Below are 144179 nucleotides of genomic sequence, written 5' to 3'. Positions count from 1 at the left end.
ATTATTATCCACATTTTTGTTTATTTTTATTTATTTCTTAACGAGATCAGAAGAAGACAATCCATCAGTATTACATTATGAGCAATGCTATTTCTAGCGAAGCCCGTGTTCCCGAATCTATCCCGAAATTGCTTTCTACCGTCGGATCTCCTTGCACACAATACATGGCTGGTTGGATGAAATTTAGTTATTTTGCTACAATACACGTTTATACTGTCGCGATGTCATCGTGATAATAATTGTCGCTTTATGCAGCATTTCCCTTACATTATTTACATTCTTTCTAGAAGAAAACCCTAAGTAATTAAGTACTAGTAAGCGCAAAGGAAAAAGCTATGTATAGCGAAAAATTATCTCACGACGGCATCCCGACATGTATTGTGGCCAAGTTTGACTTTTATTCCCTCACCCAAGTATCAATCCAACCATCCAAGGCTGTTGATCATTCGCTTGCATTTCGTGAATTTGAGTTCGCTTTAAATAGCAAAGCTCAAGCGCAAATGGCCTACTAATATCCTCTTAAACTACTTAATGGGAATACGGGTTATTCATTGTCACTAGTTCTAATTCTTTTTCTATATTCAGTAATGGGAAAACGCTTTTTAACTTTAAAATATGTAAAATATAATAATAAATGTGACATAGATAATATTTGAGAAATTTTTATTGGTACAAATGTCTCATCATAATCAGTTTTGTATTTCTGCTTGTTTCCTAAGACAACCAATTGAGCGTTGTAACGGCGGAGGGATCCATCATAATTCAGTTTCACAAAAAACAAATACAAATCTCAAGGAAAATGGGACTGAAGTAAAACACCACAGCAAAAGCAACCTTAACCAATTTAATGAACAACACCAAATAAAATAGAAGATAGAAGTTACAGTTAAAGCAATATAAAGATAAAGATGCAACTATAGAGGAGCATCTTCTTGATTGATCACTATGTAGGAGGAGGGATGAACAACAATACTAGTATTAGTTGGACTTTGAGGACTGATAAGGAGGAGGTGGAGAAACCGTACTGTTGGAAGTGGAATTAACCTTGGGATTAACAATTTCATCCCAAATCATTTGCTTCACAGAGCGTTTCTTTGCAGGGAAGACACTCTTGTTCTTGGGCTTGTGCCATGCCTCTGTTTCCTCTGTTTTCACAACTTGCTGCATATCACTTTGTGAAGCAATAGTTCTATACAGCTTGGAGAGGAGAGGAGAGGGGTTGCGGGTTTTATACCTTTTTTTATTTTCACTTGCGTTACCAAAGTATAATATAGAGTTTTAAAAAATGGACCGGGTTTGATGAACCGACCCATTAGTCCATATAAAGTTAGCCAAAATACAATTGGTATTTTGGCCTAAGTCCATTTAGCTCATATAAACGTTGGATTGAGTCAGACATACGCCAATAATTAATAAAGTTAGTTCAATAAAAAATTTAAATGATATTCATTTTAAAATGGAGAGGTATAATCAATCAATTAAATTCAGTGAAAATTGGTATTTTGTAACTAAGTATGAGAAATAATATTCTGTGTGGACATATGATGTTCATTTCTGGTAATGCACGTGGGCATATTATCAGATCAGTTAGTTAGGGATGGTTGGTGAAGACAGCCAGATATAAAAGAAAAGATAAGACTACTGTAATCTTAACACAAAGCGTTTCTTTGTTTTTACCATCCAACAATTCATGCTTTCTTTGATCAGCTTCTAGACCAACGTAGCTGTCTACCTCCACCTTCAAGCCCTTCTCTGTGGTCCCTAATTTAGGACTTTTAGGGTGTTTGATTAGGACTTTGGAGTGTTATAATTTATACATGATCATCAGCATATGTAAAGGTAAATAAGTAACCTTGCTTTTGAAATTTTATAAATAATTTCATTGAAATTTCAAACTTAGTGAATAATTGCATGCAAGGGGTCGACCATAGGGTAATTTTATTTTGAGTTTTTTATCATACGTAAATTTGTGCATGTTAAAAAATTTAAGAAAAGTAAATTTAGATTGAAACTTGTTCATTTAATATTAAATATGTATCTTTTTAATAAAATTAACCAACACTCGGAGTATTTGCTTAATTAGTGAAGAATAGAGTAGACACCGAGTGTTAATTATTTAAAATTGGCATTCACCTTTTATAAATAACACCATAGTATTGTACCAAAAAAAAAAAAAAAAAATAACACCATAGTATTATTATCCACATCTTTGCTTCTAGAAGACAACCCAAGTAGTAAGCAAATGGCTTACTACTGCTTGACTGCCTGAATATCAGGGTTGATGTTATTGATAAGGTCATAAAATTAACATCCAAAAGTCTAATATCCTGATAACCTGTACCTAATGGGGAAGTGGGTTAATTCGTAGTGATTCCTTTTCTTTCTGATAAAGTGCACTTAACAATGTTTTTTTTTTTTGTTGAAGAATGCACTTAACGATAACGAAGTTGATATATGCATATGTAGTATTTATGTTAATAATGTCTATAAATGGATTAATTGAGATTTGATAAGTTCACGTAAGACCCCATTTGTTAGGTTTGGGTTTTAATTGACGTTTGCATTTTATCATCTCCTCTCGTTCACACATATGATCCAAATCCAATCAAATAAAGAAGGAAAATGAACCGAAAAATTTTATACCAATTAACCCACTTCCCCAAATCCAATCATTTCACACCACGTGCATTATATTAGAAACTTCCAACCAATTTTATAATTTTTTTATTAAAGAAGGAAAATGAACCGAAAAATTTACATGCACGATATTATTTTCTGAAAATTGAATACATTCTAGAAGTAAAAATTTAATTAAGATCCAGTGATTTATTATTTTTCAGAGAAAAAAAAATATACACACATGCCCCATTTCTATTCACCAGTAATGGGATTCATCGCCATTTTAAATAAGAAGTGCACTTTTTTTCTTCAAGTAGATAAGAAGTGTACTTGATATATAAACAAAGTTTTAATGCAATGTGATTTTCGTTCAAGCAGTTTAGTGACAAAAATTCACCTTTTAAGGTGAACAATTGGAATGTCCGTGGTTTAAACCCCGCTCTACATATAACAATACATTGTCCGTGAGCTTATGCCACAGGAACGATGTACATTTTTGACAAAATAATAGATATTCATTCATTCAAATTGAAAGAGTACATCGATATAATGCAAATTCGCTAAAAACAAAAAGGATGAATCTGTGAACAAGCTCACAACATCCATGTTAATAGCATAAAACGACAAAGTACAAATGCCTACACATATGACTATATTTAAATCTCCAGAATAACCATGTTTCCGGATCGCAACGTGGATGACGCCAAAGTCATTGATTGGATCCGCCTGGTGATACGACAATCTGAAGCGATCAAATATACGAGAGAAACAAGAAAAACAAACAACGTCGCACAAAGACGACAAACAACCAACGTCGCACGAAGACGACGAAATCACAAAATAAAACGAAATAAATGTGAAAATCACTTATTTCAATAAAAGGGAAATAGAAAAACGAGTTAGAGGGGTGATTTTGGGTCAAAAATTGACCCTAAATCACCCCTCTTTGGTGGATGAAGGAGAAGAAACTAGGGTTTTTGTGACGGTACTCACAAGAGAGAAAGGAAAAAGAGAGAGAGAAAATATATATATCCTTGTTTTATTAACTGGCGATCGTTGGAACGATGTACATGTTATTTTAATGAAATGTTGCAATATACATTTTTTTTAAATCTTTGATCATAAGGTTATCAAGTGGCTACAAGAAGTTAAATGAGAGTAAAATTTACCATAGTTGCTTAGTTATTTTTTATTCATTACAATAGAATTTGTGTGGTTTGTTATATTTACATGTAACGAAATTGTAGACATTAGAGGATCCAACAGGCTAGTATTGCAATTTGTAAGTCTCTTTCTCCAACCACTTTAATCACCTTTTTTTTTTCCTTTCTAATGTCGTTTCTCAATTTGTTATTCTTATTCCGTTTTGTTGTAATTTTCTTAGAAATTGTGGTATTGTCTAACACAACACCACAAAACTAACTTGTAAGGATTGCCTCCACTCATAAAATCATATTGTCGGACCATCTTTTATTTGGATAATTTAACACATCCGCTCATGACTAGACCGGGACATACGAAATATGGATATAAATGATGGAAGGTCTAACAGATTTTGAAAGAGATTCTAATGCCATCTTAAAAATCGTAGTTGGGTCTAATATATCAACTTCTTCAAAAGTTTATAGAATATGAAAATAAATTATGCGTATACAATGAGAGTTTTAATTTAAGTTATCTTGGGAGAGATGACATTGCATTTCATAGCCTTTCCTATTAAATAATCATATCAATTTTAAGTTTGAGCTCCTTCTACGAAAGATAACAATTTTTGTTGCCTTGTGGTATTTTATCAGATGATACGTAATGGATACTTTCCAAGTTCTAATATATATTTTGTAAGATTAGTGTTGTCGTTTTGCTAATATCGTTTTCCTATGGCAACACATATGCATTTATTATTGCCGTTAAATTGATGAAACTAGGAATTACTGCTAAAAGTAGTTTTTGTTGCGGTGTCATTACAATATTAAAATTGTAATGGATTTTCTGTGTATTCAAAACAGATTTTGCCTCTGTTATGTTTGTTTGGCTGTGATGTGAGTATGGAACATTGGGCTGTGGTATTCAGTGGTTTGCTGTTCTAGTGTGTTGCACGTGGGGGCAAAGAAAGACATTTTAGTGTGAATTGGAAAATAGCAAGAGGGTCAATGCCTTATTATATGTTAGCTTGGCTTTGGTGTGTAAGATTGTGTTTTACTTGTCGTTATTTCTGTCTTGACAATTCCTTGTACTTTGGTAGTTATTTATTAGTAAATATAATATGTTATTGTGGTTTGCCTTTTCAACAAGCAATGCATGTATGTGACAATGCATAATTCCATTCTTCTTCTAAGTGTGGTGATGCTTCTCTGATTTTTTAGCGAATAATATTCCCAAATTTGCAGTATATGGACAAATCCCATTAATTTAGTTTCTTTTATTATTATTATTATTATTATTATTATTATTATTATTATTATTATTATTATTATTATTATTATTAATTGTTACTATTATTATTTTAGTGTGGATACCTCATTGGACTTTTTGACCGTTTAGCAAAGCATATTATTTCTGTCCTATTTTGCAGAAAATGTTTCAGCATCCACGTTTGCTTGAAGTGCCAAGTTCTAAGAAAAAGGATTTAGTCAAACTCTTCACTTTATTCAACAATTACACAGGTAAAATTCCACCTTTTTTTCCTTGTAAAAAAAATTCTACCTTTTTAATTAATCCACATAACATAACCTTGATATGCGTCAGAAAAGGGCTACTAGTTAACGAGAAAATCTTGTGTGGACCAGGACCAAGAATTTTGGTTTGGTCACACACACAAGAATTTGCTTCTCTCTTCTCTTCTCTTCTCTCTTCTCCATTTTCTCTCTCTTCTCTCTCTTATCTATTTGTGTGTGACCAAACCAAAATTCTTGGTCGTCCACACAAGTGTTTCTCCTAGTTAACGGAGTGATCCACTTCCCCCCACGTATATGCCCCAAAAAGGCAAAGTTATTTTAGATAACTGTAAAGACGTGAGCTTTTCTTATGTTGTATTCGAAATAAATAATGTTAATTAGTAACAACATATATTCTTTAATACACATTCTTTTAGGAAGGAACACACATTTTTATTGGTTAAAACCATGCAGATCCTAACAATAGTAGTACGTAGTAGTAAACATGTGTTGCTAATTGTACCAAAAAAATTAATAATAAATGTGTTTTGCTAAGTGCTAACGCTTGCAAACTCTCCTCTTCGAAAACTGAAATTTCATAGGTTCCAATTAGGTGATCAGATGTGAGAGTAATGATAAAGTATAACCTCAAACGGGTACAAAAATGTATTGAGCATATATATAATGTGCTGTTGAAGGTGTCACAATACAAATTACAAAGGACCACTTTACTTCACACGCCCGACAGACATGATATATTTATGAGATATCTCTCTCTTTCTTGGAAGGTGCTTTAGGGTTAAATTTGAGTGTTCACGCACACAAGAGAGTTATATTTATACATACATTAACTTGATATTTTGTTACTATTTTTGCATATTTAATTAGTTAGTTTTATGTTTTCATAACTTTTGTATTGGATAAATTCATAGTAACAAAATATCAAATTTGAGATCATTGACTTACAAGTGTCGTGTGAGCTAGAGTCAAGCAACTATTGAACGAACCATCTCAGCAATGCTCATAGTTTTCCTAGTTACCTCCGTTGATGCCATTTCTATAATTTAAGAACCTTTTTGTTCTTAAATTTTTTTTGTTGATTTTATAAGTGTAGGGATTAAATTAATGAAAGTGTGATAGTTTAAAGACAAATTGATTGTATAAGCAATTACTCGGGTGGGGTTCCAAAACTTCAAGTTATGATTAGCCTCTTTTATCTTTAACCGTTGTTGTTAAATGCCCTAAACTCCTAAATGACCGGAATAATCACAATCATATATAGATATACCATCTAATTTCAGTGGGAAAATATTTATTATATATTGACACTAGTAGCACCACTCACTATTCTTGTGCATGGGTGCACAATTTTCTAAGGTCACCTGCCTTAAAAAGGGCGAAACCAAGGTTAAGGTTTCAGCAATCAAACATACTCCATGTTTTCAGCAATCAATCATAGGCAAGCTAAGTACCTGGATGTATATATTTCTTTCTGGAAAATAAAATAGCATTGATATAGATTTTGAATAATCACATAATTTTCATCCCATTGAAATTGAAAAACCTTGTGAAAAATTAAGATGAAATATTTATTCATTAGGTAAGCTGGTGGTATAAGCGGACGATACACTTACAAACACAAACCCCATGGAAAATGGGGAATTTTTTACTCAAGTAAAACATCACTGCAAAAGCAACCTCGACTACATAATGAACAACAAGAAAGAAAAAAGATAAATTAAAAGATACATAAAATGAAAACTTATAAGAAAATACACAACAAAAGCATGCATGCATCATGGACAATTATATCAGGTTCCATACCTGACAACTGATTAAGCTTTCTTGATTTGAATGCATGGCAGTTAAATTTTTATGAGCTGCTGTCATGACACTTTATTGTGGGATGCCATGATTTTGAAGTTTTAGCAATTATCTTACTTTGTGTAAAAGAAAGCAATCTGTTTATTTAATTTTGTTTTGATTGAAAATCCAAGTCTTGGATTTTGTATTGGTTTCTTGAGTTCAGTAGTGCCTTACATGGGTTTATGGGTATTGCTTTAAGTTGAACTGAATTTGCATAATAATGCTTGAACGTTTTGGAGTAAATTGCTGGTTTAGATTAACCATTTGTTTGTCAATTTTCTTTTTGTAAACCCAATTTACCCAAGAAATAAAGATGAGATAGTAGCATACTACTTTTTGATATAGTAGCATACTACTTTTCGATCTTGTAACTGATCATTTTCCTAATCTTGAAGGTGTTGATTCAACTAATGCTTGCTATGGAGGAACAAACAGAAATATGGAAATTACTGACATTGAAGGTGTTGATTCAACTAATGCTTGCTATGGAGGAACTGCCGCTTGCTATGGTTTTGTACAAATAGTATGATACTTAGTTTATTAATTTAGTTTTTAGACTACAAATATTATTGATATATTTATGGTTTTGTACGAAAATGATTTAGGCTATGTTTGGATTGATGGAGAGTGATGGAATGGAATGGAATGGAGTGGGATGGAACCATGTTCCATTGTTTGGTTTTGTAAATAAGGAATGGAATGGAATGGAGTGTGATGGAACCCATTCCATCCAATACCATCCATTTAACCAAATTTTCATTCCACCCAATTTGGGAGGTATCTGATGGAATGGAACATTTTAATAATAAAATTACAATTTTATCCTTATTTTTCATTCCCAATTTTAGCACGCACCATTCCCATTTTTTTCTTCACTTCTTATTCCAACATGCCTTCATCTTCTCTGTCTCTTCACTGTTTATCCCGCCTTCATCCGTATTTATGTTTGATACGTTCCTTCTAATTTATGAATGCTAGCTTTATGCCTTTACCAATAAATTTTTGCTTGTAGCAGATTTCAATTATAGCTTGTAGCAGACATGGAGCAGATTTCGGTGTGATAGATATCGCTCATGTTGAGTACTTTTTTAGTAGCATGGTATACAAGGGGTTCTCGTCAATGAAGACTGTTGAAAAAATTTCTAATGAAATCGCATGTGTTGGTGCTACTCACGGATGATTGACACAGGGAGTAGAGAATTCAATTTGATGTTTTTTAAAATAAGGGTAAAATTGGAATAAAAAATTTATAACTCGTTCCGTTCCGTCAATTTCCAAACAATGGAATGAAAAATTAGTTCCGTTCCATCATAAAGTATCCAAACAATAGAATGGGATGTTTATTCCGCTCCATTCCGTTCCGTTCCATTCCGCTCCGTTCCGTTCCGCTCCATTCCGTTAGTTTTAACTTATCCAAACAGAGCCTTATGGATTGTACGAATATTATGATGATATATGTAGTTTAATTAATTTGTCTTATTAAATTAAAATTGTATTTCATTAATTTATTTGCGTTTAATAAATTTTATTTCTTTAATTAAAATTAAAAAGTGGAAAGAAATAAAAAAAGGGGGAAGTACATTGCGGCGGAAATTTCCGTCGATAATGCAAATCTGTATAAACATTGCCGGCGGAATTTTCCCTCGGTAATGGAGAGGTGGTCAATCCGTCGGTAATTGCGGCGGAATAATCCTCGGTAATGCTTTGTCAAAACTAACTCCCCATTACCGAGGAAAATTCCGCCGGTAACATTTACGACGCTCATATTACCGAGGGACTCGAATCCGCCGTAATGCGTATTACCGAGGGGATTTTTGCATTCTTGGGGGATTATTTCCACCAGTAATAAGGAAAATTCTTGTAGTGTGAATATTCAGCATGTAGAGCTAGCTGGGATGTACAGTACTGTTGGACTTTGAGGATGGAGGAGGTGGCTGCGAAACCGTGTTGGAACTGGAACCCTTAGGATTAACAATCTGATCCCACATCATCTTCTTCACAGAACGTTTCTTTGCAGGGAATACACTTCCATTCTTTGGTTTGTGCCATGCCTCTGTTTCCTCTGTTTTCACCATATTTCTTCTGTGATCACCTTGGCTTTCACTTTGTAATAGCTGTATTGCTATGTGGATTTTCGAACTCGTCTACCTTGGAAGGGAAATGAGATGGGTATGGGTGGTTTAATAGCCGTCTCTGTGTCTAAAACTGAGACTTGTTGATTAAGATTTGCAATATCTCTCGTCAAAAATATAAAATAAAATAAAAATTGGTATTATTAATCTTAACGAGAGAAATAATATTATGTGTATATGTATAATGTACTAAAGTTCCAGCTAGTGGTTCATCTAAATAAAAATGATAATGTTAAAAAGTGTCTCTCGAACGTTGATTAATCAACCAAAACAACTAAATTTTTATAAAAAATGATGTAATTATTATATGATCAAAAATAATAATTTATATAAAAAGGTTTAGCAAATGGTGACACTTCATGGCAGTGAATTAAAATTTGATATTTGAACCGAAAAACACTGAATTAAAATTTGGGTATTTCGATGTTGATCAAACGACCAAATATGATTAAGTTGAATGCATAAAAAAATTTACGGCAACCAATCCCGGGTAGCACTTGTGTGACATAGAGTTGGGTGACATTGATCAATCACAATGTCACAATGCTTGTGTTTCTCTCTCTTTCACAAACATTGTGATATTGTGATTGACCGATGTCACCAATATCATCCAACCCTATGTCACACAAGTGTTATCCAGTCAATCCCGATGGGTTATGCACTTCATGTGATTAGTTGATTGTGAAGACCACGTGTGCACACGAATGAAAACTAAAATACTAATACTACTCTAATCTTAACCAAATTACTCTGTTTGTCTTTTACCCTCTAACTCTATCTCCAATCCATTCCATTCCATCCATGCATGCTCTGAATCAGCTTCTGATTTTTTTTTTTGACCTTATTGTCAAAAAAAATGAAATTTTTGACCCCCTATGAGAAATAATTACATAAATGACCCACTTTCATTTTTTTTTTACTTTAAAGTTTTTTTTTGTCTTTTAGTGGCCAATACCGCCATTTGAGATGGCGGTAATGGCGAGAGGATGAATTCATCTTTTGTTCCCAGCTCCCAAAGAGAGTTGAACCGGAGACACTCGGATAAACTTCACACTTCCCTGCCACTCTGCTAGCATACGCTTGTTGCATATTTTCCCATCCGATAATATATATATCATATCTAAAAAGAGTTTCACACACAATATCTCAATTATATTTTTATTCTCTCCTTTTTGTTATTTAATATAAGTCTTATAAAAATTATAGTCGGATAATATTTTCCCATCCGACGAATATGAACAAAATCTAGATTTTATTTTGAAAAATTATCCGACGAATATGAACAAAATCTAGATTTTATGTTGAAAAATCATCCGACGAACATGACAAAATTTATAACGTCGAAAATCTATTTTAATTCATTTTAGTTTCTTAAAAAAAATTATAACGAGTGTAATGTATTAAAAAAAAATAGATTTCGCTCAAAAATCTATTTCGCTCGTTATAAAAATAATTTTGTAAAATTATAACGAGTGTAATGTATTCTATTTTGAAAATCTAGATTTTATTTTGAAAAATTATCTCGACGAATATGAACAAAATCTAGATTTTATGTTGAAAAATCATCCGACGAACATGACAAAATCTACATTACACTCGTTAAAATAGTATGTAAGATGTAGTATGTAAGATGTAGTTAGATTTTTGAGCGAAATCTATTTTTTTTAATACATTACACTCGTTATAATTTTTTTTTAAGAAACTAAAATGGATTAAAATAGATTTTCGACGTTATAGATTTTGTCATGTTCGTCGGATGATTTTTCAACATAAAATCTAGATTTTGTTCATATTCGTCGGATAATTTTTCAAAATGAAATCTAGATTTTGTTCATATTCGTCGGATGGGAAAATATTATCCGACTATAATTTTTATAAGACTTATATTAAATAACAAAAAGGAGAGAATAAAAAACATAATTGAGATATTGTGTGTGAAACTGTTTTTAGATATGATATATATGCAACAAGCGTATGCTAGCAGAGGGCGAGGGAAGTGTGAAGTTCACCCGAGTGTCTCCGGTTCAACTCTCTTTGGGAGCAAAAGATGAATTTTTTTCTCAATTTTCAGAATTCACTACAGGACAAAAACACTACAGGACAAAAACGGCTGCCCCAGGTGTCATCCTCTGCCATTACAGCCATCTCAAATGGCGGTAATGGCCACTAAAAGATGAAAGTGGGTCATTTATGTAATTATTTCTCATAGGGGTCAAAAATTTCATTTTTTTTGACAATAAGGTCAACAAAAAAAAATCTCAGCTTCTAGACCACTTAGGATATCTTACCCCCAACCCATTTTTGGTGGGTCCCGGTTTATGACTTTTGTAGTTTTGTTTTAGGTGCTTTTGAGGCCTTGGTGGAGTGGCGAAGCATGTGCGTCATGGAATCTAGAATTTTATATTTTTAATAGACCACATCATCATAAATCAAATCATATGTGTATAAATAACAGAGTTTTTTTGAGGGAAGAGTTAAAAATAAGGAAATGTGTATACACGCATACATGCAAACACCCATGTAACCAAAAAATTAATAATAATAAGACTATCAAATTTGATTAAAATTTGGACCCTTAAATATTTCTATTTGAAGGAATTCGGACCTTCAAAATTGTGAGGCTATGGACCATAGTCGACGTTGCACATGGTGATTGCTGGTCCTGTTATTATTTGTTTAATGTTAAATTTTGCAGTTTTCCACATTAATTTGATAATTATACGACCATTGTCTATTGATTGTATCATTGTTAATTACATTATCAATTCATCTCTCCTATAAATTCCCCCAATATTGTCATCCACATCTTCGCTTCTAGACGAGAACCCCTATTGCACGAATCTAGTCTAGTGATGATTTGATGAGGTAGTAATTCATAAACTACGAGGGATTAATTCATTGTCACTCGAAGGAGTAATTCTTTTTCTTCATGAAATCCATATAATCATTCTACGTTCGATCAGTTCGCTTAACAAAGTGAAGGATGCATGGATTATTTATGTCAATGACGTCTATAAAACGATTACTGAAAAAGTGGTTGATTAATTGACCGGAATTATTTTGATTTTGATAATTTAGAAAGAAATAAAAAAGTTCTCACGTTAGGAATACTAGAACGCCGACCCGTGCAACGCACGGGTCTCATGGCCGGAATAATTTGATACATAATAAAACGAATAATTAATAAAGTTTTTAGTCCCTATAAATATATCAAATTTAGTTTTTAGTCCTCGTAAATTTTTTTGATAGATTTTGGTTTCTATAAAAAATTTCAGCACGTAGTTTAGTCCCTATTAAATTAAAATTTATTTAATTATGCTTAAAATTTTAAATTTTTTAATGATCTGTTACATACTTGTTTAAAACATTATAAAATGTTCCTTCGCTTAAACACATACTAAGCAAAGGCAAGCATACTAACTTGGTTTTATCAATCTGTACTTTTAATTTAACATGTGAATGCGTGAGATCTAGTTACTCAAGCCAAATCGGTATTGGGTTTTCTTCATCAAGCATACCAACTTGGTGAATGACTATCTAACATTCGAAAAATATTAACACCTTCGGAGGTAAATTTAAAAATAAATTTCGTACATTTAGAGGTCGAAGCGCTAATAAAAGACAATGATAATAAATTGTTGAATTAATACTTATTGCAATGAATAAATTTATTTAGGTGGACCGGAAAAATTTTCCTTAGCTAAGTAAATATAGCCGACACAAGAACTTGAAGAAAATTAAAAACCAAGCTGTAAAAAACAAAAGGAAAAAACACAGATTATTTAATGTCCGATTTATGCGGATTGAAGGAATTCGATAACAAAGCAAACGACTCTAGCATTCGAGCAAGCTAAACATCTTTGTCGTCCTTGTGCTCAATTTTGACACGAACAACTCGGTAGGTTTTGTGGCCGACGTACGGCCGGCTTCATCATCATCAACAACCACATAGTCAATGCTATTAGAGGACCTCTTAGCTTTGTTTTGGTGGTTGGTGTGTCAATCACACATGTATTGCCGCATGAGTCCTCGGCCTTTGGTACATCCCGAGACATTGGCGGCAAACAATTTGATCAATTGTGTTACGGATTAAACCACTACTAGAAAAATCCAAATTAGAGACGGGCGAAATCAGTCTCTAAAATGCAAAAAATCCGTCTCTAAACAAGTTGGAGACGGAATTGGAGACGGAATTGGATCCGTGGTTAATTTCCTCGTCTCTAAGCTAATTGGAGACGGATTTACAGATTCCGTCTCTAGCAGACACGGAAAAATTCCGTCTCTACCACGGAAAAATTCCGTCTCTACCAGACACGGAAAAATTCCGTCTCTGAATCATATATTCCGTGACTACAAATAAACCAAATTCTGTCTCTACATAAAATAAATTCCGTCTCTACAGAGACAGAATTTATATTCCGTCTCTAACTTCAATGTTTTTTTTAAAAAAAATTTAACCAAAAGTGCTCTTAAAAATACATATAGTTTGCAAATTTTGATCAGCATAATAATGTCTCATTCAAGAGAAGAGTACTCTTAAAAATACATAAATATAGTTTGCAAATAACTGAACAAATCAAAGTAAAACTATCCATTACCTAAAAATAATAATATGATAATGAATCTAAAATTTTCCAAATCTCTAAATTGTTGTTACTATCCCCTCCTTCATTTACATTATCATTCTCTCATGCTCTTGACATGTTCTTGAGCTAATTGACAAAGCTTCGGAATAATGTCTAAGCTAAATAGGTAACTTCCATCAGCCTGCAAAATTTAAAATATGTGGGTCTCAAGCATAGTTTTTGTTGTTTTCAATAATTATGTCAAGGAAACAAAGCAATGTCAATCAAGCTAGTCAACAAATTTTCTTTAATAGTCCTTTATGTATAGAACAATAAACAATTAGAGTTACAAAATGACTCAACTGAGAGAAAACTTACATTTGTAGCATGGATTTGGAGGCGGAAAATCACCTTACGTTCGTTTTCTCAATCTTCCCCCAAGTAACCCAGACATTGTTCTAGTAAGTTAATCACATTTAAGATGCATTATTGCCAAAACTTGAAGTCATATTCAAAAACAATATATGTAGTGACATGAATGCAAAGGAAGTAAAAAATTCACAATCACTCATATCCTTTTGTTTAGACATAAACTAATGTTATTCTACTAACATGATTTCATGCTCAAATAACCAAACCTTAAACAAGTAGTTGATATTATCCTTGCAAACCAACTAAAGTCAGTCAGCCTTCAAAACACAATATCCTACATAACAAAGACAGCCTTCAAATCATGTTCTAAATCAAACACTAAACAATAAACTTATTGAAAAAATAAATAACATGGATTAAAATTTAGAACTAATATCTCACCTTTTTAGAGACAATTGTACTAGATATGGAATGCTATTAAATCAATCAAAGATAGAAAACTTCAATTTGGTAAAGATGCTGCATAAAACAAAGAAAAGGTGTTAATTGTTATTATCTAAGGTTTCTAAAAAGTTTAAATTTAGTATATTGAATAACTGCCCATGAGGGGTTCAATCGTAAGTCTCAACTTCACAAAATACATAAATCTTCAAGTTGGGATTATAATCGAAAACACGCTAACAAACTACAAAGCTATCAAGAAAACATACAAAACAAAATTTCTTATGAATGAGCAGCAAAAGAACAAACTAATCACTTGCCTTGGTCTTGTCTAAACACTTGTAAGCGAAATTTTAAACACTTACCCTGCTGCTGCAACCAAACACAGACAGAGAGCGAGTTGGTTGGTAATTTAAAGTAACTAGGTCAGTTTCAAATCACTTGTAAGTTGTAATGCATATAAAATAACTAGTGAAGTTTCAACTAACTTCAAATAATCCCCATCTTGACTTACTCACATAATCCATGTATTTCCCATGTAAACTAAATGTTCCATCAGCAACTCTAAGGATCATTACTTGCTAAGATACCTGTTGTGTAGCAGAGACAACCTTTCTCTCATCCGCTATTTCTTGTATATTCATCATTCCGTCATTAACTACATATATTTTGTGTAGCAAAAACTCAGCACCTCAAAAACTCACAAAAACAAAGAGTCACAAGTGTATATATGTTCTTCTATAAACCAACATACTAATCAGCAAACAGACCTTGACACAGTCTCAATCAGCCAATGAAGTTACTAATCAGCACCCATAAAAAATAAAACCAATTCATTGAGTTATAAAAAACAGAGTTATATAAGGTCAGAGTGCCGTCGACAATAATTTTGTTATGGGTCTCACTCTTTCTTGAACTCCGCCTCAGCAGGAGCTTCATAGATTGTACATTCATATAAAAGATGTGTTCTTTACATGAGCATTAAAATGGCCATAACATAATAATATTTATTGATATTCATGTCATCAAGAGAGAGAAGAGCATTAAAATGGCCATAACCATAGATTTGGTCTTCTCGATTGTATTATCACTCCAACCTACATGGAATCAAATTTCCCATGTAACAAATCAACCACAATGACGAGAGAAGAGGGTTTGTGTAATTTAATAATAAACAATGACCTTAAACGCAAGTCCTGCAATAATAAGCACAGTGAGCCGAAAGCCACAAAAACTGCCCTCTCCGAATGATACACCAGAAAAACAAACAGAGCACTGCCAGGCACCAGAACATAATCGCCCCACCAGAAAAGGAAAAAAAAAACAGCAGCAAACCTAATATGTAGCCAAACAAACAGGCGACGCACACACACACACTGTCATAGCAGGTCCAATAGCTTTGAATAGAGACATAGTTGTCATAGCAATGCCATTAGAAAAGTGCAACTCCTAATAATTTCACAAGTAATTATACAAGTATCTATTCTATAGTGGCAATACAAATATCAACAACTCTAAATTCCGGGATACGTAAGTTACGATAAACACACACAACATGGCTCTAAATTCTGTTGGTAATATGAATTTTCGTAGTGGTGTAATTATAAAGAAAATTATAGTTTCAGAACTTAACTTTTTTGAAGAAAGAAATATATACCTAGTTGCATACACCAGTTGTTTGTCTCTAACAGGGAATCATTTACGTGCTTTCTTGTTTAACTTTCCGCTATGTGTTCGTTGTACTAAGCTTGTCATGTAACTACATGAATGATGGTGAATATCCTGCTCAATACCCCTGCTGAACATGAACATAATGTATGACATTTGGACTAAGCATACAAGTATCAAGATTGCAAAAATGCACCTCATTGAGAGTCATCCATCAAATTCAAAGCTTTAGTAGTTTACAACTTTATCGTGTCAACATTTTATTAAGTTATTGAGTAATTAGAGTTGATAAATCCCAATAGACTATAGTCTATAATCATGGTAGTCTAAAGCTTATCTAGAAGAAGAGAAATCCAATTAGAAACTTTCCAATAAAGGCTCATACAAAAACGCAAATAAAAATAAGGATAAACTTATCTGGAAACCAAAATATATACACAATAAATAGTCTAAAATTTGTTGAGTACATGTTAAAAATAATTATAAACTATTTTACTTAATGAAATGTACTATCACACATTGAATATCATGACAAAGCAACTAATTGAAACTAACCTCACTATAGTTGCTGGAATATCAACCACCAACCTAAAGTTCATTGAGAAAAGAGTGTTAGGATTAGTTAACAATTTAAAAAAAAAAAAGTAAATAAGAAACTTGGTGTGACATCATTAATATCACCAACCTGATCTTCCCTGGAAAACTTTCCACTACGACTTGAATTATATATTTTCCACAACCCAAATAAGAATTTTAGCAATATAATTAATCCAATTCTCTTTTGCCAAAATTGACAACTTCAATTTGAGATTTGGCTAGTAACACAATTTTCCCCCAAATCAAAAGAAAAGAAAAACCCTAAAATCCCCGTGAACCACAAGAATAAAATTCATCAATAGAATTTCCACAACAAACAAGAATAAAATAGAGGACAGTAAAACAACAAATACACACTCAAAAATTGATGGTCGTGAAAGTGGAACTCACATGAAGAAAAATCATTAGGTGCAGAGGAGACCCTTGAAGCTTCGTACCCTATGCAAAACAAGGATGAATGAAGGTGAAGGAGAACGAGGGTAGAACAGAAACATGCTTTTGACTAAGCATAAACCACAAATGGTCGCCAACATAGGGAGATCAGTCGAAGACAGAGAAAACGAGGGTGATGGAGGGCGTGAATGAGGATTTCCGGAGAACGAGGGTTTTTGTGAGTGAACAAGAAATACAATTGAGAGGATTTTCAGTGAGTGAGGAAAAAATGAAAGTGAATGGGAGCAAATTTTGATTGAGAGGGAAGCTGAAAATTGTTTAGGGTTCTGACAAAATATGAACGGATGGGGGGAAGTTTTGGGGTTGGATCTAGTGAATTTTTTTTTTTGGAGCCAATACAAAGATAAATGAGGTAAAATTTTGTTTTAGTAATTTTTTATTGATTCCGTCTCTGAACTCCGTGTCTACATATAGTTTGTTTTTAAATTTTTTTATTTTAGAATTGTTAGAGACGGATTTAGACACCGAAAACACTTGTGCCGGATATTTCTGTCTCTAATTCCGTCTCTAATGTTGGAATTTTAAATTCCGTCTCAGCTTATTATTTTCCGTCTCTGATTCCGTCTCAGCTAGAGACAAATTCAATTCCGTCTCTAAATTCCGTCGTTATATGAAACTTTTCTAGTAGTGAACCTTTACGGACTCATGAAAGATTAATGTAATAATTACCATACGAACATTTGAATTGTTTGGCGCAGGCACAATCCACACCAAGCTCAACAACGGATCCATCGTCGGAGTTATTAATTGTATTTGTTTCTCTACCGACTTTAGTCTCGTAGAGCTAACGTGCCCGCATGCACCTTCCATTCCACCGTAAAGACTCATCGCCACCGTATCGAACACTTTTCACCACTTGTTGCCTCCATCGATTCCTCACCGAACGAGATCGGTTACCATACATTGATTGATTAGTAACTAATTTAGTAAGGGAACCATAGTTTCAATTATAAAATTAAAAAAGTATACCAAAAATTATATTAGGAGAATTCCAAAGCACACAGATTTGTTAGCAAACAAATGAATAGTCACGCAACCGTTTAAAATTCCGAGTAAACTTAAAAATGTCGTGATTTTATAGGAACTAAACATATTTATTTATAAACATAAAATTTCATTAGATATAGATAAAGAAACTATAAATTGTAATAAGTTAAATATAAAGTATGTAAATAAATTAAAAATTAAAAATATAATTATGTCTATATATACTATATTTTATTACCGTGTTTTTTAAATTCGTTTAAATATTATTTTAATTAATGGTTAAGAAAAGGGAAAATTTCTTATACGATATTTAGTGTGACAATAACAATAGTTAAATATCATAGTAATATGAAATCATGAATATAAATATGATAAAGGGCGACAACGGATTATACCCATGTTGGAGAATCGACTTAAACTAAACAATTTTAGAAGCTACTATGCATGTGTTTGATTATGCGGTGACCAAAATTGAGTTTGATTGAATTGATTTTATATATTTTTTTTGAAAAATAAAAGAAGGATTATATTAATTGGAAATGGATCCCAAATTTCTTTTGGATTTTCTTGTACCCAAATCTTATTTAAAAGACTTAAACGCACTTTTGGCCCCTAACTTTATCATAGTTGCAATTTTGGTCCCCTATTAAAAAAACCACTTTTTAACCCCCTAAGTTTACCCTTTTTTTCAACTTTAAGGTCCCCTTAATCTTGACTCTATCAACGCCCACGTGGCTCATCACTTAAGTGAGTTGGACGCCACATGCATTATTTTTCAATTAAATTTAAAAGAAAAAGCCACATGTGTATATTATAATTAAGGAAACAAAAAAGAAAAAGGTAATGGGAAGGGGCGCACGTGACAATCTTAATCTAAAACACAAACAACGATGTCGCCAGTTCAACATCTTACAACATGAACAACAACAAACCACTTATTATCAAAAGAAAAAAAAAACTATGGTCCTCTTTAGAAAGAATTTATCAGGCCACACTCATGCTTTCTCACTTACCATTTCTTCTTCTTTTTCATGGATAAGAAAATTCAAGGATGAAGGTGACATTCACGGCCATGGTCATGTGTATTTATAGTTATACCGTATGAAAGAAAGAAGTAACAAACAACACCTTTGTGTTCTTAGTAAAGTGGATGAAAAAATGGGGGAAAAAAATTAGGTTTAGGGTTAGCTTTACGGATTAAGCATTTACCACGGTTTAGGGTTTATTTTTATCGAGAGAAACAGGTTTAGGGCTTCGTATATATAACCAAAATATTTGCTTCATAAAAAAAAAGGCGAGGATAAGAATAAAATTTGTGCGATGCATTTTTTTAGATGGAATTTGTTATGTTAAATTGCAATCGCAAAAGTGTAGAAAATATTTGTTTCAAAAAAAAAAAGGAGGATACGAATGAAATTTGTTAGGTTAATTTTTTTTTGAAAGGGAAATTTGTTAGGTTAATTAATAAATAAGAATTCGGATGGACAAAACTATAGGAAAACAAATTTCGGATTTAAGTGAATTGATAACAAATTTCGGATATGACCAAAATTATAATTAGAGATAAATATGAAATAGTTGTTTCGGAAAATAGAAGAGATAAATACGAAATAGTTGTTTTGGAAAATAGAAGAGATAAATATAATATGATCAATGGCTAAAATTGAATGGCGCCTAAATGCACAAGATCCAATGGCTTAGAAAAGTGGATGAAAAAATGGGGGGAAAAAATTAGGTTTAGGGTTAGCTTTACGGATTAAGCATTTACCACGGTTTAGGGTTTATTTTTATCGAGAGAAACGAGGTTTAGGGCTTCGTATATATAACCAAAATATTTGCTTCATAAAAAAAAGGCGAGGATAAGAATAAAATTTGTGCGATGCATTTTTTTAGATGGAATTTGTTATGTTAAATTGCAATCGTAAAAGTGTAGAAAATATTTGTTTCAAAAAAAAAAAAAAGGAGGATACGAATGAAATTTGTTAGGTTAATTTTTTTTTTTTTTTGAAAGGGAAATTTGTTAGGTTAATTAATAAATAAGGATTCGGATGGCCAAAACTATAGGAAAACAAATTTTGGATTTAAGTGAATTGATAACAAATTTCGGATATGACCAAAATTATAATTAGAGATAAATATGAAATAGTTGTTTCGGAAAATAGAAGAGATAAATACGAAATAGTTGTTTCGGAAAATAGAAGAGATAAATATAATATGATCAATGGCTAAAATTGAATGGCGCCTAAATGCGCAAGATCCAATGGTTTAGAAAAGTGGATGAAAAAATGGGGGAAAAAAATTAGGTTTAGGGTTAGCTTTACGGGTTAAGCTTTAGTAAATAAGATACGAATGAAATTTGTTAGGTTAATTTTTTTTTTTTGAAAGGGAAATTTGTTAGGTTAATTAATAAATAAGGATTCGGATGGCCAAAACTATAGGAAAACAAATTTCGGATTTAAGTGAATTGATAACAAATTTCGGATATGACCAAAATTATAATTAGAGATAAATATGAAATAGTTGTTTCGGAAAATAGAAGAGATAAATACGAAATAGTTGTTTCGGAAAATAGAAGAGATAAATATAATATGATCAATGGCTAAAATTGAATGGCGCCTAAATGCGCAAGATCCAATGGTTTAGAAAAGTGAATGAAAAAATGGGGGGAAAAAATTAGGTTTAGGGTTAGCTTTACGGGTTAAGCTTTAGTAAATAAGATTATGATTTCTATTTGGCCCTTTGATTTTGAAATTTGAACCCTATCTATTTGGATTTGGATGCTTTTAACTTAAAGTAGGTACAATTATAGCTGGCTTTTGTTTCCCATTTAGAATTTCCACCAACCAAATCTACTGAAGTGTGATCTCAAATTAATATGCCAAGCCAAGGATTGAAGAAGGATCTATACGTACCCTGTAGTATTTTGGCTTCATTTGTTTCCTTGACACACTCATTCAACTTTTCTAATTGGACTTTTTGACCGTTTTTGTGGCCATATATTTCTGTCAACTTTTAACTGATTATATTTCATCATGTTCAATGAACAACGCAATGTAACAAAAATAACGTTCACTACAAACACATGCCAAATTGTAAGAAAAAAGATTTTAGGAAACTGTTCATTTTATTAAGGGTTTTGCTGAGAAGTGTTGTAAGGGCATTTTCAAAAACCCACAAAAAGAAACTTTATCTTAAAAATATAGGCCAAACACCTTTAAAAGTCATAACTACACAATTTTTAATGTGAAAATTACTACATTTAAATATTTAAATAATGCTCTAAATACACTTGTTATCATTTCCATTTTATTAACTATTAAACAAGTACAATTCCATTCCATAATTCTAATTAATCCAACCACAACCTTAACCACACGTCACAAAAATGTCATATGTTAAGGGAGTGATCAATTTACCCCAAACTCGAACCCACCTTGAACCCAAAATTATCCCAATACCCAAACCTAGTGTCATAAATTAATTTCCACCATTTTTCTATTAATTTTATCCATTAGGGGGCAGGAAAACATCCAACACCTTGTGTATTTGTCAATTGCAAACCAAAGAGATGTTCACACCGGTTAAGAGTTCAAAATGTTCCGAAACTAGAGATAACATTTAGAGTCTTGCATGTTGTGTACACATAATTTTTTATATTCGAGGCAGTTTGGGGTGCGTAATTATATCTTCGTTACACACCCCATACCCGTATTTGAAATTGGAGAAGTTATATTCAAACTCATTCAAAATGAAAAAAAATCGTCGAATTGAGGCGTGGTTGAGCAGATATTGCATGTACCGATTTTGTTGCCATGTCTACGTCTATTCAACACCTATATCACCTTATATTCTTTTTACCTCTCTTTTCCTATCACATCATTAATACTCCCTCCGGTCACATATATAAGCAAAAAACAACTTTTTAAGTACATTCAATAATTAATGTATCTAACCCATAAATGTGACCGGATACATTAATTATTCAATGTACCTAAAAAGTCATTTTTTTGCTTATAAATGTGACCGGAGGGAGTATATTATATCTATCACATTACAATTTATATCACTTTTCCCTTTGAGTAATGATATTTTGACATCCATTTGATAACAACTTTGTTGACAACCTTGTTTTTCTCACTTCTTATTGGTCAAAAACAATGGAGAAAGAAAAAGGAAGAGAGAGGATAACAACATCATGTGAGTATGAGAGAGAAAATTGTTCAAAAGTTGTTAAAAAATGGTTGTCAAAATATCATTTCTCTTTCCCTTTTAAGGAGGTCAATTAGGTGTATGAGTGTCCGTGAAAATTGTTCTTTAAATGATTACATTACATGTCCGGCAAAGAGGCAATCTGTACCCGTTCTGCCTATATGGTTTCCATATTGCTAGAGCCTAGACACACTCATTCTCACGTCCATGCACATGGTTTTTTGTTTGAGAAATGATATTTGTACAACCACTTTGTGATAACTTTTTGACAGATTTATCTCATACTCACATTATCTTCTTATTCTCTCTCTTCTTTTTCTCTCTCCATTGTTTTTAATCAATGAAAAGAGGAAAAAAAAGTTGTCACCAAAAGTTGTATGAAATGGTTGTTCAAATATCATTACTCCTTTTGTTTTTGTTTTGAAAGGTATACTATATCATATCAATCATCTAGTTGCACCCCACCTCCAAGCTTTTAGAATTAACTAAATTAACCAAAAATTGATACTTCTTTTTTTGACAGGCAGCAAAAATTGACCTTTTTTTAAGGAGGAAAAAAATTGATGCTTTTTTATAGGGGAAAAAATTGATACTTGGTAACTAAGAATCGGTATCATTAATATTTATGCTGAAAAACAAACTTTGAGTGCCAAAATCTAACCATGAGGAAACGTCACAGTGACGGATGTTTATGCTGTCAGCATAGTGACGAATGCAAGCCGCAACTTATTATGCTATTATTATCATCTTTTTACAATCAAATTATTGTTTGTTTGGTAAATTTGTAAGTATGACGTATGGTTGGATTTCGGTAAGATTGATATTCATTGATAAATTTATTTAAAATTTGATTTAATTTTTAAACAAATTAATATAAAAATATCATTTGTTATCCATCAAAAAAATATCATTTGTTATTGAATAATTAGATGATAAAAATATACAATCCAACTTCAAAAGTACACATCTTCAAAAAAAACAAAAAAAAAAACTTCAAAAGTACAGTTTGGGTTTATCTTGACTTTACTAGATCGTTCTTCTTTTTACAAAATTTATTGGATCCTTTAAAACGCATATGGATTACGTAGTAAAGTTTACGGCCAATATGAATATGCTTGTGTGTACCGATTAATGATGTCAGTTAATTAATCAATTATGATATTTGATTGAGGTTTGCTTTTGAATGTACCTGTGATGAGTTGAATCATTTACTTAAGTCTAATGAAAGATTTTATTTTTTGACATGCTAATGAAAGATCTTTGTCTTTAGACAATTAAGTGTAGTGATGAAGGTAGTTAGGCCACTCATGTTCAGTCTCTCTGCTCTCTCACCAGTATCTCTTCAACCGTAAAGGTACCCCATGATGTTCACGATCCTATCTTTGATATTGTAGATATGATATAATTTGTATCCATGATTTATAGTCTACTGCGTATAATTCCAACATATAATTCATGTAGATGATATTGTACAAGTTTTTTTTTTTTTGGTAAGGAACACAAGTGTTTTTATCATGCATGCCTTACTTCTATTATGTGTTTGGTTTGTGATTCTCAATTATAACGACCGTTTTACATATGATATATTAACGAGTAAATCACTAAATTGATCTCTGTCTTTGTAAATCATTCTTAAATTAGTCTTAAGTCTATTATTAATGTTTCAAACTAGTTTTTATCTTTGTCAAAAGTTGCTTAATTAGATCTCTGTCTTTATGTTTTTGTCACATAACGAGGAACCTAATCAAGAAACTTTTGACAATGACATTAACTAGTTTGAAATATTAATAGAGTTAGGAACTAATTTAAGAGACTAATTTGATAGTTTACTCATATATCACCGGAAGTTCTTCAATATGTCACGAATTAAGGACGTAATGCCTTCGGTTCGAATTTGCATTAGACATTGACAATGCCATACTTGGGGTTCATGGATATTTTTTGTAGAATTGTATTTATCTTAATTTAAGGAGTTTAGGATTTTGGAATTAGACATGCATGCCTTTTGAAATTGTATTTTGTATTGAAAGAATTTATAAAGTAAGTTTTTGCTTATTTTCCGCTAATTCTCTAATTTTGGGCAAATAGTGTCACATAGGAGAAGAAGACATTCAATTTGCAGTATTTGGGTTTGTAGGATGATGGACAATTTTGGGTGGGGATAATTAAGGTACAAAAAGACTAGTTTAGCTGGCCTTTGTGTTCCTGTTGGAATTTCCACCAACCAAATCTGACTGAAGTCTCTCAAATATGCCAAGCAAAGGATCCATGAAGGATCTATGCATACCCACACTCTTTGGACTTTTTACCCTTCTTGTGGGATTATATTTCTGTCATCTTTTAACAGATTATGTTTCATCATCATGTTCAATGAACAACACCAAGTAACAAAAAGATATCGTTTCATTACAAATTGCAAGATAAAAGATTTTAGAAAACTCTTCATTTTATTCAACTTATTAAACAAGTACAATTCCATTTTATTTAATCCAAACACAACCTTAGAATGGCATGTGTTAACGGATAATCGATTTTCCTCCCACTATCAAAGGGGAATTCTTGCAGCAGTGTAATTAAGTGTAGCCCAAGTTTTCTTACTTTGCATTGGAAATTTATTTTTTTCAATATAAAACTTATCTTTTATTTCATTAACTAGTAGTAGTGGACAATGATCATAGATTCGTAAAAATGGTTCACATCTTAGAAGACAAACACAATACAAACCTCCCAAAGGAAAATGGGGAATTTTTCACTGAAGTAAAAAGATTACAGCAAAAGCAACTCGTGTACGTTCATAAGGTCGACTACATATAATGAACAACAAAAATAGAAGGTGGAAAAAAAAACTACTAAATGAGAAAGACACAACACAATCATGCATCCATGAATATTTGGTACTCCTTCTGATCATCATTATAAACAAATATTCTTTATTCGAGTTTATTGAATTATCGATGTATCCGATTTATGATGTAGATAGATCAGTAATACGAAAAACCTGAATCAATGAATATTTGATTATAATAATAGTATAGTAGAGCTAGATGGGGTGTACAGTACTGTTGGCCCTTGACGACTGAGGAGGTGGCGGCGAAACCGTGTTGGAACTGGAATTATTGCCCTTAGGATCAACAAACTGATCCCATATCATCTTCTTCACAGAACGTTTCTTTGCAGGGAAGACACTCCCATTCTTTGGTTTGTGCCATGCCTCTGTTTCCTCTGTTTTCACCACTCCCTCCATATCACTTTGTATGCTACTATAGTGGTATAGCCTCACTCTCTCTGTGTGTAGTTTCTATGGCTAGCTTGGAGAGAAGAGGAGAGGAGTGTGGGGTTTTATAATGTTAATATTTGAAATATTTAAAATAAATAAAGGAATGTGTGCCACCTTAAGATTTTAAAATTTATTAATTAAATTCAGTTAAATTGATACTTGGTGACTAAGATTGGTATCATTTAATCTTATATGATATGATATGATTCTAAGGCCTAGTGATGACTGATGACACATGGCAGTTATACATTTCATCTCATTAGTCATTGTGAGGACAGCCAGATGAAAGCTAGAGTAATTCTTAGTTGGTCACATGACCACATGGTCACAACCAACCAATAACCGACATTTCATCACATTTAAAGAGAGGAGAGAGAGGAAATGAAAAGTGTGAAAGAAGAAAAAAAAACATAAGAGAGAGTGATCAAATCCAATTTCTTGGACCTGTGACCACCCAAGAATATCTCTGAAAGCTAATACTTATACAACTATAACCTTAACAAAATTCCTTTGTTTGGCTTTTACCATCCAGCAATTCATGTTTTGGGTCAGTTTATGGACCACATTAGCTAGCTACCTCACTCTCTAATCCCTTGTATGTGGGTCCCGTTATAGGACTTTTGGGGTGCTTTGAGTAAGCTTTGGAATGGTCATATATAATAAAAGAATTCAAATAAATAAAAGCTTTCTTTTGAAATTTTATAAATAATTTCAATGAAAATGTAATTTTTTTATGATAATGAAAATTCAAACTTAGTGAATAAGATTTTTGCAATGCGGTCTTTATCTGCATCTCATTAGTTGTCTAATTTGCCATTCACTTCTCATAAATCCCACCCCCAGATACTATTATGATCCATATCTTTGCTTCTAGAAGGTAACCCTATTATCTAAATTTACATTGTTTCTAGAAGACAACCCTACTAGTACTAGTAAGCAATAGCCTATTAATCTCAGTGATGATGAGGACATAAAATCAGTGTCCAAAATCTAATATCCTCATAAACAACTTAACTTAATGGGGTTATTCATTGTCACTAGCTTGTAGTAAAATTCTTTTTCTTCATTGAATTTGAATCCATTTTTAACAAAGTGATGTAAGCAATGGATTATTTAATGCTAATGCCGTCTATTAATTAAAGACTCGCTAGGACAGTAAGGGTGCTTTTGTTTCACTTTAGAAAAAATAGATTTTGGGCGTTTGTTACGGATTAAAATAAAAGTGATTTTGATATAAAATAATTTAGAGAGTATATTTTAGAGATTATATGAAAAATCAGAATATATTTTGCGTTTGTTTTGTAATAAAAATCACTTTTTTTAAACAAATAATCTAGTTTGTTTGGATACAACTATATAAAAGGGATTTTTTTGTTACAAAATTAGTTCAATCTTTTAAATTATAATTTCTCTCTCCTCTAAAAAAATCTATTTTATTTTAATTGCTCCTAACAGCCTTCTCATTTGAAGGTTTGTTTTTAGATTATTTTTAGATTCGATTTTTTTAAAAATCCGTAACAAACGGATGCAAAACTCTTAAAAGTGATTATTTGTTTAAAAAAAGTGATTTTTTTCTTAAAAAACCTATAACAAACGGGCTCTTTATGTCAAAAGAATCTAGAGATTTTTCTTTAGAGATTTTCAAAAAATCTAAAGTTATTTGTGTTTGTCTACTATCCATAAAAATCCATTTTTAAAAAAATGAGTTCTAACATGTACATGTGTTATCTCCTTGTTGTTAAACAAAATAGATTTTGAGAAAAGCTAATCCTAATAGCTTTTCATTTTAGGGTCAAAATAGATTTTTTTGATAAAATGATTTTTCTAAAAATCCTAAACAAACACTTAAAAATGAAAAAAGTGATTTTTTTAAAGGAAAAAATAGTGGCTACAAAAAAAATTGAGAAAAATTAATTTTTTTTAAACAATATTGGAATTATATTGATAAACAAGGAAAAGAAACTGTGTCATGTCTTTTGTTTTTTAAGATTCCACTAAATTAATTGAGATTTTGATAAGTTCACGTAAGATTCCACTTATTAGATTTGGGTCATAATTAATTGACCGGAATTATATTGATAAACAAGGAAAAGAAACTGTGTCATGTCTTTTGTTTTTTATCATCCTCAGTCTCATTGACCTTTGAAATTTGACCAACTTAGCTTGTTCACACCTATGATACAATGCAATCAAAGAAAATCTTGACTACTTTTACTGATGACTGAATAATATTCATTTCACACCACATGCATTATATTAGAAAATTCCAACCAATTATTATTTTTATTAGAAAAGAGAAAGGAAACTCATGCAAAACAATTTACATGAACGGTATTCTTTTCTTAAGTTGAATACAATATTCTTGCTGTCAAAGGTTAAGATCCAGCTAATTATTATTTTTGCAAAAGAAAAGGAATATACATGCCCTTATCCCATCCATAAGTTTTGATGGAATGTCGCAATACTTTTTTTTTTTATCTTTAATCATAATATTGTTTAAAAGCAAACTAGAAAGATTACGAAAAATTAAGAGCATAAATGTTATCATAGTGGCTACAAAAAGTTATAAATAATGGTAAACTCGTCTCCTTGATCAAAATTTGGTGTGTTTGATGACAATTGACAAGCTTTTCTTATGAGCTTATAGCTTTTTGAAATGCTATTTTAAGTAGCTTTTGAACTTATAATTTATAGTTTTATATATGTTCTTCCAATAATAACCTTTATTATTTTACTTTCATTTATTTTTATCCTTTTGTAAACAAAACAACCGTCCCACTTCGTTTTCCCGATACGTTTTCCTCTTCTTTATATTGTTTCATTCTTGTCCTCGTGAGCTTAGCTCGGTTGGAATGGACAATGCATAAAAATATGCAAGGTCCGGGGTTCAAACCCCGCCACAACCAAAAAAAATATTGTTTCATTGCTAACGTTCCTCCACTATTATTTTACTCTTTGACAAAAAATTGAAGCTTCATGCTTAGAGACTCTTTACCAGACACCAGAACTTGAATTGGGTTAAAAAAATGGATTAATGAAGATGTTAAAATAAATCTTTTTTTTAGGGAATGTTAAAAATAAATCTTGGAGTAGTGCTCTCCGAGAAACAAAAAATAAAAGTGGAAGTAAAAGATGAAACCAGGGATACTCGATACAAGTTTAATTTCTATTTTTCATTTTTGTTTTTTTGGCAGAATTTTGATTTTATGTAAATTAAATTGTTATGTACTTTTAGGTCATTTTATATTTATAACAAATAAATTTATCAAACACTTCAATTTTGATTTATAAATTTTTAAACTATAAGCTATCACCGTCGGTTATAATATAAACTAGTTTTTTAGCTATTAGTTAACTTATCAACTATTAACTAACTTATAGTGGCTTAGGGACAAAAAGAAAGGTAGAGAAAATAGATAAACTCTCTATTATTCTCAAAGAAAAATATTATTATTTGAATGCTTGAATTCTTCAATGCTTGAGTATGCCTAAACACTTAGGGTCTCGTTTGGATGATCAAAGAAAGTGAAAGGAAAGAAAGAGTAAGGAAAGATTATATGAGGAAAGAAAAAGAATAGAAAGTGAAAGGATTGTTTTGGTTGTTTGGTATAAAAGAAAGTGGAATAGAAAGTGAAAGGAAAGAGTGATGTGTATATTGGTAAAAAGACAATTACATCCTTAAAAAGTTTTGGCTACATTTTAAATTAAATATTGTATCTACGCATTTAAATATATTTTAATTTAGACATAACAATTCTCTCAAAAAAACAATTTAAGTATTTTTTTTAAGGTAGGAGAATAAATTTGTAGAGTATGTGTCAAAATCATAATTTTCAAGCATGTACTATGCACGGCACACGTTAATGTCTAAAAAATGGCACAATGCAAATAATATGTTACATCAAGGCTATTTTGGACATTTTCCCATAAAATTGGTGCATTCCACTTGTTTCCGTCGTTGTGCTTGCGGAAAGTTTTTGAGTGTGGGTCCCACCTCAAAACTTTCTTTCCCTACCCTTTCTTTGTCCCGCCAAACGGTGGAAAAGTCTTGTATCCATCCACTTTCTTTCCCTTATCTTTCCATGGATCCAAACGTACCCTTAGGCTTTGTTTGGATGATCAAAGAAAGTAAAAGGAAAGAAAGTATGAGGAAAGATTGTTGAAGGAATGAAAGTGAATAGAAAGAGGGTAGAATGTGAGAGAATTGTTTGGTTGTTTGGTATAAGTGAAAGTGAGAAGAAAATGAAAGGAAAGAAAAGACACATATTTTATTAAATGACACAAGTACCCCTCATTTAAAATATAACCTTTTATTACAATTATATAAATATATATAATATAAATTGAAAAAAGAACTCTGTCCTTGAAAATAAAGAAAGTGGTGGCATAAACATGCATAAAACTGGAATGGTAGTGGCATATCTAAGCTCTATGTAATCAAGCAATTTCATGAAGAAAACTTGTGATACAATTCTCTAAAACAAGGGTTGTTTGGTCTTTTTGCTAAATTCAATGTTCTCTCAGCTTTCTTCTCAATTTGGTGCGGAAAGGTTTTCAGAGATGGGGTCCACAAAAAGTATACTTTCTTTCCTCTCTAACATGCAAATCAAACCATGGAAGCACAATTTTTCATAAACTTTCTGTCCTCCTTACTATCAATCCTTCCACAATCAGTTGAAACAAACAGCCCCTTAGTGGTGAGCCTTATTTATACTACTCTAGGAAGGCTCTACATTACAAACTAGAAATATTTAGAAACATTGATTACAAAGTAAAGTCTAGAGAAATGGATATTCTAGTTCATATGACTAGAAAGATCTAGAAAAGTTAAGAATTCCCTAATGCTTAATTTTATCTTATTTATTAGAGTGTCTAGTAGCTTCCTTATTATTCTTCAGTATTTTAGAGACTTCCATATTATTCTTTAGTATTCTAGAGACTTCGATATTATTCTTCATCATTCTCTATCATAGCTTCTATTGACCCAACAAAGTCTTAAGAAAATTGCTCTTCCCACTTCACACAAAGGTAAGAAACACTATGAAATGACAAATTTAACCCCATTGGTAGTTAACTTCCGTTGGATTTTAACCGACGGTGGTTAACTATCGATAAAATTTGGGGTTAAACTTGTCCTTTCATGATCTTTCTTAACTTTGTGTGAAGTGGGAAAAGCAATTTTCAAGTCTTAATGTGCATGTTCCAGAATTGTGCAGTGGGCTTAACCCAACCCACTTGTTCTTTTTCTTAAGTGGCATTCAAATGGGCCAAAGCCATAATTTTCCCTTTTCATTTTAGAAATTTGCTCAATAGACCACTTCAGTTGCTCACAGACCTCACAAAAATTCAGAAATACCCTCTTGGGTCGCAACGTATCAAAATTAGCCAGTGAATGGGTGTTCGACCAGGCCTCAAGAACATTATTGTATGTGGGTCTCGTAGTGGAGTCTGAGTAGCGAAAGGGAGTGTTGGTGCGTTCCATTATGCGTGAAAGGACATTTGGTGTTGTACTTGAGGAAGAGGAGCCAGAGGTTGCTACTATTGAAGTAGTGGCTCCGCCTCCGGGTGCTGGAGGGGATGACTTAACCTGTGGTGAGCCAGAGATAGGAAGATCATATGTGCCTAGAGTGCCAGTGTTGGATGATGCTTTGGAGAAAGGTCTTATAAGGTGCCTGTTGTGGTGTCATCCACCAAAGAGTTTGGGAAAAATTTTGTCGACATTGTTATGTCTGTCTTGAAGGAGTTGAGATTAGAAGAGATTCCGCCACCAATGGTGTTTTAAATAACGAAGTGTGAAATTTTAGAGCGGCTAAACGTGTAACCAATCTATCAAGCATGTTGATATGTTTCATACATCCATTCATATTATTATTTTGGAAACACATAAATTCATTTTCTTTTTAATAAATTATAATTTTCTTAGAGAACAATTAACATTACATGCATAGTTTTGTAAAAAAAAAAAACTACCTGTTTAGAGAGCAATTTTCTTTGCATAAATAGCAATAAACATTCAATGATACGGTTGTGGAGTCTATTTTTTTCCTGAAGGATTTATTTATTTATTTAAAATAACCTTTTAAAATTATAATATTCAATAATTTTCCTTGGTTGTGACTTTTTTTATTGTTGTATATATGCCTAAAGCTAGTTTAGTGATAAACTTCATAGGGAGATAATTATTTTTTTACCAAGAAATTATATTTTATTAAAAATAAAATGAATTATTGTGTTTCCAAATAGTAATATGAATGGGTGAATGAAACAAATTAACAGAGACACTTTAGATCGGTTGCACATTTAACTATTCTAAGAAATCACACTTCGTTATTTGAAACAAGACCCCACATGTGTGACAAAAAAACATGGATACACTGCTAAATTGGTTAAACCGGAGTAGTGATCAGGAATTACCTCTTAATCATAAACGAATGAGAATTAGGACTCGATGGAAGTATTTTTTATATTTTCAGATGTTTGTGAGCAATTGAAGGTGCCTAAAAAACAATTCACTTACAATTTTTAAATATTAGCATTTATTTGTTGGATCACGAGTGAGAGTTTCATGGAGTTAGAAAACATATTGAACGTTAGAAGCAATCACACAAATGAAATTGAAAACCATATCACACTTTTTACACATCAATGTTTGGATCGCGAGTAGGGATGGAAATGAGTCGAGTCGATCTCGTCCGAGCTCGACTCGACTCGATAAATATTGGTTAGCTCGAAACACGACTCGAGTTCGATACAAACTTTTTTTTAGCTCGGGTTCGGCTCGTTTAATGTTCACAAATAACTTGATTCGGCTCATTAGGTTCAACCCGTTGCTCGAATGACATAATTCAAAAGTTTTTCGTGCTTGTTGCACGACAACATATTTCTTTCTTTTATTTGATGACAGTATTGTGCTAGTGTTGTACCAACATATACATATCTCTTGTGAAGTTGTGAAAGTGTTGTGCTACGTACTCCATATCAAACCTATGAATATTAATATATATTTAGATAAACTATGTGCTAGTTTTGACTCAAATGCCAAAAAATTCACTTTTCCCTGAGAGGTGAGCGGTGTACCTCTATTTAAGTGTTGTTCTATTCATTTAAGATATAAAAAGCAAAAGCACATTTATGATGGAATTGGAAGCAAATTAAGGAAAAAAACATTGTCGTGCACCAGTCGTGTAATTAGAGTGTCGTGCGATATAGCACCACTCTTATATATATACTATTGATATGTTTAGTTTTTTTTTTTTGATAATACACATATGTTTAGTTAAAGGAAAATGTTAACTTTTGCACTAAGATCACAAATTAAGAAACTAAAGATAGAAACATTTTATTAGAAATTGTGCATTCTATGTTTTAAAATTTTAAAATTTTATCTTTTCAAGACAAAATTTATGTTTTACTTCTATTTTTAACTTCTTAACTTGTGCCATTAGGGCACAAGTTAGCATGACCCTCCGTTAAAATCCTCCACAAGTATGTTACTCCATTTGTTTCTTTTCTTTTTTCTCTTTTTTTGGTGATATTATTTTTCTCTTTTATTTTAATTATTGTTAATTGTTAATTAAATTATAAATAATTTCTCTAAAAAAACAAGTAGATAAATATTAGAGGAAGCTCGTGATAAATTACATGTTTTGTCTTTGAATATTTAAGCTTGTACTTTATTAATTTTTACTAAACTTATATATATATAAATTATCGAAAAATATTTATATTATGGACTTTCGAACCAAATTTCATGAACCAATCGAGTCGAACTATATGCGCTCAAGTTCAACTCATTTATTTAACGAACTTAATTTTCAGATCAAGTTCAGCTCATTTGGTTCATGAACCAAGTTCAACAAGTTAATTGTCGAATCGAGTTTCAAATTATTATCGAGTTGATTTGGTTCATTGCCAACCCTAATCGCGAGCATAATCATTATTGGAAAGATTGCTACATAGTAAAATTACAAAAAAATAAAAATATTATTCAACAGCAACTACTCTGTTAATGATGGACGCTGAGGGATTCAATATATGATTCATAGTCCTCTAAAAAAAACATGATTCATAGTGTCAAGATTAGAGGATGTAAATCGAACAAATTATAAAACAAACTTATGAGACATACATAAACAATCATGTATCCGTATGATGTCATTACATGGAAACGTGTGAGCACAAACATATGAATAGACGAAGTGTACAATTTGGACATGTGATTATATAAAATCTTTTACTCAAATCAAAATAATTACTTCAGTAATATCTTACACGTGTACTCTGGAAATATAATTAATTGTACAAATGTTAACATTATAGTTAACTTTTGTATGGTTTTCTTTTATCCTGTATTTTTAAAAAAAATAAGGGGGTTAGTAAAAATAAGAGTGTTATCAGTGTAAACAAGTGCTTGTCGTTTCAAACTGGATAGACCTTAACTAATTAAAATTAGCGTATTAGTTATTGGATTTGAATATAATCACCTCACTTTTTACTTAGATTGGTTCTTTTGTTTAAGTATTAGGTAACACTGATATACATTAGATAGAGTGTGCTACTTATACTGTTATACGTACGTAATTAACTCTCAAGAACATATTAAGCCAATGAAATATATGAAGTGCAGCTATGCTATAGAAATTGGTATTTTGTTTATGTATTAGGTAACACAGATATATACAATTGATAGAGTGTGCTATTTATACAGTTATACCCTCAAGAAAGCCGACACATACATATTAAGCCAATGAAATACATGAAGTGCAGCTATGTCATAAGCCTTATTCATACATAGGTCAAAATTACAAAAGTTTTAATTCAATCGCAACTACTCAATTAATCACGAACGTTGGGGGATTATTTTCTAAAAGGGTTGCAAACTTATGAATATTTTGATTTGATGGCGTCATTGGTTTGAAATAGGTATGACATTGAGTACGAGTTTTGTCTCTTTTGTCCCCACATCTAGGGTTTATATAGATCATAGTACTTGACGGCGCATATAACCCGATCTATTTAAAATACGGCTCAACTCGACTCGTTCGGTAAAAAAAAAAAAGGTTCAAACTTTTTAAAATACGTATTTATTTAAACATGTCAAACATATATTATCTAAATAGTATATTAGACATGTCAAACGGACATGTATGTAATTGAAATATACCTCTAAAAAGCATGTAATCGAACCCCTAAAAATGTAATTAAAGTATTATAATTAATAATTATAATTCAACAAAATAATAATATAAATAAATAAAGTATTAAAACAAAATTCAGACTATTTATTAGCCTATTAGTCTTTTAAGAAGAGAGCCAAATGTTATTTTAAAAACTATAACACAAAATAATCTTTTCAAAAATGCTAATTGTACGGACAATACTTTTAAAAAGATCATACCAAGCTTAAAATAAAAAACTTTAACATATATTCGATTATGTTCATTTTTATTTTTTAAATTAGGCTATCACCACCCCCTACCGTACCCACTTCCCCTATGAAAAATGCATGGAAATTGCAAGGTTGGAAAATGCATGGAAACTGCCCCGGCATAAATGAATATGTTTGAAGAGTTGAATATCATATAATTAATCGCACAAATGCTAACATTATAGTTGACTTCTGTATGGTGTTCTTGTAATTTACTATTTTTAGAGAAAAGGGGGTGTTGAGAAAAAAGATTGTTATCAATGTTATGTTAAGTAGTACAAGTAACATGACCGACTGATTTCCACTGCTGTGTAAACAAGTGTTTTGTCGTTTCAAACTGGATAGACCTCAATTTTTTTTTTAATCGTCTAAATATTATTAACCAACAAGCCCGTGCAAGAAGCACTAATAAGCTCGGATGGAAAAAAAAAACAACAAGGGGAAATCGATTGCCATACAAACATCGGCTCGAACAAAAACCCCTTAAAAAACCACCCTTAAACAAAATGAACCAAACCAAAAGAGTAATGACGCAGGCATATACATATGACAAACCACTCGCATACCCCTGCGTCAAATTAACGTATTAATTAAAAATTAACGTATTAATTATTTTTTGACAAATTAATGTATTAATTATTGAATTTTGATATAATCCCCTGCCTTTATAGTTACATTGGTTTGTTTTTTTTTATTTTTAAAAAAATACTTATTAGGTAAAAACAGATAGTTTAATGACTAAAAGTTTATTCTTGATAAATAAGTGAGAAATTTGGAATTCAATCTTCGACTTCTAATGCAACATTTGATCTATACTCACATGATGAATGAGTGTCTACTTTTACGTAGGTAAACCCTCCCAAAAGCCAACCGTCCAACACATACATATTGAGCCAATGACATATACATGAAGTGCAATTTCTTTCTGATATTTTTTTGTTGATCAATTTTATAAGTAATCATTTTATTGAAGCTATATACGATGAAGATATATATTATAGAACGTCAACGACCTCATGGAGCACGTGGTGGCCAACAACCCCTTAAGCCAAATTACGTCTCTATAAATAGATATTCATCGTAACATCTTCAATATTGCATTTCTCATACACACGTTGTGCACTCTATCAATATCTCTTTGTTTGTGATATTGATCTTTTCAAACCCCCACTCCCCAGTATGGCATACTTAGAGGGAATAAGAGAGTCCCAAAGAGCTCGTGGTCCAGCCACCATACTAGCCATTGGTACTGCAACTCCAGTCAATTGCATTTACCAATCTGATTTTACTGATTATTACTTTCGAGTTACCAAAAGCGAACACATGACTCAACTCAAGGCCAAACTGAAGCGTATATGTAAGCTCATGCATAGGGATTATTATTATTCTATCTATATACACTCTTTGCCAATATATATAAGACTAATAATACAAATCCACTAAAATCTTATTTAATTGTTGTATTACAATAGTGATCTTGCCATACCCCAAAAGTGCACATATACATGCATGCGGTCATGCACTTACCAATTCATGCTTTCATGCATTTGCATAAAAGTCAAAAGTTGTATGAAATATGATTTCCATTTATTTGTTATGTCCATTATTTTTTTATATTACACCATAACAGTATTTTTTTTTACTCGATGCCAATATTTTAAACTAAGACATGCCAATTTGATTTGGGCTGCAATAGGAGGCATTGTTTATTATGTGAAAATATTCTCTACTTTTATTTTATAAAGCAGGTATAAATTTTAACTTTAACTTGATGATAAGAAGATGTGAAACTACCGATGTGAACAATCGTGATGAAGTAAAAGACGGTGAAATCCTTCATGAATTCATCAATAAATTTGTTGTATTTGTTTCTTACATTAACTTTTGTCACTCATTTTATAGTTTCTAGAAAACCTAATTCCTATTGTAAAAAAAAAAAAGTAAAGCTTACTCTATAATTAGTTGACTATACATATTTTTCTTTATTGGTTGAATAGGTGAGAAGTCAATGATAAAGAAACGTTACATACACCTAACCGAAGAAATCCCGAAAGAACACCCCAACATATCAACTTACGAAGAACCATCCCTCAACGTACGCCAAGACATATTAGTTGAAGAAGTGCCAAAGCTAGGCGAAAAAGCAGCATTAAAAGCCCTAAAAGAATGGGGAAGACCAAAATCAGAGATAACTCATCTCATATTTTGTTCAACTTCCGGTGTTGACATGCCTGGTGCTGATTATCAACTCATTAAACTCTTGAATCTAAATCCATCCACTAAAAGGTTCATGTTATACCACCAAGGTTGTTATGCTGGTGGAACCGTTCTTCGTCTTGCCAAAGATCTAGCTGAGAATAATGTTGGTGCACGAGTCCTTGTTGTGTGTTCTGAAATAACTGTTGTTACTTTTCGTGGCCCCAATGAAAAACACTTGGATTCGTTAGTTGGACAAGCACTTTTTGGTGACGGTGCTTCATCTGTGATCGTTGGATCAAATCCAGACACAACACTTGAACGTCCTTTATTTCATCTTGTTTCGGCTTCAGAAACGATTCTACCAAACTCTGAAGGTACAATTTTATTTGTGTTTACCAGGATTAATTTTGTTATCCAAAAAGGCCTAAATGGCTTAGTTTGTCCGCTTTGCATTTTATTCACATGTTAGTATATGTATATATATATATATATATATATATATATATATATATATATATATATATATATATATATATATATGGGGGTTGCTAACTTACACCCACTTGATTATTTACACTCATTTTTATAAGTATTATTAAGGTGCAAGTTAGCAACCTTCACTAATTTACACACACTTTCATTATTCCAAATATTGTTTCATTAAAAGTTTGTCTTTATTACATGTATCTCGTACCTTAAAAGATGCTATCATTGCCTTTTTTGTTTCTTTTTTTAAAGATTTTTTTTAAGCTAGTTACAAAATTGTCCTTCTATTTAAAATTAATTAGAATATAAACAAAAGGGTGTTTTAGTAAATTATAAGTGGGTGCATACTGCTAACTTGCACCTTAGTGTTTTTAGGTGGGTGTAAGTTAGCAGCCCCTATATATATTATGTCTTTAAAACGGAAAATATTAATATTGTTAGTATTTGTTACTTTTTCTTTTATTTTCTTTTGAAGGTGCTATTGAAGGACACTTGCGTGAAGTGGGACTCACTTTTCATTTGAAAGATAATGTTCCAAGTTTGATTGGTGAGAATATTGAGAAGAGTTTAGAAGAAACTTTTCACCCATTGGGAATTACTGATTGGAATTCTTTGTTTTGGGTAACACACCCTGGTGGTCCTGCAATAATTAAGAGGATTGAAGAAACGGTTGGATTGAATTCAGATAAACTAAATGCAACTAAACATGTTTTGAGTGAGTATGGAAACATGTCAAGTGCTTGTGTGATATTTATATTGGATGAGATGAGAAGAAGGTCTATGGAAGAGGGGAAAACAACAACTGGTGAAGGACTAAAATGGGGTGTTTTGTTTGGATTTGGTCCTGGCCTGACCATGGAAACCATTGCTTTGCATAGCGCCAACATAGACCATGGTCACTAAAACTTTTACGTACTATGATGCATGGAGTGGAGTAACACTCATCATATATATATTTATACTATTGAGTAATTTAAAGAATAAAACAAAATCATGTATAACTGATTGTATGCCTAAGTTTTCATTACTGTCTAATCGTATAGCTTAATTTGGATGCATGTTTATGTATTGTTTACTTTTGTGTGTGGTATCTATAATAAAGAAAGTTTTCCATTTCTACCTACTTTTTTTGTTGTTTTTATACTTTTTTTGTCGTTTTTATACTAAGATAAAGATAGAGAATTTGTTTCATTTTATGGACAATAACAGAATTGCTACTTGAGACACCCCAATGTTCGAATTATGAGGGTCAAACTCTTGCGTGCATTTTTGAGGAATTGTTTTTTTTTTTTTTGACAAAATAAAAGATATTCATTCATTCAAACCGAAAGAAAGACATCAATATAATGCAAATTCGCTAAAAACAAAAATGATGGATTCGTGAACGTACTCACAACATCCATGTTAATAGCATAAAACGGCAAAGTACGGATGCCTACACATATGACTATGTTTAAATCTCCGAATAACCATGTTTCCAGATTCGCAACGTGGATGATGCCAAAGTCATTGATTGGATGTGCACCGAATCGAAGCCGATCTCGACAATCCGAACCGATCAAATACCCGAGAGAAAACAAGAAAAACAAATAACGTCGCACAAAGACGACGAACAACCAACGTCGCATGAAGACGACGAAATCACAAAACAAAAAACCAAATAGATGTGAAAATCACTTATTTCAATAAAAGGGAAAGAGAAAAACGGGTTAGAGGGTGATTTTAGGTCAAAAATTGACCCTAAATCACCCCTCTTTGCCGGATGAAGGAGAAAAAACTAGGGTTTTTGTGATGGCTCACATTTGTGGAATTGTTTAGTACATGTTTGGTTTTACTTTGAAAATGGCGGCTAAAATTTATTCTAGAGTTGTAGAATATATAGATTATGATATGTTTGGTTTTTTCCGTTTAAAATTGATTTTACCTTTTGAATTGATAAAAAAATTGAAGTTTTTTATTCTATAATTGATTTTAATACTTAGATTTAGATCTTGTTTTTAGAGGACTTAGATTAGATTTATTATTCATCTCGTTTTTACATGAATGTATCCAAACGTAAATCATTTCACTTTCAACTCACCTTTAGCAAGAAACAATTTTACTAAACCTATTCACTCAAAATTGATCTTTCACAACATAGAACCAAATACACACTTTCAAATGAGGAAATAACATGATGAAGAAGATAAACACACATCAATCTTAATATTATCTTATCTTATATTAATCTGAATCCTAATAATAAACAAATCTTAATCTTATTTTATCTTAATTTTAATCTTAAGATTAATCTTATCTTAACCTTGTCTCAACACAAACCCTCTCCATTCCCTCACTTTTATCGCTTCTTCACAAATCACAAATCGCATACAAATTTATAACTACAAATAGAAAAAAAGATTAAAATTTAGAGACATGATTCGGTCATGATTTAGAGATCACATTGCATAAAATTTCCATGTCATTCATCCATATCGATCTATGTCATCAAGTTATTTGATATGATGGTTTTCGGGGTTCGGTCATGTATACATCAATGACGACAACCTCGTTGCTCTTGAGAGGGTTGTCATCAAAGCTTCATCCAAATATTCCTAATAACTAATTATTAAAATTCTTGATAAATCAAGCATATTGTCGATTCGACCATATCCATGTTCAATGATTTATTTGTTTCCGTTGTTTTTTATTTTGTATTGCAAAATGAGTTATGTAATCTGTTTTTATTTAGACCTAACTTTTTTAACATAAAGGACACGGTAACGAGTAGAATCTGTTTTATGTGCACATCCATGGTTTTGCTATTTTTTATAAAAAAAAAAAAAAAAAACCTTCGACTTCGTTTAGTATTTATATATTCTCTATGTCATGCTATTTAAAAATAGAAAAGACAAAATAACTTGATTTTCCAATGGAATGAATAACCAAATTAAACACGGTTTGTCTAATATTTTTCCAATTAGAGATATCAGTATTTTCTTTTTTGTTTGTTTAGCATTTTTCAGGTCATAAGACCAAGAAGAGTCGATATGATTTATGTGGTTAGTATAAAGTTGAGAAACAATTACGAAGTATGAAAAATTGAACAGAATGAAAAGAACAAAAATATGGAGAAAAAGAGAAAAAAATTGCATGGAAACGTGTGAGCAAAAAATTGAATGGAAACGTGTGAGAAAAAATTGCATGGAAAAAATTGCATGGAAACTTTTATCCTGTACTATTTTGAAAGAAAAAAGATAAGGGGGTGAGAAAATAAGAGTAGTTATCGGTGTAAACAAATGTCTTGTTGTTTGTTTTAGGCGTGAAGCCAAGCCAAAATTTCGCTCATTATTTAGCTAAATATGCTCTTAAGAATTTAGATTGCGTATGGGTCGAAGAAACTCCGCCTTGTATTTTGTAATGATACTAGAAATTATAAAGGAAAAGAAGCTTTGAATAGATCACTTGTACTACACAATAACAGAAATTGCAGAGAAGATAAGAAAGAAACATAGAAGAAGAAATCCAGAGAGAAGAGAATTGATTCCAAATATTCCACACCACTCTTAGTCACACACATTCACTTATATACCCACTCTAATTTCTTAATGTGCACCTCTTTTACTCCCTTGTGTCTATGGGTCACATTGTTATACAAACTTGCTGACTTGGATTCTTCAATTGATATCATTACATTACCGCCCCCATTAAAATCAACCCTGTCCTCAAGGTTGTGATTCAGACAAGCCTTCATACACTCAACTGTATCTTCCAAAGCCATACCTAAAATTAAGTTTACCTTGCCACATAATAAGAAGAAAAAAAAATTCCCGGATCCCACACTTTGAATTGAAAATGCTTGAGAGGTGTGGAGTCATGCCTTTGTGCAGAGGACAAGCTCCAAACAAATTTGCAAACCCAAGCTATATACCAATCAACAGTGGCAAAGCTCTCTTGGTGGATATGCAGTAGGTGTGTGGCTCGATTTTCCTGATGGACAGAAGAACCAAAAACTGGAATGTGATGTTGAGCTAGTGATTCACTCACCAAAATGTCCTTTTTAACATAATCCAGAGGTTCATCAAAAAAAACTTTTAGAGAAGACTTTGTACCCTCATAATGAAAAATACTATCTTTGATTTTCCCACCTTTGCAAGCTGTTGCAATGATCATATGGGTAGTAGTGAGTGTGACAGTCATGTCACTGAATATAGTAGTGGCAGGGTCCATCTCACAAGCAGCCAGATGATGAAAAAGTGAAATATCATGCATCATACTTTTTGTGGAAAATGCAAGGCTTAATGGCATAACCAAGGAATGACCTTTAGTAACATCAACAACAACAACTGTAGTAGAAAAAGAGATTAATCCCACAATTTTCAAAGCATTTTCATTAGAAGGATCATTCATGTAGCCGTTTTTATGGACAAAGCAACCACTGAGCAATGTAACAACATCAAGTGGATAGTCCTCAACATTCTCAAAGTCAATGGTAAAGCCTTCAGGAAGATACTTTTTCAGTGCTATATTGAAATATGGTTCTTCTATGTAAGTAAAATTTGCATTGTAGCCAAAAATAGTCAACAACAGAGCAAACTTTTCCACATTTTCTGCACTTTCAATGATAGCAGGCCCTGCCAATTTATCAAGTTGCACAAGGATTTGACCGATTACACCAGAGAAAAAATATAATATCCTTGCAGAAAAAGAGATATGGTCATCCATTGTTCTGCCTATAGTATCTAATTGTAACATTTTCACAAGCCAGATTAAACTGTGGAGATGAGGACAACCCAAAGGCTCATAACATTCAAATCACTATCATTGAAGGATACTCGTGAAATAAACTTCTTGAACCTGCCTACATATGATAAATGAAACCACTGGAATGAGAATGTTGAAACATGAGTCACCCCGTCTGAACAAGGCATGACTTGTAGATGTGAACCCACTAACGCATATAAATGAGATTTCTTCTCCTTATGGCTGATTGTGAGTTCCCTGTGACATTGAATTGAACATAATTGATCCTTTAAAGCCTGAAGTTCATTTTCTTTGGCCATAACTTTTCTAGGTTGATGCAGCAATGTACTTTGTCTAGCCTCTTGACACTCTTTTACCATGCTATTGACATCTTGTTCAGAAACTTGAACTCTTTCTTGTGCCACTCCAAGTCTTAGCACCACTACTTGTGCACTTGCAAATTCAAGACAGAGAAAAAACTTTCCTTGTTCAAGCATATTTTCAACATCTACTGCAGCCTTTTTAAGCAAGTTCAACATCCTCTTTATGAGAAACTTATGATGAATATGCACTCTTGTCTTTTTGGTCCACTTAACAGGTAAGACTTCTACGATATAGCGAAAATTCTCCACATACTCCTTATTTCTTCCCAGTAATTGGTCTTTTAATGATTCAAATGTGTCCCTGCAATTTTTCCAAAGAGCATGCTCATCCCAAGATGCCACATCTCTTATTTTTGCCTGCATAGACAACTTAGCAGCTACTACCAATTGTTTTTCAAATTTAATCATAGCAGAAACTATGACACATCTATGCAAGTCTGACAAAGTAGAAGCTTCTTGTTCAATAACATCATTTAAAGAAGTTCCCTGCTTATCCTCAACATGATATTCCAGCCATGGATAAATAACAATCATTTTACCTTTGGAGAAACTACTAGAAACAAGTCTCATAGTTGCAATTTTGAAACTAATTTTCATCATGGTGACAAAAGGGATTATTCCCACATGTGCTTGCAGTGAGTTAGCAACACCAAGCAAAAAATATATCATAGTGGCACTTGTAGGAAGAATGTGCCTATGAGCTATTACTTCAACCACTATCTCAATCCAATCCAATATGAATGCATCACCACAATCTTTTATCAATGTACTGGAAGTTGAAACACTAAATTGCCAGGGATTTAGCTTTTGTATCTTGAGAGGATCCCGTATTGCACTGTCACTTCTTCTTGGCATTTTAACAAACATGTGGCGTGAGTCTGGTGACTCTGGAGGTGGTGGATATATGGTGAACTTCCGTGTTACTTTAAATTCCAGAGGGATCTTCTGAAACCTTCGATCCGGAGGTTTCGGCGGTGGCGGTGGAGTCGGAGTTAGAACACATGGATATGGAGGTTTTGTAAGTAGAAGATCGAAATTCGAAGACGATGTGATTAACATACTGGAAAAACGAACTGAAGATCCTTTGCAACTCCTAACATAATCCACCGGAAGCGCTAAATTCAGCGTGTTGTCAAAATGAGTGTCAGCCTCAGAGAACGCACCTGTGATGAAATACGCTTCTTGGTTTAGAAGAGGCTTACAAACAATTGGCGTCACCGGTTCTACCATTGATGTTCTCACACCAACAAAATCATCAACTAATTGTTCAAGTGATTCCATGGAAGAAAGAGTTTCTTCCGAAGTCGGAAGCTCATCCTTCGTCGATTCGGTAGCATCGATCTCCTCTTGCAACAGCTCGAGAATTCTTGCGCACGACTCTCGGATTTCTCGTGTGTATTCAGCAATACGCAAATTGTGTTCTCCTGTGTATTCATCCATACGCAAATTGTGTTGTTGGTTCAATTCAGCTTTACCATGATCAAGTTCTCGCAATGATTCAACCCTTGGAGATGTGAAGTGTGACTCAACTGATTGTGTTAAGGTCTCTACCGGTGAGTTCACAACACCATGGGAAGAGCTCCGTGAGAAGTATCGTCGTTGCAGATCTGCTTTAGCTTCCATTCGGTCCCAGAATGTGTATCCCGGTCCATCCAAATACGCCAATTTCGCATATTCATCATTGTACTCTGCTTCTATTTTTTTCCAATGAGCTCCTACTGATGTAGCCCATGCCATGGTTGTAACGCCCTCCTTTTTATTTAATTATTTAAATTAGTTTTAGAATATATTTATATATTTATATGATGTATATGAGGGATATATGATTTGTTGAGATTAGATGTCAATTTAGTTAATATATTTTGTTGAGTGATATTTTGTTATGTTATATGTTGGTATATACTAACATAATATATTTGTTAATTATTATAGATATATATTTGTTATTTGGTGTATTATTATATATTTAGTAGAGAAATATTATTTATTAGAATATGAGGACTATTAGTGTGAGTGGATTTAGGGGTTAGAATAGAAAGAAGAATAAGTTGTTGGGTCTAAATAGATTTGGGAAGAATATTTTAGTATTATAAATAGAGAAGCTTAGGTTGGAAAGAGTTTACCCTAAACCGCTTTTTGGAAAAGAGAAGAACAAGAAAGAAGAGAAGAGAAGAGAAAAGTCAAGAAAAGAGGAGAAGACCTTAGGAAAGAAGAACGCCGTCGCCGATTCAAGAATTAATCTAAGGTGAGGGTGAGACTATCTTGCATTAATATTAAGTTGTTAAATCATTAGATTACATCTAACAAGTTGGGGAGAGTTTGTGAGAATTTGAGAATTAGGGTTTTGAGAGAGATTTGATGATTAGAAGATGAAAACTTGTTGAATTGATGTAGAAATTATGTACGTACCTTAGATAATCCATAGGATGATTATTGGAAGTAGTTTTGAGGTTAGAACCGTGAGATTAGGTGAAACTTGGAGAAAATCTCGCATTCAGCCCGAATTTTGATATTAAAACTGGTATTGATCGGTGCGGAATTGGTCTTAGGTGTAAACACGAAAGTTGTAGGTATGGATGTTAGCTTTCTAATGTCGTTGGTCTCACGTCAATAGGATTTATAGAACTTGAGTGATGGTCAAATTACTGCACGTAGGTCACAAGTGAATTTTTATGGACTTTCAGCACAACTTTTCCGAATTTAAAATGAAAACTGGTATTGATCGGTACAGAATTGGTCTTAGGCGTAAACATGAAAGTTTTAGATAATTTTGTTAGCTTTCTAGTGGCTTTGGTTTGACGTGAAAATGATGTTTGGTCTTTGAGTTATGATGAAAATACTACAGGGAGGTCTTAGCAAAATTGTACGGTGACGAATTCTTCGTTTCATGTTTTTGCGTTTTGTTCATATGTTTCTGTTTTGAATTGATCTTTGATGTAAACATGAAAGTTGTTGATATTTGTGATATCTTTCCAGTAGCTTTGGTTTGACATGAAAATATGTTGTGGATAATTTATTATGTTTTTACAAAGATACATAGTGAATTATTGTCGATGTTAAATACGATGTTATATGAAGTTGTTTATGATTGATGAATATGATGTTTTAAGATGTTGTTTATTATCATTTGATATTGTTATATTATGATATGACATGAATTATTTATGTGATCCATATGTTGTCAAGATGCTAAGATGTTAAGATGTTAAGACGTTAAGATGATAAGAGTTGTTAAGTCGTCGAGTCGTTATGAAGTCATCAAGTTGTTAAGATGTTATGTTGTCAAGATGTTAGGATGTCATAGATGTTCATGATGTTGTTTAAGTTGTCAAGTTGTAGGAAGATTAAGTTCATTGCATACTCATTAAAGTTGGGGGCTTGAGGCCCGGCAGCCTTGTGCTCATTAAAGTTGGGGCTTTAGGCCGGCGGCCTTGTGCTCAAACTACGTTGGGGGCTTTAAGCCCGGCAGCTTTATGCTCACACGTTGAAGAGCCTAATTACGCTCATTTATGTTGTTGATTGGTACCACATGCATTTGCATATCAAGAGGTTTTTAAGATGATTTAAGATGTTAAGATGTCAAGTTTTCGAGTTGTCAAGTTGTTTAGATGTCAAGTTGATAAGTTATTAATGAAGTGCTATGATGAATGAAGACGAATGATTATGATGTTTATGTTGATGATTGATTATGATGTTATATGATTTATGATAAGATGTTACGTGAATTATGATATGATGATATGTGATGTTTTATGAATATATTTATGACGATACATGATAACGTTGTGTTTGTACTTAGGATGCTATAAGTTGATGTTTATAATTATGTGGATATATGGAATTGATTACGAATTTGATTATGAAGTTATTTTCGGTAATGCTATGTTTTGGTAATGATACCTATGTGAATTACATGTTGATACTTATGATTGATATTGATGCTATGTGATGATTGTTGGTGACTATTATTTGATGTTATATAATGATGTTTAAGATTAGTAATTGATGATATATGAAGATGTTTATGATTAGTGTTATGATAGTTTATGACTAATGTAGGAAGATTAATGATACTAGTGAAGGAAGTTTAAGTTGTTAGAAATGATTAATGAATTATAAGATGTTTAAGTTGTTGAATGTACTTTATATGATTTATGTTTAATATTTTTGTTTTGAGAAATCTCATCCCTCTCGCTTGGAAATGTTGCTCTTCGTATGGGTAACTTGCAGGTAACCGGGATTAGAGGCGTCGTGAGTGGACTCCTCACATGTGTGTCTAGGTGCTATGATACGTAACGTGATGGGACTTGACTTTACTTCTATTCCTTACGTATTGTTTATGAACATTTATGAATAAATATTGAACTAAGACTTATGAGATTTTACGATGAGTCCCGCGTGCCAAAGACTTTTTATGTTGAATGAACTAATTCCGCTGCGAAGTTTTGAATTACTTATGTTCAATGATTTTGAAGAATAAATTGTTATTTATTCAGTTTATGAATTTTTAAGAAGTGTAGCATTCCGTTTAAAGTTGAATTACTCGATTTTTAATTATGAAATTTTTACGTTGGGAAAACGGGGTGTTACAATTGGTATCGTAGCAGTCGGTCCGTCCGGCCAAGTAGATGAGTCGTTGTGTCGTGTCGTCATGTTTTCTAGTTAGTAGTTATGTTTTTTATGTGATCATGTTTAACTGATTAACTTGATGTGGTTTTTGTGTTTTGTTTGAAGAAGTAATGACTAAATTTATTTTCTATTGTGCTTGAATTTCGAGGACGAAATTCTTTTAAGTTGGGGAGAGTTGTAACGCCCTCCTTTTTATTTAATTATTTAAATTAGTTTTACAATATATTTATATATTTATATGATGTATATGAGGGATATATGATTTGTTGAGATTAGATGTCTTTTTATAATTTAGTTAATATATTTTGTTGAGTGATATTTTGTTATGTTATATGTTGGTATTTACTAACATAATATATTTGTTAATTATTATAGATATATATTTGTTATTTGGTGTATTATTATATATTTAGTAGAGAAATATTATTTATTAGAATATGAGGACTATTAGTGTGAGTGGATTTAGGGGTTAGAATAGAAAGAAGATTAAGTTGTTGGGCCTAAATAGATTTGGGAAGAATATTTTAGTATTATAAATAGAGAAGCTTAGGTTGGAAAGAGTTTACCCTAAACCGCTTTTTGGAAAAGAGAAGAACAAGAAAGAAGAGAAGAGAAGAGAAAAGTCAAGAAAAGAGGAGAAGACCTTAGGAAAGAAGAACGTTGCCGATGATTCAAGAATTAATCTAAGGTGAGGGTGAGACTATCTTGCATTAATATTAAGTTGTTAAATCATTAGATTACATCTAACAAGTTGGGGAGAGTTTGTGAGAATTTGAGAATTAGGGTTTTGAGAGAGATTTGATGATTAGAAGATGAAAACTTGTTGAATTGATGTAGAAATTATGTACAGACCTTAGATAATCCATAGGATGATTATTGGAAGTAGTTTTGAGGTTAGAACCATGAGATTAGGTGAAACTTGGAGAAAATCTGCATTCAGCCCGAATTTTGATATTAAAACTGGTATTGATCGGTGCGGAATTGATCTTAGGTGTAAACACGAAAGTTGTAGGTATGGATGTTAGCTTTCTAATGCCGTTGGTCTCACGTCAATAGGATTTATAGAAATTGAGTGATGGTCAAATTACTGCACGTAGGTCACAGTGAATTTTTATGGACTTTCAGCACAACTTTTCCGAATTTAAAATGAAAACTCGGTATTGATCGGTACAGAATTGGTCTTAGGCGTAAACATGAAAGTTTTAGATAATTTTGTTAGATTTCTAGTGGCTTTGGTTTGACGTGAAAATGATGTTTGGTCTTTGAGTTATGATGAAAATACTACAGGGAGTTCTTAGCAAAATTGTACGGTGACAGCATTCTCTCGTTTCATGTTTTTGCGTTTTGTTCATATGTTTCGTTTTGAATTGATCTTTGATGTAAACATGAAAGTTGTTGATATTTGTGATATCTTTCCAGTAGCTTTGATTTGACATGAAAATATGTTGTGGATAATTTATTATGTTTTTACAAAGATACATAGTGAATTATTGTCGATGTTAAATACGATGTTATATGAAGTTGTTTATGATTGATGAATATGATGTTTTAAGATGTTTATTATCATTTGATATTGTTATATTATGATATGACATCAATTATTTATGTGATTCATATGTTGTCAAGATGCTAAGATGTTAAGACGTTAAGATGATAAGAGTTGTTAAGTCGTCGAGTCGTTATGAAGTCATCAAGTTGTTAAGATGTTATGTTGTCAAGATGTTAGGATATCATAGATGTTCATGATGTTGTTTAAGTTGTCAAGTTGTAGGAAGATTGAGTTCATTGCATACTCATTAAAGTTGGGGGCTTGAGGCCCGACCTTGTGCTCATTAAAGTTGGGGCTTTAGGCCCGGCAGCCTTGTGCTCAAACTACGTTGGGGGCTTTAAGCCCGGCAGCTTTATGCTCACACGTTGAAGAGCCTAATTACGCTCATTTATGTTGTTGATTGGTACCACATGCATTTGCATATCAAGAGGTTTTTAAGATGATTTAAGATGTTAAGATGTCAAGTTTTCGAGTTGTCAAGTTGTTTAGATGTCAAGTTGATAAGTTATTAATGAAGTGCTATGATGAATGAAGACGAATGATTATGATGTTTATGTTGATGATTGATTATGATGTTATATGATTTATGATAAGATGTTACGTGAATTATGATATGATGATATGTGATGTTTTATGAATATATTTATGACGATACATGATAACGTTGTGTTTGTACTTAGGATGCTATAAGTTGATGTTTATAATTATGTGGATATATGGAATTGATTACGAATTTGATTATGAAGTTATTTTCGGTAATGCTATGTTTTGGTAATGATACCTATGTGAATTACATGTTGATACTTATGATTGATATTGATGCTATGTGATGATTGTTGGTGACTATTATTTGATGTTATATAATGATGTTTAAGATTAGTAATTGATGATATATGAAGATGTTTATGATTAGTGTTATGATAGTTTATGACTAATGTAGGAAGATTAATGATACTAGTGAAGGAAGTTTAAGTTGTTAGAAATGATTAATGAATTATAAGATGTTTAAGTTGTTGAATGTACTTTATATGATTTATGTTTAATATTTTTGTTTTGAGAAATCTCATCCCTCTCGCTTGGAAATGTTGCTCTTCGTATGGGTAACTTGCAGGTAACCAGGATTAGAGGCGTCGTGAGTGGACTCCTCACATGTGTGTCTAGGTGCTATGATACGTAACGTGATGGGACTTGACTTTACTTCTATTCCTTACGTATTGTTTATGAACATTTATGAATAAATATTGAACTAAGACTTATGAGATTTTCTCGATGAGTCCCGCGTGCCAAAGACTTTTTATGTTGAATGAACTAATTCCGCCGCGAAGTTTTGAATTGCTTATGTTCAATGATTTTGAAGAATAAATTGTTATTTATTCAGTTTATGAATTTTTAAGAAGTGTAGCATTCCGTTTAAAGTTGAATTACTCGATTTTTAATTATGAAATTTTTACGTTGGAAAACGGGGTGTTACAATTGGTATCGAGCAGGTCGGTACGTCCGGCCAAGTAGATGAGTCGTTGTGTCGTGTCGTCATGTTTTCTAGTTAGTAGTTATGTTTTTTATGTGATCATGTTTAACTGATTAACTTGATGTGGTTTTTGTGTTTTGTTTGAAGAAATAATGACTAAATTTATTTTCTATTGTGCTTGAATTTCGAGGACGAAATTCTTTTAAGTTGGGGAGAGTTGTAACGCCCTCCTTTTTATTTAATTATTTAAATTAGTTTTAGAATATATTTATATATTTATATGATGTATATGAGGGATATATGATTTGTTGAGATTAGATGTCTTTTTATAATTTAGTTAATATATTTTGTTGAGTGATATTTTGTTATGTTATATGTTGGTATTTACTAACATAATATATTTGTTAATTATTATAGATATATATTTGTTATTTGGTGTATTATTATATATTTAGTAGAGAAATATTATTTATTAGAATATGAGGACTATTAGTGTGAGTGGATTTAGGGGTTAGAATAGAAAGAAGAATAAGTTGTTGGGCCTAAATAGATTTGGGAAGAATATTTTAGTATTATAAATAGAGAAGCTTAGGTTGGAAAGAGTTTACCCTAAACCGCTTTTTGGAAAAGAGAAGAACAAGAAAGAAGAGAAGAGAAGAGAAAAGTCAAGAAAAGAGGAGAAGACCTTAGGAAAGAAGAACGCCGCCGATGATTCAAGAATTAATCTAAGGTGAGGGTGAGACTATCTTGCATTAATATTAAGTTGTTAAATCATTAGATTACATCTAACAAGTTGGGGAGAGTTTGTGAGAATTTGAGAATTAGGGTTTTGAGAGAGATTTGATGATTAGAAGATGAAAACTTGTTGAATTGATGTAGAAATTATGTACAGACCTTAGATAATCCATAGGATGATTATTGGAAGTAGTTTTGAGGTTAGAACCATGAGATTAGGTGAAACTTGGAGAAAATCTGCATTCAGCCCGAATTTTGATATTAAAACTCGGTATTGATCGGTGCGGAATTGGTCTTAGGTGTAAACACGAAAGTTGTAGGTATGGATGTTAGCTTTATAATGCCGTTGGTCTCACGTCAATAGGATTTATAGAAATTGAGTGATGGTCAAATTACTGCACGTAGGTCACAGTGAATTTTTATGGACTTTCAGCACAACTTTTCCGAATTTAAAATGAAAACTGGTATTGATCGGTACAGAATTGGTCTTAGGCGTAAACATGAAAGTTTTAGATAATTTTGTTAGATTTCTAGTGGCTTTGGTTTGACGTGAAAATGATGTTTGGTCTTTGAGTTATGATGAAAATACTACAGGGAGTTCTTAGCAAAATTGTACGGTGACAGCATTCTCTGTTTCATGTTTTTGCGTTTTGTTCATATGTTTCGTTTTTGAATTGATCTTTGATGTAAACATGAAAGTTGTTGATATTTGTGATATCTTTCCAGTAGCTTTGGTTTGACATGAAAATATGTTGTGGATAATTTATTATGTTTTTACAAAGATACATAGTGAATTATTGTCGATGTTAAATACGATGTTATATGAAGTTGTTTATGATTGATGAATATGATGTTTTAAGATGTTTATTATCATTTGATATTGTTATATTATGATATGACATCAATTATTTATGTGATTCATATGTTGTCAAGATGCTAAGATGTTAAGATGTTAAGACGTTAAGATGATAAGAGTTGTTAAGTCGTCGAGTCGTTATGAAGTCATCAAGTTGTTAAGATGTTATGTTGTCAAGATGTTAGGATGTCATAGATGTTCATGATGTTGTTTAAGTTGTCAAGTTGTAGGAAGATTTAGTTCATTGCATACTCATTAAAGTTGGGGGCTTGAGGCCCGACAGCCTTGTGCTCATTAAAGTTGGGGCTTTAGGCCCGGCAGCCTTGTGCTCAAACTACGTTGGGGGCTTTAGGCCCGGCAGCTTTATGCTCACACGTTGAAGAGCCTAATTACGCTCATTTATGTTGTTGATTGGTACCACATGCATTTGCATATCAAGAGGTTTTTAAGATGATTTAAGATGTTAAGATGTCAAGTTTTCGAGTTGTCAAGTTGTTTAGATGTCAAGTTGATAAGTTATTAATGAAGTGCTATGATGAATGAAGACGAATGATTATGATGTTTATGTTGATGATTGATTATGATGTTATATGATTTATGATAAGATGTTACGTGAATTATGATATGATGATATGTGATGTTTTATGAATATATTTATGACGATACATGATAACGTTGTGTTTGTACTTAGGATGCTATAAGTTGATGTTTATAATTATGTGGATATATGGAATTGATTACGAATTTGATTATGAAGTTATTTTCGGTAATGCTATGTTTTGGTAATGATACCTATGTGAATTACATGTTGATACTTATGATTGATATTGATGCTATGTGATGATTGTTGGTGACTATTATTTGATGTTATATAATGATGTTTAAGATTAGTAATTGATGATATATGAAGATGTTTATGATTAGTGTTATGATAATTTATGACTAATGTAGGAAGATTAATGATACTAGTGAAGGAAGTTTAAGTTGTTAGATATGATTAATGAATTATAAGATGTTTAAGTTGTTGAATGTACTTTATATGATTTATATGTTTAATATTTTTGTTTTGAGAAATCTCATCCCTCTCGCTTGGAAATGTTGCTCTTCGTATGGGTAACTTGCGGGTAACCGGGATTAGAGGCGTCGTGAGTGGACTCCTCACATGTGTGTCTAGGTGCTATGATACGTAACGTGATGGGACTTGACTTTACTTCTATTCCTTACGTATTGTTTATGAACTTTTATGAATAAATATTGAACTAAGACTTATGAGATTTTCGATGAGTCCCGCGTGCCAAAGACTTTTTATGTTGAATGAACTAATTCCGCTGCGAAGTTTTGAATTATTTATGTTCAATGATTTTGAAGAATAAATTGTTATTTATTCAGTTTATGAATTTTTAAGAAGTGTAGCATTCCGTTTAAAGTTGAATTACTCGATTTTTAATTATGAAATTTTTACATTGGGAAAACGGGGTGTTACAATTGGTATCGAGCAGGTCGGTCCGTCCAGCCAAGTAGATGAGTCGTTGTGTCGTGTCGTCATGTTTTCTAGTTAGTAGTTATGTTTTTTATGTGATCATGTTTAACTGATTAACTTGATGTGGTTTTTGTGTTTTGTTTGAAGAAGTAATGACTAAATTTATTTTCTATTGTGCTTGAATTTCGAGAACGAAATTCTTTTAAGTTGGGGAGAGTTGTAACGCCCTCCTTTTTATTTAATTATTTAAATTAGTTTTAGAATATATTTATATATTTATATGATGTATGTGAGGGATATATGATTTGTTGAGATTAGATGTCTTTTTATAATTTAGTTAATATATTTTGTTGAGTGATATTTTGTCATGTTATATGTTGGTATTTACTAACATAATATATTTGTTAATTATTATAGATATATATTTGTTATTTGGTGTATTATTATATATTTAGTAGAGAAATATTATTTATTAGAATATGAGGACTATTAGTGTGAGTGGATTTAGGGGTTAGAATAGAAAGAAGAATAAGTTGTTGGGCCTAAATAGATTTGGGAAGAATATTTTAGTATTATAAATAGAGAAGCTTAGGTTGGAAAGAGTTTACCCTAAACCGCTTTTTGGAAAAGAGAAGAACAAGAAAGAAGAGAAGAGAAGAGAAAAGTCAAGAAAAGAGGAGAAGACCTTAGGAAAGAAGAACGCCGCCGATGATTCAAGAATTAATCTAAGGTGAGGGTGAGACTATCTTGCATTAATATTAAGTTGTTAAATCATTAGATTACATCTAACAAGTTGGGGAGAGTTTGTGAGAATTTGAGAATTAGGGTTTTGAGAGAGATTTGATGATTAGAAGATGAAAACTTGTTGAATTGATGTAGAAATTATGTACGACCTTAGATAATCCATAGGATGATTATTGGAAGTAGTTTTGAGGTTAGAACCATGAGATTAGGTGAAACTTGGAGAAAATCTGCATTCAGCCCGAATTTTGATATTAAAACTGGTATTGATCGGTGCGGAATTGGTCTTAGGTGTAAACACGAAAGTTGTAGGTATGGATGTTAGCTTTCTAATGTCGTTGGTCTCACATCAATAAGATTTATAGAACTTGAGTGATGGTCAAATTACTGCACGTAGGTCACAATGAATTTTTATGGACTTTCAGCACAACTTTTCCGAATTTAAAATAAAAACTGGTATTGATCGGTACAGAATTGGTCTTAGGCGTAAACATGAAAGTTTTAGATAATTTTGTTAGATTTCTAGTGGCTTTGGTTTGACGTGAAAATGATGTTTGGTCTTTGAGTTATGATGAAAATACTACAGGGAGTTCTTAGCAAAATTGTACGGTGACAGCATTCTCTCGTTTCATGTTTTTGCGTTTTGTTCATATGTTTCTGTTTTGAATTGATCTTTGATGTAAACATGAAAGTTGTTGATATTTGTGATATCTTTCCAGTAGCTTTGGTTTGACATGAAAATATGTTGTGGATAATTTATTATGTTTTTACAAAGATACATAGTGAATTATTGTCGATGTTAAATACGATGTTATATGAAGTTGTTTATGATTGATGAATATGATGTTTTAAGATGTTGTTTATTATCATTTGATATTGTTATATTATGATATGACATGAATTATTTATGTGATTCATATGTTGTCAAGATGCTAAGATGTTAAGATGTTAAGACGTTAAGATGATAAGAGTTGTTAAGTCGTCGAGTCGTTATGAAGTCATCAAGTTGTTAAGATGTTATGTTGTCAAGATGTTAGGATGTCATAGATGTTCATGATGTTGTTTAAGTTGTCAAGTTGTAGGAAGATTGAGTCCATTGCATACTCATTAAAGTTGGGGGCTTGAGGCCCGACGGCCTTGTGTTCATTAAAGTTGGGGGCTTTAGGCCCGGCAGCCTTGTGCTCAAACTACGTTGGGGGCTTTAAGCCCGGCAGCTTTATGCTCACACGTTGAAGAGCCTAATTACGCTCATTTATGTTGTTGATTGGTACCACATGCATTTGCATATCAAGAGGTTTTTAAGATGATTTAAGATGTTAAGATGTCAAGTTTTCGAGTTGTCAAGTTGTTTAGATGTCAAGTTGATAAGTTATTAATGAAGTGCTATGATGAATGAAGACGAATGATTATGATGTTTATGTTGATGATTGATTATGATGTTATATGATTTATGATAAGATGTTACGTGAATTATGATATGATGATATGTGATGTTTTATGAATATATTTATGACGATACATGATAACGTTGTGTTTGTACTTAGGATGCTATAAGTTGATGTTTATAATTATGTGGATATATGGAATTGATTACGAATTTGATTATGAAGTTATTTTCGGTAATGCTATGTTTTTATAATGATACCTATGTGAATTACATGTTGATGCTTATGATTGATATTGATGCTATGTGATGATTGTTGGTGACTATTATTTGATGTTATATAATGATGTTTAAGATTAGTAATTGATGATATATGAAGATGTTTATGATTATTGTTATGATAGTTTATGACTAATGTAGGAAGATTAATGATACTAGTGAAGGAAGTTTAAGTTGTTAGATATGATTAATGAGTTATAAGATGTTTAAGTTGTTGAATGTACTTTATATGATTTATATGTTTAATATTTTTGTTTTGAGAAATCTCACCCCTCTCGCTTGGAAATGTTGCTCTTCGTATGGGTAACTTGCGGGTAACCGGGATTAGAGGCGTCGTGAGTGGACTCCTCACATGTGTGTCTAGGTGCTCGATACGTAACGTGATGGGACTTGACTTTACTTCTATTCCTTACGTATTGTTTATGAACTTTTAAGAATAAATATTGAACTAAGACTTATGAGATTTTACGATGAGTCATGCGTGCCAAAGGCTTTTTATGTTGAATGAACTAATTCCGCTGCGAAGTTTTGAATTACTTATGTTCAATGATTTTGAAGAATAAATTGTTATTTATTCAGTTTATGAATTTTTAAGAAGTGTAGCATTCCGTTTAAAGTTGAATTACTCGATTTTTAATTACGAAATTTTTACGTTGGGAAAACAGGGTGTTACAATGGTGACAATGAAAGCACCAATGTAATGATACTAGAAATTATAAAGGAAAAGAAGCTTTGAATAGATCACTTGTACTACACAATAACAAAAATTGCAGAGAAGATAAGAAAGAAACATAGAAGAAGAAATCCAGAGAGAAGAGAATTGATTCCAAATATTCCACACCACTCTTAGTCACACACATTCACTTATATACCCACTCTAATTTCTTAATGTGCACCTCTTTTACTCCCTTGTGTCTACGTGTCACATTGTTATACAAACTTGCTGACTTGGATTCTTCAATTGATATCATTACATATTTCGCGGTCTTGACATTTGATTTATTGTCGGACTTTCGTTAATGAAATTGTCTTTAACGTAAAAAAAAAGTGTCTTGTTGTTTCAAACTGGATAGACCTCAACTAATTAAAATTAGCGTATTAGTTATTGGATTTGAATATAATCACCTCACTTTTTTACTTAGATTGGTTTTTTATTTAAGTATTAGATGATAGAGTGAGTGCTACTTATATGTACGTAATTAACCCTCATGAAAGCCAAAAAAAAAATGTATTAAGCCAATGAAATTGAAATACATGGAGTGTAGCTATGCCATCTTTAGCTTAATTAAAGGCAGCTTCCACGGTTTTCAGTTTTCAGACAACCAGGGGCGGATCCGGGGCCGTTCCTAGCATTTTAGGGGCCTTAGGCATAGTTTGAGAAAAGGACCCCTTATATAATACATCATAAACTTTTTTAGTTTCTTGTTATGATTTTATTAGCGCTTCATTTCGTTTTTTTTTCCTTTGCTTTTGACTACAAGATAGAAGTTTTTTGGCTTAATTGCATGTTTGGTCCCTTATGTTTATTTTAGTTTTCAAGTTGGTCCCTTACGTTTTGAAAGTTTTAAGTTGGTCCCTTATGTTTATTTTAGTTTTCAAGTTGGTCCCTTACGTTTTGAAAGTTTCAAGTTGGTCCCTTATGTTTATTTTAGTTTTCAAGTTGGTCCCTTATGTTTATTTTAGTTTTCAAGTTGGTCCCTTATGTTTTAGATCGACTTGAAAACTAAAATAAACATAAGGGACCAACTTGAAAACTAAAATAAACATAAGGGACCAACTTGAAACTTTCAAAACGTAAGGGACCAACTTGAAAATTTTTAAAACGTAAGGGACCAACTTGAAACTTTCAAAACGTAAGGGACCAACTTGAAAACTAAAATAAACATAAGGGACCAAACATGCAATTAAGCCAAGTTTTTTAGGCAACATCTTCAAATAAATTAAATACTCCATAGAAACCAAAACTAAGCAAAATACCATAGAATTGGAGAACAATTGCGCTTGCGAAGTAGACCGCAATTTTTCTATTAGGCCTATTTTCGACTAAAATATAATTTGTTTAGTTGTGAAGATTCTCTCAATTTTCTGGATAATAAATATCACAAATATTTTTAATATTAGTAACACACATTATTAGGAACAAAGGGCCCCCGAAAAATATCACAAATTTCTTAGCACATTATTAGGAACGAAAGGTCCAATTTTTTATTTGGGAGGGTGTAAATAGAAAGCTTTGTTTTATATGGGGTATATATAATAAATTCCATCAAAAAAGCCCAAACAATAACATACTTCAGCCTAGTCTTTAATATCAATATTTCGGGCCTGTCTGTAGGTATATATTACTAAATACACCCTGCAAAATCCATTTCTTGCTATTTACACCCCCACAGATAAAAAAGTTTTTAGGGCCCCCTACGGGCATGGGCCCTAGGCCGTCGCACTCCCGGCCTATGCCTAGGGCCGGCCCTGGGCGGATCCGGACATTTGGTGCATGTGGGGTTAAAATCCGGTTAAGTTGCTAACACTTGCACTTGCTACCGACAAAAGCAAAACAAACATCAAAAACTTATAAATCATAGCAAATGTGTTGCACTTATTTGTTCTACAGGTTTTGCACATGGTTGTTGACTTGTTGATATTATTCTTAACATATTGTGTTTTATTTATAAAGGGTAATAATTATTTTGGTCCCCGAATGTGTAAGGAGTAACCATAATAGTCCCTCAATGTATCAAAATTTTAAAATAATTATTGATTGTGCATTTTGCTGGTCAAAATAGTCCCTAACATTAAAATAATTTGTTAATATTGTCATATTAGTCTTTTAATATACTTACTTATTGTCACTGGGCTATTTTGACTAACAAAGTGCAAAATCATAGACTATTTTAAAACTTTAATACATTGAGAGACTATTGTGACCACTCCTTACCCATTTAGGAACCAAAATAACTATTACCCTATTTGTATTATAAAAAAATAGGGAAGTTTGATGTGGGGCTTTAGGCCCACGTAGCCTTTTAATGCATCCGCCCCCGAGGACAACTCGACACTTATTAAGTGAAAACTAAAAAAAAAAAAAAAGTTTCTTACATTGACACCCTCCTTATTTCACGGGTATACTTTTTGCACAACAATGCCGTAAACCTTATTCATAAGGTTACAAGATAGGTTAAATTACAAAAGTTCTAATTCAATCGCAACTACTCAATTAATCATGGACGTTAGGGGATTTTAATCCTTAGATTAGATCTTGTTTTTAGAGGACTTAGATTAGATTTATTATTCATCTCGTTTTTACATGAATGTATCCAAACGTAAATCAATTCACTTTCAACTCACCTTTAGCAAGAAACAATTTTACGGAACCTATTCACTCAAAATTGATCTTTCACAACATAGAACCAAATACACACTTTCAAATGAGGAAATAACATGTTTCGTGAGCTTAGCTCTCGTTTGTAAGGTCCGGGGTTCAAACCCCGGCCACCACCAAAAAATGAGGAAATAACATGATGAAGAAGATAAACACACATCAATCTTAATATTATCTTATCTTATATTAATCTAAATCCTAATAATAAACAAAACTTAATCTTATTTTATCTTAATTTTAATCTTAAGATTAATCTTATCTTAACCTTGTCTCAACACAAACCCTCTCCATTCCCTCACTTTTATCGCTTCTTCACAAATCACAAATCACATACAAATTTATAACTACAAATAGAAAAAAAGATTAAAATTTAGAGACATGATTCAGTCATGATTTAGAGATCACATTGCATAAAATTTCCATGTCACTCATCCATATCGATCTATGTCATCAAGTTATTTGATATGATGGTTTTCGTGGTTCATCACATATGCATCAATGACGACAACCTCGTTGCTCTTGAGAGGGTTGTCATCAAAGCTTCATCCAAATATTCCTAATAACTAATTATTAAAATTCTTGATAAATCAAGCATATTGTCAATTCGACCATATCCATGTTCAATGATTTATTTGTTTCCGTTGTTTTTTATTTTGCATTGCAAAATGAGTTATGTAATCTGTTTTTATTTAGACCTAACTTTTTTAACATAAAGGACACGGTAACGAGTAGAATCTGTTTTATGTGCACATCCATGGTTTTGCTATTTTTAAAAAAAAAAAATCCTTCGACTTCGTTTAGTATTTATATACTCTCTATGTCATGCTATTTAAAAATAGAAAAGACAAAATGACTTGATTTTCCAATGGAATGAATAACCAAATTAAACACGGTTTGTCTAATATTTTTCCAATTAGAGATATCAGTATTTTCTTTTTTGTTTGTTTAGCATTTTTCAGGTCATAAGACCAAGAAGAGTCGATATGATTTATGTGGTTAGCATAAAGTTGAGAAACAATTAGGAAGTATGAAAAATTGAACAGAATGCAAAGAACAAAAATATGGAGAAAAAGAAAAAATTGCATGGAAACGTGTGAGAAAAAAATTGAATGGAAACGTGTGAGAAAAAATTGAATGGAAAAAATTGCATGGAAACTTTTATCCTGTACCATTTTGAAAGAAAAAAAGATAAGGGGGTGAGAAAATAAGAGTAGTTATCAGTGTAAACAAGTGTCTTGTTGTTTCAAACTGGATAGACCTCAACTAATTAAAATTAGCGTATTAGTTATTGGATTTGAATATAATCACCTCACTTTTTTACTTAGATTGGTTTTTTATTTAAGTATTAGATGATAGAGTGAGTGCTGCTTATATGTACGTAATTAACCCTCATGAAAGCCAAAAAAAAAAATGTATTAAGCCAAATGAAATTGAAATACATGGAGTGCAGCTATGCCATCTTTAGCTTAATTAAAGGCAGCTTCCACGGTTTTCGGTTTTCAGACAACCAAGAGCGGATCCGGACATTTGGTGCATGTGGGGCTAAAATTTGGTTAAGTTGCTAACACTTGCACTTGCTACCGATAAAAGCAAAACAAACATCAAAAACTTATAAATCATAGCAAATGTGTTGCACTCATTTGTTTCTACAAGTTTTGCACAAGGTTGTTGACTTGTTGATATTATTCTTAACATATTGTGTTTTATTTATAAGGAGTAATAATTATTTTGGTTCTCGAATGTGTAAGGAGTAACCATAATAGTCCCTCAATTATCAAAATTTTAAAATAATATTTGATTGTGCATTTTGCTGGTCAAAATAGTCCCTAACATTAAAATAATTTGTTAATATTGTCATATTAGTCTTTTAATATACTTATTGTCACTTCAGACTATTTTGACTAACAAAGTGCAAAATCATAAACTATTTTAAAATTTTAATACATTGAGAGACTATTGTGACCACTCCTTACACATTCAAGAGCCAAAATAACTATTACCCTATTTGTATTAAAAAAAATAGGGAAGTTTGATGCGGGACTTTAGGCCCACGTAGCCTCTTAATGCATCCGCCCCCGGGGACAACTCGGCACTTATTAAGTGAAAACTAAAAAAAAAAAGTTTCTTACATTGAAACCATCCTTATTTCACAGTCATACTTTTTGCACAACAATGCCGTAAACCTTATTCATAAGGTTACAAGATAGGTTAAATTACAAAAATTCTAATTCAATCGCAACTACTCAATTAATCATGGACGTTAGGGGATTTTAATACTTAGAATAGATCTTGTTTTTAGAGGACTTAGATTAGATTTATTATTCATCTCGTTTTTACATGAATGTATCCAAACGTAAATCATTTCACTTTCAACTCACCTTTAGCAAGAAACAATTTTACGGAACCTATTCACTCAAAATTGATCTTTCACAACATAGAACCAAATACACACTTTCAAATGAGGAAATAACATGATGAAGAAGATAAACACACATCAATCTTAATATTATCTTATCTTATATTAATCTAAATCCTAATAATAAACAAATCTTAATCTTATTTTATCTTAATTTTAATCTTAAGATTAATCCTATCTTAACCTTGTCTCAACACAAACCCTCTCCATTCCCTCACTTTTATCGCTTCTTCACAAATCACAAATCGCATACAAATTTATAACTACAAATAGAAAAAAAGATTAAAATTTAGAGACATGATTCAGTCATGATTTAAAGATCACATTGCATAAAATCTCCATGTCACTCATCCATATCGATCTATGCCATCAAGTTATTTGATATGATGGTTTTTAGGGTTCAGTCACGTATGCATCAATGACGACAACCTCGTTGCTCTTGAGAGGGTTGTCATCAAAGCTTGATCCAAATATTCCTAATAACTAATTATTAAAATTCTTGATAAATCAAGCATATTGTCAATTCGACCATATCCATGTTCAATGATTTATTTGTTTCCGTTGTTTTTTATTTTGTATTGCAAAATGAGTTATGTAATCTGTTTTTATTTAGACCTAACTTTTTTAACATAAAGGACACGGTAACGAGTAGAATCTGTTTTATGTGCACATCCATGGTTTTGCTATTTTTTATAAAAAAAATAAAAAAAAATCCTTCGACTTCGTTTAGTATTTATATATTCTCTATGTCATGCTATTTAAAAATAGAAAAGACAAAATGACTTAATTTTCCAATGGAATGAATAACCAAATTAAACACGGTTTGTCTAATATTTTTCCAATTAGAGATATTAGTATTTTCTTTTTTGTTTGTTTAGCATTTTTCAGGTCATAAGACCAAGAAGAGTCGATATGATTTATGTGGTTAGTATAAAGTTGAGAAACAATTAGGAAGTATGAAAAATTGAACAGAATGAAAAGAACAAAAATATGGAGAAAAAGAGAAAAAAATTGCATGGAAACGTGTGAGCAAAAAATTGAATGGAAACGTGTGAGAAAAAATTGCATGGAAACTTTTATCCTGTACTATTTTGAAATAAAAAAGATAAGGGGGTGAGAAAATAAGAGTAGTTATCAGTGTAAACAAGTGTCTTGTTGTTTCAAACTGGATAGACCTCAACTAATTAAAATTAGCGTATTAGTTATTGGATTTGAATATAATCACCTCACTTTTTACTTAGATTGGTTTTTTATTTAAGTATTAGATGATAGAGTGAGTGCTACTTATACGTACGTAATTAACCCTCATGAAAGGCAAAAAAAAATGTATTAAGCCAATGAAATTGAAATACATGGAGTGCAGCTATGCCATCTTTAGCTTAATTAAAGGCAGCTTCCACGGTTTTCGGTTTTCAGACAACCAGGGACATTTGGTGCATGTGGGGCTAAAATCGATTAAGTTGCTAACACTTGCACTTGCTACCGACAAAAGCAAAACAAACATCAAAAACTTATAAATCATAGCAAATGTGTTGCACTTATTTGTTTCTACAAGTTTTGCACAAGGTTGTTGACTTTTTGATATTATTCTTAACATTGTGTTTTATTTATAAGGGGTAATAATTATTTTGGTCCTCGAATGTGTAAGGAGTAACCATAATAGTCTCTCAATGTATCAAAATTTTAAAATAATTATTGATTGTGCATTTTGCCGGTCAAAATAGTCCCTAACATTAAAATAATTTGTTAATATTGTCATATTAGTCTTTTAATATACTTACTTATTGTCACTTCGGGACTATTTTGACTAACAAAGTGCAAAATCATAGACTATTTTAAAATTTTAATACATTGAGAGACTATTGTGACCACTCCTTACACATTCGGGAACCAAAATAACTATTACCCTATTTGTATTAAAAAAATAGGGAAGTTTGATGTGGGGCTTTAGGCCCACGTAGCCTCTTAATGCATCCGCCCCCGAGGACAACTCGGCACTTATTAAGTGAAAACTAAAAAAAAAAAAATAAGTTTCTTACATTGACACCCTCCTTATTTCACAGGGTATACTTTTTGCACAACAATGCCGTAAACCTTATTCATAAGGTTACAAGATAGGTTAAATTACAAAAGTTCTAATTCAATCGCAACTACTCAATTAATCATGGACGTTAGGGGATTATTTTTCAAAAGGGTTGCAATCTTATAAATTTTTTGATGGCGTCATGGGTTTGAAATAGGTATATGGCACTCGGTACGAGTTTTGTCTCTTTTGTCCCCATATCTAGGGTTTATGTAGATCATGGTGTGCGATAGGGGCCTATGACATGATCTATTTATAGTCCGGCTCAATTTGACTAGTTCGATAAAGAAGATAGATTCAAACTTTTTTGGATATTTTGTCAAAAAAAAAAAATCTTTTTTTGGATATATGACATGATCTATTTAAAGTATGGCTCAGCTTGACTAGTTTTTTTTGGTTACAACTCAACTTGACTAGTTCAATAAAAAAGATAGATTTAGACTTTTTAAAATGCATATTTACTTAAACATGTCAGACGGACATAGGTAAATTATCTTAACATTGTATTAGACATGTCAGAAGGGCATGAATATATGTAATTGAATTGGAATATACCTCTCCAAAAATAATGCAATTGAAGTATTATATTTAATAATAATCATTCCACTAAGTAATAATATAAAATAAATAAAGTATTAAAATAAAATGCATACTATTTATTAGCCCAATAGCCTTTTAAGAAGTGAGCCAAATGTTATTTTAAAAACTATAACACAAAATAATCTTTTCTAAAATGCTAATGGGATGGACAACATACTTTTAAAAAGATCATATCAAGCTTAAAATAAAGACTTTAACATATGTTCGATTATACTCATTTTAATTTTTTAAAGGCTTAATAGCAGTTTTAACCCTCTAACTTTTCCAAAGTTGCGATTTTGGCCCCCTAAGAAAAAAACTACAAAACTGCCCCTTAAATTTTGCACATGTGGCAGCTTTTGGCCCCAAAGGTCAATTTTGACTCGGTCTACGCCGACGCTAAGTGAAGTGCCACATGTTATTTTTTTATTTTATTTTTTTTTGTCTTGGGGGGCCAAACTGCTACGCTTACAAAACTTAAAGGGGCGGTTTTGTAGTTTTTTTCTTCTTAAAGAGTCAAAATCGCAACTTCGAAAGTTAGGGCGAAAAATCGCTATTAAGCCTACCCACATCCCCTCAGAAGGTTGTAAAATGCATGGAAATTGTAAGGATGGAAAATATAATGCATGGAAACCTCCCCATGGAGCACGTGGTGGCCAACAACCACTTAAGTCAAATTATGTCTCTATAAATAGATACTCATTGGAACATCTTCAATATTGCATTTCTCAATATTTCTTTGTTTGTATTATTGATCTTTTCAAACCCCCACTCCTCAGTAAAATGGCATACTTAGATGAAATAAGAGAGTCCCAAAGAGCTCGTGGTCCAGCCACAATACTAGCCATTGGTACTGCAACTCCAGTCAATTGCATTTACCAATCTGATTTTACTGATTATTACTTTCGAGTTACCAAAAGCGACCACATGACTCAACTCAAGGCCAAATTGAAGCGTATATGTAAGCTCATGCATAGGCATTATTATTATTCTATCTATATACACTCTTTGCCAATATATTTAAGACTAATAATACAAATCCACTAAAATCATATATTAACAGTGTATATCTTTATCTTTTAATTAATTGAACTTTTTTATTTAATTGTTGTATTACAATAGTGATATTGCCATACCCCAAAAGTGCACATATACATGCATGCGGTGATGCGGTCATGCACGTACCAATTCATGCATGCTTTCATGCAATATGATTTCCATTTAGTTGTCATGTCCATTACTTTTTTATATTACACCATAACAGTATTTTATTGTTTTTGACTCAATGTCAATGTTTTATATGAAGACATGCTTCTTATTTTTTTTTTAACAAAAGAATATGTGAACAAATTGTGATGAAGAAAAAGAATGTAAAATCCTACTTGAAATTCATCACTAAATTGTTGTATTTTTTTTATAGTTTATAGTAAAGCTAATTCTTTAATTAGTTGACTAATACATATTTTTCTTTATTGGTTGAATAGGTGAGAAGTCAATGATAAAGAAACGTTACATACACTTAACCGAAGAAATTCGAAAGAACACCCCAACATATCCACTTACGAAGAACCATCCCTCGATGCACGCCAAGACATATTAGTTGAAGAAGTGCCAAAGCTAGGTGAAAAAGCAGCATTAAAAGCCATAGAAGAATGGGGAAGACCAAAATCAGAGATAACTCATCTCATATTTTGTTCAACTTCTGGTGTTGACATGCCAGGTGCTGATTATCAACTCATTAAACTCTTGAATCTAAACCCATCCACAAAAAGGTTCATGTTATACCACCAAGGTTGTTATGCTGGTGGAACCGTTCTTCGTCTTGCCAAGGATCTTGCTGAGAATAATGTTGGTGCACGTGTCCTCGTTGTGTGTTCTGAAATAACTGTTGTTACTTTTCGTGGGCCCAATGAGGCACACTTGGATTCTTTAGTTGGACAAGCACTTTTTGGTGACGGTGCTTCATCTGTGATCGTTGGATCAAATCCAGACACAACACTTGAACGTCCGTTATTTCATCTTGTTTCTGCTTCAGAAACAATTCTACCAAACTCTGAAGGTACAAATTAGTATATTATATATAAACCTATGAAGCACGAATTCGGACACGGACATTGGACACGACACGGACACCGACACACCGACACAACTAATAATTTAAAAAAAATCATATAATTCGCTGTAATTACAAGTGTCGGTGTCGGGTACAATATGTATCCGACACCGGGACACGCTTAATCCGAAGAGTGTCCGTGCTTCATAGATATAAACCATTATTTACACTTGAATAGAAGGCAAGCGGTCAACAAGCTGCACCGCTAGGCCTTTTTGAATGGCACACACCTAGTTTTGTGTACAAATTTATTTTTAGGTTAATTAAGTTTTTGGTCCCTATAAATATCTCAGCTTTTGTTTTTAGTCCTTATAAAAATAAATCACAGCTTTTAGTCCCTACAAAATTTTCCGTTATTGTTTTTAGTCCCTATAAAATTTTCCGTCAGCATTTTTAGTCCCTATAAAAAATTTCCATCAACATTTTTGGTCCCTAAAATGCTTAAGGAAAATGTCACAGGGACTAAAAAGTGTGATTTTATTTTGTAGGGACTAAAAACAAAACTGTGAATATTTATAGGGACTAAAATTAACCCTTTATTTTTTAAAACATACTCTCTCCGTTTCAAAATGAGTGTCGCTTTAGCCAATTACACATATATTAAGGAATGGAATAAAGTAGTCAAATGTCATAGCAATTTTACCAAATTATCCTAATCAACTATTGGTTTGTTTTTCATTAAAGAAAAAATAATACTTTGGAAGTAGTGTAACATAGTATTAATTGAAGGGTACAATTGAAAAGAAAAAGTTATTATTGCATTTGAAACCGAAAGTAACATTCATTTTGAAACAATTTTTTATGGCTAAAACGACACTCATTTTAAAACGGAGGGAGTAAAATATTAATATCGTTAGTAATTGTTAGTTTTTTTTTTACTTTCTTTTGAAGGTGCTATTGAAGGACACTTGCGTGAAGTGGGACTCACTTTTCATTTGAAAGATAATGTTCCAAGTTTGATTGGTGAGAATATTGAGAAGAGTCTAGAAGAAACTTTTCACCCATTGGGAATTACTGATTGGAATTCTTTGTTTTGGGTAACACACCCTGGTGGTCCTGCAATAATTAAGAGGATTGAAGAAACGGTTGGGTTGAATTCAGATAAACTAAATGCAACTAAACATGTTTTGAGTGAGTATGGAAACATGTCAAGTGCTTGTGTGATATTTATATTGGATGAGATGAGAAGAAGGTCTATGGAAGAGGGGAAAACAACAACTGGTGAAGGACTAAAATGGGGTGTTTTGTTTGGATTTGGTCCTGGCTTGACCATGGAAACCATTGCTTTGCATAGCGCCAACATACACCATTGTCACTAAAACTTTTACGTACTATGATGCATGGAGTGGAGTAACACTCATCATATATATATATATTTATACTATTGAGTAATTTAAAGAATAAAACAAAATCATGTATAACTGATTGTATGCCTAAGTTTTCATTACTGTCTAATCGTATAGCTTAATTTGGATGCATGTTTATGTATTGTTTACTTTTGTGTGTGGTATCTATAATAAAGAAAGTTTTCCATTATTGTTCAAAAAAAAGAAAGTTTTCCATTTCTACCTACTTTTTTTTTGTTGTTTTTATACTTTTTTTTGTCGTTTTTATACTAAGATAAAGATAGAGAATTTGTTTCATTTTATGGACAATAACAGAATTGCTACTTGAGACACCCCAATGTTCAAATTATGAGGGTCAAACTCCAAGCAAAAAAATTTATTTTTCATTAAGATTTATTAGCGAAAACGCATTATATGAAGACAAAAAAAATGCCACATGTATCAAAACTTGTTTTAGGTCTCCCTTATTTTTTAAGATTATTTTGTCGGCTATGGTCCCACAAGATTAGTTGAAATGTGTATCAAAACTTGCCTATGTTTTTGTTGGTCAAATCTTGTAGTTTATGAATGTTTGTTAAATTTGCAAAGCTATACATGTTTTTTTTTTTTAGTTTGCTGGAGTTTGGGTGATTTTGGATCATGTAATTCGAAATGGGTTAATTATTGATATATCTCCTCTAATATACACGAAGTCGGAAAATAACTCATGTAAAAAATAAAAACACATATTGTTCCCCTATAATTTGAGATTCTTTTTATTTTGGTCATCTAGTAACCCACACAAGAGGCGTTGACGTGCTAGTGAATCTTGCCTTGTGGATTTCATCATGATGTGGCCAAAAAAAAATATTCCCTCAGCTTTTTATTTATTTTTCCTCACTATTTGTTTTTTTGCTAAAAAATTCTAGTTTAGTTGTTACGAACTAGAATTGATTCTACCGCCAACTATAAATTGGAGCTTTTGATTCTAGAATTAATTTGAACACTTGAATTTATCATTCAATTTGTTAATGAACAAGTTGTGGAGGGGCAAAGAAATTTGCTATTCTTCCCATTTGGGTGGCTAAAGCTTGGTAACTTTGGTTTGTGTTTTGAATAAAAGGATTAAAAACTGTACCAATTCATTGTGTTAACATGCATGTTAACCATCACATGATTACTCTCATCCATTTGTTGTCTCAAGGAAATCATGGATTCTATAGTTAAGGTCGGTGGAGCATTTCGATCAAAAATACCGGAACTTGAAGGGCTATGTGTATTATATGATGTGAAAGAGTTTGCATGGTCCGCGAACGTGGACGCAATATTATGCAAATTTGCCATCATAGAAGTTGGCATACCATAAGGTTGTTCTCTAGAAAGGTTTTGCACGGTTATAAACCTACCGTCGAGTCTAGCCCTAACTTTAGGATGAGGAGACTTAGGAATACTAGTAGACACAGGGATACCAAGAAGTGAGTGGAGGCACAAATATCCCTATTTTTGGTTGTGTCATTGGAGAAGCAGTTGTCGAAGCAGCTTAGAGGAGCGGTTACTCCAATTTCGTCGAAATTGGCATTGTCATGGTTGCCCCATGGAAGTTGACACATTGGCACCCACCGTAGGGGCAGATGCCCGTGTAGATTGTGCTTGTGAAGAAGACTATGATGATTGTAATGACTTAGAAGTGTCACTATTGGTGGGTCAAGCCATTTCTTTCAAAGCCTTACCACTTCTTAAATGCATGCACAGACAAATATCTTTCCGTAAAAAAAAGTTTACCAAAAGCGAGTTATAATTTTTTCTAGAAATATTTTCACAAGTTCACTTAAAAAATATTTGAAAAGTTATGGATGTTTCTTCCAAAATTTTTTTGAAAAATTGCACAAACAGGGTCCCATTGGACGTGCCAATTTATCTACGATGTTTTTGATAAACTACAAGTCTAGTTTTGATTATTACAAGCAGGATCAAACTAGAAAATCCTAGGACATGTTGTGCAATTTTTTTCCGTAAAATGCATGAGTGTTCATCATTTATAAGTTGCTTTATGAATACAACGGTTTTTTGTATGAAAGCAAATGTCTTTTGACGAAAAAGAATTAAAGAGAAATGCAAGTAAAAATGACTAAAAGTTTAAAACGCGTAAACCTATAGAAAGGTTAAATTGCATTGCATTTAAATGTAAAAGTGGTTCGACAAATCGCCTTTACATACATTCCGTATGACTCTTTTCTCTAGACGCCGGCACTTCGACCGCTAGAATTCTATAAATGATTTGCGACCAGTTTTTCATAATGAAAAACTATTATTTATACATAATGAAAATAAACCGCCCAAACTAAAACTACCATGATATGCACTTCCTCGACTAGAAACCGCATGTCCCCCACGTCTTAGTAAGAAACTACTACTTTCGAATTTGAATTCTCTTCCTTTCGACGCAACTTCTCGGCTTCGACCAATCTTCTCTCCGAATTACCTCTTGTTGAACTTCAAAGCTTTTGAACTCTTCCAAATGCTAGGTCCCAGACCATGTCGAAATCTTCATGCTAGAGATAACATTTTTAATCCTTGAAAGAACAAAAGTCAACTCGCATTGATCGCATTAATTGAGCTTGTCGAAATTACAGCTAACGCGGTGGTTGGACAAAGAACTCATTGAGAAATGGTGAATGAATTGATAATAAAAAAAAATAGAAAAGAAACTTGATTAATTTCCTTATTTCTTCTTTCTTTTGTTAAAAGAAAATAAAACAATACTCTCTAAGTTTTGTTGGGCATCTAATCTAATTTATTTCTAATACTAATAACAATGTTAAGAAAAATTGCCAACCCTAATTCTACTACTCTTTGGCGCCAAAGATGCTTTGTTGTTATTGGTCCACATGATTTATTTTTTTTGAAGGAAGGTCCACATGATTTTGTAACTCATCTATTTACTAAATATTTCCATTTACATATATTAATTCTTATATTTATTATGTAACTCACCATTTGAGCTTTGTAACTTTCCACTATCTATTCTTACATCTTTCAACTACATCTGGCTGTTTTTTTTGTACGATTTATTCATCTACAAGTAGTGCTAACTCATTCATTTAAAAAAATAAAAAAAATAAACGGTCGGTTACATTCCTATTCATATGTAAATAACAATTAATTATTGTTTGTACCAAAACAAAAATTAATTATTGTAACTCCTTTTATTTTTATACCATCACTATAGGATGTGTCCCTTTACATTCCTCCACGTAAAACCTAAAAAAATGTTATGCTTTAAATCATCTTAATTCCCTTATTTCCCTTTCACGTATATAACCAACACTAATCTCTCATATTCCTTTTTTACTCATTATATGTTGCATTTGATCATTTTCCTCCCGATCGTTTGGCTTTACCACCAGGTTTGTTGTTGATGTCAATGACACAAAGTAAGCTATTTTCTACGTTTTTTTTTAACCATGTTATTCAAGTGTTCTAATCTTATTGTATAATCTTTACTTTCACAGTGGGAGTAGTTAAAAACAAAGGTACGCATACCTTTGTGGATGATTTCTCTAATATGCTAATTGATGAGAAGGTATTGGTTGTTCCTCTTAAATTGACCATATGGTTAGGTTATGTAATTATCTATACTTATCCTCTTTCATTTGTATTGCTCAGTTTATTCTCTTATATGAATATGATGTTGTTTAAGAAATTAAGAAATTTCTTAGTTGTTTCAAGTGTTTATTTCTAATATTTTTCTCTATGATTCTAAGAACTCCAACTCAATACACATGAAGGCCACAAAGGAAATAAATAGGAAATCAAAGTAGAATGCATTTAGATTTGTACCAAAATAATCTCATGGTCAAGTAATGTAATTTCCTACTTCTTATGAATTGAATTGAGCGATGACAACTTATGTTAATCTTAACATAATTCGTTGCAAGTGGATTTATCATGTAACATAATTTTCTACTTATTCTGAAGTTAATTGAGTGATGACAACTTATATTAGTCTAACATAAATCGTTACATGCGGATTTCTTTATTTATATATATTGCGCCATCTACAAGAGGAATCACATTTTGTATTTTTTAAAAATTGGCAAAGATGTATTTAAAGAACTCCGATCCAAGCACAAGATGTTCCCAAATAATAGTGACGACAACTTATATTAATCTAACATAAATTTTTGCATGTGGATCTCTCTCTCTCTCTCTCTCTCTCTCTCTCTCTCTCTATATATATATATATATATTGCTACTCACAAGTTGTTTTTTAATCATCAAATATATTTTAAAAGAACTCAAATCCAAACACAAGATGTACCCGATTAAGAGATAAAGATATACAAGAATATACTCTAGCAGGAAAAATAAAAAAAACCCATATAATCAAAATAAGAAAGCTACTAAGTAACAAAAATAGGGAGATGGTATGACGACAAAAAAAAAACAGTGGAATAAAATGACCGAGAATATATTGACTTTTTTTACATTCCTAAATTTAATTATATGACATAGGTAATTGAACAATTGTAGTTTTTTTTTTTTTTGGAATTTTCAGGTGTGAATCACATATTCTATTATAAAAAAGAAAGATGTCAAACCATATTTGATTATAAGTTAAGTTTTTGAATAACAAAGTCGGTCATAAGCATAGTTCATATGATCCGAGAGAAAGACAAAGAAAAATTGACAAAGTTGCCTCACGGTGGAGTGGCTGTCCGAGAATACATTAGTCATGCTATTATTGGCCATTGAACAATGCATTCATTATATGCAACTTCTTGCAAGCTTCATTTTTTCTCTATTGATGTTATGGTGTAACAAATTTGTGAAACTAATGTTTTAATTTGTCACAAGTGAATCTAAACTTATTTCACAAGACCGGTCCTAATATTTTTTTCTTCAAGGGAGACTGGTCCTAATATATGTGACTATCTTTTATGTTTGGTCATGTATGTCTTGGTAAAATATTTCTCAAACAACTATTATCGCAAAACTCAAACTAATTTTTTTCTTGCAAGCTTCATTTTTTCTCTATTGATGTTAATAGTAACTCCATGAAGTCCATCACATTTATTTTCATATATTATTTTTCAATGTAAATGACCCGTGCGGTAGCACGGGTAAACGGTCTAGTGTATCTAACATCTAATGAGGATTTTATAGGGAGGGTTCAATTAAATAGTGTACGATTAAATCAAATTTAACCAAGATATTAAATTGTCCTACAAAACCTTAGTAGTTATTACCGCACCAGTTCTAACAATTGCACTTTCTTTGAGTAGTGTTATATTGACATCCAAATGCCAACAACTTTCCTCACACCGTTATGTCTCTTACATTGATCAATTAAGGCCGGCATGCAACCCAAGAAAATAAAAATGATTAAAAATATCAATTTGTACACTTTACCATATTAAAATACGGTGTGGGACAACCATTAGGTTGTTCATTTATCATTTTCCTTTTGAATTTGGTATCAAGTTACAATGGAAAATAGCATATGTCCTATGTTAAGCCGACAAAATACATTTACTGTGCATTTAAAATTATGTTGCATTTTTTTAAGGGCCATGCTAACTTATGCCCTTAGAGCACATGTTAAGGATTCCACAAATGATAAATATTTATTACAAAACATTAATTTTCAATCTCTAAAAGAATAAATTGACACAATTTCTTAGACAAAATTTCTACTTTAGGTTCTTTAACATGTGCCCTAAGGACACAAGTTAGCATTTCCCTTTTTTAATTGAATCTATTTGTTTGGCAACGAAGCTTGACTCTTCCAATTGATTTTTCCTCATGATTAGATTTAAGATGAAAACATAGAGCTTATTTGGCAAAAGATGCCAAAGTCGTGAGTAAAAAGAAAGGGGAAATGATAAATGAACAACCTAATGGTTGTCCCACACCGTGTTTTAATACGCTAAAGTGTACAAATTGATTTTTTTTAATCTTTTTTATTTTCTTGGGTTGTGTGCCAAATTTTGTTATTGGTTGAGGCAGGTTGATGATTTTGCCCTTATATATACAATGGAAATGATAAATGAACAACATAATGGTTGTCCCACACCGTATTTTAATACCGTAAAGTGTACAGATTGATTTTTTTTTAATCATTTTTATTTTTGGTTTGTGTGCCAGATTTTGTTATTGGTTGAGGTAGGTTGGTGATTTTGCCTATATATACGAGTTTTGCTAATCGGTGCCCTAAGGACAATGATTAAGGATGTCAAAAATAAAAAATTTCATTAAAATCAACAACTTTTTAACTTTCATAAAGTTAAACATCCACTTTTCACTAATTTCTAATGTATAATTTCTATATTAATCTTTTTAACTAGTGTCTTTAAGGCACTAGTTAGCATTTCTATATATATATATATGGGTTATGATAGAAGACACCTTTTATGAAGGTGTCTTTTATCAAGTTACTCTATGAGCATTTGCGAAAAGACACCAACTTACTTTTATGAAGGTGTCTTTTAGCAAAGTTATAACTAAAAAGTGAAAATCACACCTTAAGGTGTGACTTGTTAAAAGACACCACCAAAGGGTGGCTTGTAACAAAACCCTATATATATATATATATATATATATATATAATTGGATTTGGACTCAAAAGTAAAATTCTTCAACGAGAATATTAGTATCCAAATGGCACTACGAGGCAAAGGTGTGGCCACAGTTCTAGCCATTGGCACAGCAAATCCACCCAATGTCATCCTTCAGGCAGATTATCCTGACTTCTACTTCAAGGATGTCAACATTGATAGTGATGATGAGCATCTACAACGCTTGAAGCTAAAGTTCAAACGCATATGTATGTTTCTTTTCTTACATCTATATATACATTTTCCCCTATTTTATTCACTGATCACCATGATAAGCATGATAAACCACTGGTTCGTAAAAAAACTCATACTCATGGCTGTTTGAGATAGACCAAGGGAAATTTTTCCAATTAGCACCAACAATGCAACAATCATTTGGGTGTTTTGATAGAATGTTTGGACTTTTAATACAATTTATTTTTAGTTTAAATGCACTTTTGATACCTTTATTTTTAGTTTTATGAAATTTTGGTATCCCTATTTTAAAATTCAGCGTCTTGGTGCCTATATTTGTAAATAGGATTACCAAAAATGCATTTATTAATTATATAAAAAAATGAGCATGAAAGAAAGGCAAAGAAAACCAATTAACGGGTTCAGGTGGTTAATGAACTTTTTCAATGACAAATTGTTCGAGAGAACCCGAATTTGATTTATAGGTGTAACAATTATTGATTAGACTTTACTTATCTCCAGGTCGAACTCGGGTTATTAGGGTTTTCTCCTAGAAACCGGAAGGTTAACACACACAAAAATGGCAGACAAATAAATTTTGGAAAACAAAAAAGGAATGATTGATTATAAATTTATGATCATAAGGAATTTTTTTATCAAGTGTAGTGGGTAGAAATTCACATTGTTTAAGGTAAGTAAGTGAAGAATGCGGTTCAAACTTTGTACTCGATGCAATGTCCCTAACAACGGAGTTAAACTCACGCGAACAATCATGAAGATTTTTCTTAATCAAGTGAATTTTTTTGTTAATAGTTTTAAGCATTTGGATTAAATGAAACCAATGGATTAGATTTGGAGTAAAACTAATTGTGATATCTTGATCTCATTTGATCTTGTCTCATATATTATAGTTCACATTATTGACCACTATTTAAAATATTTATACTACGTATTGAATAAGTTTAATGTGATTCCATCAAAAGTTAAGAGAGAAAATTTTAACCAAATGCCGAACTATTCAGGAGAATTTGAGTTCTATTTTTAGATGGAACAATCTTTGGTTGCTATCAACTTTGAAAGTTACTCTTCTCACTTATGAAATTGCTCATCCACTACACCAGCAACAATTAATTAGCACCCAAAGCATTTTAATTTCAGCGGCAGTTAACTATTATTGGTGACTTTTAAGATCGGTTCAATAACTTTTTAAGTTGGTTCGACTGATCTCATAAGTTGTATAATATCCTTATCCTAAAGACATTAGAACCTGACCAATTTTGTTTAGAACATATTTAGACACCTAATGTACATGAACATTCATTCAATATTTCCCTCTCATTTTATATCTACTATCATTTTCTTAACATATCACATTTTCTATCTCTCTCTTGCAATATGTATATACACCGTCCATCAAACATTTTCCTTTTGTTTTACGCCCATGGAGCATGCATTTCTTATATTCAATTTTAATAGTGAACATGAGATATATGTCTCACACCTTAGCAACTTTGTGGACTCTTTTATATTCATTCAAACTAACCAATCTTTGCCACTTGGTGTGCAGGTGAGAATACAAAGATAGAGGAACGACATGTTGTCCTGACAGAAGAATTTCTAAAACAAAACACAGAAAATGGCAAGTATGAATCTCTTCCCTTAGAAAAACTACCAACAGAAGAGGTAGTAAAACTAGCCAAAGAAGCATCATTGAAAGCCATACAAGAATGGGGACAATCCATATCACAAATCACACACCTCATCTTATGCACAACTTCTTGCTTCGGCAGCGTTCCTGGTCCAGATACTCACCTTGCCAGACTTCTCAATCTCAAACCAACTGTTAACAGACTCATAGTATTTGGTCACGGTTGCCACGCCGGTGGCACCATCCTCCGTATCGCCAAAGACATGGCTGAGAATAATGTCGGTTCACGTGTTCTTGCTGTTTGTTCAGAAACCATGTTAGCTTCGTTTCAAACACCAACCGATAATTTTGCTCCTGCTACCGATGTTCTTATAGGACATGCTCTTTTCGCAGATGGTGCTGCCGCTATGATCATTGGTGCTGATCCTAATCCTACTATTGAACGTCCACTCTTTGAAATTGTTTCAGCTTCACAAACAACTGTTCCTGATACCCAGAACTCAATCAGAGCGCAAATACCTGTTGAAAATGGTCGACTTGTTTATCATTTTGTCAAAGAGATTCCAAATATTGTGTCTAATAATGTTAAGAAGTGTGTGACTGATGCACTTTGTTCAATTGGTTTTGATGAAGATATTGAATGGAACAAATTGTTTTATGTGGTTCATCCAGGTGGACCACTTGTGTTGAGTAAGGTTGAAGAGAAACTTGGATTGAGTGAAGGGAAGTTGAAGGAAAGTTGGAATGTATTGAGGGAGTATGGAAACATGTGGAGCTCAACAGTGATTTTTATATTGAATGAGATGAGGAAGAGGGCTAAGATTGAAGGGAAGGGGACCACTGGTGAAGGGTTGGAGTGGGGTGTTTTCTTAGGGTTTGGTCCTGGTGTGGTTATTGAGACTGTGTTGTTGCGCGGTGTAGAAGATGTGTTGAAAAGTGAGTGTTGTTATCGTTTCTCATTTAATCAATAGACAAATAGAGGAGGCTACGGCTAGTAATACTCGTCCGGTTTCTTATTTCAATAAGTTGTTAAACATTGCTTTGTAATATTTGGTGTTTGCAATAAATATGTAGTAGTAACTCCAATCTAAGGAAGCCATCATAGAAACTGTGTTTTGGAATTTTTATGGTTTGTTTGTGTTTTATTGTTATTTTTAATTTTAAGTTTGTACTCCATTTGATGAAATTTAAGAGAGAGCCTCATTTTGAGTAAGGGATTTATTGTGGTTCTATTGTCGATTAAAATAGGGCAGAAACTTTTTTATCTTTACACGGTGCATAATCTAAAAGAGACCAAATCATGTGTCTTGAACATGTGAATGACGGCCATTTTATGATGGTAAACTTTTTTCTATGTTTTTAGTTTATATTGCGAGTATATCCGAAAGAGGGGTGTCCAATTCCTTCCATGATGTAGGGCTTTGGGAGCCCACATATATCCATATGATGGTTAGGTATAATGAGCTTGGTCGTTTTGCGGGTAATGAGATAATTGGAGATGATGATGTAGTGATAATTGAAAACCTTGACAAGGATGATGGTGATAAGAAGATTGTAAATGATAAGCATATTGTAGATGGAGTAAATGAGGTAGCATAGACCCCGCCCACAAGATCGACCTAAGAGTAAGGCCACTAAAGCCGTTTCTTAAGGCCTCCTAGAAAAAAATTATTTTTCATTAAATTTTATTAGCAAAAATGCATCATATGAAGACAAAAAAAAAGGCCACATATAACAAAACTTGTTTTAGACCTCACTTATTTTTTAAGATTATTGGGTCGGCTACAGCCCCACAAGATCAGTTGAAATGTGTATCAAAATTAGTCTATGTTTCTGTTGGTTAAATCTTATAGTTTATGAATGTTTGTTAAATTTCCATAGCTATACATGTTTTTTCGGCATGGACAAAGAGCGCATCTGCATTGTTGCATGTGACAGAACACGAAGTGGTGGGAAAAAGGCAAGGGGAGAGGAAAGAGAGTGTTTCAGATGTTGAATTTGGTTTGGCATTAGAGAATGGTGATAAAGAAGACCCTTTTTGGTGCGTGCAACTAGTAGGAACTGGAGATCCTATGGAGTCAAATGAATATTTTGATTTGTTGAATTTGGTGCCTTTATTGTATCGGTAGAAAGGACTTGGATGGCAGCCATATATTTATTCATAGAGCGACTGTGTATATTAAGAACTTGATATATTAAACTGATCTTTTTTTTTTTTTTGAGGCAGTTAAACCGACCATTGATGAAACATAATCTTTCTGAATTTATTTTTTAATATTGTTATCTTAATAGTGGATTGCAATCATTGAGTAAAATAGTATACTCATGTTTTACTCATGCAAATGCAATAATCAGGAAATTATTTGTGTACACCCATACACATATTCAACAATCAACACTATGAGATAGGTAGAAATAAAGAGAGAGTTGTGATAGAGAAAATGTGATCGAATTCGTGTTGGAAGTTATGGGTGTCAAAATATAAGGGTTGCAATTGCAATTAAGCCAATTTGTGTTCCTGATACAAGCCTCGCGTTGTTGTGCATCGATATATTGGATTAATAATGTACATTGTTTATTGTATTAAAGGGAGCATATTCTCTCCTGTGAAAAAAGAGCATGACCAAATAATGTGGAGAAATCTCAGCTCTCCTGGAGAAATAGAGGGTTAAAAACAAAAACAACAATAGTTAGTCGTTTTAGCATTTGACTTTTTTTGTTTTGACAAAAGCGCCTGAATTATCTTCTCATTTTCGAACATTCCCTCTTCTTCCACAATGATCTTTCCTCCACAACGACACAGTCAAAACCCAAATAGCTAGATCTCCACACAGCATGCGATGTCTGCATCGACAAGTTGACGTGGATGTGAAACACTGACAGTGTGAGGAAATTCTCGTTCGCAGCTGACAGTGAGCAAAGCTGCACGGCGCAGCAGTGGATCCTGTCAGCAGGGAGGGAGTTTGATGCCCCTTCCCTTTGGTTTATTCCTTCCCCTACATTTTCAACCTTCATATTGATATTTGTTTTGCTATATTTGTTTTCATAAGATTGTGGTGAGGACCTTAATTGACATCGCTGATGGTTAAGAGATCCATTTTCTTATTGAATTTTCAGAACGTTTGGTATTGAAGTTGGAAGATGTTATGAAACTTTCATTGCATTTGATACTAATTACACCCTTTTCTGATTATGATTTACTCATTAGCATTTCTCTTTTAACATTTTAGGTTCCTGAGTGTTTTCTCTTATGCAATAGGATGTGACAGCGACAATGATGCAGTCCAAGGGAGCGAAAATTGCTAAAGAAAAGTTAGCATGAAATTTCTACCCTATCTAAGACAGATTATCAATGCATCATCGAGTTCAAGGTTTTTATACAATTACAAAGAGTTCAAATACATGATCGCATGCTGCTGCAATTACAAAGAGTTCACTTAGAATAAATTTGGTTCGAGGGAAGGAGTTATTTCAAATTTAATTGTTTTGAAATTCCTCCTAACCGAATTCCAGTTCCCCTCTAAAAATAGGAAAATTTGAAGAGAAAAACATTAAATAACTAAAGTGAAAAAGAAAAAGAAAAATATACACTTCCTCTCTATTAAAATCCTCCCTCCCCTTGTCGAACCAAACAATACATAAATAAAGAGGACAGCAATGCAGAACAGTCTGTATACGGAAATGATAATGGTAATGAAAGATTGATTTTAAACTCCTTAATATTTTGTTTTTTCAGCATAGATGAAATTAATTGAACAAGTTTAGAGAAATGTTAGCCTATAACATCCCAAACCAAAATACTACACACTGCATGAAACAAGCAAAGCAGCCAATTAAATTTCATATCAACGACATTATACTACAGTATCTGACCTACTTGCTCTTGCAGATAGCACTTGCAACAATTACTGATTATGCCTTTTGCTTTTTACCCTCTATAGTTCGGTCTTTCTATGTTATGTATCCAAAAGTCAGGAAATCTATCAAAGTTATACAACCTACCAAAATGTCAGTCATCCAAAAAATGCACAAAATGTAAAATAGTTGGGTATCAACAGTTAACGAAGTTAAAGTCATTACTAACAATAACCGGGATGCTCACAAATCCTTCAAGAAAACCCATGTCCTCTTCTACTCAAACTGGTTTTCGGCCAAATTCTCTTCAAAATTCAGAGAATTGGCCGCAGTTAAAAGCATGTCCATTCCACCACAACTTTCCAATTCTTCTACAAATTTACTGTTGCAGTTGTTATTAGCATTTGGCTTTGAAACATATTCACCGGTTCTCAGCTTGTTACTCTCGTACGCTTTTTTTGCCTGGGATATTGCCTTGATTCCAGCATCACATTTTCTGCAGAACCATTTCCCTTGTGGAATAGAATCCAGTGGAGGCTTCATGCAATAGATGTGATATGCATGATCGCAGCCATCACAGAGGACAATCTGTGAATCATCTTGATCGGTGAGACAAACTTGGCATATACAAGAAGGGCAGTACCACCAATAGCCATATGAATTTAATTGCTTGCTTGTCAAACACCTTGCATGGTAGTATTTACTTGGACAAAAAGGGTGACCACATATTCTTATTTTTTCACCTTTGATTTCGACTTCATTTCCACACACTTTGCAACTGGCTTTTTCTCTTCCACCTGTAGATATTTGAATCCCATCATAGCTGTCATTTGAATTATCATCAAATTCATCAAGTGTTTCCTCATTTGTAGGGAGGCTTTCATCACCAATTATTTTCTTGGGCGTCTTTGTGTCGTTCAACCTCGCACATACTACACAATTTTCATGCGGAGAACCAAAGCCACTTTTGGTGCAATTAGCACAATACCAGCTTTTGTGAGGTATTTCATTAACTGCAAGCTCAATACAGGACAAATGGTACACCTTCTCACATGAATCACAGACCAAACAGTCTGTGCCATCTGCCCTTTCTCCACAACTACTGCAACCAGCACATTCTTCCGTTTGCTCTGGTTTCATGTGAGAGTCCAATTCCTGGTAAAAAGAACTGATTAACAAAGACAAAACCAAAATAATTCCCATTTTCATTTTACTAAATATCTCAATCAAAGCCTTAAGCATATCAAATGAACTGCATTTGATACTCATAAATGGACAGGCATTTCCCAGTACAACAGATTATTTGCATCATGGACATAGGAGTGTCAGACACATCTAAAAACCAAACAAGTCCCTGTCCTGTCTTATTCAAGCAAATCCTTAAGGCTTGGGAATCGATAACTTAATTCTATATTAAATGGACAAGATATTAATAAATATCTAAGATTTCCTGTACAATTAATTGCCTATTCACGTTTGATCAATTTTGCATGGAAACTGGTCAGTAATAGACTATGGCAATCTACGTATTATGTAATGTCTTCTTCACACCTTAAATGTCTTTAAATTTCAAAAGAAAAGCATGCACACAACAGAAGTGAAGAAATGTAATCATTTTTATGGTGTATTTTCATATTTGCTCAGTATAATAAAGGAAAGGACACGCATGTATCTCCAATACATATGGTACGCATAGCTACACAAACTTTATCTCGCGATATCCAAACCAAAACAACAGTGTCTGACTGCTGCTATTGATGCACTGTTAGAGGAAAAAAATTAGCTAAATTTTAACATATCTCATACCTGCATAAATCAGCTCGTGAAATATCAAAACAAAATTCTAAAACTCTTACCACTTGTTTTTCATCTTCAAATGTGCTCTGCACTGAAATTCCAACCTGAAGGTATGGCAGATTGTTGATTAGACAAAGGTAAGCAAATAGGAGCAGAGAACAAACTGTGAAACTTAAGTGTTTTGACAAAGAATTTGTTTACCAGCTTAGAGTAGGAATCTGTTGATAAATTGGAAAGGCTATTAGAAAGAGCAACAATTTCCTTAAATGTATCTTGAAGCTTTCCAAAGACCTAAATTACAAATCAGGAATAGCCATACAAAATAAGAACCAGCAACTAACATGGAACATGCTATGAAGTACCCTCAAACAATACTAAAATAACCCAGTGAACCATATTACGATTTCTACTAGCAGTGATGCACACTAAATCAACAGATTTGTATAAATAGCATTAAACATTGAGGAAGAGATAGTCAAAAGAAATAAACATTTTATGCTCAAAATCATCAAACAAACTATGGAGAATAGTCTTAACTCTTAACTCTTAAGAGTAGCTTCAAAGTGACATCAAATTTTGTGATTCAGTCATCTGCGATATCTGACTTGTGTCAAACCACCATATATGAATAAATAAAGTGTCTAATTATAAAGAGACTGCTAAAAACTACCTGTTGAATATCTGACAAGAAAAGTGCAGGTGATTGTTCATAGACTTTCTGCTTCATCCTTAAGGTTATGACACTAAAATCAAATATTCTTTCCGGCTTCGTTGATTGGAAATTATCAAATAAAACCTTGCATAATGAATTGAATTTTTCTGAGGTTAATAAATTGCAGAGCACACGCTGACACATCTCAGTCACACCATGGCCATGTGGTTCACTAGAAGATCCATTTTGCATGACATCTGCATGCCCATTAGCTTCAGTCCGTGTTCTATGAGATAAACGATCAAATTGTGAAGAGAATTCTTGTCCATCTTTGCCAATTTTAGAAGTTCCCTGCTGTCAAAGTAAGTTGGAACTTAAAATTGAAGGAATCAAAAGTGCTTACGATAAGTCAAGTACATTACAGGTAGTTCTAGAAGAAGAACCAACCATAACTGTAGTGGCACAACTTTGATGTCGAATTAGTGCTTCCCCTATGCACCCCTTTATGCCACCGTTGCTATTGCCTAATGACTGGTATAACTGTTTTAGTACCACATTTCCCCAATGTCTATGGGCGCAAGCATCTGCAGTATTGCCTAAAGTTGCATCTAAGGGTTCCTTCACAACCTGGAATTAAATTTTAAAAAAAATACAGATCTTAAGAAATAACTAGGAACATTATTTATTGTTCTGCAAAACATCTATCTGCCAGAGACAGAATGTTAATGTCTTGTGATATAGTTGAACCCCATCAGCAGGACTTTTATGAAATTAAAAGAAGTAATATTGTACTTATGATGAAAAGGGAGAAAAATGTAATCCCCCTTCTCCCCATAGTTTCAGTGTCTCAACGCTCAAACTAAACACCCAATGCATATCAATATGGCTTAAGATTTAACCTGAATGTTATATCATGTCATTATCATTAAAATCATAGAGAAATGCAGTGTTTCCTATACAATACAAAGAAATAGCCCCTCGTAAAGCCAAATTTCTACATATTGGAATATCAATTTTTCCAGGTAAATTGCATTCCCACCATTCTAAATATGCAGGACATAGGTTGCAAGTTGCAACTAGCCTCTATTTAAGCACAGAATAAATTTCCATCAAAACAGAATAGATACCGGAGCATATTATCATGGCATTGCCCAACATAAATAAAGCAAAAGTAATAAACTAGTGCCAGCTTGCAATTGAAGTTTCAACAGATAGCCCCTGATCAATAAGATCAAGTATATCATTTCATTTCCCTAGCATCTAAAATCCGAGGTACTTTGGTCTGGATTTGCGTGTTAACTAGAATTGCATAGGTGCATCACTGAATCAATGTTACGAAAACATTAAACATAACATAAAAGACTGATGAACCTAATTTTTGCGTGTGGAAGTTCTCACAATATTTTTGTCTAAGTTCACAAATTTAATTTGCAGGATCCTAAAGTTACCAAAATGTAGCTAGCTTACTCTTCAGAGCAGAAATAGTGGGCTTATTAAGAAACTTTATAAATATAAGCAACTCTATAAACCATCCAGAAATCAAGAACGTTGAAGAACAAATTGACGCATAAATCGCGTTCAATTCTAAATAAACATTAGCATTTTTCTGGTTGATATTTCCTCCTTCCAATCACCCATTTTGGAATCATAGGTACAGTGTACACATATTGAAAAAAACAAACAAAGCAGGAAAGCAAACCTGGTCTGCTATATGACTCGCAGTTTCCACGTGTTTTCCACAATCCTCCTGCGCTTTGCCTTTTGAACTCGATATATCATACTTTCGCCTCTTATAAGTTCGAAGACACGTCACTCCACCAGAGCCCCAATCACCAGAATCAAACCCACCTGAACTTGCCACCCCATTGCTAACGCCTTCACTTTTCAAGACTCCAGCCTCTTCAGTAACACCATTTCCATTCACCCCATTATTCAAAACATCACTTTTTAAAACTACAGGAACTTCAGCAACCCCATTTCCATTCGAAAACACCACCCCATCATTCAAAGCTTCACTTTTCAAGACTCCAACCTCTTCATTAACACCATTTCCATTCGAAAATACCGCCCCATCATTCACAGCTTCACTTATCAATTCTCGAGCCTCTTTAGCAACACAACTTCCATTCACAGTCACCGCCCCATCATTCACAGCTTCACTTGTCGATTCTCGAGCCTCTTCAGTAACACAATTTCCATTTGCAACCACCGTTCTATCATTCACAGCTTCGCTTATCAATTCTCGAGCCTCTTCAGCAACACAATTTCCATTCACCCCATTACTCAAACTTTTCAAAACCTCAGCTACATCAGCAACACTATTTCCATTGGAAAACACTGCCCCATCATTTACAGCTTTGCTTATCAATTCTCGAGCTTCTTCGGCAACACAATTTCCATTTGCAACCACCGTTTTATCATTCACAGCTTCACTTATCCATTCTCGAGCCTCTTCAGCAGCACAATTTCCACCCACCCCATTTTTCAAACTTTTCAAAACCTCGGCCACGTCAGCAACACTACTTCCATCCGCAAACACTGCCACATCATTCAAAGCTTCACTTTCTGAATGCCTACCTTCTTCAACAACACCATTTCCACTGGAAATTGGCAACCCATCATCAATGGCTTTCCGTTTCAAACACCGTACTCCTTCAACACATTCAGTGTTACCAGAATTTTCCATTCCTTCATCAGTTTCCATATCAAAACAACAAAAATACAAAACCCTAATTCTCAACAGAACAAAATTAGGGTTTGAGATTAAAGCCAAAAAAACCTTCCAAGATCCAAGATTTTCACCAGATTTACTGACCCAATAACGTTGCAGAGTTAAAAACCACTCAAAAAAGAAATTCAAGTTAAAACATACCACTCTTTCACTCCTGAATAAAATGAAGAAAATTGAGAGCAAAGACAAAACAAAAGAAAGAGAGTTGTGTGTTGGTTGTGGTGAATGGAGATGAAATTGGTGAGAAGTGAAATTGAGAGTGATGAGTAAAAATGGAAGATAAAAATTGGTGAAAATGGGAGTGTGAGAAAAACGGTGGACTTGCCTGAGTGTGGTGGCGCTGCTACGCCAAAGCTAGTCTTATCTGAGTTGTTGTTGTTTTGGAACCGACGCTGACGCTTCAGTGCCTATTTCAACTTATTTTCAACTTATTCATATTTCCGCGTTCTGACGGTTATTATTCAATCTTGGTATTTTCTTGGAACAATTTTTTACTCTCTCTCACAGTAAGGTAAATGCATTTATCCCCTTTTGTTACCGCTACTCCATTGTGCATTCCATTGAGAAATGTTAACTTGTGTCCTTTAAAGACAAGTTAATGAATAATGATTCAAATATAGAAAGGCAAATGTTAACTTGTCTAAGGGCACATGTTAAGGCTTCATTAAAGAAAGGGAAATGTTAACTTGTATGCGCTTGGGGCGTAAGTTAAGAAGATTCTTTTAGAAAGTTTTTCTTGGAACTCGCGCATTCAATGCCTTAAAAGTTGCAAAAGTTATACTTTTAATATAAAATTTATTTTTAATTTCCTTTTTAAGCTCCTTAATTTGTGCCCTAAGGGCACAAGTTAACATGACCCTTAAAGAAATATACGCATTCAAAAGTCGTGTAGTCAACTTTTAGAAAATTAAAATATCATGTTTTCCAATGCAAAGTTTCTTTTTTGGATTTTAACATGTGCCCTAAGGGCACAAGTTAACATGACCTATATAGAAATAGTTTATTGGAATGTGTGCATTACATTTAATCTTTATATTTTTAATGAATTGAATGCACAAAATTTTAGAGAATATTTCTTCTTTTTGGTTTCTTATCATGTGCCTTAAGGGCACAATTTAACACTACTCATATTGTTTAAATATAAATGAGAAATATTCAAATGATTTTATTCAAGTGAGTATTGAAATGAATTTGATCTCTAGGTGAAATAAACGCCAAAAAATAAATAAATGAGAAAAATTTAAGTCGTTATAAACTTAAATGAAAAATATTTCAGCATATACACAAATAAAAACTAAAAGAGAAAATAATCGAAAGATTTTCCTAAATTATTTCTCTTATAAATTTTTAATGTCAAATATAAAAAAAATGTAACAAACATTTTTGAAGGGACTTTATATGTGACAAATATTGTCCTTGCTTTCTTCAAAAGAAATATTGTCCCTTTTTAATATTTATTTCGTGTTTTTTTATTACATTCATCGGTAATTATGTTTATCTCTTGTTTTTTCTCTCTATATTTATCAGGTTATAAATAGGTGTCTCTTGTTTTCTCTATTCTCTCCTTCCAATATGTTGTAAAGTGCCTTCAATTTGTGATTGTGAGGAAAATCACAATCGTGACACGATTTGGGAAGCGTGTCACGATTTCGCAATGTTGTGAGTATGTTTTGCGGGGTGTCCAATTGTGACACAATTTGGGGAAAACGTGTCACGATTTTCGGCTTCTTGGGCACGTTTTCGGGATAAGATTGGTCGTACCTTGGGACGTACGCATCAACCGTGTCACGATTTGGGAAAACGTGATCGATTTTGCCCGAATCCGAACACTATATAAGCATTCTTTGACCTATTTGTTGGGTAAGTTTGGTGAATCTAATGGAAACCAAATGAGGGAACTTTTAGGGTTTAAGATACTAAAGGTTGAGGGTCTTTTGGTGAGGTTCAAAGCTTCAAGATGTGAATCTTGGAGAACCAAAAGAGGGGCTCTTAGGAAAAGTGGTTGGTGCCTTTTGGGGAAACACATGAGTGAAGAGTCTTTTGTGAGCAACTTGGGTGAGTCTTGTGAAACCAAGGGAGAAGATTCTTAGTGAAATCAAAGGCTAAGGGTTGGTTCTCTTTTGGGGTTTAGATTCTAGGGTTGGGAAACAATTGTAAACACCTTGGGAGAGTGAAAATTCATGAGTGTCTTGATCATTGGTGAGATTGGGAAAATGGGTAGAAATTGTGGTTGTTCTTTGTGAGCTTATTGAAGCTAATTTCTTGTAACCCATTTGTATCTCTTTGTAAGAACTCATTGATAGTGGATTGGAGAGATCAATCTCTCCCCCGAGTAGGTCAAGTTGGACCGAACCGAGTGAACATTTCTTGGTGTTGTTATCTTTTCTTTATTCTCTTTATCTTGTTTATTTGTTGGTTGGATTGTGGTTTTGCTATGCACTTGGTTTCTAAATTAGATCTAGATTGTTGTTATTGCTTGTGGTTAATTTGGTTGTTGGTTGCCATTGATACTTGCTCCGGGAATCTAAATTTTATTGATGTGAAGTTTGGAATTGACCGAATTCACAACACAATACCTTGGCCGTCACCTCCTTCCTTCTTTTTGTCTACCAAAGAGGGGTGATTTATGATCAATTTTAACCAAAAATCTCCCGTCAAAATTGTTTTTCCTCTTGTTTTAGTTAAAATTGTTTGTTTTTGTGATTTCGTAGTCTTTAGACGACTTTGTTTGATTTAATTTTCCAACTTTGTACGGTGTGTTTTTTATTTTCCGTCTTAGTACGATGTTTATTTGATTCAAAGTTGAAATATTAGCTTTGAGCAAGTGTAAATCCAATCAATGACTTTTGTGTCGTCAACGTTGCAAATTCGGATATATGAGTAGTCGGGAGACTTGAATATATATTTGTAGAGATGGGTACTCTTGTCATTTCATGCGATCAACATAGATGATGTGAGTTTGTTCGCAGATTCATCATTTTTGTTTTTAACGACATTGAATTTGTATTGTATGGATGTACTATATCAATTTGAATGTATTCTTATAAATCTTGCATCCCATCGAGACATATGAGGTTGATGTGCTCGTTGCTCTTGTCGGAGTGCCTATAGTTACACCGCCCCCTGTCATTCCAAGCTTACGAGGACAACAACTCACCGCACCGGACGCCGCGTTCAAACTCGATTAGGTCGACCACAATCGAATAAAAGCTTTAAACCTCTTATAAAAAACATTGAACTTTTTCTTTAATATTCAAGTGTTCATACAAAACATTTTCTACAAGCATTTATAGATCCGAAATCATCAATAATTGTCACTTATTCACGAATTTTAGCTATTAGGCTACTTGAAAAAAAAATTACAAATATCATTCAAATAATGAAATGAGTTTAAAACTAGATAATTATTTCAGTCTTCCCTAACAAGCAACACACAGCAGAATACATAAAGCAGTTTCATCTGGAATCTATAATCGAGTTTAAAGGAGAAAAATCACGTTTTTAATTGAGTGTGCCAAACATCCTCTTTATTATTATACCGTAAAATCACGCTCTTGGTGGTTTTAATTTAACCCTAAACCCTAATAATCATAGGTTAGGTTACAAACTGAAATGAAATCCTTTACCGAACTGGGTTTATCTTTTCAATTGGAGGAAGCTTGTGAAAAAAAGGGTGGTATAATCCGATGAAAATTCAGAAAAAAGTGATTCCCATTGCATTACAAGGTTTGATGTGATCTTTGTTATTCAACAACCCCGATCCATCATGTATTCAAATTCTAGTTTTTATTTTTCCAGGAAAAGATGATATCATTGTAATTTCCCGACCGCGTTCCGGTAAATCTGGGGCTTTTGTTCTTCATATATTGCAAGCCCTTTTAGAAGCCGGACCCAACCTAAACACTTTCTTTGCTTGTGTGTTGTCTCCCACAAAGTATGATCAGGGGCGGATGCATGTTGGAGCTATGTGGGACTATAGCTCCACATGCTTTTCCCTATTTTTTTATTTTTAGTAGATAAAACACATATAACACGCACGCACGGTAGAATTGTAAGTGTTGAACATGTTTTTTAATTTGTGAAAGTTGTAAAGAGTAACTTATATAATAAAATAAGTAATCGAGTGGTTAAGAGATACTCTATTAACAATTAACAATGATGTCATTTTATCTCATTTTCAACAAATAGATATGAGATGATTTTCATTGTAATGTATTGTATCAAACAATGAGGTAATAATATTTGTCGATTAAAAAAAATTGTTTGTATTATTATTTATTTGAAATTTTAGCTCCACATGTTCTTAAAGTCCGGATCCGCCCCCGAGTATGATACTTACTTAAATACTGATCATAATCGTATTTATATATTTATCTAATCAATCCTAACCTAACCTTTTTTTCTTTTAACCAGGAGCCTTTCTTTTCAAATTCGTAACTTCTTTCTAACTTTAGGTTCTCAATTTGGTGTCAAGTGTGCTTTTGTGAGTTCTAATACTTTTTTCCTTAAATTATTTGTTATCATGTGCTGGTTAGGTTCATACTAACACAATCCATTTTTTTTCTATAGCTTGTTGGAGCCAAGGACATGGTGGAACAAACTGATGAGATTTCACAACAACCACATATTATTGTAAGGGTTACTCTTCAAATTTTATTTCAATTTAGTTATCTAATTAATTACATCACTCCTATTTTTTTTTTTTTATTTACTTATCTTCATTTCATCTCTTACTCAAGGTCGGAACTCCCGGTCGAGTCTTGAAACACCTAAAAAACACCCAAGGATTTTCTCTTTGTAAATTAAAATACCTGGTATGTTTTCTCTTTTATTTGACATTTGACATCCAATAGTTGAGTTGTAGTGCAAATCAAATGTTAGGAATTAAAATACCATTTTATTTATGTTCATATGTCCCCGTACGTATTTGGAGCAGGTCATAGACGAGGCACACCCGATGTTGACCGAGCGCTTTGATAGACAACTTGAAGGGATTTTAGGAATGATTCCCGGTGACCGGAGAACGTTTCTTTTTCGTATTCGATGACCGAGAAGGTAAACATGTAGGTTTATTAACTACATTGCACTTAAATATTATATCTAAATATTTCAATACAACTTTTTTCTTTACATATTCTGAGATACACACATGTAGCTGCATAGTTAGTTATAACCATCTTTGTTATTATTGCCGAGTAAACCTATTACTCTTTTATAGCCAAATACGATAAAGGCTCTCAAACTCTCGGTGTCTAAATATTCGTGTCCTACCGACTAAAATCTTTTTCTTTTGTATTCACTTTCCAAGCATAGTCATCATTTTCCTCTTTAATTCTATAATTTCTTTTTGTTTTCTCTTTTATTTCATCAAACTCCATTAAACATAAATTATGGCCGGTGGTTTATACTTTATGTATTTTTTAAACTTTTGAAGTATTTAATCATATTATTCTTGGCTGAGTATCTTATATTTTGTTATAATACATTTTCTGCTCTTGTGGTTTCAGGTCCACATGATCCAAAGTATGTTTTTAAGGAATCCTGTGAAGGTACAACTGTAGTGTTTACAAATATTTTATTCATAATAAGTAAAATTATATTCTCTCATGAAAGATTAATATTTGTTACACTTTAGTTGATATACATATTATTTCATATTGAGGGAAGTATAAGCATCTTTCATAGGAATGAGCTTTATTTTACACACTGATGTTATTCACAATTTTTTAATTCTATATAGATTGAAGAATCACCCAAATATTTTGAGCAGCTGTATTGCCTTACGCCAGCAGAACATAAGGTTTATCTTCTCCCTTGTCTAATAAATGTTATATCTCAAGTATGTGGGCTAGCTAGCTAGTTTATTGCCATTGAATTCTTAATCCAACAGAAGCTGTTTAAAGATCATTTTATACTACCCTTGTTGATGGGAAAATTCTTTGAAATGGCAAGCCACTCATACAAATTAGCTATTTTGAGTGAAAATGAGTAAATGAATTTTTTCATTAGTTTTGGGTTTTGTGAACCAGATAGTATTAATATTTATGCTTGCACTGACCGTGTTCACCAATTGCATGCTTCTTGCATAGGATTGCTACCTTGTACACACTCTCACTAAAATGGATGGAAAAACATCAATGGTATTCACTCAGCCTTTTGATGTAATGCTTCGTCTGACTTTGATTCTTAAGAATCTTGGTTTCAATGCCATCCCAATTAATGGTGTTATGAGTCAGGTAATTGTAGTCTGTATTATAATTGTAATTTCTTCTGAACTGCCAACAAGAAATATGCCTAATTCATAATATAATAACTTTTTATAGGCAAAGAAACTTGAAGCATTGAATGTGTTCAAGTCAGGGGAGTGCAATATTCTTCTTTGTGACGAAGTAGCTATTAGGGGACTAGATATTCCAGTGGTAGATGTGGTGATTAACTACATCATTCCCAGAGACCCCAAAGTAAGATGTGCAATATTCTCCTTTGTTTTTATTTTTGTCCATAATTTGTGAAACATCTAAATAGTTTGTAAATATAATCAAAGTACATAAACATAATTTATAAATTTTTTTTCTTATATGTAGCAACTTATACAAAACATGAGCAAATATGATCTCTATAAAAAAAAAGAGTAAAAAATATGGCAATTGATTTTGTTGGTATCCTCACAATTGTCTCTATAACGCCAACCATTAGAGGTTTTTTATTATTAAAAGTCAACAGATTAAAAAATATATATTTAAAAATACCCTTTATTTAAAATAAAAAAAAACGAAAAAAGTACCAATGTGTTTACGTACCTATATATGTTTGAAATTCTTTTCAGCAATCCAGTTATAGGTTTAAAATATAGATAATAGTAAGAAGAAAAAATAATAATAAAGATATGTACATAGAATTGTAGGAAGTAAGGAATGATTTACTGTAAGTGGGCAACCTCATTCCATGATGAATTTTCCTATTTGGGTGAGAAAGGTTGACCGTGAAATGAATTAATGGAGGACTTCAATGGAAAGAGAAGGTGTTGATGAAAAGAATGGTAGAATTAATGATTGTATGTATGTAGCAAATATGGGTATTAACAGTTTGTGTGGTGAGAGTTTAATGGGAAATAAGTAAACGCAATTAAACTCAATGTTTTCGTATTAAAAAGAAAGCTACACCCAAAAAAATGTTTTGCCTTTAGTTAATAGTTATAGATTAATTAATTATTTGAAGTTCACAGTTGGCTTCATGTAATGGTAGGAATATGATTGTAACTCATGTCTATTTATAGACAATACATCTAAATAACCCAAATCCAGAAATCATGGAAAGAATTCCTGACCTTGTGAACTACAGGGTTATATGCATTGTGTGGGATGGACTGCTCGTGCTGGAGTTGCCATTTCCTTTGTGAACCCATATCAGATGGAATGGTTGGAAATGATAGAGACACATATAGGTGAGGAGTTGCTTTGCCAATTTAAAGAACAAAAGTTTCTTAATAAATAATTGATACAAGTATTTTTTTTCTTTCTTTCAGGCAAGAATCTACCAGTGTATCCGGCACAACATGAGGAAGTTTTTAGTTTCAATGACCGTGTTAGTGGGGCCAAAAGATTAGCAGACAAGGTAAATTTATGCATCTAGCTTAGTTATGCTTCAGAAATGTAAAGGCTATGTTTTGATGGAATGTGATTGAATTGAGTGGTATTGAGTTAGGTTCCTTTGTTTGCATTTCTAAAAATTGAATGGAATATGATGGAATGCATTTCATTTTCATCCCATATCACCATCTTCCACTATTTTTCTTTCCCTTAATTGGGAGGTATGCAATTGAATGGTACCACTTAATGAAATTATTACCTTCGTATCCCTATTTTTTTTATTATTTCATCACTGTACTGTTTCTTCTTATTCTCATCATGTATTATGTTCGGCATTATTCTTCCCGATTATGTACCCGTGCATATTAGTGCACCGGGCCCAAAAAACCCCCATAAATATGAAAGTAGTTGTTAAATATTACCAAAGTTCATAAAATATCAAATGTTTTTCAATGTCCTAGTGGCTGAAGCTGTTTCTCCATGCACTCGGTCCAGCCGTAGGCCGAGTGTTCGAGTCATGTTTTAGGTGATTTTGATTCGTTAAAGATTTTGATTCGTTAAAACTGAAACTTTTCAAAATTCAAAATAAAAATAGTGGCTGGTTAACTGAAACTTTTTAAAATCCTAAATAAAAATAGTGGCTGGTGGGAGTTGATCCAAGATTCTCTTTGAATACATAGCCGCTAGGCTAACAACTGTTACATGTCTTGATTTGAAATAATTCTTTTCCTTCACCAATTGACATAAATTTCTCTATAATTTTGAGGACCCGACATTAGAATTCCGCTAACTAGATAGAAATGAATGTATGAAAAGATGCATGAATTGTGATTATAATATTATTGGATGAATATATTAAATTATGAATGATTTGTAATTGGTCTATTCTCATATGATTTAACTTAATTATTACTTTTCTAAATACTTAAACTCGTTTGTATTTTATTTGTGTAGGAAATACAAGAACTCGGTTGGAGGAGTGGTGGATATTTAGCGAGAGGAGGATGTACTACACCGACTTAATAAATCAATCTTTTACTTTCACATCCACAACAATCATTTTTCTCTCGATCATATAATATCTTTTCGTTTTTCTATTATTTCATCAAACTCCAATAAACATAAATTTCGGTTGGTAGTTTATACTTTATATATTTTTTAAATATATTTTAAAAAGTATTTAATCATATTATTCTAGGTTAAATATCTTATATTTGTTATAATAATACATTTTGTATGCGCATCATATATACAGATGCTTGATTTTGTAATTTATTTATCTATAAATTAACGAGTTGTAATTACAGGGAATTATTTATCTATGGGGGCGTTTGTTTGAGGGTTACAAAATTTATTCCCGGGTATCAACTTTCCCAGGAATGTGAGAGGTTAAAATTTTATTCCCGGGAAAATATAGAAAAAAGTGTTTGGTTAATTGTTTAATTCACAGGAACTTTTTTTAAAATAATTCCCTGGGTACGAGGTAAAATACATTTGGTTTGTGATGTAGAATCCTGGGAATGAACATTATAATTACACAAATGCCCTCATTGTATAAACCATAAAACTAACGTGTATCGGTGATCCTTCTTTACACTCCAATTTTGCCGGATTGTAATTCCATTCTACTTTTCGATACCCATGCAAAATCAAAATTGTGAAAACGATTGTTTGACATCCCTACCCAAATGGAACATTATCATTTTATCTATGCATATTTGTTTAGATCTTGTTGTGAATGTATTCAAGGAGGGAGGTTGGTTTCTTTACATCATTTCGTAAACGGAACTTATAATTATAGGTACACATAGCTATCTATACTCATGGTTGGAGAATCATAATGTGTTAATAAAAAAGTACTCAACATAGAAATGATAAGTTATAAAATTTAATTTAAGTGGGAATACAAATTTACCGGATCCTTAAAGTTGATTTGATCTTGCCAAAGAAGTTCAATAAGTTCATGTAACCTCTTTAATTAGTTGCTACTTTGCTTAATTGTATAGGATCCTGTATATTTGATGCATTTGTGATGGTAGTCACATGTTTAATTGAACATATATTGTTCATCCCAACTATGTACGATCTATTAAGCACGTATACGGACTCAGACATCGGACATGACACGTACACACCGACACCGTTAATAATTGGAGAAAATCATATAATTCGGTATAGTTATAAGTGTCGGTGTCGGACACGACACATGTCCGACACTAGGACACGCCTAATCCGATAAGTGTATGTGCCTCATAGTGTGCGATCGATGTAATGCTTAATGGTCCCCCTTATGAATCATTCGGCTTATAAGATTAAAGAAAGTCGGCATTATGTTTGGTGTAGCTGCTCCCACAACAAGACATATAATATAGTGTTGAGCAATAGCTTCTATGATCCCTTTCTAGATATCATCCTTCTCAATCAACAATTTAGAGACCCGTACCTACACAAATATGCCGTGTAATGTAAACAAAGTCTATGACCAGAGTGCACATGAACCTAAATTGAAGAAGATAAATTGGAATTCTCCCATGAAGAAAGTTGGCACAAAAAATGGTCAAATTTATTTGAGCATGACAATTTTTGCTTATGTTTGAAAGATGGAATAAAGTGCACGGTTTAATGTTTGAGGATTTTATTGCACATTTTTAATGTTTGAGCACTAAAAGCACATGATCCTAATCCTAAGTTGGAGGGAGTAAATTGGACTTTTCCCTAAACAAATACGGTTAGACTACAAATTCGGTGCCGACAGATAACCACATACATAGTAAATAGCTTGGTAATAGAGGTAAAGAAAAAATAAAAATATACCTATTTGGGATCGAGTGAGGATGTATTGGTCAAGGAGTTCATGCATTGTTTGACTACCATGCTCTTGGAGATCAAGAAACAAGCTCATTTTTTAGAGTCATACAATAGATGTTGCTACAATCGATCAACAAATTATGCGAAATCAAATGAAATTGTTCAAGTGTTTTATATGTAAAACAATGTGCGATCATCACGGATTGCGGCAACATACCGGCACAAGGTATTGATAAACACTCGTCCAAGCACAAGGTATACCCGAAACGCACAAGAAGAGTGCAAACAAAACTACCGAAGCGGCGAGATAGTAGAAACATAAAAGAAAGAAGGAAAGAAAAAAACCGGCCAAAGCGAATTCGAAAACAACGCATAAACCCGCACCGAAAATTGGACATACCGGACTCAAAACTAAATGAAAAGCAATAGGATCCGCAAACACCTAAAAAATCATAAAAGTATGGAATGGAACCGCACAAAATTGCATCCGACAAAGAAAACAAGGCTGAACCTACACCGCTCTTTATGTCATCAATGATTTGAAATCGGCCCCTAACAATAAGCCGCAAGCTTCAGCTTTCACATGAAGCTTCAAGTAATGATAGATTCTTATAACGATTTCGAATAACCCTATCAACATTATAAACCACAATACAACAAGCTAAAAAGAGACACTAGAACATCATAAAATACTCGCAAAGAAACAAACATCAACAAAAACCACAATACAACAAAGGTGCTAAAAAGAACACATGGCGCAACAAAAAAAATGCAATTAAAGCAAAAGCAAAGTTGGTACATAACCGAAATGAAACCAGAGAAAGCCTTCACAGACACAAATTTCCTATAGCCAACTCGAACCCGCACAAACCACTCGATCTAATTTCCAATTACGCCAAAGAGTGACAACAAAAATTATAAACCGAGTAATTGAATAAATTTTACTACAGCCACAACCTCGTTGAAATAACACTAGCCACCACCGATGTTACACATAAACTTAGAATCAGTTATGTCCCCATCTTCACTATTAAAGAAGATTGCAAAATCCACAAGAACAAACTAAAAAATGACACTAAAAACTAGCTACAACATTATGCATAAAGCTGAAACCAATATGAGACCAAAAAATCACTTTTTCAAAAATAAATCAAAAGTTGCACTAGTAACATATCCAATAGAGTAAATAAATTTAAAGCATAATCGAAGTCATTGCACAACTAATAAAGACCATAATAACGGATACAACTAAATAATAAAAGGAATTAAAGACGGTGGCTACACGAGTTTTTTTACGAAATTCGAAAAGCATTGAACATTCTAAATTCTACCTAGAACCATTGTTACTCAAAACAATGTCCACAAACCGCTTCCTCAATCCAGGAGTATCCATTGTGAAAAAATAGTCGCAAAGGTTATTGTCTTTGGTGATAAGGATACCGGCCATTACCACTTCGCATCGGATAATCCTTCAATTTCTTTTAAAATAGAGACAATCTGGTTCCTCCTATCAGTGTGTGTTTTTCGTGCACAAAACAAGAAGTAAAGACTTGCTTCATATTCTCAACACCATTAGCATAAATCTCACCCAATTTGTTCAATGAATTTGACATGCTATCGAAGCATCATCATTATACTTTACCCTTTTTCCCCCACGCTTTCCGGTCCTATGATTAGTAGAATCACGTGGAGGTTGGTTTGTTGGATTTGATCCCGGAGCAATAGTGTTAGCCGTGGGTGTTTCGGCACTTTGCGACTCAAAATTCTCATCATCATCATCATTCAAATTAATTCCTCGATCCGCCTTCTTGTGTTGATTGAAAATTTTCACTCTCCATCTCGGTAGGCATATCACCAATGTCTTCGATACATTACCGAGATGCTTTATCTTTTCCAAATACAAGATCCAAGCTCTTATAGTGTGGAAATGGTTTTCCAAACAAGCCAATTGCGGTAGGGTGAGACCGCGTTAAAGGAAAAAGTGTTTAGAAATATAAATTTGATGCAAAAAAAATTATCATGAATTTATCAATTGTGGAATAGTATGTTTTATATTACCTTGCACCATTGACGATAAATCTCCTTCTCTACTACAATCATCTTTTCGGCATCATTCCACCCAAAACCACTTGCACTGGACCCAACATATCTTTGATTGCAGAATATTGTCTTTTAAGCTTTCACTCTTGATTCAATATGTGGGTTAGCTTTTAGTGTGCAACACAGGAATTTGTTGTGAATATATTTCTCCAATGCTTTAGTATACCCGAGTTTAAATGAGTTTGCATCGGCCTTCCAACCCTCGTCCACTAATTTCAACAAACCTTCCACTAATACTCCATCTTCTTCAGAGTCCATTGTCGCTTTGTGCTTCTTACATTTTGATTTTCGGACGACCCGTCCATCTATTAAACAACTCAACAAGTGCGTGCATGTCAAAATATATAAGAACAAAAAATAAATAAAATCATATTAAAAGCACATATTTTACAAATAAAAACTCATAAAAAGAAACAGATTTGATTAATGAACCTTTTAAATCAAACTCAACGGTACATTGAAAGTAAAAATTACAATCAAATTGAAATGTCAAATAAAAAACATGAAAATTTTCAATGATTTCCACCTCTCCACCTATTAAATATATCTAATGAAAAACTATCTCTCCATTGACTCCATGTCGTGCTTGGCTCCACCGTAGTTATCATGTCACCGGACATGACTTCATCGAAGAAGTCATCATCTCCTAAATTCAATTCCAAAGGATCCAATGTCATTTCTTTGCGAATATGATTATGTAGAAGACAACAAGCTGCTATTATTCTTCCTTGAGTTTTTACAGGATAAAATGACTTCTCTCTCAATATAGCCCAACGTCCTTTCAAAAGTCCAAAACATCTTTCTATTACATTCCTAGTTGAAGAATGTTTCATATTGAAAAATTCTTTAGGGGTAGATGGTTGTAATCCATTCCTCCACTCACTAAGGTGATACCTTTGACCTCTATAAGGAGTAAGAAATCCTTCTCCATTCATGTATCCAAGATCACATAAATAATAATACCCTATCATAAATAAAACCGAAGTTAAAATCCATAAACTATGCAAGACATGTTTTATTTTTATATTAATTTATACTATTGTACCTTGAGGAACCTTTAAACCATTTGGTCGAGAAATAGCATCTCTAAGGACTCTAGAGTCGCCTGATCCCTCCCAACCAGGCAAGACATATATGAATTGTAAATGCGGTGAGCATACACCTAACACATTTGTAGCTATCTCACCCTTCCTTGTTCTATATCTACTTTTGTCGGCTTCCGGCACATTGACCTTGATGTAAGTGCCATCAAGAGCTCCTAAACAATTTTTAAAGTATTTCCATCGTTCGTACCGTGTTGCCCTCCAAAATTGGTTTAGGTTGTTTTAACAATTCTTTATGACACTTCAAAACCGCCAATAATACATTACCGAAATGCCTACTAATCGTTTCACCGTACCTAACAAATTGTCTTCTAATCATTCTATTCTTAACATGATGTGCCAATATATGTAAAAACATGGCCACCAACTCCTCCACACACATGTGTCGAGTAGGAAGCAATCCACCAATAACTTGCAACATGTCACATAGTTTATGGAAAGCAGCTCTATCCATCCTTGTATTTTCAATGCAAGCCAAATCACTTATGTAAATAATTCTACGAAAATGGACTTCTCTAATTAAACTTCTTTCATAAAAATCCCATGACCTTTTTCGCTTTTTGAACGCTTACTTAACTCAAGGTAGCATAACACAATTGTCATCGGCATAAAGTAATTCAACATCTCCATATATATCATAAACATTGCTATAATTTTTTTCTTCCTTTCACGTATTTCCATCAAATGTGTCATGATTAAAAACAAAAAATTGCCGCACGTCATAATACTATATTAGAAACATAGGAATTACATCATATATAACATTCTAAACAGAGCACTAACATCCAAATATATAGTGATTCCAAATTTGACAAATCTCACTTTCTTAGATAATATTTCACACTTGGGAATATCATATATGGATAATATTAAGAAGTATAAAAGTTGAAAAAAAATGCTATATGCTTAATTTTCGAATCGAGTTCTATATACTTAACGATTGAGATTATGAGCACTTTCATACTCCACATACATATATAATAACTATTTTCTTTTCTCACTTATTTTATAGGAGTTAAATTCGATATATATACTTCATAGTTAATACACTTTAAAATCTACAATTTAAAATTTCGATACATAATTTTCTCGTACTAGCATTTTATTTGAGTATTAAATCTACAATTTAAAACAATTGAATCCGTGCATGACTAATTCATTAAGTAACAAAGTCAAGTTAAAATTCTCACAAAAAAAAGAACAAAAAGCAAACAGATAAATGACGCGACATCAGAGGCAATAAGCAAGCAGAGAAATGACAAATTCATTTAGTAACAAAGCAATAAGCGGCATCGAGAAGATAAAAAAACAGAGAAATGATATAAATCACCAAATCTATGTTGAGTAATGGAAGAATTAAAATGAAATTAGATGGTACCTTGAAGAGAAGAGTGAAATCCAAAACCCAAACAACAAGAAGTTGATGAACACTACAAAGATCATGGGTTTCTTTTTTATAGAAGATCATGGGTGAAAAAATTAGCGGGAATAGCGAGAGAAAAATTTAGCGGGAATGGCAAGGGCAAATATGGTATTTTATTCAAGATCATGGGTTTCATTTCCTGGGAATAAAACTTTCCCAAGCTATCTCATGGGAATAAAAGGGATGGAAAAAAGGGTGAACGTGGGGAAGAAATGGGGGAAAACGTGGGTAGATGGCTTTCCTGGGAAAATTGTATTCTGGACATATTTGTGTGGTTCCCACTTACCAAACAAAGGAATGTTGAATTCCAGCCTTAGATTCCTTGGAATTATTTTTGTTACCCTCAAACAAACACCCCCTATAAATTTATAGTTGTATTATAACAGGGAAAATTGCACTCTTTTGATTTCAGGTCCGTAAGATCGAGAGTGTGTATTCAAGCCATCATGTGAAGGTAAAACCATAATATTTACAAATATCACGTTCATATGGAAAATAACACTCTCCCCTGAAAGATTAATAATTGTTACTCTTTAGTTGGTTTTAATGTCTTCTTAGGGACTATTACGAAAAGATCAATAGTGACAATTTTTATTAGTATAATTAAATGGCAGTTAGTTTTGAACATCAAGTTGGGTTAGTAATTGGTTGTTAGGTTAGTATTTTTCTCCTTTGCACCTGTTTGCACCCCGAACCTCCAACTTCTTTAATCCTTAGCTCAAAGTAGTTGAGTAACCCAACCAACCCCATTCCCCAGAATAAAATAAAATAATAATATGGTGTTTAAAGTGAGCTGTTCTTGATGATTTGCTCACCAGTTGGTTTATATACATTAAAGTGGGTTGTAGTGTAACATATCACATCTGGAGGGAAGTGTATTATTTTAAGCGTCTTTCATGGTAAAGAGCTGTATTTTACCCGTATGCACACTATGCACACTGATGTTATTCATAATTTTTTATTCTATATAGGTTGATGTATCTCCCGAACTTCTGGACACACTGAAGCAGCAGCGTCGCTTTATGCCAGTAGAACTTAAGGTTTATCTTCTTCTCTCTTGTCCATTTAAATGCTATTTTGATATGTTAAGCCACTTATATTCAATGTTTTTAACATATGTTTTACTGCCTTGCTTCAAACGAAGTCATTCTATTATTATTCTTTCCCTATAGTGAGTTAAACTTAGTTAATGTGTCTTGGTGAGGTTGTCAAAGATGTTATACTCTTTATGAGCGGATGGTCACTATGGTGGCTTTTGATACACTATTTTTGCGTTTTTTAGATTTTCAATAATTTAGTTCTAGTTAGCTCCGACTAGGAATAAACTCACAGGAAGTGCTCTCTCTCTCTCTCTCTCTCTCTCTCTCTCTCTCTCTCTCTCTCTCTCTCTCTCTCTCTCTCTCTCTCTCTCTCTCTCTCTCTCTCTCTCTCTATATATATATATATATATATATATATATATATATATATATGCAGATTTTAGGATGTTTATCTTTTATTTTCTCATTAAATTTTGTACTGTTTAGATTTTTGATAATTTTGTTCTAATTTGTGCTAAAAAAAAACTCACAGGAAACTGAGTTTGCGACTGAAAATTCAGCTGATGGCGATATTGTTGTTATCAAAACAAATGACGGTGTTGCTCACAATGTTGAACGAGTTTTTGCGGGGAAGATCTGGACAAAGTATGGCCTTGCAGCATCCGAAACTGAATTTGAACTTCCCAATGTGGGAAGCGATGTCCTAAAGACTGTCATTACACTTTTAAAACAAGCCCAAGCATTTCAGAAGATCGACGTGGGAGAGTTTACAAATAATCAACTGAGAGAACTAGTCTTAGCGGTTTATCACCTCGGCTTCAGTGAGCTTCAAGCTTCCTTATGTCAGGTCATTGCTGATAGATTAGAAAATCAAAGTACAGCTTATATGCGGACATATTTTGGAATTCAAAAGGAACACACACAAGAGGAAGAGAGCAAGTTAAAGGAGGATGCTTGCACATTGGAAAATGATGATTGATGAGTTATGATTTGATTTGAAGATTGTTTACAATCATATTGTGCTAAATTTGCTTATGTATGTTTGGGTTCACTTTTTGTGCTAACGTTCTAATATTCATAGGGTAAAGGGATAAATAATACATGGATGACCTCTTTATTTAGAGGGTTAGATGTCAGATTCCTACAAAGGTACGAACCACAATGAGTAACTTCTTAGTAAAAGTAACAAGGTAAAGGTTTCAATTCATAAGAGATAACCCTAATTAGATAATAGGCAGAAACCATCACCTAGATACAGTTATTATGCGGTTTAGCACCTTAGTACCTTTATATGAAATTGGTTAACTTAATTGTAAATAATCCTTATAAATGCAGCTATACGTCTTTGTTACCTACAATTTTTTTTTTAAACTAATAAGATTTATTCTTCGTAGCATTTCCTTCGAACTTGTGGATTGCAACCATGCAAAGCAATATCCGATCTTGTTGTTCCCAGGTTGCTTTGATTCTGCATCAGCGATGTGTGCGGCGTTTCTTTGTTTTTTGTTTGGGAAAATGCATTGACCCACGGCGAAACAATGAGGAATTTAGTTAATATAGTATAGTATAAACGTGCAATGTTGTAATTAAATCTTACCGCAACGACCGCAATCCTTAGAACTGAAACCGTCTACTAAGAAAACCTAGAAATCGCAAAACCTTGACACTAATTTTTTTGACAAAAACAAAACGATATTCATTCATTCAAATCGATAGAGTACATCGAATACAAACATCGTTAAAAACGTAAAGGGTGAATCGCGAACAAACTCATAGCACCCAAGTTAATAGCATAAAACGACAAAATGCCTACAAAAAATATGATAAAACCTAAGTCATCGAAATTCACATGCTTCCGGATCCGCAACGTTGACGCCCAAATCATTTGTTGAATTTGTAATTGATCCGATGCCGATCTTTCAATAGAAACTAAACAAACACCACGACAAGACGCGAAATCAAACGCCGCACAAGACGACGAACAACACAACGCCACACGTAGACGACGACATTACAAAAAAACTCAAAAGAAGAAACTTGATCTATGTGAAAACCACTTATTTAGATTGAAAGAAAAGAGAAAAAGATGTAGAGGGGTGATTCTAGGTCAAAAAATGACCTAAAACCACCCCTCCTCGATGAACGAAGGGGAAATAAAGTTTAGAGAGAAGTTGGAGTTTCTCTCACTAGAAAACTAGGGCCGGCCGTTTTTACCACGTGACACCGACCTTGACACTAATTAAAACCTTGATATATAGGGTTATTGGTATATCCCATTGATGCAAAATTTCATATCTTGACCCGTATTGAAACGAGATTATGAGACTATCTTTAATAGCTACTGCGGACCAACTAATATATCTTTGCAATTATGATCTTTAAATGTGTTTCGAAACAAAATGTTTGTAAAAGTAGGTTTTTTTTGAGTAATTTATGTTGCTCAAAGTCATGACTCTTATTTAAGAGCAACGACTTGGGGGCTACTGTTTTGGGCCGAGCTAAAATACATTAAAGGCCCAATTTCATAGGCCCGAGTTCATACGGACCATATATCGCACTTGGGTCAACTTCTTCCTAACACACCCTCTCCACGAGGGAGGTGTTCTTAACACTTCGGGAGACCAAATTCCAATCGATTTGTAACGTCTCTAGACGGTTACAATTCCCTCTCCACGAGGGAGGTGTTCTTAACACTTTGAGATACCAGCTCATACATGCCTAAAATCTCGCTCGACCGTTGCAATTTTCGCAAATCCGTAATCGTCGAGCCCATGATGTGCCACTAACAACGGCTCATGCGCCTCTACTATATAATGAGACTTTTCACTGTCCTCATAGTTACGAAATCTTTCAACCCTAAACCCACATTCTTGCTCTCTAAACCGACTTGAGCGTCGAGTGTCTCCTCGCTGCTCCGTAGCCGACAAACACTTAGAACCACCGCACCGGACGTCATCATTCTAATCCGGTAAGATCAATTACGAACTAATTTTAAAAATTAATATTACCAATATGTTTGTTTTTTTATATAATTAATCTAGTTGATAGAAATTCATATTCAAACTCTCGCGATGAATATAATATACATTGTTTTTAGAGAATATATTATGAATTATCGTTGCCCCTAAAAGAAAAAAAGTAATTATATTTGTACAACTATTTAATTACAATTCTTGTGACAATTGATCAACAATAATAGAGAGAGAGAGAGAGAGAGAGAGAGAAATGAAAAAAAATAAAATAAGAACATGATGTAAGTATGTAAGAGTGTTTATTCGAAACTTGTCACAAAATAGTTAAACATTATTGGGTTAGACAATATTTTGTCCCCCGCCATTTAGGTGAGTTTTGAAAAACGAGTGAACCATCAAATTCGTCCCCGAATTTTCACGCGTCGGCCAACTTCGTCCCTCAATTATGCAAAATATCAACTTAGTCCCCGAATTTGTCGGACGTCCATCAAAAAGGTCACTCCGTCCAGGTGCTCCGTTAGCCATGATGATCCGTCGCCCGCATGTTGTGTTGTCTTGTACACGTGGCAAGAAGGAAGCCACGTGTTCGGGGACTAATTTGATTGAATTGGAAAAAGTTGAGTTTTCACTTTTAGTTTATTTTTTCTCGCTTTTCCCATTTTGCCCCTGCATTACCCATACCCCTTCTTCACATTTCGAACATCAAAACGTCCTTGACCCTTCTTCTTCCCGCTAAAACTTCCTCCATTTTCACCCCTCCAAAATCATCATCATCTCCGACGATTCGACGTTTTTGAAGTTTGTGCGTTCGGAATTTGTGATTAAAGGTAACGTCTTTCCGTTGTTTATCAAGTTTCGTGTTCGTATTCACCTTGTTTTTGTCCTTTTTTTGTGTTTTCGTTTTAAGTTTTGATCATTTTTATTTTGTAATTTCTCGGACTTATGACTTGTGCCTATGACTTATGCCTATGTAATATTTCGGTTTCAATTTGTGTGTTCGCCTTTTTTACTTTATTTTGTACACGTATGTTTCAAGGATAAATTTGATATCCGATTAAACAATTCGTAGACTTATTTGATGGTTTTTTTAATATAACGTAGGGATCTATTTGATAGATAGAGAAATAATTCATGGACTAATTTGATGGCAATATTATTATAGAAAGATTACATTTCTCAATCATCTTCAACCTTTTTTCATTAGTTAAACCAACCTTTGGCGGAGGGCAAGCATAGAATGGTCTTCCTAGATTTTTTGAAGTATTGAATTTTCTACCAACACAAATTGTAGGACACCAATATTCAAGCACTCTCACAACACCATTAAACTTGGAGCTTGAAGATGAAGCTTGACTTTCATAACCGTTTTTTTCCATATTCCCACCCCTCATCATTTCGCATTCAATTTCAATAGTTTTGCTTCAAGAAATTTTGAGGATTTTGGCTTTCGCATTCGATACGAAAAAATTAGAGTTTGAACTTTTTGAATTGGGGCAGAACCGGACCACTTATTATTAGAGGAAATTTTCGTGATTATAGAGTGTAGATTGCGGATTGTGTAATTAGGGTTCCAATTTTATACAATTGGGGAAGAAAGAGCCGTTGGGGAAGAAAAGAGCCATTTAGGAAGAAAGCCAAATCATTTTATGCAAATCAATCAATTTAGTCCTTCGAAATGTTTGTTATTATCGGCCAAATTAGTCCCCGCCTACGTGGCGTCGACATGTGAGAGGTTAACGGCCACGTCGGCCCCGTTAACGCTCCGTTTGAACGAAGGACTAACTTAATTGACATTTAACAAATTCGGGGATTAAATTGATATTTCACATAATTGAGGGACGAAGTTGGCCGACACATGAACATTCGGGGGACGAAGTTGATGATTCACTCTTTGAAAAACCCCGTAAAAATATGTTAGATCTTCCCTTATCGTTCAAAGATTTCATCACAAACGACCTTAATCATAGCCTTCCTTACTTAGTGACGTGACACGCTCATTGAGGTTAATCCTTATTTATTAATTTTGTTACGTCTGCAAAGAACTTAACCTAATTTTTTCCCGCTCATTTGCTTTATTAGGTTTGGAATTATTTAACCTAACAAATTCCCTCTAAAAAATGCATTGCACACCAATTTCATTCCTATCCTCTTGATTTTTTTTGAAGAAAATATTTTCTACCATATCAATGATCAAGTATGATCCTTCTATTTTATACTTTTTTTTGTCAAGAATTTTACACTTTTTTTTTTGGATTTTTTTTAATTTCATGCCTTTTGTTTTTTATATCCTTATTTATTAATTTTGTTACGTCGCAAAGAACTTAACCTAATTTTTTCAGCTCATTTGCTTTATTAGGTTTGCAATTATTTAACCTAACAAATTCCATCTAAAAAAATGCATTGCACACCAATTTCATTCTTATCCTCTTGCCTTTTTTTTTGAAGAAAATATTTTCTACATATCAATGATCTTACGGGTTAAAGATTATTTATTGGTGCTTTATTATAGTCGAAAAAACCCGTGCGACGCACGGTCAAAAGTCTAGTTTTATTTTATTTTTTTAAAAGGAAGAGGTTATACTTTCTTTTACAAAGGTTTTTCAAAACTCGTCTAAATAGTAAGGGAGGAAAATTATTTAACCAAATATTATTTGTCAAAGAAAAGAAAAATAGATAAAATGGAAAAAAGTGTATGTATGTGAAATGAGAGAGACCGTGTGACGCCGAAAGACAGAAAACCCTTTTCCATCCAATATCCATCATCAATCATCGCATCGATCAAACAATCAGATAGAATGCCACGGCACCGTTGCACAGTGTACTCCGAGAGCGATTACGACGACGACGACGATAACGTCACCATGAGATGTCTCTCTTGCGAGGACGATTACGACCCCGACGACGCCGGTACCTGCAAAGAATGCTACGACGAAGCCAACGAAACCGAAGAGGAATTCAAACGTCAGATCCAAGACCTCAAATCCAAAGTCTCCTTCCTCACTCTCGCTTCCCCTCTTGATGCTCCTTCCACCACCGATCTCGTCCTTCTTCCGTCCGGTGATAGTTTCTCTCCTTCCATTCCCGCTCACAAGGCCGTTCTCGTCAGTACCCTCTCTCTTCACCTTTTTATTTTTATTTTTTATTCTTTAATTTTTTATAGTGATGCTGCAAATTATAAAAATGTTAAATAATAATAACCATGTGGTTAGGTTGAAGTGGTTAACGAATTTCGGTTAAGAGTTAAGGACTAATTGTTCGGAAGAATCCCATGATAGGAACTTGAATATGTTAGTTAATTACATGAAAAATATGTTGATTACCCTTCTTCTATTATGTATTGCTTATCTTGTCCACAATCAAAACGGGAGTATAATGGTGTATTATGGATATGTGTTTAAGACTTAATCCACTGATGATTTAATTTAAAGTGTACTATGTGCCCTTACTCAATGATTTTAAAGCTGTTAGCTGTTCACAATGAAACTCACAATGAAACTCAATGATTTTAAAGCTGTTAGCTGTTCACAATGAAACTCACATGACGCGATGTTTGAATAGGTTAGTCGCTCTCCAGTTTTCAGAGCCATGCTTGAGAATGATATGGAGGAAAGCCGGAGTGGCACCATCAAGATTGCTGATGTTTCGTACGATGCTCTTCGTGCTTTTGTTAACTACTTGTACACTGCTGAAGCATGCCTTGATAACCAAATGGCCTGTAACCTATTAGTTTTAGGAGAAAAGTATCAGGTGAAGCATCTTAAGGCGTATTGTGAGAAGTATTTGATCTCCAAACTGAATTGGGAGAAAGCTATTGTCAACTTTGCCTTTGCACATCAACACAATGCCAACCAATTGCAAGATGCAGCTTTGGCAGTGATCATGGAGAATATGGACAACCTCACTAAAAATGAAGATTACACGGAGTTGGTGGAAACTAATCCTCGTTTAGTTGTGGAAATATATGAAGCTTATCTTGCCAAACAGGTTAATACTGCAGCCACGTTAGGGTTATAGGAATGCGGTTTAGGAAGTTATTGTAGTCAACTTTAAGCATGGTAGAAACTTAAGTTTGGATTATATTCTTAGTGGGTGATTACTCTGTGGTAGTATTAAATTGTACATTCCATATACTGCTGTTACTACTACAGTTTAAGATGCATCTAGAGCAGTTGCCTCTCTAAGGCATTGTGGATTACCTTGTGATTTCTGTGTTCTAATATCACAGCACTTTGATTCTGGCGTTGATAAAAAAGTATGAACATTGGCTTAAAAAGTATACACCTGTTTTATAGGGACGATAAAACTAATTTGTAGATGTGATCAGATAATAGGTGCATTCATGTCACAGTTTCATTCCATCACTGTACTTCAAAGGCTGTGTTGCTTTGGTTGCTGGATTTTTTTGCCACCGTCGCGAGTCACCGGTTCAATTAAAGTGACAACATTGCTGCTTTCCGGTGGCAGCACCATGTGTTTGTGTCACTATTTTGTGCACCCCCACATCCTCACTGCTGCGTCGTGATGTCAGTCCCTGTTTCGTGTTTCCACCTATGCTTCTCTGATTGTCTCTAGATTTGTTGAGATGTGCAGGTTTTAAGGTTTTATGTGCACTGTCGGTACCATTTTAATATCTTGTTTCAACCCTTGTTATTGAATTCAGACGGATGTGATATCCTAGTCATTCTATATGTTTGACACATGACTGTTGGGCTCAAAAGAGTTATTGCTTTCTTCGGTCGTTGCAGGGAGTTGTTAGTACATGAATAGGTTTGTGTTGGCCGTTGATTAATTCATCCTCTTGAGAAGGGAAGGCTCACACAAGTCACAACACATTTTTTTTTAGTTTCGCGTTCATATGTGGGTTCGTTAGGTAGTGCTTAAGGTTTGTGCGTGTTTACTTCACTTTCTTTTAGACCATTTTTCTTGTATTTGACTTGTCTATACCTGTTTGGATTGATTATGTGGTTTACTGTGTTAGGTCATTGTTGCCTCCGCTCCACCTCCTTGGTTGTTGAATTTATTTTGGTTGTTGAATTTATTTTGGGACTTGTTTTATATTGGCTGAATGGTTTTAGTTTGAGACTTATTTAGGCCCCGTTTGGATTGAGTTCATTTTTGAGCTTATGAAAAAGAGCTTATGTAAATAAATAAGTTTTTATCTTAATTCATAAGTCCTCATTAACGAAAATTGTACATTCATAAACTGTTTTTTCATAAACTACATTAACAAGCTTATAAATAATACATAAAGGCATATTTATTTGCATAAATTGTTTTACATAAGCTCTAAAATAAACTAATCCAAACAGGGCCTTAATGTCATTGAATTTTGAATGGCGGCACTGCTACTATTAATTATGATAATGATGTTGTTTTTCTTAATTACGCTGTTGGTGTTGAATTTGTCTCACAAGCTCGTTTTTAGCCCAATTGAATTTGCTGCCATTTTTTTAAAATAACAACAGCATAATTTTTTATAACAACAAAATTTAAAAAAAAATACATGAAAAAAGGTTTTTGTTTTTGTTTGATGGACCTTCCCGCCAACTTGTCGTTCCGTCAATAAGCGTGGTGGGGTTGAATTTTAGACTCAGCCACCTAAATTGACTTGGCTCGTCTCGTCCCATTTTAAACGGGTTTAAGCGGATTGGGTCTAAATGGGCGGGGTTGCCCACTTTACATCACTGGAATTTCCCATTTGCACCCCATTTGCTTAATTTTTTTTGAGAATAAATTTTTTGGAATAGTCTTTCTATATTTATATTTCATACAATTATTGTGTAAAAGTTAATAAATTCCAAATAACTTAGCCAATCAATTTTTATAAGAAGTAGATTTTTAAAAATATATCATGTTAAACTCGTCCACAATCGTGTCAAACAAAAAAATTATACTCTCGTACACACAAATATCTAGTATTTTTTATAGAGCAATGCTATATCTCTAGAAAAAAACATCAAGAATTCTTCAAGAATGAAAAGCAACCAATCACAATGCACTATTTGCCACAATTTAAGGAGGTGTGACTGAAAAATAGGAAGTGGACAAATAAATCATGCAATTAAAACTTGCCACATGTGTCTTGAAAAATTCTTGATGCTATTTTTCTAGATAAATAGCATTTTCCTTTTTTATATGATAAATTGATAACTAAACATCTATCTCTTTTAAAAAAAGAAACTATTTCTATCTATTTTTTAAATGGAAAATGCTACTTCTCAAGAAAAATAGCTTCAAGAATTTTTCAAGAAATAGTTGGCAAATTTTAATTGGATGATTTATTTGTCCACTTCCTATTTTTCAGCCACACCTCCTTGAATTGTGGCAAATAGTGCATTGTGATTGGCTATTCTTTATTCTGAAGAATTCTGATGTTATTTTTCTGTAGAGATATAAAGCATTGCTCTTTTTAAATACACAAGTCGTAATCATAAATGCAACCCCCTCAAAAAAAGTCGTAATCATAAATATTCAATTTAACCAACAACGAGTTGCACGGTTTTGGCTTTCGTAGTAGACCGGGATTTGTTTAATTCAATTAAAAAAATGTAATGGAAGACTTTGCCGTACAACTTTGGTTTACAAACAAATCTTATTAAATGCATGTTTGGTTCACACTAAGTTGTATTATCCGTTTTAACACGTATGATCTAGTTGGTGTCACAATAAGGGATTTTCCTGAGGCCAATGGCAAGAAGTTTTTGACTCAAAGATGGAGATGTCAATTCAAGTTTTTCATGCATCAGCTAGTTGCAGGAAGAAGAGAAGTAAAATTGAGAAAATTCATGATGAAAATGACACTGTATTGTAGGATCCTATACAAGTTCGGAAAGTGGCACATGATTATTTCCATGAATTTTTCCAAAGTTGGAAAATGTGTACGGTGTATGATCATATACAATTATAGAAGAAATGATTTTTTTGAAGCATAGTATAGTTGGCTTGAGCGCGTTTTTTCCCCTACAGATTTGAATGATACAAATATTTCCTAAGTTAATAATGCCCCCTGCCTTTATGTGAGATCGGCATCTCATTCCACCGTTCAATGTTCTGTGTTAGGTAATATCAAAGGTCATTGCCAACAGACTTAAGAGATGTTTGCATAAATGTATTTCCGATGTTCTATCTACCTTTGTTCCAAGACGGTCTATACTTGACGACACTATGATCGCCATAGAAATTATTCGTTACTTAAAGAGTAAGTCTATTGGAAAGGTGGGAGATGTTGTCCTTAAAATGGACATGAGCAAGACCTATGATCGAATTAATTAGGGATATTTTAGAGGTGTTATGTTGAGGTTAAGTTTTAATGAGAAGTGGGTGGGGTGGATTATGATGTGTGCGGAGTCGGTCAAATATTAAGTGGCGGCCAATTAGGAACTAGAGGGGTCTATAACACCGGGGAAGAGACTAAGACAAGACAACCCTTTATCACCCTACCATTTTATCATTTGTGTCCAAGGCCTAAGATCGCTTATTTATAAGGTGGAAGTATTTTTTAGCAAAAATATAGGAGTTGAAGCTAAAACAACAATAGGAAATACTCCCTCTCGTAATATCCCGCTGTCGGCATCGGTATAATACCCGTAAATCGTGGCGAGAGGAAATAATTTATGGAAAAGTAAGTTAATGGAAAATATTTTATGAGATGTCACTTCTTACGGGAAAAGTATCGAGTCGTTTTAAATACGCTTAAGCCAAGGGTAAAATGGTAATTTCATGTGGGAAGGATATTTATTTGGTTTTACCCAAAAATATCTCATTTCCCTTATCCACTTCTCTCTCTTCATTGTTGGAAAACATTTTCCTCTTCCTTCTCTCTATCTCTCACGCCACTCTTCCTCTCCTCCCTCTCCATTAAACCTTCCAAATCTTCTTCCTCTCATGGCAAGCTTCTAGTTGTGTTTTCTTCATGATCTTCTAAGTTATTTGGCTCGGGGACAAAAGGAAAGGTAGAGTAAATAGAGAAACTCTCTAATATTCTCAAAGAAAGTTGTTATTATTGGAATTCTTCAATGCTTGATGATGCCAAAACACTAGGTGGTGAGCCTTATTTATACTACTCTAGGAAGGCTCTCCTTTACCAACTAGAAATATCTAGAAACAAAGAAAAGTCTAGAGAGATGGATACTCTAGTACATAAGCCTAGAAGGATCTAGAAAAGTTAAGACTTCCCTAGTGCTTATTTAGTAGTGTCTAGTAGCTTCCTTATTATTCCCTAGTATTCTAGAGACTTCTATATTATTCTTTAGTGTTCTAGAGACTTTCACATTATTCTTTAGTATTCTAGAGAGTTCCATATTATTCTTATTCTTTATCATTCTCTATCATTCTCCCCGGGTTGGAAGAGACTCGTCCTCGAGTCAAGCTCTTCTTCTTCGTCCTCAAGACAACATTCGTAAACTTCCGAGATAGGATGAAATGAGTCATTCTTGAAAACTCTTCTTTGATCGCTATTTTAGAATCTTTCAGTTGTCGAGACCAAAGTAATCCAAGAGAAAAATCAATAGTTACATCTTCCCAAGGTGGCTTAGGAACCGGTCGAAGCGTACACAACTTCGTTTTATCCTTGATTGGTTCCTTTGCGAGTGAACGTCCAAGTATCTTGAATTCCTCTTTTCCTTCATTGAGTCGTAGAAGTGCCAACTTGATTTTAATCACATCCTTCACGAAAGTGTAGGTTTTGGCGTAACCATCGAATAATGCATGACGATCATATTGCCAAGGCCTCCCAAGACGAATGTGACAAGTATCCATTGGAATAACATCACACCATACATTTTCTTTATAATTCTTGTCAATGAAAAATGAGATAATTGAGTGTTGAGATACTTTTACCTCATTATCCTTATCGAGCCATTGTAGATCGCATGGATGCGGGTGCTCCTTTGTCGGCAACTTTAATTTTTCAACCATATAGTTTGATACAACATTTTCAACACTTCGTTATCGACGATGACATTACAAACCATGTCTGCGGCAATTGTTGTTTGCAAGCTTCTTTCAACCTCCAAAGATTCACCATATTCGGCGAAGATAGTCTTCGTCATATATTGGCTCGTCCTTCTCCTCCTTTTGAAATACTTCATGAATCTCATCGGGAACATATTCATCATCATATATTGGATCTATGTTTGCCTCTTCTTCAAACACTTCATAAATGTCAGCACTAGTATATTCTTCATCGTAAATTGGTACTCCCATCGACTCTCCTTCAAACGATTCATGAATTTCTTCTTTTTCTTCTTCAAAAATTTCATCTATCTCACCATTAAAGATGGCGATGGATTTATGATTTGGACAATCTAAAGCTAAGTGACTATACTCTTGACACAAGAAACATTTTGGTGTCCCGGTATTTCTCTTTATGGTTGTATTATGTTGGGGTTTGAATGAGAAAATAGGTTGGTGGGTTGGTGGTTTATGAGAGTCAATTTGATTTTTTGTGGAGGAAAAAGATCGGTATGAAGATTTTTTGGATAATTGTTTTTGAGTAAAATTGTTTTGATAATAATTAGGAGGTAAATACTTACGGGTTAGTTTCCGAACCATTTTGTCCCACGTCTTGATCTTGCTTTTCCCTTCACACTTACGTCTCCTTTTAAGATTTTCCCACCAAATTAAAGCATGTTTCTTTAGCTTTACTGCAACAATCTTTACCTTGTGCTCTTCTCGGTATCTCCTTGTACTCAAATACACGTTCAATAGCCTCGGAGCCAATCAACAAACTCGTCCGGTTGCGGTTGTCCTTCGAAATTTGGAATGTCGATCTTGATATCATTCATCCGAGGTTGACATCTGTGTGAGCGATCGCTTTTAGATAATGAAGAGTCACTACCAGAGCCATCATCAACAAATCTTCTTTGATGCGCTTCCAATAAAGCTTGTTGGATGCCGACAGCCTCCCGTAGCAGCTTGAATTTGTCGCCTCATTTCTTCCATTTCAATTTCATGAAAAGATCTTTCGTTTTGTCTTCTAGGTGGCATTTTAACAATGGTGGTCGATGATTTTTTTTTTTTTGGGTGAAGATTGTGGCGTGCGTGGCTGTTTTGTTGGTGGGGTTAGCTTCGCGAACAAATGGCCGCAAAGTGAAGTTTTGAGAAAGCAACTCCTTGCTCTCACTTGAAAATTCACTTTCCGTTGATTTCTTCGCTCAAACAAAATGAAGGTGTTAGTTTCGCGAACAAAATGGCCGCAAAGTGAAGTTTTCCAAAGGCAACTCCTTGCTCATTTGAAAACTCACTTTCCGTTGATTTTTTCGCACAAACTCAACTCCGAGGTATCGTAACCGGCTTCCGATGCCAAATCTGCTCGGGGACAAAAGGAAAGGTAGAGAAAATAGAGAAACTCTCTAATATTCTCAAAGAAAGTTGTTATTATTGGAATTCTTCAATGCTTGATGATGCCAAAACACTAGGTGGTGAGCCTTATTTATACTACTCTAGGAAGGCTCTCCTTTACCAACTAGAAATATCTAGAAACAAAGAAAAGTCTAGAGAGATGGATACTCTAGTACATAAGCCTAGAAGGATCTAGAAAAGTTAAGACTTCCCTAGTGCTTATTTAGTAGTGTCTAGTAGCTTCCTTATTATTCCCTAGTATTCTAGAGACTTCTATATTATTCTTTAGTGTTCTAGAGACTTTCACATTATTCTTTAGTATTCTAGAGAGTTCCATATTATTCTTATTCTTTATCATTCTCTATCATTATTGGAAGCTTGTATTTTGTTTGATTCCTCAACTTCTCTTCTCCTCCACAAATCTAGGGTTTTGGTAAATTGGGAATTGAGACATGAAGTTGTTTAAGAAGTGGTTCTTTCATGATCAAGATGATGTTTAGAGGTTGGGTTGAAGAGCTAGAGGGTGGATTGTGATTCTTGGAGTTTTGGAAGCAAGGAGACAAGTTAAGGTTTGTTTGTTGGTAAGCTCAAAGATGGTTCAAGTAATGGTTCTTCATGGATAAGGATCAAGGAGTCCTAGCTTGCAAGAAAACACCAAGATTGAATGGCTTAAGCTAATATTGCAAGAGAATTAAGCTAGGGTTTTGTTGCTTGAGCTTAGTGCTTGAAGGATTGTCAAGTTTGTTATGAGGTGAGTTCCATAGATAGATTTCCCACCCTTTGGGATTATGTTTATGCCATGTTAGATTAATTTAAATAACATGAATTTCTAGGGTTTCCAAGTAAAGGTTTAGTTGCCCCTTTTTGCTATGCTTGCTATAATTGCTAGTACTTGTCATGTGAATGTTTTACAAGTTTCCTATGACTTCTAAGAGTCATAACATGCTTAGGGACACTTGGTTTGAGGTTTTTGGGTCAAAAATACCATTTTTGGGTGGTACGGACTGTCATAACGGGGCGAGCTATTACTCGCCACAGCGAGCTAGAAGGCCGAACAGGGAGTCCTGCTCCCCTCCTACTCGCCTCCCACATGAACTTACTCGCCTAGGCGAGCAAATGGTGCATTCTGACCTTGTTTGCTCGTTCGTGCATATTTTTGGCGCTTTCGCGAGAGTTTTTCTTAACGAAGCCTTTTATAAAAGTAAACCCCTCAAGCCAAGGTCCTAAATGGTAATCAATGAAAGCAAGATTATTATGAAATGAAGCAAGTATTAAGCATGTTAGTAAGGCATAACATATGAGAGAAACATGTCATGAATGGGGTAGCAAGTTATGCATTAAGCAAGGGAAAACTAGAGCCTCGACATAGTTGTCGAGAACTAGCAAGTTAGTAAGATCCATAGGATGATAAGACGCCAAGTATATATCTTCGCACGTGATTAAGATAAGATAGCAAACATGTTAAGTCGTAATTTGATTAGTTAATCACTCCACCATGTTATAGATGTACAAGCATGAACAAGTATGAAATTTACCTTTAATCGGATCGATCAAGGTTCCGAGGTAAACATGTATGCATGATTAGGTTTAACCTAAATTCACGACAAGCCATGACATGTATAAGTAGGTGGCATGTCTCTTGCTATCCACATCAGAGGGATACAAGGGGTTCTCATTATGAGAACGATTCAAGCCGTAAGGGACCCGCATGTCACCGAAAACGCAAGACTAAGATTACAACCGCATGGCGGTGCTCGTGTCTCTTGTTATCCACGTCAAGGGGATACGGGAGGTTCTCGACTTAAGGGGAACGCTTTAAGCCGCAAGGAACCCGCACGATACCGAGGGAGTCCGATGTACGTACATCGGTCATGTATGGGATTGCTCTCGGGGTTACTCCACCCGGACTATCCGTAAAATGAACCAAGATAATTGTTTGTTCAACGCTAACATAATGAATGAACTTAGATACGTTTATGCATGATATGAATATGATTATGTTATGAAGTCAGGGTGTACAAGTATGTTTAAGAGCAAGAGCATTAGATGTTATAAGATAAGTGCAAGTTATGTATTAAACAAGTAAAATATGTTATGCCGATGACGATCTTAGGTTTCCCTAATCGTCCGGTTTAGAGTCGTGTCATGATTATGATATGTTTAGGCATCGATACGTAGTGTATTCCGGCAATGCGGTCCTAGATTTCCCCTTGACCGCCATGACACGTATAGAAAGAGAAACCTATAACAAGTGAGATAAGCCTAAGACGGCTCTAGTATGCACTACCGTCTAAGTATGCAAGTCCCCACACACGTATAATCAACCGTCGGTTGTAATGTAGACACGTGGTGACCGTAGGTTTCCCCGAGGTTACCTATAGCCTAGGTTTTAGGGGAACTCACCGAGACATTATGTCTCATCCCAATCCTTATTTGTTTCGGATAAGCGGGATGATTATGCATGTTCGTAGCCGAATGGATATTACTTCAAGGGTTCGTTCGTACCGTCATAGACGTCATGGACATCAAGGATGTATTTTTATGTATGGATGAGATGTATTGTATTATTATTTATACGAACGTGACTTGATGTAAATATTATTCATTCGGAAAATTTTATGTTGTATATTTTTAATGTATCCAAGTACTAAGAATAACGTTCGTGCCGGACTTTCTAGATACGTTCGGTATGGGTGTTACACCCTCTCGTTTCAAAATACATGTTCAAGTCAACCACTTCACACATGCCAATGCACAATTTTGACTGTTAATATCTTTAATTATCTAAAGTAAAAAATTATAAAAATTTAATATTTTGAAAATATTTGTCGAGACAAATCAAACAACATCTTACATGCTAATATTTGTATTTATAGATTAGTTAAAAAATATGGTCAAAGTAAGTCAAGTGAATAGTGCACATTATAAAAAATGGACATGTATTTTGAAACGGATGGAGTATCTTTCAAGTTAACATTGATATAGGCACTCGAAAATACTTAGGGTTGTCATCAATGACAGGGAGAAAAAGAAAGACTTATTAAAATTTATCAAAGACCGGGTGTAAAAGAAAATTAATTCACGGAGTATCTCCATCTAAAGCGGGAAAAAAGTGATAGTAAAATTTTTTCGTCAAGCTATTCCAAATTATTTCATGAAAAACTTTTTGATCCCTTCCTAATAGGGGATGCGATTGATGAAATCATGAATTCTTTTTGGTGGGTAACATAGGAGGTTACAATAAAAGAATGAGGTGGTTATCACGGGACAAACTCCCTATACAAAAGAAGCATGGCACAATGAGGCTTAAAAATCTTTATATATTTAATGTGGCATTGCTAGGCAAGTAAGTATGGTGGTTGTTGTCAAAACCAGACTCTTTGGTGGCTCGAATGTATATAAAACAACTTAATTTTGGCGGACCTATAACTAGACTCTTTGTAAAAAGAAAGAGTAGTGATATTTTGACAACCATTTTAGTACAACCTTTGAGACAACTTTGTTGTTCTCTCTTCTCATTGGTCAAAAACAATAGAGAGAGAAAAAGGAAATGAGAAAATAAAAATATAATGTGAGTATGAGAGAGAAAGTTGTACAAAAGTTGTACCAAAATGGTTGTACAAATATCATTAATTAGCGTGGACGGTTGCATATATGAATTAGGTTTTGTTTCGGTAATAGTATTAATTAGGAAAAACTATTGGCTATTGTAATTACTATTTTTTTGACCAACTTATCAAAAATTTAACTCTTATATTTATATGAGAGTCTGTTGAATGCATTATTTTTTTTGACCAATTGGCTGTTGCAAGCATTATTTAGACCACATAAATTAAAGGCTTAATGGTGTGTTTCGCTCAAAGAAATGGGGCGGCGTTTAAAAATTGGTCCTGTAATCGCTAATCTCGGCATTTTACCCCTGCAATTGTTAATCATTTAAAATTTGGTCCTTTGACCAACTTAATCACTGCCACGTCACCAGATTAGCAAAAATGGCATGGGAAATGACGAAATTACCCCGGCTTATTTTTTTTCCTTAAAAAAAAATCAGCTTTTTTCTCGAAAATTTTTCAGTTTTAATTTTAACAATTTTTTTCCGAAATTTTTTTTGACTTTTAATTATTTTTTCAGATTTTTTTAATTTAAAAAGAATTTTCAAAATTTTGAAAAAAAAATTTTTTGAAGGAAAAAAAAATTAGCCCGGGGTATTTTGGTCAATTCCCATGCCATTTTTGCCAATCTGGTGACGTGGCGTGATTAAGTTGGTCAAAGGACCAAATTTTAAATGATTAACAATTGCAGGGGTAAAATGTCGTGATTAGCGATTACAGGACCAATTTTTAAACGCCGCCTATTTGGGGACTAAAGACATCATTAAGCCTAAATTAAATGATGCTAACTTAAACATGTACTACAACAACAACAACCAAGCCTTATCCCACTAAGTGGGGTCGGCTACATGGATCAAATGACGCCATAGTGTTCTATCAAAAATCATATTTGGATCCAACTCATTGACCTCTAAATCTTTTCTAATGGTTTCTCTAATGGTTTTCTTAGGTCTTCCTCTACCTCTTTTAACGACTCTCCTCCATTTGATCTACTCTTCTTACAACGGCATCTACGGGTCTTCTCTCTACATGTCCAAACCATCTAAGCCTATTTTCTACCAACTTTTCTACTATAGGTGCTACCCCCACTCTCTCTCTCTAATGGTGTCATTCCTAATCCTATCCCGTCTAGTCTTACCACTCATCCAACGCAACATCCTCATCTCCGCTATGCTTACTTTACTCTCGTGTTGGCTCTTAACCGCCCAACACTCCGTACCATACAACATTGCCGTCCGATCGCTATCCGATAGAACTTTTCTTTCGGCTTAAGTGGTACTTTTTTATCGCACAAAACACCCGAGGCTCTTCTCCATTTCAACCACCCAACTTGAATACGATGATGTACATCGGCTTCTATTTCTCCGTCATTTTGTACTATGGACCCAAGATATCTAAACCGCGTAACTTGGGGTATGATATGATCTCCAACTTTCACCTCCAAGGTGGACCCACTTCTCCTTTTGCCGAAGTTACATTCCATATACTCCGTCTTGCTTCTACTCGGGCGGAAGCCATACGCTTCTAAGGCTTGCCTCCAAGTCTCTAGCCTCCCGTTTAACTCCTCCCTCGACTCACCAAGCAAGACTACATGTAGCTAACTTAAACATGTAGCTCAAGAAATTTAAAATTTGACAAGTAGCTCAAGAAAAATATACAACTATTCAAACTGATTCTAGATCACACATAACATGGAATATATACATGTTAAGTGAGCTGGATGACGTTGAGTTTGTCGAAGTAAATAATGTCATCAAATGAAATTTCCTCATAAATTTCAATTTTTGTAGTACAATTATAGACTGGCAAACATAGTCAAGTCAAGTGTATTTTTCACAACAATAACATATTTGCCAAGTATATATAATACACCGCCCAAGGAAAAAAAAAATCGTCTTTTGCCAGCCATGACATGTACATATGTGTGTATATAAGTAATTGCCCTTAAAAAAATATGTTTTTTTTTTTTTATATAACAGGAGGAAATTAGAAGAAAAAAAAACTAACGAATTAAATGAGGGAATAAAGTCTAAATGATCATCAAGAACAAGTTAAAGCTGGGAAGGAGATGAAACAACTTCCAAACACCAAAACATATAATTAAGTAATTGCCCTTTCAATATTAACAGCTCTAGTTATAGATGCAATTTTAATATTTGCCTCCAAAATATGGTCACGGTGTATACTTCTCCATGATAAGGCCTGATTATTTTCTTTGAATGAACAATCTTAGACTTTCATATGCACTGAATATTGATTTTCAAATTTCAATAACGTACAACATTTATACGTACACTTGACATAATGATAACATATAATCGATAAATTAATTACTACTAGTTATAATTTACATACACAAAAATAATATACCTTTAATCATACACTTGTAATCAACATCATGTTCTTGAATTCCTGAAAATCAAGCCTACCATCCGAATTGGTATCATAAAACCGAATCATACTTCTACAATCCCTCCCACTACTTTCATCCAAGAATCCAAGTCTCTTCAACACACACTCAAGCTCTTGGCTTGTAATGAATCCATCTCCATCTAAATCAAACACTTTGAAAGTCTTCACAAGATCCCTCTCCAACTCATCATTCTCATCTTCATCACCTCCTCTATTCTCTTCATGGTTCTCCTTTGATATTGAGTTGTAAAAGAACAAGAATTCATTGAAGTCTAGGCTCTTCTTTTCTACAAGAGATTCAAGTTCTTCTAAGCTAAATTGTGAGCTATTATTGCATATTCTTTGGAGCACAGAGTTTAGCTCCTCAAGGCTCACAAAACCGTCACAATTTGTATCTAGCTTCTCAAAAATACGATGCAAATCAGTGCTAGATAGAATAGACATATTCATAAACAACATGTAATAATTAATAAAAGTAAACAAGGGTATGTTATGAATTTTTGATGCACTGTTTCCTTTTGTTGGTGAAAAGTGTGTATGTTATTCTCTTCTCTTATATACTTTGGTGCTTATTATTTTAATAAGTCATCAAATCACAACATGTTTATTTATATAGACATACTTGCAAAGACTTTGTTAGACTTTTTTAATTTCTATTTTTTTTTATTAAACGGATGCACATTTATTTTTTTTTTTGAATAATTAAACGGATGCACATGAATAATTTTATATTAAATAAATATCTAGCAAGAGATATATGCAATCATGATTAGGCATGGCAAAGCGGACCGACCCAGCCCGTATAGACCTACTCCGCCTAAGTCCGCTCAAATTAAGTGATCGAGTCCAATATCTCACCCCGCCCAGTTTAATGGCGGAAAGACGAGTTGGCGGGCCGGCCCGTCAAACAAAAAACTTTTTTTAGGACAAAAATTGTGTTGCTTTTATCATAAAAAAATAAATAAATAAAGAATATGCATCAAATAAATCCATGGTAAAAACAAGATAACTAACAAATTGTCCAACTAAACATCATACTTAATTACAAAATAAGGAAAATCCTCACACATAAAACAAATTCGCAATATAAAATAAATCCTAAAATAAATCCAACAACCAAAATAAATCTAAAAGAATAAAACAAGTCTACAAAAAGAAAGAAAAAAGAGTTAAGCGGGCCAGCCCATCCCACCTCATGCACGTCCCGTTTTTTCGACGAGTTAAGCGGGGAAAGCCAACTATAGAAAACGAGTTCAAAATCTCGACTCAAATTTCGCAAAAAATAGCGGGTTAAATGGACCAGCCCGACAGATTGGCCCCGTTTTGCCACCCCTAATCATGATAGGTTACCCTTTGTACGAAAGCAGGACTAAAAAAATGTTGATTGATTGATGATATGGACGAGAACGGTCGAAGGCTGATGCAAATGCAATTTGCAGGAAGTTTCGTAGCATGCGCTTGAAAGCTTCACTTTATTATTATAAAATCTTAAAATGTGTTTTAAAATTAGCACATTGAATATTAGCACATCGAAACTGAAAATCGTGTAAAAAAGAAAAACTGATGGCAGTCTAATTTATTTAAGAATATAAGGAGAACTATTTCTACGGTCTTCTAGTTATATTTTAGTATTGATGACAAACAACTATATTTCTTATGATCTTTAAAAAAAAAAACTATATTACTCATCAATAAAAGGCGATTAACTATGTTGAGTTGACGTTAATCAAAATCATTCATTTCATCATTTGTCTTGCATTAATTATGTTATATATAAACTAAATAATGAAAGATAAATGAATGATTTTGATTGATGTTATCTCAATAAACATGAGAAATTCTATTCACTTTTTTACAACTCTAATCAACTTTTTTTTTATGGTAACTCTAATCAACTTTATTGATGGGTAAATAAAAATTGGGTCTTGTTAACTAGTGCCCCCGAGCACTAGTTAAGGAAACAAAATACTCCTCTGGTCACATTTATAAGCAAAAAACAATTTTTTAGGTACATTGAATAACTAATGTATCTAACATATAAATGTGATTTGGATACATTAATTATTCAATGAACCTAAAAATGTGTTTTTTGCTTATAAATGTGACCGAAGGAAGTAGGTAATATTTGCATTGAAAACATCATTCTTTACACTTTTTAAACTTTGATTACACAAGTTCCAAGATATTTATATTATATTTGGTTTCCTTAATCAATGTCCCGGGTACTAGTTAACATTTTCCATAAAAATTTGTCTTTATTATCCTTTTCTTAGGTTACAAATCGGTGCTCTCTTTAAACTAATAGATAGACACTCAATTGTAAAGTGATATGTATTTTTTATATAAATTAATCTTACATCTTATAGAACTTGATTATTTTTTCCCTTTCTAATACACTCGATTGTGGCTAACACAACTGAATTTGGTGTGTAAATAATACGATGGTTAACCTGATTGATACTTATATCATGTTAAGTTTTTTTTTTTTTTGGTTTCTATATCATGTTAAGTTTTATATTCAACTTAAGTTATATCATTACAAAATTAATTTGTAAGATAAAAGTATTATTCTTTATAAACTCTTCTAAGATCTATCTCTTTTTAATGTAGGAAATAGAATTTTTTTAATATTAGTTTTTTTTTTATGTTTTAAAAAATTAATATAATAAAGTGATACAACTTAAATCGTGTATTTGCATGCAATTGTAGAGATTAATCTTGAATGATCACAATAGTCAACAAAACTCTCCTTAAACAACATTCATAGAGATGGATCTGAATCCAAGATCTATGGTTATTAAAATTATTGTGTTTGCAATTTTATTATTTTTTATAATGTTATTTAAGCTTTAACCGGTTTTGTTTTGTTTAATCTCATTATAACAGGAAAATTTTCACCACAATAGAAATAATATTTTATAAAAACTAAAGAGAGTTTATTTTGATTTATTTAACAAAATTATTTGAGTGTCCTATATAATAAAAATTTATAATCAAATACAAAAATATAGATATACAATTAAATACAATATGTTAGTGATTGACAATTTAGTTAGTAGAGTCGATGAAAAATAAAAGTTCGTTGTTTGCTTGGTAATAATGTATTTGGAATCAAACAACTAACAAAGATCCACAAATGCCTCGTCCTTTCTCTACAGGGGCACAATATTATTATTGGCAATTCACCCATATCGTATTCATTGTAAACTTCGGATTTCATCATTTATGGGAATAAACTATAAAGTGGGCATTCAAATGCGTGTTTGGTGCGTGTATCGTGTCTCTACCTTTCTGTTAGTAGGTAGGGAGGGAGACCTTTATCGTGGAGAGCACGTGTAAAGAGCTAGTAGCATATTCCTAGTGCTTAGATTTAGATCCACCAGCTTAATTAATGCTACTTTATAATCATTTGAAACTTCAAAGAATCTCTATCGTTTGTCGATAACTAATCTTTATTAGAAAATTTGTTGAAAACACAATGTGTATTCTATCTTTTCAACCAAATTTTTTCAATACACAAGAGTCGAAACTTCGGACCACTTGCATAAGAGAGCTCAAATCTCTTACTATTTGAACCAATCATTATTGAAAAATCATCAATGATAAATTTTTAGGTACTTTGGAGTTTGGATCAGTACAAATATCCTCTACGCAAAATTTGTTTAGCAATTGAGTTTATTTTAAAATAGATTAATATGAAAATATGATATATAACATTGATTGATTGGATGAAGGGTACATACCTAACCAAACTACATGGATATCATTATGTTCACGGGAAGATTATGAAATAAACATTGATAAAAAGCTATATCAATAATAAAAAAAGGACAAAAAAACATTGAAGATTTTGATTTGAAGTCTTTGGTTAATTGCTTGCTTCTTTCTTGATATGTTTTTCTCCGTTTAGCATTTTCTTTTCAAACGTCCTTACAAAGTTGCTCATGGTACAAGTCTCTTGCTCTTACTATTGCGTATTTTGCATGGGACCTTCCTGGCCTTGTGTTTCACGCAAACTTGAAAACAAATAACATCCTTGTTAATTATTCTATCACTTTCCTTTATACAAATCTTTCAAAAAAAATTGCACCAACCAAATAACTTCTCGACAAAAACCTAGGTCACCATATTTCCCTTCTCCTGTGTGCTTTTTGAATCTTTGTTTGGCCAATAGACGGACCCAGATTTGCTGCTGTAATAAATAAATACATGTGGTTTTTTTTCTTCATCCCGGTCGTTAATCCGAGATCGAACATTTTATATTTTAAACTGTCTTTTTAGTTAAAACAATCTTGGCCGTAAATTTTCAATCAGTACAACTAACATCGATTACAACGTCATGTTGTGCAACTGCAGAAAATCCCATTCCCCACTAGATCAAAAAAAAAAAGAAACTTCTCTCTTCAACCAATCACACCCTTAAGTTTGTGTATGCTATTAAATTTCAAGCGTGCCAATATAAAAAGGGTATCGTATCATTTACACCTTGAAGACTATAAATGCATAAAATTCCCCCTAGTCAAGGTGGAGCTAATCTTATAAACAAAATAATAATACAGTTACTCCACACAGAAACCCTAGGTGGGAGGGTGCCATTGTGCAAAAAACCCTTCAAAACTTTAATGTCACTACTTAGAACATTATTATTACTACTAAAAAGGCATTCCCAAACCCAATTTATAGCTCACATTACAAGAGAATAAAGAATAGATAATGAAGCACAAGGGCTAAATATTCTTTGCACAAATGCATCTTCAAGCCTTGAGGTGAAATTTGCCTGGCTTAGAATATTTCTCTTCCACCTGTTCAACTTTGTTAAATTTAAAACCTCTGATTCTCAATACCTCAGGCTCTGACGAATCTTTGTAGTCAATTGGTTCGATAGTCCAACCCTTGTTCTGAACTGAACCACCTACCTTTACCTATATAATTCATTAAAAAAAGCACATTAATTTAAAAGATTCAATCAAACACATGCATGTGCATTCAAGTGAATAGAATAAGTTTCAAGCTTCATTTACTTTTTGAAGAGATAGTGGTGGGGATTATTTATGGTAATAAAAGTAATTAAAAATAAGAATGGAATATCTATAGCATGTGCAGTCGTTATTGAGAATTTAGTATATAAAGAGTAAAAGAAAAATAAAATAAGACTTTCTATATAAATTTGGATGACTGGTTTATCAAGTGTGGATGTATTTATTAGAAGTTAGGTTCCACAGTTGTTATTGACAAATTCAACATATGTTATGTCCAAACTAAATATTAGCACCTATAGGCGAAAACCATACCTAATGATAACCTATGCAGAAAAGTTGATAACAGCGCTGAGGAGTAGGGGGTAGTGTTAGGAAAAAAGGCTACACTATTGTGCTTTCTTACATCTTGTAACTATTCCTACCAAATAGTTAGTATGCAAATGCAGCAAAACACTCGTCAAGGTTAAATACCGATAAATTGTATTGGAATACCTCTGCATCGTCGACGGCATCTATGATAAGAGCCCCATCTACGGAAAGATTTTCAATGAAAATTTTTTGACCCTTGATCGCGAGTGTAGACTTATGAGAAATGGAGCAATTTCCACTGACTTTGCTCTTGATTGAAGAGAAAGTCAGACCCCATTTTGGCTTCCATGTGATACGGGGCCAAACTTCAACCTCTTGACCATTGAAAATCTGCAATACTGGATCTGCTACTTGGAAACCAGCCTGGAAGGGCAAAAAGAATGCAGAGAATTTATTATAACAGTTATAGTTTTAGCAATTGGTATCTAGGCAGTCACGACAAAAGCACAAATTAGACATGGTTTTAGCAATTGGAAACCAGATCTATTCTCCTTACTATTGTTTCTAAGGTCTTCTCCGTACATGCTCAAATCACCTAATACGAAATTCTAGCATCTTCGCTGCAAAGGGGGTTATCTGAAATTTCTCCCTGATAACCCCCTTTGTGAAATTTCTTCCCTGATAATTTTATATGTAACAGGCAGCAGTAGCAGTATGCAACATTGCTTGTTTTATAGTTGTGCAATAAAATTTTCCTCTGAGCTTTGAGTGTTATCTTTTTATCACATTATGCCCAAAGCAATCCAATCCACTCAATTTAGATCTTATGGTCAGCATCTCTCTTTTTCTTTATTCTGTACGATGGACTCAAGGTACTTAAAACATGAATTGAAATTCTATTGCAAATATTTTCACAAAACTAATTCAAAGGGAAAGAACATAAAATGATTAAAAGAAAATAAAACACCTGTGTCACAGCATTCAAGACTTGCAGGTTACAAGGGTAAATCACTTAATTACCTGTTTGAGAATAATGCTATTTGCACGATATATAGCCATTTCTCCAGAGGTAGCACTATGGTATGGATTTCCTTTTGGCACCTTCAGATAAAAAAAGTACATGAAATTATCCATCTTGAAAACCTTTTAGAAAGTTAAGGGCTTGTTTGTTTTTGTTTCCATTATATGGTTTCATTTCTTATTTTCACCTTTAGTTACAAAAATGTACTTTTTAATGCATTTCCTATTTTCGAAGTTCTGTACATATAAAACGCACAAAACAATTAGAAGTTGTTTCCAATATTTCTTTTACAAAACGTTGAATATTGGGATTTTTTTTTTTTTTGCAAATTTAAATTAAAAAATGAAAAGTGAAAGAAAAAAAAAAAAAAACTAAGCGGGACCTAAGACACCATCACCCAGCCTTTATACAATAAAAATTTCAATTCGAATCAAATTTATTAATTTCACAAACTTGTCGCAAGACCTTTCCAATCTACATCAATTGAATACATACACTTAACTAGGAAATCAAACACTTCCACTATTTCTTTTCTTTCTTTTGTTTCTGCATGTATGAACTTTCACATTAAAATTTAAGCAGTACCTTAGCAGCATCCTCGGCATTATTTTTCACAGGTGCATAAGCAAACCATGTTTCCATCACCTGCACAATTACATAGGACCAGTTAGGTAACACCAAGCATAACAATCAAACAGCCATAAAATGACATCACAGCATGTACGGACTCCATTTATAACTCAAGATAATCTCAAATGATGAAAAGTCAAACTTGATAAGATTCGCTAAAACTATATACTGCTCTTAAATAGATAATTTACCGTGAAGCCAACCCTGGCAGATGGGGGCAATGTTTTTGGATAGTCTTGCATCATACATTCAAGTCGAGTTGACGATTTAAATGCAGTTTTGCTGGAATCTTTATACCTGCAGTGCGTAAATACAACATTGTAGATGTGTTATATCAGGAGAAAAACACAACAGCAAGATAAATTTAAGTCAGCATAGATTTTTCCTCAATTTTTTCATGAAAACTTTCTCATAAAATAATGCTAGTTTAACCACAAACCAATTGGAATAGTTCATATTGTAAAGAATAACATCAATCATCTATCTAGAAAAAAGAAAGACGAGATAAAAGAAAATGGTAAAGCAAAGTCGGATGCAACAACAAAGCATGGAATGTAATCAAAGAAAATTGAAGCATGCTACACCAAATTGATGAAGTAATAATATAGTATAGTGAGTATTAGAAAGAAGAATTACTTTGGGTTAACAAACTCCTGTATGGCACCTCCTGTTTTTGTGAGCTCTTCGATGTAAGGACCAAGTTCTAAAATCAACTGGAAGAAAAGAAAGAGATTGTCACTATGCAATCGTGGCATAATCATGATGCAGTTCATCTATGTAAGGATATGATGTCATATAACACCAACCACAACTAAAACTATCAAAGCCTGAAATGTCTAGTATTCAAATTTCCAAACATAATGCATAATGATCTGAAAGCTCACAGCCTCACACCATATGACATGATAATAATGCAGATAAGTAAACTATCAAATCAGCCACACAATAGATAATTAAAAAGGTGAATTCCACGGCTGGGAGGGAGGATGATAACACTGAGATAAGTATGAAAAATGATTACTTGGTTTATATTTCCTGGAAATGGGGAGTAGCCGGTCTCGCTGTTGACATCACCGTCTGGGTATCCACTTGCTCTCAGAAGAGGATCTAGCTGATTGTACTCCACATTTATCACCATAGACCTTCCTGTCATTTTAATGGTCATGTGCTAAACATATGAATTCTAGAAAATCCATAAAAAATCTCATTTGACATAACAAAGTCATGAGGCATTTTATTTATATAATGCTAATAAATTTGAATAAAACCTCCAAGCATGTAAAAGTATAAGCACAATCAAATGTTATGGATTTCAAACTGTGATCTAACACCAAATACTTTTTATCAAAGAAAAGGATCTACCCTAGCAACTATTTACTTGAACTTGGTAGCATTTCAATCCTGAAGAAAATAAGAAAATAGAGTAGTATACACTATACACACAATTTGAGGGTATGAAAAAGCTACTTGGTTCGTTAAGATTTCACAGGCTTACAGTTATGAATTGTATTAGCTCAAGTGAATAGTGTGAAGATCAGCATCAAAATTGTTTCAGCATCATACCTATGCGTTATGATGCAAGTGTATTATTCTCATCCACATTAATATAACATACGCGACTCCAGAATCAGCATTCAGCACTACCGTCTTTGTCTATGAGGGATGAAACAATCAACTTACCATCTGAGTGGGTGAGCCTGGTAATTCCACCAATAGCTTCTTTTGCTTTCCGAGGTACTGCAAGAGAATTAACATGGTACTGCTTGGTAGAACTGACACCCAGTGCTGATGGAATTGCCTGCATCCACGAATTAATACTTAAAATATACCGACAGGGAAATAAAGGAAGATAAGTTGAAAGTATAAAATGCTAAAGCAACTAACCTTGAACAGAAGTCCATTTGTATCTTGGAAAAAGAGAACCCATTTCAACCCAGCATTATACCTAACAAGTATACATTCAACACATCAAATTTACGATCAAAGCATATCAGCGAAATAAAAAGAGCCATTTGCTGTATTTATTTCTTGGATTTTTAGAATACAATCCCATCAACTTATAGAATTGGCAACCAATATTTAGGCTTTGTCTAACATGCACAAACAAAATTATCTTGCACCATGCACAAGTGTTCTTTCCACCATTTGATCAAAAGTCACATCATACTTCATTTAATTTAATGGTGAGATTTATTGATCCAATGGTGGAAACTAGCTTGTGCATGATGCAAGACTTGTTACACTTGTGCACCATAGAACTGATCCCGATATTTATAGTGTGACATGGCGGCTTTTTTGCGCCCAAATATATTCAGAACATTCTTAAATTACTTAGGAACATGGGATTAAAAGTTCTATCAAATGTCTTTATATATCAGAAACATGAAATTGAAGACATATAAGTAGGCCTTAAAGATCTATAAGCTGCTCGAGTCATACCATACTTTCAGAATACCGCTGGAATGAAGAAGTGAATGCACATCGCCATGCCCATGAGGTTTCGTCTACCCAAAGAGAAACGGTTAATAGAACGCACTTTGTTTCAAATCCAACATTTTATGTTAATGGAAGACATTTTTTTCTCCGCCTTTTTTAAAATAACGCAATCAGACTTATATCCAACAATACCTGAATTCTGTATCTGTTTTTTGGATCCAATGCAAGCCTGGCATCATTATCGTCTAAGCAAGCAACTTTTTCCTGAATCATGTTCAGAATTAATAATTTAAAAAACTTAATGCCAGATTGAACTTTCCACAAGACGTAAAAGACATACCTGCTTTAAGAGTGTTACTTGTGTGGGTTGCATACCAAAGTAAGAATTTGATTCTAATAGCTCTAAGGTACGCCCATGAGTGTCATCAGAGGTCATAATAACAAAAGGAATTTGTGTCTTGCCTTCACCTGAAAGTTGAAAAGCACACCCATTACCAGAAAATACCTTGAAATATTATAGGTAATTAATACCATAGTTGATACCAATTACCAGAATAGGATAGGATATTGTTCGAAAGAGAGAAAGAAAAAGAAACTCTAAAAGTAGACTTTCTTTCTCTATTGTGGAAAATATTTTTGGGAAACCATTTTATGAGAGGAAAAAAAAGGCATTTCGATCAAACTCCTATGTTTGTGCTAACAGTCGACTATTACAATTCATCTTAGGAGAGAACGATTACATGTCATGTCATTTTAAAAATGTTTTCACATAATACATAAAATTCTGTAAAAAAATGCTTTTTAAGAAAAAATAATTCACCAGAAATGTTTTCTAGGCGCTATTTTCTACTGAATTTTGTTTCTTCCAATATCAAGTCATTTTCCAAAAATAATAGCATAGAAAAAGTTATTTTCTGTCAGAATGAATGGATCCTCAGTCATAGAAATTGGGTACAATATAGAAAGGCCATCTACACAAGTTTCTCAAAGTCTTTTGTTTTACCACATACTTACCAAAATCGGATGGTTAAATATGACTCTATTGGAAAGAAAATTAATAACTACCTTCTGAGCTTGCTTCTTGAAGTGCCAATATGGATTCAATATAATGTTGTAAGAAACATGTTCCCGTAGTTGTTTCCGCCGGAAGAGCAACCTAAAAGAAGAAGGGAAGAAGCTATGATTAAGAACTACTCCCTCCATCTCATTATAAGTGTCTCATTTGCAATATTATTTTGTCTCAAATTAACCGCCACATTAGAATACCAATGAAACGTTAATTATCAATTTTTACTAATATACCCTTGTTTATTGCATCTCAGCACACCTAACTACAATGAATAAGGGTGCTTTAGTAAATGGAACTAGTTTTATCATTGAAACCAACACAATTAATCATTTTTTCTTAAAAATTGTGCACAACTCAAATGAGATACTTAAAACGAGACAGAGGGAGTAGTAATTATTAAATCCCTTCTCATGCTTTGTTGTGATGGAGGGAGTCACAAAAGTTTTTAAAATTCTTTTGAAAAATTTATTTATCGGAGGAAAAAACCCTCTGATTCAAAAGGAGAGAGGCCCACAGTGCCATATTGAGTGAGTAACCTAGACTAGATATTGGATATTGGATTTATTAACAGAGTCATCCTAGTCTAACACACGGCTTCTTCTCCACATAATGTAATAACAATGTGTCTGGGCATTAGATTCCTCATCATAACCTTCATTTAATCAAGATCCACCAAAAATATTCCTAGTGTAGGCAGCGTTTAATTTGGCTCCCTCAAAATTTAGTTTAAGCTAATAAGCTCTATAGCTACATTGTAAATTTTGGTATTCATAGTACTCCAAAATTTAAGTTGATAAGCTCACAAATCACAATGGTCACCAACAACCCTAACACCATAATATGGATGTTGGTTGATTTTGACAAAACAACAACAAACTTGTATATACAAGATGTCATCATGACAGAGAATGATAGAGCAAAAAAATGATAAAGGTAGTATACCTTAATCCCATTGTATCCTAGACGCTCACCAAGACCGCCAGCAACAAGAACAAAAGCAGCTCTGCGAGCTTCACGCACACCTGCTTCCTCGAATTTGATGAAGTTGTCATCACCAAATGTCAATGTCTCACCAGTTGGAACCTGCAAAGTCATTACTAAACAGTCATGCACATTTTGCCATTCCCCGAACATGCACAAACAAAAAATGCAAGGACGTTGGAAAACTTGTTTTATGCATGCATGTATCCAATTCCAATCAAATTAATTGGATGCATACAATGTGATGTAGTTTGATTGGATGCATGTGTAAAACCTGTGCATAGAAATTAATCTTAAAATTCAAATTCAAAAGTATCAATCAATGTACATATACATATAACAGAAATGCACAAAGGTGAAAATATATATAATAAAAAAGAACAAAGAAACAGAGAAAAGTAATAATTGTGACTTACGGAAGGGGTGAAGCCATCAAAAGGGTTATTTCCAGCTTTGGAATCAGCCAAGAGTCGTTTGGCGTTATTGATATAAGCTTCCAAACCACCAGGGTAGCTGGAATCAAGTAGAACAAGCTAACAAACAAAAATCGCAGTGTCGTTTAGATAGATAGATATAATATAACAAAAAGAACAGATCTATCTATCTATCTATCTATGCAATGGAAACCTGATCGAAGAAGGCTTTCTTCTCGTCGTCGTCGACGCCGGGTGCCGGCCAATCGCGGAAGAGGTGGTCTTGGCCATTTTTCAATAGTATCTTCACCAACTCTTGCTGAATGAATCGAGGAACAAAAATCAGAAATGTTTATTGGAATGTGAAAAGGTTAGAGAGAGAGAGAGTAAAGGAACCTGTTTCGGCGAGAGAATGTTAAAATTGTCGCCGAGGGAGGAAGCCATGGTGGAATGGAATTGGAATCGAGAGTGAGAGTAGAAGAAACAACAGAACAGAATAATAAAAAAGACAAGACAACAACGTAGGTAGGTGATTGTCAAATCAAATGTTTATTAGCGGTGCCGTGCCGGTCGGTAACTATGTCGATCTCATTTTTACTTTCAATCTCACCTCAAGCCACGGTTCACCTTCAGTTTCTTAACTGGGCCCATACCACGCACGTGGCACCCCACATACTAACAACTTAGATAAGTTCTTTTTTACCCAAATTTCTATGAGAACTAGTGGATAAGTAGAGGTTTGAACCTAATCACAGCGTTGCCTAACAATTTAAATATTTTTTTCTCAATATTCATACTCTTTAATCAAATCACATTGATCAAATATAATTTTGTGAAACTCTACGAATTTGAAATGACATAAAACTGCTAGCATTATTGTTCTAGATAAAGTGTTTATCTGATCATTTAATATTGAGGTGGAATGTCTAAAGAGTGTTTATAAGATCAAACATAATTACTTTATAGGGGAATACTATAACACACCCACTTTTTAAATGAAGGTGTGCGTACAATAACATCCACCTTCTTGTTTTTGACAAAAATACCCATTTTCTCTTTCTACATTTGGGATTAAATACATGTCTTTTAAAGACATTTCACCACTTCTATTAACATTCTCTCTCTTGCTCTTAAACAAACCACTTTGTTGCAGGTTAGGGAAAGAAGAAAACTATTTTTACTGATTCTTTTTTTCCCTTCTGATTAATGAACATATATCTCCTTGACTCTTTTTTTATTGAAACACAATAGCATCAGTTTTAGTGGGCTTTTCATCGAAGAATTTTTTCAGAAATGTTTTCAATTGAGGATTTTGAGAGGAATTCAATTTTGGAAATTTTGTTGATCTAATTCCATGTACTGCCTGCAACAATGCTATCGCTGGGATCCATTTTCTAAAGGTTAAGGTTAAACATATGTTGTCACAAATTGCAAGGTTGAACCGTTAAAGCAATAAGCAATAAGCAATCACAAGATTAAACACATGTTGACCCAATTTTTTTATGGAGATGCAAGCAAGAGGCTTGTTCACTTGGTTTGACAGCTAAGAAATTTGGTTCAATTGAGGGAAGGAGCTAGTTGGAATAAATCTGACTTTTGGTTTCAATTTCAATTAGGAATTAGGAATTTTTATATAATTCAATTTCAATTAAAAAACAAAAAAAACCCATCACGGATGGGATGTTGGAGAAGAAGTCAACGGAAGATGGAGAGAAGTGAGATAAAACAACATAAAATTACTTTCATACCCTCTAAATCTAATTTAACATAATGGTATTTTTGTCAAAAACAAGAAGGTGGATGTTGCTAATGCACACCTTCATGAAAAAGGGTGGGTGTGTTATAGCATTACCCTTACTTATATACATTTTCTTCTTACTATTTGGCAATTATTCCTAATTTAAAAGATAAATATTTTATCAACAACATTATAAATCAAGTTATCGAATGATTTTTCTTTCAAACTAAGACCGAATAATACACCTATGAATCGTAGTTTTTTGAAGGGTGAATTTATACATGTCAACTTAACCGTAAACGTCCATATAAACACTTTTTGACCGAGGTTGATGGAAAAAGGGTAACGGTGCATATATTCTATGACTTCAAGGACTAGGTGCATAATTTTACTAACATCAATGATCAATTTAAAATTAAATGACTAATCCGGTACAAACGTTAAACTTAAAGGATTTCATGATTTATTTTGCCTAAGCTATAAGGGTGGCAATTAAGTTTATTTATCCACCATTCATCTAATTCATCCATGAAAATTGCTCTTTAATGGTGTATAGTGGTGTTGATTTGGGTCCTTGGAATGTACTTCTCATCAAGGTCTCGCATTTGATTTTCCCAAGTGCCAACAAGTTATGTTGTCATACTTATTGTCTTAAGGTTTGAGGCTAAGATGTTGTGTCTAACTCACCCGTTTGATTGTTATTGGTCTAATGTAAAAATCTATCAGATTCGGGACTTCCTTGATGATCCAACAATGGTATTAGAGTTAATGGTTACTAAAGGATTTGACTCCTTGTATCGAAAGTCTTTACGACAACTATGGTTAGACAATGCAATGCAAGTGTATGCGAATGAAAAAACTTCTATTTGATATAGAGATCTTTGTGTAACAAGTGTGAGTTAGAAGTCTCATAATGGATGGACAAATGAATATTGAGTAATATACAAGTGGGAGAACACACATACATAATACCCTAAGATTTTAAATTAAGATTGGTGTCAAACTCATTTATAAGGTTGTTCTTGATCCAATGTGATGTTCAACTGGGATGGCGCTCTCCTCGTGACATTGAATGGATGCGCAAGCTTAACTCGAAGAATGTCATTTTTGAGATGGATGTCAAGTTTGTGGTTGATGACTTTAAGCATTCTCAAAAACATATCACCGAGTTTGATTCTTTGATTATTGAATGGAGACCTCTTTCTTACATATCTTTTAAACTATTAGGTCGAGTTGGACAAGTTAGCATGATTTTTTATTAGCTAGCTAAGATGACATTTTTAATGTTTGTTCATAACTTTTTATTAATATAACGCTGCTCATATTAAGCACTTGCATTGGTTTTACTCAACCTCAAAAAACATCTGATCTTGGACAAGATTTTTATTTCTATCTTTTATAATTACAAATTAAAGAACTAGTAATTGTAATAACATATCTGACTGATTCATCATACACAAAAAACATCAATGATTTGCTCACTTTTCTTGGTATATTTCACAAATTAGTATTTCTCAAGTACTAGCATCTTCAGGTTGGATATCATTGTTGTTGAACATGATCCGTGGCTTCCCCATGCTGAAATTCAGAACCCTTGCATTCATATTATACTTGATTACTCCATCATATAACAACTTTCTTATATAATGCTCTATGTCTGAACCAATCAACCGAAGTGTGTATTCATTCAATGGAGCACCCTGTTTTCAATTATCAAAAAGGTTAATATAATTCTAACACTTAATTGGATCAAAACTAGCACATAACTAAAATATAATTATGTTTATCCTTCTCCTAGCTTTTTAGATTAACAACTAGCATTGTTACAAAATTTAAATTATTAAGCCTTGACAATCCGCTTTCAGGGTAACGAAGCCTTGACAATCCGAAGTTTGTCCGAAAGGTAAATAAAGTGGTCTGACTAAGAATTGTTCTCGTCAGGATTTGAACTCAAATACTTCCAAAAAATTCACCTTTAACTAGAGTTCATCAACCACTTGAACTCTCAATCATTTCGTTTCCTTAAATTTTTAAGCACAGACTATTATCTATCCTTGTATTGATATTTTTTTTGCATCACTTTTCTACATATTTTGCTAAGCAGAGGCCTACATGCTAGTCTTGAATTATAGGATATGTGAATTCAGTATATATGAAACTATTGTATATTTGATTATGTTTAAGGAAACTACCTCATAGTGATCCACAAGCTCCTGAAAGTAAGAATAGACCAAGTTGCAAGTATCAGGATTCCACACAAACTCATCAGTAGGATCAAGAATAAGGGTGAGTTTATCCATCTGAGTTTGATCAAAAGCACTAGTTTCTGGATCAATATAAGCTGCATAGATCCTCACATGTCGCGTAGCACAGCTCAACCACTGTCCTCCATATTCCCTGGTCATGCCTTGATCTTTTACAATCACCTGAGGTTCAACTGGCCTTGGTTTTGTTCCTTTTGGATTAATTTGTTGATTTTGTGGTATTTCTTTCTCTTCTCCTACTTTCACACCATCTGTTTCCTTAACATCAGATTGTTGCTGAGCTGATATGAAAAATGGAGTTCTGTTTCTTACTTCTTTTCTTCTTTCTCCTGTCCAACCTAGTATGGATAATTTGGTAGAAACCATGTAGGAACAACTTGTGGCCATGTTTAATTTAGTGGTGTTTTCTTGACTTTAATGGCCAACAAGTACTTACATGAGGGCCTTATTAACTTGTATATTGCTTAGCTTCACTCCTTCTCCTATGGATAAGATTTCTTACATAATAACTGGAGGGAAATGTTTGTGGTCACAGAAGAAATACAGGAAATAAAAAAGACCAATTTCCAATTTTACCCATGCATATGGTTTATTATATGAGTTTTAAAATATATACTGTATATATATCCTTAAATCCCACCATTGCATTATTACATAATTTTTTAGTTTTCTTTACTATCAAATTATGTAACAAAAAAACTATCAAATTACATAATTTTTTATTTTCTTTCTTTTTACTTTATTTTGAAAACCACACAAAGTTTCCCTTATAGTTTTGTATTTTTTAGCAATTGCTGTATAAGTGTACCTGATACAGACATATCTATCAGCAGAGAGAAACCAAATACGCATGAAGAGGTTGTAAGGCAAATGATATTTAAGTGCATGTTTGAATCGATAGTGAATGTAATGAAATCACGGTAGCACCGTGATTTTATTTAAGCGTCAAAGTATTCTTTTTGCTAAAATCATGATAACACACACCCTAATTCCGTTAAATTCACAGTCAATCAAAACATGCATTCAGTCATATTACATTACATGTAAAAGAATCCAAGCGACAAAATTGTTGTCGTATTATTAGGATTAAGAGCAATGATCCTAATACTCTAAAATACAACTTCTTCATCCTATACAAAACTCAATGGACCAAAACTAGACAACATTTGAAGTATAATGAAAAAGGGGGTACTAGCCCAACAAATTAAGGAGGCATAGTTTCCTAATTATTAAGGTAAGGAGGAGGGAACACACAAACAACCTCTCATCCTAAACCCCCCATTTAATAATAACCATGAAGTTGCCAAAGCTTATGGAAGATGCAAAAGAAAACAATATCTACAAGTTATTAAAATAAAAAGTATAGAAGAATAGAATTTGTTGTAGCAAGCAATATATGCTTGTAATTTGCTCAGTCAAAACTTGATGCTCGGCTCCACCTGCCTCTCAAATAGTCCTCTAATGAAACACTTTGCTCAACACTATACATGGAGAGTGAGTCATCATCCACATCAAGCAGTGCAAGATTAAGATGCGACTGCATATTACTTGGTGGACATGCTTCATCATCGAGCATTTCGTGTGCTTCCAAAGCATTGACTTCTAGTCTTGCCCACTTGATTGCATCAATATCGCCTTGGAGTAGCTTTGAAACCTGTGGTCCAATAGAATACATGAGAATTGCAATGGACAGAGGACTAATGAAGGGAATAAGAATACTTTTGACAGTGCTCAAAGGACCCAATTCCCTGCTGTCAGGGAATCGTAAATTCACACAAGCAAGCTAATCACGGCCATTGAAAAAAATTAAACAGTTGACAGTTTAAACACAATTATCTGGACCTTCTAATTTTTTTAAGGGATGAGATCACGTCTGCAGTCACGTCTGACCGCAGAGAATCCATTACTAGAACAAGAAAATAAAGTTAACAAGTATGCAATAGAATTCAAGTACCACATTATTTAGGAAAAGCTAAACAAAAAAGGAATTTTTCCTGTCCATTGTACATGACATGAAGGGCTCAATTTGCTATAAAGAATAAAGATGATAGTGGGCCACTTACAATGCTCATTGGTGGCCTAGCTTTTGGAGCACGTTTGATACAAAGAGTGGCTGCTAATACCATTCTTTCCATCTCATCATGATCATAGTTATCACCTAAGTTAGGATCTAACAATTGTGACACCTTTCCACTATTTATAAGTGGACTTGCCTGCAAAATATCTTTTCGATTATTTTTGCTATAATGCATAATGATTAGGAAGTAAGTACATAATCACTGACACATACCCACATAACAAGATTCTGTTGACCTTTTGGATAATCAACACTTATGGGCTTTCTCCCTGAAAGAAGCTCAAGAAGCACAACACCAAATGCATAGACGTCGATCTTATCATTTACTTTGCCATACATGAAGTATTCGGGGGCCATATAACTGCATAAACAGGCGCAATACATAATTCAGGATCGCTCTAAAAACATTTTCGGTAGCATGTATGGATAAGAACGGATGATAAGTTTTTGATGGATTTGAAACTTGAAAGTACTAACCCAAAGGTTCCAGCAACATCTGTGCACGTTATATGAGATGATGAAGTTGATGCCCACGTAGCCAATCCAAAATCAGAGAGCTGAATAAATCAAAGCAGACCAACATAAGGACTGATTGGTACAAATAATTCAAAATATTAAAAGCCAATCAATCGAAAGATAGATAAATACCTGAGGTTCAAAATCTTCGGATAGTAATACGTTGGATGACTTTACATCCCGATGAATCACGGGATGATCATCTTTACAATGCAGATATTCTAAAGCTTCAGCAACACCTGTTGCAACCTTATATCTCTGTGTCCAACCAAACTCGCGAGGGTTTTTCTTAGTCCCTAATTTAGCATGATATAGAAACAAGTACGATGTTATTTGAATTTTGATCACATAGAAAAGTTAAAGGGGGTGTTGCAAGGTATATTTGTCTACCGTGAATGTTCTCTTCAAGGCTTCCTCTTGATAAGAAATCATAGACCAAGAGTAGATTGCCATTCTCGAAGCAAAACCCGATGAGGGAAATAATGTTTTTGTGATGCAATGTAGTGATGATTTCTATTTCCAAAAGAAACTCTTTCAAAACATCATATGAAGGCTTTAGGATCTTGACAGCAAGTTCTTTGCCATCACGAAGGCAGCCTCGGTAAACCTTACTACTTCCTCCTTTCCCGATCAAGTTTTCTGAAATCATATTTGTAATAATCTTGTTAAAAATAAAATGGTTTTGTTAAAACCGAACACAGTCAAACTTAATTAATACTAAGAAACAAACCAGGCAAGAAATTTGATGTTGCTGATACAAGTTCTTGGTACTCAAACAATATGCAAGTTGATGAGTATTTCTCATGAAGTCCCTCCAATTCTTTCGGAATACTTTTTAAATTGCATTCAGGTGACGAATAAGTTTTTCCTATTTCCGAATCTACTGGAATAAGAGCACCACTTTCACTGTCTAAAGCCACAGATTGACCATGAGCTTTATCACAAATACTAACTTGTTTATCACGATCAACATGGTATGAAAGATTTCTACGCGGCAACCTCATTGCCCACTGGACCACAGAGATCTGGTCGCGCGTGAACAGTTTATCAGGTAATTGCCGGTCTGGTAAAAAATTCCGACGTAGTAGCGGCCAACCGGGTTTCAATTCGAGCTGTCCCGCATCAGTTGTCTGTACAGGGACTATTGCCAAAGAATTCTCATTGCCACAATCACCAGATGAGACTTCAGATCCTTCTGAAGGCTCTTCTGCAGATTTATGGCAAGAAGTGTCTTGCAATGCGCCACAAATTGAGCAACTCTGATGTCTAACATTTTCTGTTGAATCCAGTAAAACCTTAGCTAAACTGTGATCCGAAATCCGTCGAGTTCCCTCATCAGGGTCAGCATTAAGTACTTTTGTATTCTTACTGAGTGTCAATTGAATCGAACCAAGCAAACCATGTGTCAATTGAATTGAACCAAGCAAACCATTTCCACGTTGTCGATCAAACCCTTTCAAAAGCAAAAAAACAAAATCAATAACTGTAAATTAAATTGAGTTCATGAATCATGAGATCCACATTAACCAAAACTAAGAAAAATCCAAAACCTTGTACATCAGCAACAGTTGATGCTGCCAAGCTGTCACGCTTGTACACAACCTTTCCATTGTTCACAGCAAGAATACAACAGTCCTTGGATAACTTTTTAGCACAATACTTAGCTACAGAGCTAGATGACCGAATTCTATGAAAACCATGAACACTTCCAACAATAACATGAGTTGCAGAATAAGCATTTGCTTCTCGTACCAAAATTTTCTTCACCGATGATCCACGGCAAATTTTTAGCTTAAGATCCACCTACAAAATTGAAAATCAAAAACAAAAACTTAAACATGAAATAATGTAACTGAATTTTTTATTTTTTTGCTTATTAAGATCATAATTGGAGGTGAGAATATTAAATTTTATGCATTAACCATTTGTAATCAATTTGAAGACAGAAAATGAATTTTCATATTCATCTTCATAAATTAAAAAAAAATCAAAAGAAGAATAAGAAATTGAACCTGCTTCAAATTACAGAATCCTTCATAAACATTAAGAACAGAGTCAAACGCCTTGACAAGAGAAAGCAACGATGATTTCCCATCTCCATTCACAATTTCTACACAAACCCATTTCACATATCAATCATCACAGAAACCTCAACAAAATAAAAAGAAAAGAAAATCATCACTCACCATTAGTCCCAAGAACATGCAGAGCAACAACAAGATCACCAGGTTGAGCAACTTTAACCAAAGCCCACGTAAGAAGCTCTTTGCTTGGTGAATCCATTTTCACTCCCACCACCACCGTCCGGCCACCGGAGCCGCCGTCATCACAAGTTTTTTGCATTTTTTTTCTTCTTCAGATGATCACAATCAGAGACAAAGTACGATGATTTTTTTTTTTGTGTGTGTGAGTGAAGTATGTGATATAGCGTACACAACACAAAGGTTTGTGTCATGAACTAAGGTTTGGTTTTGAAGCTACCACCCTATGCTACAACAACAATAGTTAGGAGAAGGAAAGAAGAAGAGTGACACGCTTCAACCATAACTTTTCGGTTAAAAGCATCATTAAACATGTGACTTTTTTAACAAGATTTTGCTATAACAATGTTTCATTTCATGCTTTTTTAATTTGACCATTGGACCCACTTTTCATGTAATAATAAAATGTAAACATTATTGGTTAAAGAATGTAAGAAATATTTGTATAATTAATATTTGTATATTAGATTATGCAGTCTGAATGGGTTAGTGGTGGTCAACTTTATATAAAAAAGGACCGTGTATGAGAGTGAAATTATGGTAATAATTAATTTTATGGGTGGGTGGGCAATTTATTTTTTTTGTTAAAACGAGATATTTAGGAAAAATTTCAGATGATGGAATGTTTCGTGTGTGAATAAGAAATTACTACTTGCAACTATTTTATTTGTGTAAGAAGTAATATTGCAATGTCATTCTCATTTTAATAACATCATGCTTTAATTTGGATCGTTTTCAATGTGTTGTGTTAACATCCATCTATATACTATGTTTTTTGGTTGATGAATCTTATCTACGAAAGCTTTGAATACATTTTATAAGTTGTTTGAGCAAGAGGATACACCAAAAGTTAAATAAGTTTTTAGGTTCTATAAATATAGCGTATTTTGTTTTTAGTCCTCATAAAAAAAAAGTTTTAGTCTTTATTCAAAGACGTAGTTTTAGTCTCTCTTAAATTAAAATTTGTTTAATTATGTTTGAATGATTTTTTACGGACATCTTAACAACATTATAAGAAACTCTAATATAAAAATTAGAACTTTTTAACATAATATGAAGTAAATATGATTTTTTTTTAAACTTCAAAATTTCAAGATAAAACAGATGAAAATTTAGACCTAAAAATCAATTTTTAAGTTAATTCTTTGCGGAAGAACTTTTTATGATGCTTCTAAACAAGTATATGAAAAATCATTTAGAAAATTAAAATTGTAGGCATAATTCAACAAATTTTAATTTAAGAGGGACTAAAAAACGTGTTGAAATTTTTTATAGAGACCAAAACATGTCATTTTTTTTATGAGGACTAAAAACGAAATTGACTATATTTATAGGGACAAAAAACTTATTTAACCTCGTCTAAAAATAACTAAGTGGTATGATTTTGAGTTTTTTGGTTTTTTGTTTGAAGAGTTAAATTTTAAAATAAAATATGTTCGGATAAAATGAAGTTGAAATGTTTTTTTCTTTACTTTTAAAATAAAATATGTTCGGATAAAATGAAGTTGAAATGATTTTTTTACTTAAATTGAAATTTGTGTTTATTTAATTCTAAAAATGTTTTTTGGTTTGGTTTTGAAGCTACCACCCTATGCTACAACAACAATAGTTAGGAGGAGGAAAGAAGAAGAGTGACTTTTTTTACTTAAATTGAAATTTGTGTTTATCCACCTACCAACACTATGACTATCGCCAAGCACCACTCAAGCCATCGTTGACCATCATTAACCAATACTTTGATCAATGTCGAACATCACTCTAACTATCTCTAACCATAATCGAACACTACTCTAACTACAAATACGACCACCACCTTTGTATGTTACAACCACATGTTCATAAATCAAATGTTTTGTTTAAGATGCTAAAGTAGCCCACTAAAATTGACATTAAGGAGAATTGAATATGAGACTTCGATAGGAGCATACTTCAAGGTCCCAAACGAATATCATCGACCAACCTAAGTGGATTGTTCATCAATCATATGTTGTGTTAGTTTTTTGTCAAATTTTATCTTATTATACATTCTTAAGTTTTTATGAAAAATGAGGGAAAAGGAGGTGAATTAGATATTTAAAATGGAGGGGGAGGGGTGAATGAATGGCTGGAAGATCGAGGGGAAGATTTTTTTTTCCTTTCTAATTTTTCAATTAAACCACTCATAAATCTTAGAAAAGAAAAAAAAACTTCTTAAAGCCCTAATTCATTTTTACTAGTTAATTTTAGGGTTTTTACTAGAAAGAGTTCAACTTTTTTTTTGAAGGGAAGAAAGAGTTCAACTTGTCACTAAGACATTAGGCAGACAAATTTTCACTAATAAGTTATCCATACTTTCCTTCCTTTGCTTGTTATAGGTCTTCACCAAAATGCAACCCCTAAATTTGAGAACTGAGATTTTATAATATATGAAATAAAAGCAAGAGAGTAACTCAAGATTTTTTTTTTTTTTTAGAATTTCCTCTTTAAGTTAAAAGGGTTCATAATTAATCAAATAAAACTTTTTACAATTCAGAAATGAACTTCAACCCATAAATCATAC

General features: G+C 33.2%; 10 protein-coding genes, 2 long non-coding RNA genes and 3 pseudogenes across 16 annotated transcripts in view; 6 read left to right on the top strand and 9 right to left on the bottom strand.

Annotated features, from left to right (window-relative positions):
- Window positions 1–13776: 13776 nt before the first annotated feature.
- LOC146941166 (uncharacterized) lies at window positions 13777–17984 on the bottom strand. Of its 3 annotated transcripts, XR_015032262.1 has the most exons (7): window positions 17305–17984; window positions 16873–16905; window positions 16307–16444; window positions 14650–15307; window positions 14475–14542; window positions 14215–14294; window positions 13777–14038 (listed from the first exon to the last, which is right to left on the bottom strand). It is a non-coding gene; the product is annotated as an uncharacterized LOC146941166 (long non-coding RNA). The 3 variants fall into 3 exon arrangements; XR_015032263.1 differs by having other exon boundaries at window positions 14215–14542; window positions 16307–16447; XR_015032261.1 differs by having other exon boundaries at window positions 14215–14542.
- An 18377-nt stretch (window positions 17985–36361) lies between these two features.
- On the top strand, window positions 36362–39075 carry LOC146941165 (stilbene synthase 4-like). Its single transcript, XM_085754949.1, has 3 exons — window positions 36362–36624; window positions 37265–37840; window positions 38428–39075. Exons 1-3 carry the CDS (start codon window positions 36447–36449, stop codon window positions 38853–38855), a joined length of 1182 nt encoding a protein of 393 aa, XP_085611075.1. The 5' UTR covers window positions 36362–36446; the 3' UTR covers window positions 38856–39075.
- Window positions 39076–65361: 26286 nt separating this feature from the next.
- LOC146941164 (chalcone synthase-like) lies at window positions 65362–68321 on the top strand. The gene is made up of 3 exons (XM_085754948.1): window positions 65362–65596; window positions 66120–66694; window positions 67640–68321. The coding sequence occupies exons 2-3, from the start codon at window positions 66349–66351 to the stop codon at window positions 68065–68067; spliced, it is 774 nt and encodes a 257-aa protein (XP_085611074.1). The 5' UTR covers window positions 65362–65596; window positions 66120–66348; the 3' UTR covers window positions 68068–68321.
- Window positions 68322–74689: 6368 nt separating this feature from the next.
- Window positions 74690–77725, top strand: LOC146941163 (chalcone synthase-like). The gene is made up of 2 exons (XM_085758000.1): window positions 74690–74899; window positions 76432–77725. The coding sequence occupies exons 1-2, from the start codon at window positions 74734–74736 to the stop codon at window positions 77481–77483; spliced, it is 1218 nt and encodes a 405-aa protein (XP_085614126.1). The 5' UTR covers window positions 74690–74733; the 3' UTR covers window positions 77484–77725.
- Window positions 77726–80324: 2599 nt separating this feature from the next.
- LOC146941162 (RING/FYVE/PHD-type zinc finger family protein) lies at window positions 80325–85929 on the bottom strand. Of its 2 annotated transcripts, none has more exons than XM_085754935.1 (6): window positions 84516–85929; window positions 83264–83443; window positions 82835–83170; window positions 82366–82455; window positions 82224–82268; window positions 80325–81522 (listed from the first exon to the last, which is right to left on the bottom strand). In XM_085754935.1, the coding sequence occupies exons 1-6, from the start codon at window positions 85518–85520 to the stop codon at window positions 80644–80646; spliced, it is 2535 nt and encodes an 844-aa protein (XP_085611061.1). In that variant the 5' UTR covers window positions 85521–85929; the 3' UTR covers window positions 80325–80643. The 2 variants fall into 2 exon arrangements, with proteins under 2 accessions (XP_085611061.1, XP_085611062.1); XM_085754936.1 differs by having other exon boundaries at window positions 82835–83167.
- A 3084-nt stretch (window positions 85930–89013) lies between these two features.
- Window positions 89014–94271, top strand: LOC146941161 (DEAD-box ATP-dependent RNA helicase 10-like; annotated as a pseudogene). The gene is made up of 13 exons (XR_015030028.1): window positions 89014–89273; window positions 89346–89481; window positions 89961–90030; window positions 90117–90179; window positions 90287–90361; window positions 90484–90610; window positions 91009–91096; window positions 91288–91347; window positions 91637–91783; window positions 91871–92008; window positions 92889–92991; window positions 93073–93161; window positions 94091–94271. The product of XR_015030028.1 is annotated as a DEAD-box ATP-dependent RNA helicase 10-like (transcript).
- Window positions 94272–97234: 2963 nt separating this feature from the next.
- On the bottom strand, window positions 97235–98349 carry LOC146941160 (uncharacterized; annotated as a pseudogene).
- A 45-nt stretch (window positions 98350–98394) lies between these two features.
- On the bottom strand, window positions 98395–99851 carry LOC146941159 (protein ANTAGONIST OF LIKE HETEROCHROMATIN PROTEIN 1-like; annotated as a pseudogene).
- An 827-nt stretch (window positions 99852–100678) lies between these two features.
- On the top strand, window positions 100679–102746 carry LOC146941158 (uncharacterized). The gene is made up of 3 exons (XM_085757999.1): window positions 100679–101024; window positions 101542–101610; window positions 102143–102746. The coding sequence occupies exons 2-3, from the start codon at window positions 101593–101595 to the stop codon at window positions 102587–102589; spliced, it is 465 nt and encodes a 154-aa protein (XP_085614125.1). The 5' UTR covers window positions 100679–101024; window positions 101542–101592; the 3' UTR covers window positions 102590–102746.
- Window positions 102747–107224: 4478 nt separating this feature from the next.
- On the top strand, window positions 107225–108777 carry LOC146941157 (BTB/POZ domain-containing protein). Its single transcript, XM_085754947.1, has 2 exons — window positions 107225–107683; window positions 108141–108777. The coding sequence occupies exons 1-2, from the start codon at window positions 107378–107380 to the stop codon at window positions 108594–108596; spliced, it is 762 nt and encodes a 253-aa protein (XP_085611073.1). The 5' UTR covers window positions 107225–107377; the 3' UTR covers window positions 108597–108777.
- An 11966-nt stretch (window positions 108778–120743) lies between these two features.
- On the bottom strand, window positions 120744–121526 carry LOC146941156 (Calcium-binding EF-hand family protein). The gene has a single exon (XM_085754945.1). It carries the CDS (start codon window positions 121403–121405, stop codon window positions 120911–120913), a length of 495 nt encoding a protein of 164 aa, XP_085611071.1. The 5' UTR covers window positions 121406–121526; the 3' UTR covers window positions 120744–120910.
- A 3822-nt stretch (window positions 121527–125348) lies between these two features.
- Window positions 125349–133307, bottom strand: USP (UDP-sugar pyrophosphorylase). Its single transcript, XM_085754944.1, has 17 exons — window positions 133181–133307; window positions 132999–133103; window positions 132788–132904; window positions 132333–132473; window positions 131387–131477; window positions 130662–130789; window positions 130514–130585; window positions 130325–130389; window positions 129770–129830; window positions 129566–129683; window positions 128907–129031; window positions 128522–128598; window positions 128077–128182; window positions 127841–127900; window positions 127255–127335; window positions 126418–126657; window positions 125349–125868 (listed from the first exon to the last, which is right to left on the bottom strand). Exons 1-17 carry the CDS (start codon window positions 133226–133228, stop codon window positions 125701–125703), a joined length of 1803 nt encoding a protein of 600 aa, XP_085611070.1. The 5' UTR covers window positions 133229–133307; the 3' UTR covers window positions 125349–125700.
- Window positions 133308–135887: 2580 nt separating this feature from the next.
- On the bottom strand, window positions 135888–137212 carry NDHM (subunit NDH-M of NAD(P)H:plastoquinone dehydrogenase complex). The gene is made up of 2 exons (XM_085754943.1): window positions 136715–137212; window positions 135888–136222 (listed from the first exon to the last, which is right to left on the bottom strand). The coding sequence occupies exons 1-2, from the start codon at window positions 137171–137173 to the stop codon at window positions 136037–136039; spliced, it is 645 nt and encodes a 214-aa protein (XP_085611069.1). The 5' UTR covers window positions 137174–137212; the 3' UTR covers window positions 135888–136036.
- Window positions 137213–137775: 563 nt separating this feature from the next.
- Window positions 137776–141908, bottom strand: LOC146941153 (protein kinase STUNTED-like). The gene is made up of 10 exons (XM_085754942.1): window positions 141566–141908; window positions 141392–141489; window positions 140930–141182; window positions 140110–140832; window positions 139770–140018; window positions 139512–139675; window positions 139341–139420; window positions 139077–139224; window positions 138850–138999; window positions 137776–138440 (listed from the first exon to the last, which is right to left on the bottom strand). Exons 1-10 carry the CDS (start codon window positions 141720–141722, stop codon window positions 138198–138200), a joined length of 2265 nt encoding a protein of 754 aa, XP_085611068.1. The 5' UTR covers window positions 141723–141908; the 3' UTR covers window positions 137776–138197.
- Window positions 141909–144044: 2136 nt separating this feature from the next.
- LOC146941152 (uncharacterized) overlaps window positions 144045–144179 on the bottom strand; it is a 4055-nt gene continuing 3920 nt past the window's right edge. Inside the window, exon 3 of the long non-coding RNA XR_015032260.1 lies at window positions 144045–144179. This exon is cut by the window's right edge and continues 123 nt beyond it. This is a non-coding gene — a long non-coding RNA (uncharacterized LOC146941152).

This window comes from Medicago sativa, chromosome 3 (genome assembly GCF_051527215.1).
Source record: "Medicago sativa cultivar Bolivia chromosome 3, Bolivia_mono, whole genome shotgun sequence".
Classification (NCBI taxonomy): domain Eukaryota; kingdom Viridiplantae; phylum Streptophyta; class Magnoliopsida; order Fabales; family Fabaceae; genus Medicago; species Medicago sativa.
The sequence above is the reverse complement of the archived record's forward strand: the minus strand, read 5'-3'. Positions and strand labels throughout refer to the sequence as shown.

Bases quoted from the DNA above. Each gene is read 5' to 3' on its own strand.
- LOC146941165 (XM_085754949.1), top strand. From the start codon at position 36,447: ATGGCATACTTAGAGGGAATAAGAGAGTCCCAAAGAGCTCGTGGTCCA. The intron at 36,625-37,264 runs GTAAGCTCATGC...TTGGTTGAATAG, and splicing joins GGCCAAACTGAAGCGTATAT to GTGAGAAGTCAATGATAAAG. The intron at 37,841-38,427 runs GTACAATTTTAT...TTTCTTTTGAAG, and splicing joins GATTCTACCAAACTCTGAAG to GTGCTATTGAAGGACACTTG.
- LOC146941164 (XM_085754948.1), top strand. From the start codon at position 66,349: ATGCCAGGTGCTGATTATCAACTCATTAAACTCTTGAATCTAAACCCA. The intron at 66,695-67,639 runs GTACAAATTAGT...TTTCTTTTGAAG, and splicing joins AATTCTACCAAACTCTGAAG to GTGCTATTGAAGGACACTTG.
- LOC146941163 (XM_085758000.1), top strand. From the start codon at position 74,734: ATGGCACTACGAGGCAAAGGTGTGGCCACAGTTCTAGCCATTGGCACA. The intron at 74,900-76,431 runs GTATGTTTCTTT...CTTGGTGTGCAG, and splicing joins GCTAAAGTTCAAACGCATAT to GTGAGAATACAAAGATAGAG.
- LOC146941162 (XM_085754935.1), bottom strand. From the start codon at position 85,520: ATGGAAACTGATGAAGGAATGGAAAATTCTGGTAACACTGAATGTGTT. The intron at 83,171-83,263 runs GTTGGTTCTTCT...TTACTTTGACAG, and splicing joins GTTGTGCCACTACAGTTATG to CAGGGAACTTCTAAAATTGG. The intron at 82,269-82,365 runs GTAAACAAATTC...CCATACCTTCAG, and splicing joins CAGATTCCTACTCTAAGCTG to GTTGGAATTTCAGTGCAGAG.
- LOC146941157 (XM_085754947.1), top strand. From the start codon at position 107,378: ATGCCACGGCACCGTTGCACAGTGTACTCCGAGAGCGATTACGACGAC. The intron at 107,684-108,140 runs GTCAGTACCCTC...ATGTTTGAATAG, and splicing joins CCGCTCACAAGGCCGTTCTC to GTTAGTCGCTCTCCAGTTTT.
- LOC146941156 (XM_085754945.1), bottom strand. From the start codon at position 121,405: ATGTTGTTTATGAATATGTCTATTCTATCTAGCACTGATTTGCATCGT.
- USP (XM_085754944.1), bottom strand. From the start codon at position 133,228: ATGGCTTCCTCCCTCGGCGACAATTTTAACATTCTCTCGCCGAAACAG. The intron at 129,684-129,769 runs GTTAGTTGCTTT...TCGTGGATGCAG, and splicing joins CAAATGGACTTCTGTTCAAG to GCAATTCCATCAGCACTGGG. The intron at 128,599-128,906 runs GTAATCATTTTT...CTTTTCTTCCAG, and splicing joins TTCCAGGAAATATAAACCAA to TTGATTTTAGAACTTGGTCC.
- NDHM (XM_085754943.1), bottom strand. From the start codon at position 137,173: ATGGCCACAAGTTGTTCCTACATGGTTTCTACCAAATTATCCATACTA. The intron at 136,223-136,714 runs GTAGTTTCCTTA...AATTGAAAACAG, and splicing joins AGCTTGTGGATCACTATGAG to GGTGCTCCATTGAATGAATA.
- LOC146941153 (XM_085754942.1), bottom strand. From the start codon at position 141,722: ATGCAAAAAACTTGTGATGACGGCGGCTCCGGTGGCCGGACGGTGGTG. The intron at 140,833-140,929 runs GTTTTGGATTTT...TGCTTTTGAAAG, and splicing joins AACTGTTGCTGATGTACAAG to GGTTTGATCGACAACGTGGA. The intron at 140,019-140,109 runs GTTTGTTTCTTA...ATATGATTTCAG, and splicing joins AACATCAAATTTCTTGCCTG to AAAACTTGATCGGGAAAGGA.